General features: G+C 43.2%; 1 protein-coding gene across 3 annotated transcripts; it reads left to right on the forward strand.

The window, feature by feature from the left end:
- Positions 1-11531: 11531 nt before the first annotated feature.
- On the forward strand, positions 11532-119350 carry ATP8B1 (ATPase phospholipid transporting 8B1). Of its 3 annotated transcripts, none has more exons than XM_069468361.1 (28): positions 11532-11959; positions 65054-65256; positions 77522-77619; positions 78883-78996; positions 80795-80893; positions 81008-81069; positions 83694-83766; positions 83900-83970; positions 85397-85479; positions 85617-85775; positions 85944-86032; positions 87965-88155; positions 91093-91301; positions 93016-93059; positions 93628-93784; positions 97738-97926; positions 99584-99696; positions 101175-101339; positions 102103-102214; positions 103186-103261; positions 105556-105688; positions 106130-106418; positions 110367-110590; positions 111739-111822; positions 112753-112998; positions 113778-113916; positions 116233-116363; positions 118058-119350. In XM_069468361.1, exons 2-28 carry the CDS (start codon positions 65076-65078, stop codon positions 118280-118282), a joined length of 3756 nt encoding a protein of 1251 aa, XP_069324462.1. In that variant the 5' UTR covers positions 11532-11959; positions 65054-65075; the 3' UTR covers positions 118283-119350. The 3 variants fall into 3 exon arrangements, with proteins under 3 accessions (XP_069324462.1, XP_069324463.1, XP_069324464.1); XM_069468362.1 differs by lacking the exon at positions 11532-11959 and adding an exon at positions 49455-49498; XM_069468363.1 differs by lacking the exons at positions 11532-11959; positions 77522-77619 and having other exon boundaries at positions 65075-65256.
- The last annotated feature ends 10646 nt before the right edge of the window (positions 119351-129996 follow it).

The raw sequence follows: 129996 nt of genomic DNA on the forward strand, positions 1-129996 counted from the left end.
ACCCACCAATTTTGTTTTTCTTTTTCCTTTCAATATACTGAATTTCTGGGATTCAGGGTTGAAATGAATGCTTCCTTGAGTAGGTCTCCATAAAACATATATATTATATGTGTGTGTATGAATAACGTATATGTAAGTTTCTCTGGGAAAATAAATAGCACAGTTTCACTTTATGCACTTTCGGTGACCCGAGGTCCACCACCATGGTCCCAAACTAGGTGAGTACAGTACAATAAGATTTTTTGAGAGAGAGAGAGAGAGAGAGAGACTACATTCACGTAACTTTTATTACAATATATTATTGTAATTGTTCTATTTTATTCTTGTTGTTGTTAATCTCTTACTGTGCCTAATTTATAAGTGGCACTTTATCATAGGTATGTGAGCATAGGAAAAAACATAATGTATATAAGGGTTGGTACTATCCACTGTTTCAGGCATCTACGGGGGTCTCAGAACACACCCCACCCTGCAGATAAGGGGTGACTACCGTGCATACTATCCCATTCTGCTTTCCTGAAAGCTCCAATGTTCCCAGTGCCAGCATCTGCTACAAAGTGCCATTGGGCATTAGCAACAGCTAAAAAGCATTTACACTTTATCGGAACAAGTCGCACCTACCTCGAAGCGGCTGTGCCAGGGCCACTGACACTGTCGTGTTGCTTCACTCTGCCACTCCCTCCCCTGGGGCCTCAGCGTCCTTCTGTGTAAGATGGGTGGATGGTTGAGAGTTTTCAGGTTGTTTCCACCTCTCCTAGACTTTGACCTATTTTTATTTGCTGCATCTTTCTTTAGAATGGGGAGGAACTCTGTTCAGCTGTAACAGTGAACTGAGAGAGAGTGACTTAAACACATAAAGATTTTATTTTCTCCTGGAAAATAAGTGCAGAGGGAGGCAGTCTGGGCAGACGGAGCGGCACCATGACGTCTGTCCTCAGGGATCCAGGCTCTTTGTATCTTTCCGGTTCACCCTCCTCAGCAAACGGCTTCCATCTGCCGTCCCCTCCGATGCAGGGTGGAGACCAGCTTGGCCGCTGTCAGGATCACCTCGCTGCCCAGGAGGCTGAGGAACAGAGTGTGTTTCTGGACTTTTAGAGCGTTCTTGGAAGTCTCATGTCGCATTGTGCCTCCGCTCCCTGGGTCAGCACTTCATCCCACGGCCACATCCAGTTGCAGGGAGCCTGGGTGTGTCTCTCCAGGAATTGTGCCACCTTATGAGTTGTTTTTTATTTTTGTTCTGCGGAGAACTTGGGCTCCTTGGAGAGGGCCGAAGAAGAGAGGAAGGAAGAGTGAGGCTCTGCGTCCCATCAGGTGTGAAACTAGGTTTCATGGAGCCCGAAGTTTATATAATTGAGGGAAGGGAAAGTTCTATAAGAAAAAAATTACAAAAGCAAGAATACAAAATCAGGCACAGGGCTTGGTAGGGTCCCTGAAGTTCAAGTGCCATTAGCTGCATGGTAAACCTGCCACTGGGGCCCCATCCGTGTGCCAAGCACATCAGCTCCTCCAGTCTCTCCTGTTGGACACATGACTCTGTTTCAAGATGTTACAGTTAAAAAAAAAAAAAACTGAAAACAAGTTGAATACAAAAAAGTTTAAAGACCACTATAAAGCACGTCACTGTCACCCAGCACAGCCTAGGACCAGGCAGTGCAGCAGACACAATCACCTGCCAGCATTTAATCATCTATGTTTTTGAGAAATTAAGTATTTTCGGTGAGTCATGGGAAATATGCCTGTATCGGCCTTAAGTGCCGGGACTCAGGAAAGCACAGCAACCTTTGACTCATAAGATGGAATTTGAATAATTCTTGAGCAGGTGTCCCACAATCAGATGTCATAGATTGTTTAGATTTGAATACAAGTGGATTTTAAAATAGCTTTCCAGTGAAACATGCTTTAAAAAGCCAAGGAGTTTCTTTTTTTGGCACGTGTTTTAAATACTGGAATTTACTTCCATTAGTGGCTGGGGGAAGGAGACTCAGCTCTAATTCTTAATACACGAGGATATGAGGACTATCCTGGGAATGTTCTTATCCTAAGGAAAGAAGGCGATCGAAGCAACAAGCTTTACGCATCAGCACATCCTTTAATAATTCGGAGGATGTAGTCATTGTGCACGCATAGGGTCTTACTCATTAGCTCTATCCCTCGTCCTCATGGCTTGTTTGGGATTCTAGAAATGCTATCAGATATTAGAGCACACATGCCAGTGCTCTGGTCCCCACAGAAAGAGGGATGAGGGGCTTATATTCCATAATTACAATTTCTCCTCCTCCTCCTGTAAATGCAGGGACAGGTTTCTTCACTTCAAAACTCCAGGGAGGCCGGGCGCGGTGGCTCACGCCTGTAATCCTAGCACTCTGGGAGGCCGAGGTGGGCAGATCATTTGAGCTCAGGAGTTCGAGACCAGCCTGAGCAAGAGCGAGACCCCATCTCTACTAAAAATAGAAAGAAATTATATGGACAGCTAAAAATATATATAGAAAAAATTAGCCGGGCATGGTGGTGCATGCCTGTAGTCCCAGCTACTCGGGAGGCTGAGACAGGAGGATCGCTTGAGCTCAGGAGTTTGAGGTTGCTGTGAGCTAGGCTGACGCCACGGCACTCACTCTAGCCTGGGCAACAGAGTGAGACTCTGTCTCAAAAAAAAAAAAAAAAAAAAAACTCCAGGGAACTGGGGATGGCAGCTGTATTTAGAACCAGCGGTGGGAGCAAGAAAGAAATGAAGGACGCTCCTGGTACTTACACAGACCTGTCTGTGCACGTTCACGAGCTGGCTGCTGGGGACTGACTTCATTGGAGAACTTTAGGGGACTCTGGGTTATCAGGTGAGGGGCAGGCCAGAGAAACATACGATAGATGATTTCCTGCCACCTCAGAGTCAAATTCTACAGTACTAGTAAATCCTGTTCCAAAGGGACAAGTAAAAGGAAACACTGCCAAAAACACGTGAGTCCTGTACTACTCAGGAAACAGAATACCATGGAAATGCTTCTCAGTAAGCAATTCCTGCTAACCTGCTGAGGTGGGAGGATTGCTTCAGCCCAGGAGTTTGAGACCAGCCTGAACAATATAGTGAGACCCCCATCTCAAAAACAGAAATAAAACCTAATTTGAAAAAGTAATAAACACCTACACTCAGGCACATTATAGTAAAATTTTAGAATCAAAGGAAAAGCTTCCAGAAAGTGGAAAGCTGGTCACATACAAAGGATTGGGAATTGGAATAACATCCAGCATCTGACAGCAACGTTGCAATCTAGAACACAATGAAACAATGCCTTCAAAATTCTGAAAAACAAAAAACAAAACAAACCATGCTTTCTAACCCAGAATTCTATACCCAGCCAAACTATGAATGGAGAATAAAGACATGTTCGACGTACAGCCCCTGTGGATTGCCTGTCCAACATCTATTCCTCCAGTTCCTTCTTTCCTATTGACAGAGACCTGTTCCCACAATAGACACTATAAATGCTGCATATTCATTCTTCTGCTCTTCCACACAGCTGGGATTGGCCATATAACCCGACTGCTGGCAAATGAAATTAGCTAGCTGCTACAGCCACCTGTGACCTAAACAGGGGACATCATCATCCTTGGGATGAAAGTAGAGCAAATGTATGAAAAGCAGTCCAAGTGTGGTGGCTCATGCCTGTAATCCCAGCACTTTGGAAAGCCAAGGCAGGAAGATCCCTTGAGGCCAGGAGTTTGAGACTAGCCTGGGCAACTTAGTGTGACCCCATCTCTACAACAAATCTAAAAAATTAAAAAAAATTAGCCAGGAGTGGTGGTGCATGCTTGTAGTCCCAGCTACTTCGGAGGCTGAGACAGGAAGATCCACTGAGCCCAGGAGTTTGAGGTTACAGTGAGCTATGATCACACCACTGCACTCCAGCCTGGGTGACAGAGCAAGACCCTATCTCTAAAAAAAATAAACAATGAAAAAAAAAAAAAGAAAAGTGCCTGGGTCCTGATGACATCATTGAGCCACTAACCAAACATCTAGAGAGTTAGAGATGAGATAATAGTAATAATGATCCCACTTTTATTCTAGAATACATTACTCATAGTTGAAAGCACCCCTAACTGATACAGTTCTTTTGAGAGAACTCAAAAAAGTTCTCTCTTGTGTTCCTTTTTTCAGATGTGCTCCGCCAGAATTAGCAAGTTTAACAAAAAAGAAGATGTGTCCAGATAAAAAAACAAAACAAAACAAAACCAACAACAACAAAAAAAGAAAAAAAAAGAAGATGTGGAAGAGAGAGGTAAAAGGAATTCTCAGGATAACGACAGCCATCTATCCATGCCGGAGCAAGAGGACAGAGGCCCCAGCAGGGAATGTCTCAAGGGGAGAAACTATAAACTGGTAAATTCTGTGCCAGGCCATACTGAGAGGAATTTTATGGTTATATGAGAAATTTTGGGATTGAAGTAATGACAGGCACATGGAAGACAAAGTAAATGGGGAAAAGGGCAATTATTATTATTTTTTACTTAGATTTACCTTTTACTTTATTTTTTGATACATTTGTACATATTTATGGGGTACATGGGAAATTTTGTTACATGCATAGAAAAGGCAATTATTAACTCGAGACAAAACCAGGAAACCTTACGAGAAAGGAGATGCAATCATAGTACACCACACAGTTTAGCTTTGAACAATATCTCCATAGTCATATAGAGGTGCCCACTGAATATTGATCTAGCTATAAGTTGCAATCTAATTATGATGGGAGAAGGGTGGACAGTAAGAGTGTGGGGGTGAGGGTGTCAGGAGTGGGAGGCATAAGCCAGTTAAATCTGACTTCTATGATAGGAAGTCAACAGATGATGTTTAAAATGGGAAAACATCAAAATATGGCAAAAGAACATGTTTTCTTTTTTCTTTTTTCTTTTTATTTTTAGCATCACCTCAGCTGAACAAAAGAGCGTGTAATTAGTAATATGAAAATGAATACAAAAACCACCTAAATTTTAAAAAAGATTGTCTCTGGAGAATAGCATTTGAGCCTGAGAAGGGGTGGAGTGGGGGCCATGTCTTTCCTTAGAAACTTTGGAGTACTACTTCAATTTTTTAAAAAAATGTTTATGTTACTTTGACAAAAAATTAAATTAAAAATTATACAGAAACAAAGTTTCAACTATGCAAAAATATATGTGAAAATTAGTGTTCCTCCACAGAGATGAACACTCCTACCAATTTCTTGTGCATCCTTTCTGTCTCTCTAGATAATGGATATATATTACACACACGTATATAATTATGTTACACAAATGGAAACAACCTATAAACATTACACACATATTTTATTTACACACACATATTCTTCTGTACTTTGCATCTTCATATAACATACCTTGCAGATGTTTCAAACATCCGCACAACTAGATTTCCCTAATTTAATAAAAATGACAGATGAGTATTCTATTGCATGAGTGTAGATTCTATTAATGGACATTGAGACCACCTTTGGTCTTTTGCAGAAAGATTATGTGGCCACAAGTATATGTGTACATTCACCTTCATGTAAATGTTCATATATGTCTATTCCTAGACATGAATTCCTGGGGCACATGGCATACATGCTTAAAATTTTGATATATTTTTTAAGTTTCTTTTCAAAGAAGTTGCACAATTTGCACATCTACCAACCGTGAAAAATTGTTTCTCATTGTCTTATTTTGCATTTAATTTGCTTTTCTTTAATTGGGATGGATAACTACTTGTGCTTGCTGGAAATTTAGGAAAATAAGGAAGGCAGTGTTCATGCGCACCATAGGCTCCTGTAACATTATGAAAGAATTTGAATACCCGTCTTTTTATTGCTCCAGTGACAGCAGCAAAGGCTTACTCATGTTCTAGTTCTAATAAGACAAAAACTTTTCTTGTACTGGAATCATGCTATTTCCAGAATGACGTAAAAAGAGGAAAATCACAGCCTACAAAATAACAGGAACCAGAGAGAAATATGACCTTTAGATAGGTCTTAAAATAGGCCTTAAAACAGTGGTGGGTTGTGATTAATATTTCCAGAAACCACTCTGGTAAATGCATAAATTTCCAATAATAGCAAGTGATTAAAGAAATCATCAGGAGGGCCGGGCACCGTGGCTCACGCCTGTAATCCTAGCACTCTGGGAAGCCTAGGCGGGAGGATCGTTCGAGGTCAGGAGTTCGAGACAAGCCTGAGCAAGAGCGAGACCCCGTCTCTACTAAAAATAGAAAGAAATGATCTGGAGAGCTCAAACTATATATAGAAAAAAATTAGCCGGGCATGGTGGCACACGCCTGTAGTCCCAGCTACTCGGGAGGCTGAGGCAGGAGGATTGCTTGAGCCCAGGAGTTTGAGGTTGCTGTGAGCTAGGCTGACGCCACGGCACTCTAACCCAGGCAACAGAGCGAGACTCTGTCTCAAAAAAAAAAAAAAAAAGAAATCATCAGGAGAAAATACTATACAACTATTGAGAATTATGACTATGCAGCTCCTTCATTCGTTCTAAAAGAATTAATGAGCATTTAGGGTGCTCTATTTAATGTTCTATTCCAAGAGAGACCAAGAAGAAGAGTCTCGGGTCTCAAAAGGGCTCAAAGTGCAGTGATGAATGAGATAGGTAAACAGTGAACATACAATGGGAAGCTTTCCCTAGAAGTTAGAGGCAAAATGCTGTGGGACGTGCAAGGATTAATTAAATGTTAGGGACTCTGGTTAGTCTTGGAGAGACCAGGGCAAAGCTTTCCCAGAGGAAGCCACTTTGAGCTGAGATGTGAAGGATCAAGAGATCAGGCAGGTAGGTAGGGTATTTCACAAAGAGGAAATGGCAAGTGCTCTTAGGAGTCCAGCCAATAGGAAGCAACTTGGAACGCGGGGAAACTTAGTGTTCAGGTCAGGAGGGATGAGGGATGAGGCTGGAAATGCAAATTGTTTTCATGGGGAAGTGATGAAAACAGAGACTAAGATGATATACATACAAACTCCTCACGACTACATGAAGACATGGCAACATATGCTAACAAGGATCACAAGATATTGTGGAGAATTGTTAACTGTCTACATTAATTATACTAATTAAGTTTAACTGGTGTTATAGTAGCAACACTAGGTCAATGTCATTACATTTCCATATAGGAAAATAGCGAGTGGCTTCTTAAAATCTCCTGCTTGTAGAAGTGAACTGTGGACAATCCTACACATTTGTGACTTATGAATATGAAAGAAAGAAAAGTAAATTTTGGCCGGGCTCGGTGGCTCACGCCTGTAATCCTAACACTCTGGGAGGCCGAGGCGGGTGGATCGCTTGAGGTCAGGAGTTCGAGACCAGCCTGAGCAAGAGCGAGACCCCTGTCTCTACTAAAAATAGAAAGAAATTATCTGGCCAACTAAAATATATATATAGAAAAAATTAGCCGGGCATGGTGGCACTTGCCTGTAGTCCCAGCTACTCAGGAGGCTGAGGCAGTAGGATCGCTTAAAAGCCCAGGAGTTTGAGGTTGCTGTGAGCTAGGCTGACGCCATGGCACTCTAGCCTGGGCAACAAAGTGATACTCTGTCTCAAAAAAAAAAAAAAAAGAAAAAGAAAAGAAAATTTTAATAGCATGCCCAAGAATAATACCTCTTCTAACATCTCATGCCTGTTCAGCCTGAGTAATTAAGCCAAAATAATTGAGACACATTTAGTTACTCGATGTTTAATGCTTCTTTTGCAATCCAGTTTTTTTATTTTAAAATGCTGTTCAGAAAAAAGAAGTCACTAAGTAGTAAAGGACGTGGAAAGCCAAGTAACTCAGAAAGAATTTAGAAAATTATTTGTGCCAGAGACAACAGAATATATCATCTGTATCTGTTGTTTTAAATGCCATTTAAAAGGAAGTGGGGCAGATATTTAAAGCTTCTACTGTCATTTATTGCCAAGACAGGTTCTCATAAGAGATATCTTCTTATCATGTGTAAAATTCTGAAGCGGCTCTTACACAATGGCTGTGAAGAATTTGCCTTCCAACTGAGTTAATCTTGATTGCCAAGCACAGGTTAGAATAGCACCTAGGGCAGCATGAATACCTTTCCATTGGCATTAAATGCTTTAGTTTAAATGACCACTGGGTTTAGCAAAGAACTGAATACAGACAGTATTGCCTAGCTTTAAATGTATCTTTCATTGCTTAGTTTTTATCTTGTAGGTAAAAAAATTTCTAGGAAATGAATTTGCAGTAAAATTAAGCTGGCTCTCTTGGCCACCTCCCCAGCCTTTCTACCCACATTATGTAAATGTGCACCAGAGTGTTGCCAAGAAAAGGGGGAAAAAAGAAACAGTTGGAGGAAATTATGAACTACAAAAGCTGAAAAGCATTGTTACTCTCTTTTAGAAATGGCTGTCTCTGTTAAATTTCATTATTTCCCACAGCAGCTTGTAAAGTAAAGGTGTTGATTACTAAGTGGGAGTGGCTTCTAAATAAAACCGGAGTGTTTATTTAATCCCAGCTGGGAATGTTAGGAAAGAATTGCTGAGGCTGGTGGGGTCAGATCTTTGCCAGGACAAAGAAGCTATTTCTCAGTGACTCGTGTAAGACACATATCAGAATCAATCCTTCTTGCATGCAAGACACTTTCAGTGATTGATCTGACAAGGCGCCACCATATTTGGCATGGTTCTTTCAGAGAGGACAAGGGCCAGGACTTCCAGGTCCTATTTCCTTCATCAGCAACATTAGTTGACATGCTCCAAGTGTCTCCTTCCCAAGGTGCAGAAGACTTACATGAGGAGAAATGCGGTATGATAAGGTTTGAACATGCCCCTTTCTGGTAAGTTCCACGCAAGATGGGTGTTCAAAGGATTTGTCTCGTTGAGGATGAGATTCCACCTTCTTGCAAGTCTTTTTCAAATGCAACTCTTCAAGAGGCCTACCTTACCACATTATTTCAAATTGTGACTCAGCTTCCCACTCCTAATCTCTTAACCCTGCCCAATTTTTATTTTTTAATGTATATATCTTAAGTGTACAGGTCAATGAACTCTTATATATGTGTACACTCATAACCACCACCCCTATCAAGATAGGGAACTTTGGCCAGGCTCAATGACTCACGCCTGCAATCCTAGCACTTTGGGAGGCCAAGGCAGGAGGGTTGCTTGAGCTCAGGGATTGGAGACCAGCCTGAGCAAGAGCAAGACCTCATCTCTACTAAAATTAGAAAAATGAGATGAGTGTCATGGCGAGTGCCTGTAGTCCCAGCTATTCAGGAGGCTGTGGCAGGAGGACCTCTTGAGCCCAAGAGTGTGAGGTTGCAGTGAGCTACGATGACACCACTGTACTGTACCCTGGGAGACAGACTGACACCCTAACTCCAAAAAAAAAAAAAAAAAAGGAAATTGAACCTCCCTCCTCACTCCCACCCCCCCACCCCAGCTTAAAAAATAGCACTTTTACAACACCTCAGAAGCTACCTCCCTGCCAGTCAGCCCTGTTCTATTTTTTCAAAGCATTTGTCACCTTTTAAGATGCAATTTGATTTTTCTGGTTGCTTGGATACATCAGCAAACAAGTGCCAGATATACAGTAGGCACTCAAATATTTGTCCAATAAATGAATCTTTGAAACAATGCGTATCATGCCCCATGTTCACCCCTCCCCCAGTGTGGCCTGTAAGAGCAGAGGAGAAACAGAGCTTGAAATCTTTGGTGTCTACACAGTGGTGTTAAATGCAGCCATTGGAGTGGCACTTATCAGATCTAGGTACAGGTGTGGATAGGATGTGTCCTAGTGTAATCTCTTTTATGCAACAGATTGAGCACTCGATAGTGGATCTGTAAGCACAGGATCCCTCCTTTAATCCAGAGTCCTCTCTTGACTCCTAGGTTTGCGGGCATTTGTCCCATACAGGTGGAGCCCTCCTAAGGGGCTTTCCTCCTGTGGACTCCGCTGTTCCTAGCATGCCGTCACCCAGTCTTGAGAACGGGGCTCATCTTCCACGCTCCCCTCTGACACTCCCAGCAGGTTCCGCCGCTCCGGGCCCTGGCCGTTTTCCCCCACGGCATCTAAGAATCTCGCCTTCTCCTTTCCACTTCCACGCATGACCCCTTCCGGCCCACTTTATGTTGCTGTACTAGCCTCTCAAGTGACACTCCCATCTTCAGGCTTATCTTTTTCTAGACTGTCCCCATTGTTCTCCCTAAAACACAACCTTGATGTGTCACTGCTATGATCATAAACTTTCAATGGCTCGCAGGTGCTACCAAAAACAAGTTGAAACTTCTTAGCCTGGCATTCCAGGCTTCTGGGTCCCCATCCCCTCCTCCCCAGCCTCACCCGTTCCCACTGCACGGCCAGCAGACAGGCCTACCACAGGCCCACCGAGCAGTCACTAAGCAGGCCCTGTTCTCTTGCCTCTCTACCTTTGCTCTGTTGCTAGGTCCAGAAAGTGAGTGCTGGAAGGATCCATTTGAGATCATCTGGTCCAATCTCATTACATAGATAACTGAGGCCCAGAGAGGTTAAATGACTGACCAGCACCACCTAGTTCGAGATCAAGCATGACTAATGAGAAGGAACCCTGGGGTGGCCTTGGGTTTAACAATATGAGACAGGATCCAACCAGTGGGTCATCCCGTGAATGCTGAATACCGCATATTGTCTCCACACAACTCTGATCCCTAAAACTGCAGATCTTTGAGTCCCACCTCAAGCATGGCCTCCTCTAGGAAGCTCCCCTGTCACCCCAATCCGGGAGTCTCTCAGGGCAATGATGTGATGTTGTCTAGGATATCTCCCCTACTGCATTTTAAGCAAACTCTTTGATTCTTGTTTGACATCCCTCCATTCTTACCCCAACAACTCTGTCCATAGTAGGTGAGCAGTAAAAATCTACCGAATGGAGAGTCAGAGGGTGGGAGGAGTATAACGTATGTATATACTGCCAGCGACGCGAGATTCACACGCCCAAACCAGCTGGTAAAGATGCAAAATTTCGAGAAAAGTCCAAAATTTCCAACTACACTGCGTGGTTCACGTGCTGCCCCCCTTAACGCCTTTCAACCCCAAACCCAAAACACGTGGGAGAGATTAGTCTCAGCAAAAACCCTGCTTGCTTCAATTACAGGATAAGTTTCTCGAAGTCTTTAAGCGCTGTCTCTTCTTTCACCCTCTGCAAGGCGAAGCGTGACGCGCACTCAGTGACTGGTCCCAAAACGTGACTTGGCATCGACAGGACACAGCTCCCCTTACCGAGGGAGTTCAGGTCCCAGCGCGCCTTGGCCCCATCAGCTTTCTGGGCTGGCTCGGTCACCGACCCCGGACTGCAGCCAAGCCGGCCGAGGGCGGCGGGAAAGTGACGCGGGGCCGGTGGGGCGGGGTGGCGAGTGCGGCTCCCGGGGAGGAGGGAGCCAAGAGCGGCCGCAGCACCAGGGTCGCAGGCTGGTCGAGGCTAGGGGCGCGCTCGGGGCGCCGCCGAGGGTGCCTGCCTGCCTCCAGCGCGCACGGAGGGCGAGGAGCTGGACCTGGGCGGCGTCGGCGCCCTCTGGGGCTCGCTGTCCAGCTCCTCTCCGCCCCCGGGAGGGACAGAGGGAAGGCAGACGGCCGGGCCCGCCCCCAGCCCCTGTCCCGGCCGCGCGCGGCGGCAGCGGCTGCTGGAGGGAAGCGAGAAGCACCTCCCCGGAGCTGAGAAACCAGTTTGGCCGGTTCCGCCGAGCGGAGAGAAAAGGGCGGCCGCAGAGGAAGGGCGCACGGACGCCGGGCGGGGGAGGGCGGGGAGCCATTGGCGAGCCGCGAGAGCCGGAGGAGCCGCCGCCAACTGGACACGCTTCCCGGGGCCCCCGGCCAGCCCCTGTGCGCCATGAAGCGCTAGCGCAGCGGCCAGGGCTCGGGCCGGGCGGGCGGCGGCGGCGGCCAGGTGCGCAGCGAGCGCTTGGAGCGGCGCTCACCTGGCGGATGCCCCAGCCGGGGCCCAGCGGGCGCCAGGTAAGGAGGGGCGCGGCGCCGGGGTCCCCCGATGTCCCCAATCCTGCGGGCCCCCTGGCCGCCCTGGGCTGGCGCACTCCGGGGATCAGAGATGCAGTGGCAGCAGCTGTCCGCGCCCTCGGACTCCTGAGCCCGCATGGGTGGGATTTGGATGAAGGTGCTGGGAGCCCCGCAGCCTCGGGGACGCCGAGGCACGGCTAGCCGAGTGGGCAGCGCTGTCGAGAGGTCCACGGGGTTCTCTCCTGCCTGGAGGAGAGAACTCGCGGGAGGTGTTTGGGTTCCTCGCTTGTTTGCAACACATGTCGGGGTTCAGCTCCGAGCGTCAAGCCAGGCAGGGCTGGAGGTTTCTTGGGGAGTGCCGCCGGCTTCCCTGCGGTGGCCACCGCCCCTCCGTCCCCCCGGGAGTCCCCAGTGATCCCATTCTGCTGGGGTGCTCTTTAAGCCAGAGTGTGCGAAAACCACCCGGGACTAAACGTATATGGCCGTGGCAGCACCTGCATAGAGGGATGGGGCGGGGGTGAGATCCATCGCTGTTTGCGCTGCAGCGCGGGTACCCCTGTCCCCAGACATCGTCTGTGCGCTTTAATGAGGGATGAGGGGCGGTGACGGGGAAGAGGGACACTTTTTCCGGTGACTTGTAGGGTCGTGTTCGCCAGCTCCATGGCACTACCACAGGCCATCTCCGTCCTCACCAGTTGGATGCCCAGTACTGTCACCTCGCTGCCTGCAAGCGGAGGGGCAACTTGTTGCGGAGTGAGGAGGGGGGAGATGTTGCCGGGAGTGGTGAGCGCTTTAACCCCCGATTTCCTTAACTCTCCGCCCCAAAGTGAAAGAAAAGTCTTGCAATGTCCGCGAAAGTTCTCCAAGGGAGGTGTGGTCCTGGCCGGGAGGCTCCAAACGCTGATCCGTGACAGCTGTAGGGGGGAGGACGAGGGTGCAGGGAGGATGCCGAACCAGGGGAGAGGGCTGACGCGCAAAAATAAAGGGGACTGGGTCGCATTTTCGCCCAGTGAGTCCCCCCTCAAGCCCACCCCACCCCCTTGGCCTGGACGCGGTGCCCCAGGCGGGCTCCCAGCCTTCTCCAGTAGCTCGGACGCCGCCAAGTTCCCCTCCCGGAAACTGGCCGCCCTTTGGCTGAGTAAAGATTCGCTCCCATCTTCCTGGTTGTGTGGCCTTCAGAATTCTGCCCCCAGCCCTGGGAAATTAAGACAATAGTGAAATACTTGGAGACCACTGGGCACATGGTAGGTTATTGGTGAAGGTTAACTGCTATTAGGAACAAAAGCTAAAAATGATGTGTGATAAAGTCCCCAGGGTTGGTGGATACAGGCGCACATAAAAAGGGGAGACAGCACAAAATATGAAGTAGAGGCTCTACTTTTCATCGTCTAAGGAGTACGTTTGTGTTAGGCCTAAGATACCATTCATTAACTCTGGGCCTATTGTTGAAGGCCTTATTAAGCCCTATTATAAATGCATACACTGTGCAAAAGATGATTAATGGCTATTAGCTGATTACCTTCTAGGGGAGAAATCATGCTTGCTTGCAATTACTCCTCTGAATTCTCTTGATGATTTTCATTATGTAGTGGAGGTTTCCTTGTTCTAAGTTTGGGCAAGAAAGTTTAACCATTTTGTTCATTTGTCGTTTTCTAGTGGTTGTAATTTGGTAATTTTTAGTGATGCCTTGTGTTGGTTATTAAGGGGCATACAAGACTCAGTGTCTTAAGGCAACACAAATGCCACCTGTGTGAGCCCAGCTCTGGCTACTTCCAGGCTTTCCTTTGGATTTAAGGAAAATACACAGCTGCCTGCACTTGTTACTACTTAGTGATAGGGCTGGGAGAGGTTTTGTGGTTTTCTGGTGTGTGTGTGTGTGTTTTTTTTTTGTTTGTTTGTTTTTTAATTGAGGCTTTAAAATAATGATTTGGTAAAGCAAATGGCTTAACAAAAAAGTCTTTCAGGTAGAAGGCAAGTTCAGGACTGGTCCCATATTTAACCTGGTGCTCAGTCTCCGGGGTCTTAGCACTGATGGATGCACTGTCAGATTTGGCTGTAGAACGGTTTCTTCCCTTTCTTCCTTCCACCCTCTCATCTATTTTTCTCTTTCTTTCTCTTCCTTTTAAAGCAAGGAGTACTGGAAAACATATGGATTTACATGCCTACCCATGTCAGTTCTTTTACTAATTTTATAATCTTAGATGAATTTTAAAATTTTCTGGACCTCAGTGTGTGTATGTATTTGGGGCTAGGGGGAGATATTTTTACTATTAGCCTCTTTGGATTTTTGAGAAAATTAAATGAGAACATGTGAATGTCCCTTATATATAGTAGGTGTTTGAATGTTGTTTTCTTATTTTCTTTATTAGACTGATATTTAAAAAAAAAAAAAAACAACAGTATGAGCGGGTATATGGTGTATTTTTAATATTTTATTGCCTTACAAGTTTAAGTTTTATTTTAGTTTTTCATAAGCGACATTCATGGAATGCAGGTGGTCCTTCTAACTCATCGTGGAGAGATTTGCATTTGCTAGTTACCTTTGCTCTTTAGTTGCAGTCATTGTAAAAGAGGCCTATGCACTTATGAATGCAGGGAAACTTGCTCTTTAGGTACCAGAACAAGTTTTATTGGGCCCACTGTTGTCCCATATCTCTAAAGAAAGTGCCTTTAACATTTCTTAAGCACCTAATTTTAGAATTTGTTTGTGTACTTGCTTCTAGATTAGTCTCCTGGGAAGTTTTCTTTGTAGTGTCTTTAGATATTTAAAGCGGGTTTTCAGGTCTGTTTGTTGGCATCATTCAATTAGATTAATTGTATTCATGCCTGTAGGTCTTTTATTACTTATTGAGTAAAAAGTAATTTGCTGCCAGAAGAATGTGTGTTTGTTTGTTTGTTTTGTTTTGTTTTTTTGAGACAGAGTCTCACTCTGTTGTGTTGGTTAGAGTGCCATGGCATCATAACTGCTCTTTGCAACCTCCAACTCCTGGGCTCAAGCTATCGTCTTGCCTCAGCCTCCCGAATAGCTGGGATTACAAGGCATTCACCACCACACCCGGCTAATTTTTCTAATTTTTGTAGACATGGGACTCTTGCTCAGGCTGGTCTCAAACTCTTGGGCTCAAGCAATCCTCCCACCTCAGCCTCCCGAAGTGCTAGGATTATAGGCGTGAGCCACCACACCCAGCCCAGAGGAGTGTTAATAATACACAAAGATAGCTTATTTTCTTCATTCGGTTACCCAAGTTATTCCTGAGTCCGCATCCCCATGCCCAGCTAAAAATAATACCCAAATAAAAAATCTTTTGGACTCCTATGTCACTGAAGCCCTGGTATTAACAATGAGACTCTAGAAAGCATATATATGTGCATGTGTGTATATGTATATATATCAGCCTTGTTTCTCGTTTTTACTCCCAGAAAACAAAGAACTTTTTATCATCCAAATCCTTAGGGACAGAGTAGTACTTTTCCTGATACTTCTAAACGCATTGCACTTTTAAATAAATTGTCCCCCAAACCATCCACAATGGGAGCAATGTTTGGTAACTGATCCCTGCGAGCAGAGTCTGGAGGCAGCAGGAAAGTAGAGGTTGCTCGCCTTCAGAGTTCTTTGACCCGGGTTGGAATGCAGGCCTTGCTGCTTCCTAGCTGTATAACCTCGGGCAAGTTACAAATCTTTCTAGGCTTCGGTTTCCTCATCTGTAAGTGGGATAATCACAGTACTACCTCACAAGGTTGTGTGGCGAGTTCCAAATGCGATCGTTCAAGTAGAGGGCTTAGCAAGAGCTCAGTAAAAGGTAGTCATTAATATTGCTGTTGCTATCACTCAGTAAATATTCACTCATGCAGCCATTGCCTTCCTCCTGGGCTGCTACGCTGGAAACGGGAATCACCCTACGGGTTAGTATTTACTTAGCAAACAGTGCCCGTTTGCACCAGCCACTGATTCCCCAGAGGAGGGTGACATTCTAAACCTCCAAACCCACACTATTATTGTGGAGCGCAGGTGGCTCAGAGGACCAGGGTGCTAGGTGACCTCTTACCTGGCTGTTTCCTCACCTGGGTGCTACCCCTTCCTGTGCAGTGGGAGCCTGTGGACACACTGAACACTCCTGCGCCTTCTTCACCCCTCAGTTCAGTTGGTCTCTCATCCTCCGTACTCCTGTTTTGTTTTTAATTACTATTCTGTTCAAAACTCGGGAGTTTCTGAACCTGTGGGCCTTTCAAAGGGATCTCAGTGTGGTTTTCTTGTTGTGGAGCCTGAGAAGGTATTGCTACCAACAGAACCTTGATGCAACCCATTCATTTATTCATCTTCAAGCCATGCTGGGGGGTTATTTCTCTGCTTCACAGAAGCCTGTGAGATTCACAGAGGACCTGAGTTGGGGTTTTTCTTTCTTGATAAGAAAATACATTAGGCTTTTTCTCTCTTCCTGCTGTGGACATTGGCTCCCTCTGCATGGAGGGATGGTTGCCTTAGGCCCTGGAGGACAGCCCAGGCCATTTTCAGCTCTGCAGGAAGGTCTGTGTTCATTTTCAGTCTCCAAGACTGGTGGATTTGCATTTAATGGGTGAGAGATGGGAAGCTGTGGAGGGGGGCTCAGTCGGGCACCCTGGGGAGAGGGTCACCGCTGTTCCAGGGCACCCATCAGTGATGAGGGCCACCCCCACCCCCAGCATGATGGAGAAGCCTGGTGCTTCTGCATTGTGTACCTGTGCAGCCTGACCTTTGGCTAGTTGCTTCGGTCTTTATTTACAGGGCTTTGCTTCTTTGCTGAGTGGCTTTTGTTCCACCAGAGTTGAGGTTTGTTTGATTTAGGGCAGGTGGTGTTTGAAATCAGTTTTCTAGCCTTGCGTTGAGCTAGTAAATCCTTGTTGGAACCCCTAAGGTACCGAACGCTGCCCTCATATGGTATACAAACGTACATACTTGCTGTTTAGAGAAGTTTCTGTGAGTTGGATACACTATTTATTTTATAAAGTATAGTGTGACTTGTACACAAATCTTTAATTTATCTTCTTGGAACTCAGTGAACTACAGAGATGATCCTCTGAGATCTCTGTGTATGTCTTTAGATCCAGCAGAAACACTTTACATTGTCTACAAGAAAATAGATAACCATTTGACTTGGGTGGTTTAACTATTCACTCACGTGGAGAGCTGGGTCAGGTTTTGTACATTTTGTGCTGGAAAATGACAGCCCTATCTTTATGTTGGAAAATAAATGTAAGTCCTCTAAGTCAAGCACTGCCAGCTGCTGTATTAACCTCCAGAATTTTCGATATAACAAGGAAATGAAGTATGTGGGTTTCATCAGACTACAGAGATGGTGAGAATTAAGGGAAAATCATCTCTGCTCTGTTTTTGTTACCTAAGTACAACTTTGGGGGAAGGGGAGGTTCCTCAGGACCCACCTTCTTAGTGTGGGAGTTTATTTCATGGGAGTTTTCTTAAAAATGTGATAAAATATTCATAACATAAAATTTGCCACTTTAACCACCTTTAAATGTACAATTCAGTAGCATTAAGCATATTCACACTGTTGTACAATCATCACCATCATCCATCTCTAGGATTTTCTCATTACCCCAAACAAACTCTGCATCCATTAAACAATAACTCGTCATTTCTCCCCATTCCCCAGCCCCTGGTAACCTCTATTCTGCTGTCTCTCTTTATGAGTTTGACTGTTCTAAGGTACCTCACGTTAAGTGAAAGCATACACTATTCGCCTTTTTACGATTGGGTTATTTCACTTGGCATAATGCCCTCAAGGTTCATTCATGGTGCAGCATGTGTCAGAATTTCCTTCCTTTTTAAGGCTGAATAATATTCCATTGTATGTATGTACCACGTTTTGTTTATGCATTTACCTGCGGATGGATTCGGTTGGGTCCCCCTGTGGCTATTGTGAATGATGCAGCGATGGACCTGGGCATACACGTATCTATTCATGTGAGTTTTGAGCTCTTACTCAGTTTGGTAATATGTATCTTTCGTAAATTAGGTGGCCAGGACCACGTATTTAATACCACGATTTGCTCCAAAACAGCTAGGAGACAGGAATGCAGGAAGTGGCAGGGAGAATGGTTTTGTTGCTGACACATGAGAGCTACATGCTTCTCCTTTTCACTGGCAGCTGCTTGGACTGAGCCGGTGGTCACTTGTCATTCCATCACCCAACTGGACCCTGCTGTGGCCGCACTGCCCTGTGCTACAGTGGGTGTAAAAGCTCAGGAGACCAGCCCCCCCACCATCTGGCAGTCTCTGCAGACCAGAACTGCCTTCCAAAAATGCCATTCCACAATAGAGCAAAAAATCCTTAACTTTCTTCCAGAATTGACTTGAATTAAAAAAAAAAAAATTGGTGAGAGGAGAGGGTTAGAATGTGAAAAAAACTGACATTTAAATATTTCAAACATTGAATACTTAAATGTCAGATTATTTTTCCCCTTAGGGTAGAATCAAAAGTAGCTCCAAGGCAAAAGGTCAGTTATGGAGTGTAGCAGGGCAGAGTTATCAGATGTTGCGTCTCTATAGCAATCTACTTACACGTGTCACAGTGCAAAAGCCAGAGCCTTTATGTAATGATTAGATGTCAGACTGTCTAACTATAGACATCTTAATCTATAGTTTCTAGAAGAACGATAGAATCTCATGAGTGTATACTCATACTATGCCCTGAAAATTAGCCAAATTAGAACTTGCATGTTTAAAAAGGAGGTTTTATTTTTCTTTAAGTTAAAAAAATAATCACCAACACTTCAACTCCAAACACTGCCATCCCTGGGTGTCTTTCCACTTTTCTACCTCATGCCAACCACAGCCACAAAAAGGATATTGAGGGTAACGTGGCTAATCTTGGAGATTTGATACTTTGTCTACCTCAACTTGATGAAGATCATTCAGGGTTTTGTCATCAGTCTCATCATCAGTCTTATGCCTCCCCTCCCCCTCTTTTAACATGGAGAACTGGGGTGAAAATCCTCAGAGGTCTGTTTGAGACCCTCCGGCTGTGAGTGGGGCCAGGAGGAGCAGCTAACATGTCCTGGATCTTTGAGGTCACTGGGACGAAGGAATGGGAGGGCAAGGGGGCAAGTTGCAGCTGTAAATAGAGCGGCCGGTGGAGTCTTCTTGAGAAAGTGACCTTTGAGCAAAGGCTCAGGAGGAGAGGGCAGCTCAGAAAGTTCTGGGCAAAGAGTGTCCCAAGCAGAGGGGACAGATAATAGGGTGCACAGGCCCTAAGGTGAGAGTGCTGGGCTTTGTCTGGCTGTTCCCCAGTGAGTAAGTGGGGAGGGGATGGTGAGAGCAGAGGAGTAGCGCAGCCAGGTCTTGCAGGGCTTCTAGGCTGAGCAAGGACTTTGGCTTTGACTGTGAGAAGGGGGTGGGTGGTCAGCACAGGACATCGCTCCTTAGAGGGGTGTGATGTAACTCCTGTCCTTCTGGTTGCCGTGGGAAGACCAGGCCTGGTGGAGGCTCCTAGCAGGGAGAGCAGGTAGGAGGCTTAGCCAGGCAAGCTATGGTGGAAGCTTCTCCCAGGGTGGTGGCTGTGGGGCTGAGATGTCAGATTCTGAAGAGAGAATGGGAGTAGATAGGTACATAGACTTGGATGTGACTTTTATTTTGATAGACTGTAAAGGCAACAGGACTTCTGGACAGATTGTATATGGGGGGGAGGCGGGGTGTGTGTGTGTGTGTGTGTGGGAGAGAGAGAGAGAGAGAGAGAAAGAAGAGCCTGAGATAACTTTCTTGGCAGAACCTGGGTTGCAAAAGGAAATCTGAGTTCAGAATGCCGTAAATTCACTGGGCTGTGTTCAGATCACTTACAATAGGTTACGAAGAGGCTCTTCAGAAACACACATACCTTATAAGGCTTTGCTTCAGAGCACTTGACTGTGTTTATCAGTGTTTCTTCCTACTTTGGTGGTGGTGCTGGGGTTGTTGGAAGAAGGAAATGGCTTTTGGGAAGCGGAGGCCCTTTTTTTTTTTTTTTTTTAAATTGGCAGGAGGATGCTGTGTGATTCACTGGCCGCCTGGCTCCCTCCACAACCCTTCTGGTCCTTGTCTGATTGGGAGGACCAGTTCTTCCCAGCCCTGCCCCATCTCCACACATGTTACTTTTTGTTTTTAACAACTTTATTGAGATATAATTAATGTAGCATACAATTCATCCTTTTACAGTATACAATTCAATAGGTTTTAGTGTAATTACAGAACCATGTAACCATCACCACAATCTATGTTAAAACATTTTTATCACCCCAAAAAGAAATCCTGTAACCTTTAGCTGTCCCTCATTTATTCCCTTGTCCCCAAAGGCCCTGGCAACCTTTAATCTACTTTCTGTCTCTATGGTTTGCCGATTCTGGACATTCCATATAAATGCAATCAGACAGTACATGCTCTTTTGTGATCGACCCTTTGCACTTAGCAGAATGTTTTCAAGGTGCATCCACGTTGTAGCATTTGTCAATGCTTAATTTCTTTTTATTGCCAAATACACTTGTTGCTTTTGCACATGATGCATTCTTGAAAAACACAGGCAATGGCAATGCGTGCTAGTTGCAAATTCACGGACTTACCTGTTGTAAAGGGGTGGTTCGTGCCCAGAGTTAAAAATGTGTGTCTGCATTTCTCTGGGTATGTGTGTGCACGTTTGTTCACCTGCACAATTGAATACAAAGTCCACACTGACTCTGAAGACGAGGGGCTTTCTGGTAACCTAATGATTTTCTTTCATTCAGTGGTTCAACAATTACTCGTTAAATACCTACTACATTCCAGGACCGGTGCCAGGTGCTGGTGGTAAAAGCAGGGATGGACAGAACAGACGTGGCCTTGGCCTTCCCCACATGGAGCTTACAGGGTTGTTGGGGATGGGGTGAGAGGAATAGATATTAAACAAAATATTGAACAAAAGAGACATGAAACAAATTGATATTAGATTACAATCTATGATAAGGACCTTAAAGGAAAATACAATATTTCTGAGAGAATGAGGGTCTACATTAAAATGGCCTGGGAGGATCCCAAATAGTCATTGACAGATTAATGAATAAACAAAAGGTGGCCTATCCATACAATGGAATATTTTTCAGCCCTAAGAAGAAAGGAAATTTTAATACATGCTACATGGAGGAAACTGAAGACATTTTGCTAAATAAGCCAGACACAAAAGGACAAATATTATATGATTCTACTTATATGAAGTATCCAGAATAGTCAAATTCATAGAGACAGAAAGTTGAACAGGGGTTACGGGGCGGGGGTGGGGGGATGGGGAGTTATTGTTGAATGGTACTGAATTTCAGTTTGGGATGACGAACAATTTCTGGTGATGGATGGTGGTGGCTGCACAACCATGTGAATCCACTTAATTTCACTGAACTGTATACTTCAACATTGTTAAAATGGTAGATGTTTTGTATATTTTACTACAATTTTTAAAAAAATGGCCCACGAGGATCTCTCAGAGGAGGCTGTGCTTGAGACCTGAAGGATGAGAAGGCAGCAGTCAGGGAAAGAGTGGTCCAATCAATGGGAACAGCATGTGCAAAGGCCCTGAGGTGGGTGAGAGCTTAGTGCTGTGTTCCAGGGACTGAGAGGCCAGAACAGCGGGGGTGACATGATGCTAGGGCTGAGAAGCACGAGATGAGGGAGGTAGGCGCTAAGCTGTAGAGAACCTGATAGGAAGCCATTGACATATTTGTAAACAGTAGAGTGATGTGATTTGATTTCTGGTTTCAGTTGATAATCCAGAGTACAATATGGAGAATGGGTTGGGTGTCCACGAGAGGATGGGGGCTTGGGCCAGGGTGACAGGAGTGGGGATGAGGAGAAGTGGAGGGCAGGAGTGCACTTCAGGAGGGGAATCTTGGTCTTAGGGATGAGTTTGATTTGAGGATCTAAAAGAGAAGTGTCAGGTGATTCTCAGATTTCTAACATAAGCAACTAAAGATGATGGTGTCACTGAAACAGGGGAGTAGGTTTGGACGATGAAGGACTTAGCTTTGGTCGTGTTTAGTTCAAGTTGCTGGGACATCTGGGCATGGCCAGGGGTCAAGCTTTGGTAGATTCAGAAGTCTGGGCTGTAGACACATAACTTTGGGCCCAAATTGGCGTTGTGGTGTTGGGTTTGAGGAGTTCCCTGGGGACACTGGAAAATCTTATGAAACCAATACTTTCTATTGTTGGTGTCAAACTTTTAGTTTTGACTAATTTTTGTGAAATAATATATTCAAGCACTTTTCGAGCAACAAGGTATGTAAATTTGAGCAAAAGAGCACTTGTGCAAATGCACAAGCCCTGCTTTGTGGACAAAGATTCGGGGGGTGATGCAGGGTTGCCTAGTAGACAGGACCACCATACATGGCTCTAAGTGTTTCTCAGATGCGGGAAAGGGCCACTTTGTCACGGGAACTTACTAAAGTCAAGGAATTTCTCTTGGAAAATAGAAGAGTGTTTAAATTGACTTGTGTGGCCTGACCTAAAAGCCAAATGGCTCTCTCCAATAATGTGTACAGGGTGATATAACAAAATGGTGCTGCCTGTTTGCAAAGTACTGTAGTTCCACATGTTGGATACTATTTACCCACCCAATCCTGTGGTGTGTGAATTTACTGGTCTCTTTTTGCGAGCACAGGAACTATAACTTGCCTGAGGTTTCAGAACTAGTAATTGACAAAACCAGAAATTCACTCAGGTTTCTAGACTCCCAAGGTGGGGGTTCTTTCCAGGACCTCATGGCTGAAGGCTGGAAATTTGGTCCAAATGACCCAGAGATAGGGTTGCCAGATTTAGCAGATAAAAATACAGGATACACAGTTCAGTTGGAATCTCAGATAAACAATGAATAATTTTTTTAGTATGAGTATGTCCTATGTGGTCTTTGGAACTGACTTATATTAAAAATTATGTGTTGTTTATCTAAAAGTCAAATTTAACTGCATGTCCTGTATTTTTTCTGGCAACTCCACCCAGAAATGTTCTTCTAGAACACAAAACTTTCTGTAATTTGGGGACTCTCTGTATATTCAAGCTCCTTATAACAACTCCTGGGTCTTCTAAGCATTTTGTTTTATTTGGGGGAGGGGGTGAGAGGACGATTGATTCCCCACCCCCAGTCTTTCAAAATGGTTGTGTTGTGATGTTTTCCAGTCTTTAATGAACATCTGTGATTTGCATTATAATAAACAGCAGCCCAGGGGGCAGCAGGCCTCAGGCAGGCTCAGGGGATGTCAGCTCTGGTGAGTCATGTTTGACCTTGGCTAAAGACATCAATTCTTTACATTTTTGGATCACTTCATAGTTTTAAAATCTTCTCATTTGGAGGTTGGCGGCATTAGCCCCATGGAACAGAGGAGAAACCCAGGGGGAAGCAGGGTTTGGGGGCGCGGGCAGGGGCAGTAACCGGGTTGGGACACTCCTTTCCTGACTCTCAGTTCAGGGGTGAGCAGTTCCTTTTCTAAGCTCAAGTTTCTTCCCCCTTCACTAGATGGACCTGATGTTTGATAGGATGCCTTACTATTGTAATTTCCTGACTCTTCCTAGTTTCATTTGTCCTAAGTTTCTAATTTTTCACATTGATAGGTTGTAAAATAATTTCAAGCATTGTGGGTTTCGATGACAATGAAGCATAATGCATTTCTGATAGGTTCTGTTTTGTTCATTCCATGTTCACTTTTATACAGTACTGTTATGCCTGCACGGTGGATACTGTCGGTCCTTGCAGAAGGTTTATAAACTTTCAAATGAGACCTTTTTAAAGGTTGTTTTCGCTATTTTGAAAGATGTTAAATCTTCGGGAAAAATATCGGCATTCATGTACCTAACCATTGAGGCTCGACCAACTTCAGAGCATTTTTAAATGAAGAGACTTTCTTAAAGTTAAAAACAGTAAAGGTGAGCAATCAATAAGACTCTCAAAACAGTTTTGAAAAAGAAGTTCATGATGGGGACTGAACCAAAATGACAAGAGGAAACGGCATAGCGGACCCCGTGCTACCTGCCTTTAGTGTTCTAGATGCAACTCTTCTGCCCATTTTTTTTTTTTTTTTAACCAGATGAAATATGTCATCTGTTAGGTTCTTTTGTGTATGTCATAAGGAAATCAGTAAGCATAAAACGGTTTCAATTGCACTTGGCAAAGGACTAAAGGTGTATAAAGATTGGCAACCATTGTGAGAACTAAAGTACAATTTATTTGCTGACAAAATACTGTTCGCCACATTGTCTTAGGCATTATGTGATGATTTCCAGTCCAGAATATCCTTAGAATTTAATATGAATATTACAAAGTTTGTCTTCAAAATTTTACATTTGAATAATTATTTTTAAATCTTTTAAATATTTGTATTAAAACATCCTGTGCAGCAGTCTTTGTATACTCTGGAATTTGTCTAAGCTGTAAGTTATTAGCAGTCATTTTTCTGTTCCACCATGTTCAAAGTCAGTATTATCCTCTGGCTGTATTTCAACACTTCTTACTAGAGGTAACAAGGATGACAGCATCTCTCCTTTGTACTAAAAAAAAAAAAACTTGATTTTTTTTTTTAACTCTCTTTAACATTTTTTTGTGTTCCTAGTGTTCATGAACCATTAGAAGAACACATTTCATTACTGAAATAAAGGGGCTTATATCAGAAGATACCCAGCAAAATTTTCAGCTCTGACTTCCCTGTTTATGTTAAACAGGGCAGGGTTCTCCCCTCCCCTGCCCTGGCCCCAGCTGGTCCACACATAAAAGATGATCCTAGGATTTTTGTTTAATTTCTTGTTTCCTGGACTGTTTCAAATACCATTTTTAGACTGAGCAGCCTATGTTTGCACATATCCACAGTAATGACATTAAAATTGCAGGATTATTAGTATTTAATAGTCCTAGCTTTGTGATAGACTCTCTTTTGAAGCAAACACTCTTGTTTAAAGAGAAAAGGATTCAGTGCAAAAGGAAAAAAGGATGACAATGAGATATTTGATTATCAAAATATTTTTAATAGAAAAGGAATATTTTCATTCTTAGGTTAATGGTGCAGTTGCTTCTGCTAACCTTTGTTGATTTCAAATATCATTCCCCTTTTACCTAGAATTCTACTGGGGCAGAGCGTGTTCCCTGTGTCAGGGTCCCCGCGCATGCTGTATTCTTCACCTGCGACTCTTTTCCCTCTTCCCTTTACCTGCTGACCAGGTGCTACTTCCTCCTGGAAGGCTTCCTGATTCTTTGTCCCTACCAGGCCAAAGTGAAGGGCCCCTCCCTTGTTCCAGTAGCTGCCTGTGCCTCGCCATCCTAGCATGGATGGTGCCATCTTAGAGACGGTAGCTAGGGATTATTTCACGTTCCAGCCTGGCTTGATCAGTGGTTGTTACCTGGACACTGGTTTTCAAAGTATGGTCCCAGGACCAGCCACATCAGCACAGGATTGCTGCACCCCAGACTTACTCAGAAGCCCTGGGGCCAGGACCCAGCAATCTGTGTCTTCACAGAACTTCCAGGTGATTCCGATGCCTGCTCCAGGTTGAGAACCACTGGTCTTGAGGTTTTTGATGAATAAGATTTCAAGGTAATGTCCAGTCATGGCAGGAAAGGGTGTGTTGTCACCTTGAGCAGGTGAGAAGCAGGACAGATGTGGGCCCAGGGTGTGGCATCCCTGAGCTATATTGTAATTGCTGGTCTACTTGCCTGTGTTTCGGCTAATGGCCACCTGGTGAGAATAGCACCTTGGCAAGGCTCTCTTGTTGTAGCCCAGCCCCCAGCACGGTGCTTAAATTGTAGCTCTATAATTACACAGTAAATAGTGAAGTCAGAGACGTTCCTTTTCCACACTGATAGGCACCAGCATTAGCTGCCATTATTAAAGGCATGATTTATGAGCGAGAAGGCATTGAACAACATTGAACCAGTCATTCCTGGCTGTTTTTGTAGTGACTGCCATAAAAAGATTCCACTGTGACTTAACTGAGTGAATTGTATGGCTTTCATTCCTTCAGTGAGCTGCCAGAGGAGAATAACCACGTTCTGGGACCTTATAACTTAGTAAAATAGTCATAAACAAAAATAGATATTTTAAGATTTTTACACCAACTTTTGGTATATATTGCCATGCTTTGGAAATGCCATAAAACAACAAGGATTTTTCTTTTTAGTTAACATGCCTACTCAGGAAAAATGGACTCTTGTGACATCTTGGTCTGGGTTAGAGATCTTTTTACAGATGGTACTTGGAAAGAAAGACTGTAACTCTGAGCTATGAAATATTTAACTCCAGGGGAGAAAACATCTAACACCTATATTCACTTGCTGTTCTATTTTGGATTTATATTATTGCCAGAAGACAAAGGATAAAGAGTTTTCAAGATCTTAAGAGTATTTTAGGGTTAGTATAACTCCAATTGTTTCCCAGATGGAGCAAAGTCAAGCTTAATTCTGGGTCTGGTTTTAGTCAATCAATTTTCGGTGCTTGTCAATAAAACCAGAAGGTGAGAAAGTTGAAATGGTTTGTGGAACTCTGGCTTGCCTGGGAACTTTTTGAGATAGAAGACAGGCACTAGTTTATTAAGGCCTTTGCTAAAATATCCCTAACCTAATCAACTAAGGCAATTTTTGCCCCCCAGGAGGCATTTTAAGTTGTCACAACTCAGAGGATGTTACTGGCATCTAGTGATTGAGGCCAGGGATGCCTCCAAACATCCTACAATGCCCGGGACAGTCCCCACAACAAAGTGTCCCACCAAAGTGTCAACAGTGTTGAGGTTGAGATGTCATGCCCTAAAGCATGGACAGGAATCCTTTTAAAATGCTGGAGCTCTGCAGGACTCGGTCCCAGGCACGTTCCTCACTCCACGAGGTTTGTGTCCCATGTACCCCCCACACAGCACATTGGAGCACTGAACTCCCCCACCAGTTGAGAAGATGACTCCTCTCTTGCTGGTGCTTAAGCCAGAAACCTGGACTTGAACTTCGACCCCTTTCTTTCCCAAACTGTACCATCCATCTCTAAGATCTGTTGCTTCTACCTCCGGAAGACCTTGATCACCTGGTCACCTCTGTCTCCATTGCCATCCACTGGGTTCCAGCCACCATCTTCCCACCCCCTGCCCCAACCCCGAGCAGCCTCCCAGACCCTGGGTCTTGCCGGCACCAGCTGCAGCACCTGTCTGTAGCTCACCATGGCAGTCACAATGCCGGCTTCCTCCTGGCTGGCTCTGAGCTTGCTTCCTCCCATTGATTCCGTTCTTGTCCTGGTCCTGTTGCAGTCTCTGAGGCATGACGAGTTCTTTCCTCTGAATGGATCTTCCTTATCTTTTGCCTTTTGGCTCAAGTATCATTTCCTCAGAGTGTTCTCTGACCATCCCAGGTAAGATAGATCCCTCCCAGGTGATGCTCTCTGCTCTTTTTTTGTACTCATCAGAGTGTAACCCTTTATTTATCTGTGAGATTACTGGTGCGCTGTCCCCATGAGCGAAGATTTTTTTTTTTTTTTTTTTTTTGAGACAGAGTCTCAATCTGTTGCCCAAGCTAGAGTGCTGTGACATCAGTCTAGCTCACAGCAACCTCAAACTGCTGGGCTCAAGCAATCCTCCTGCCTCAGACTCCCTAGTAGCTGGGACTACAAGTGTGCACCACCATGAGTGGCTAATTTTTTCTATTTTTTTTTTTTAGTTGCCCAGCTAATTTTTTCCATTTTTAGTAGAGATGGGGTCTTGTTCTTGCTTAGGCTGGTCCTCTTCAAGCAATCTTCCTGCCTCTGCCTCCCAGAGTGCTAGGATTATAGGCGTGAGCCACTGTGCCCGGCCAAAGCATAGATGCTTTCTGAGGAGAAATCACGTCTGTCTTGCTCACTGGTGACAGTGGCTGGAGCTTGCTGTTAGATAATGTTAGAGGAACATTAGTGGGAGCAGTGGCTGCCTGAGTGAGTGAAGGGAGACTAGCTGAGGTGGTGAGGGAGGGGTGGTGTGAAACGCAAGGCCATGGGGGCAGAGGGGTGCTCAGGAAGGTTCCCAAGAAGGGATTCCACTAGAGCGTGAATTTTTTTTTTGGTAGAGATGGGGGTCTCACTATGTTGCCCAGGCTGTTCTCCAACTTTGGGCTCAAGCAATCCTCCCGCCTCGGCCTCCCAAAGTGCTGGGATTACAGGTGTGAGCCACCACACCCAGCCTGGAGGATGATCTTGAAGAATGATTTGGGGTTCCCCAGACTTGGGAAATAATAAAAAGTTCCAGTTGGGGTGGGTGGGAGAAACACTTGAAATTAAATGGATGCTAAAGACAGTCTTGTCTCTGATCATGTCTGCATGGGGACCATCCAGAAAGCGTCAATTGCCACAGTGTAGACCAGTGGCTTCTCAAACATTAACGTGCATGTGAATCTCCTGGGGGTCTTGTTGAAATGTAGATTCTGGGTTTGGTTGGTGGCGAAATTCTCCATTTCTAACAAGCTTTCAGTGCTGCAGAGGCTGCTGGTCTGCAGACCTCACTCTGAGTAGCAAGGACGTAGGGAACGGGAAGACCAGAAATGTTATTGAAATGACACCATCTCTGTCATCATGTGCCCTTTGATGTATGGCAGAGGAGATGACGTCTGTATTGTCTTCAGTACTTAATTTTTTTAATACTGTCTCTTGTGACTCTCGGGAGCCTTTTATTATTTCATTCGAGGCAGCATCTACCAGGCATATTTGATATCTTTCAAGTTCTTACTCTCCACTGTCCTTTCTGTAATATTCAAGGAAATAGAAACATAGAAGAGACCTATGTGTTAAACCACATGTGTCAACCCCATTGTGTGCCTGTCATCAGTTTCAAAGTAAGCATGTTAGAACTTTTGTCAAACGTGAAGCCACCGAAATATCATCTTGTCCATGCCTGCATTCCGCCAGGTGCCCTCTTTCCCCTGTAATCTGTACGTTTTTTAATGGTCTCTCTGTAGAGCATTCTTAGCCTGGACGGTGTGTTCTCTATCACCCATCACGTCTGTAGGAACGTCCCTGCTTCCCATCAGCCGCTGCATCTTCAGAAAAGACAAACTAGAATTAATTGGAGGCAGCTATCACGTGGAGGGTAAATCTGTCTCCTAAGAGAACCATATTATAGTCAAGACACAAACGGATTTCACATTATCTGGAGCCTTTTTTAAGATGTGCAAATCTGAGGTGATGGAGGAATTTTCTGTATATGGGAGTGTGCCATTTATTCTTGACTTTTCAGTAACTGAGATGTTCAAACTTCCACTGAGTATCAAAAATCACCTTGGGACACTTTGAAAAAGTAGAAATTCCTGTGTCCTGTCCCTTCCCTTTTTGAAGCCAACCTCCCCCCACCCCCCCACATCCCCTCCAGTGATTTTTGAAGCAGGTGGATTAGCATTTAGGGCCCACTTCTCAGTGCTCTGGGAGAGTCCTCCTGTCTGGCAGTGGCTATGCAAATGGACTTCCAGTCTGCGTTTGAGTTTTAAACATCTGGCTGATGGAAAGCAGCCCCGTGTGAACAGCCGGCATCAGCCAAGGCCAGGAACATCCCACACGTGGCCGAGACAAGGAAGTCGCCTTTTGTATAAATTGTGATGGGATCAGGGACTTGGCTGTGGAGAGTGGACTCTTGACCACTTAGAAGTCATTTCCTAATCAGCTGGGGTGAGGAGGAGGAGGGGTAAACAAGCTGGGAAAACAAAAAAGAAATATGAAACCACATCTTCCTTCCATTAGTGAGAAACGGTCCACAGGAAAAATGAGAAGTTTTTCCACATACTCCATACAGATTTTTTTCCATCGGGCAATGTCTTTGGCTAAAGCCAATCAGATTTTTGACGGTTACAAAATGTAAGGATTAAGCAAGTGTATTTCCTGGGGTTTAAATGAAATCTCTGGCGCTAAGTAGAACCAAACTCTGCACGACCCTGATTGTCAAGTAACTGTGACTTCCCCTCCCTTCCCCTCCATCTTCCTAGAGACTTTCCTTTCCTTCTCCTCTCCCTGCCTGCCTTGAGCTGGAAGCCAGCCCACCATAGATTTCATTGTTAAATTCCCGAAGCTGTTACTATGTATAAACATACAACAGAAAGTCCCCCACAGCTGTTCATAGTCAATTGGGAGCCAGGCCAGAAGCCCTTTTTTTCAAATTGAGAAATTCCTGTAAAACCTTCACTTTGGGGGGGGGTGGGGGGCGGGCAGGAAACCTTCAGTTTAGAGTAACTGTAAATTTATGCAGTTTCATTTTAAAAGGACTTTTAAAAAATTTTCACAAGTTTTCTTAATCTTTTCAAGGATATATTCAAGTGAGTAGAAGATAAAAAAAAAAAATTGCTTCATCTTTTTCCAACTTCAGATTTTTACAATTTGTTACCTATTGACATCTCCCAAACTAATTTTACCTATACAAACTTGTGAAATTTGAGATTTATAATAATCAAATATGTTATGAGAATCAGAAACTAAGACCTCAAGGCTAGTTGACTTATTCAGCTTCTAAGCTCCAGCATTTATGTGCCACAGCGATTTGTAATAAGTTTAGCAGAAAGAGAATGTTTAATATTATACCGGAGTATTTTTTCTTTTATTACACAAGTTCAGAATTCGTCATTAATCATACCAAAAATAGGATAGAAACACCATGTTCAGTGTTGCTAAAATTAAAGGTATTAGGCCGTAGCTGAGACCAACTTTGGATTGTAAAAGTTAATTTTGAATTTTATTTTTGCCGCTCTGGGAGCCACTGAGTTCAACCTGTGAGTGCTGGTAATTCTTTGCCTCTCTGGAGGCTGGTTTGAGTGAAGTAATTTCTCTCTGGTTTTCGTTTTACTGCTACTACTTAGGTTTGTTCCATGAAAGCTTTCTCAAACTACCTTTGACCAAATCTGGGACCCTGCTAAATTGTCTCACGATTCTCGTTAGGTATAATTTGTGGCAGCTTCTGTTTCTGGGCAATCCTCCTCCGGATGGGGTTAGACCTAGTGACACCTTCTAATGAATAGAGCACAGCCACAGTGATGGGATGTTGCTTCCAAGGCTAGAACCCAGAAGGCCCTACGTCTCTCTTGCTCACGCTCTCTTGCTCTGAGAGAAGCCAGTTACCATGTTGTGAGCTACCCGGTGGAGAGACACTTGAGACAGAGCTGAGGTTGGCCTCTGGCCAGCAGCCCTGTGGGTGAGCTTGGAAGTGGGTTCTCCCAGATGAGACTTCAAATGACTGTAGCCCTGGCTGATGCCTGGATTTGAGGCTTGTGAGAGACCCTGAGCCATGCCCAGCCATTGTAACTGAGATAATAAATACTTGTGTTTTAAACTGCTAAATTTGGGGGGGTTTGTTAGGCAGTAGTAAATAGCCAAACAAGGGCAAAGATTTAAGATGCAATTGAAGTTGCCCTGCCTTTGGGAGCTCACTGTCTAATAAGCTCCTCTATTGCCAAACATCACTGGTAAGTCAGGACGTGAAACCATTACCATTGTTATTTCTTGATAAAAGGCTCCAACAAAAACAGTTTCTAAGCTTCCATTTTTGTCCCACATGTTTTGTTTTTAGTTTACTTTTTTTGAATAAGTAATACATGTAAATGGTACAACCTTAAGTCTTCCTGCCTCTTTTTGTCCCAATTACCTAGGTCCCCTCCCCAAAGGCACCAGCCATTGCCAGTTTATTGCTTAACCTTCTAGAGATCATCTTTGCATTTACAAATGTGTAAATATTTCTTTATTTTCCCAACACAAATGACAGTGGGATTTGACTCTCAACTCCCTGTGTCAGGAGTATGGTAGATAGCTCAGAGATTGAAATCTGGCATAGTTTCTGCCATTGGATTTCACTCTCAACTTTTAATAGATATGAAATGAATTTGAAGAAACAGTTGGAAAACCTTTTGAGAGAAAGGAAGGTAACATGTCACATCATGATCGGGCAGGAGTGGGACTTAGGGAAACCATCTTTATCCACGTGCCTTGGGGCAGGAGAGTCTGTAAAACGTCCAGATGAGCTGCTTTTGAGACATTTCCATTGTGAAGTGTATCTTGTTGACCTTTGGGGAAAGGAGAGTGACAATAACTCTCCAGGTTAGAAAATGTCCCAGATAATTATTTCAGCTCTGTCTCCCATTATTTTCTAGCCAACTTCTCCCGAAGAAGCCTTCATATTGTGAAAAATTGCACTGTTTTTATGACTTGCTTCTGGTCATCTTTAAAGATCTAAGGTGACTCTGGGTTAGATGGACATGAGTTCTAAGAACAGATATGAAGAGGAAAGAGAAGGGCTTGCTGTTCTACTTCTCCTCCTTTCTGCCACCCCAGCGGGCAGATCTGGGTGACTTGTTAATTGTGCAGGTGATGTCCCAGGCCAGAATGAGAGTCACTCCTGCCTGGCCTGAGACATCGGCCACGCATGTTTACCTGTTTGAATCTGAGTTTCCTCTCTGCAAGGTGTAGATGATTAAACCAGATAATTAAAACAACTTTCAAGAATAGCAGATGCCTAATTCATAGGGTATATGAAGACTAATAAATGCCTTAGAAGAAAGGCAACTTATGAATTTGGGGTGACATTATCATTACAGTCATTACCTTCAAAGTTATAGGCGTCATGCAGGCAAGTCGTAATGGAGGCAAAGAGTAATTGGACAGAACCCAGCCGAACATTGATGTTTTGTTTCCTTAATGTGTAGTATCAGCTCCAAAAGAATTGAATCAGCATGCTCACCTGGCTTGCTATGCCAAATAACAAGATTGGCCAATCCTTTTTACTTATTGTTCAGAAACTACAGAAGAAAGTTGCCTACAAATAATGATGATGGCTGTTTTTCAGTGACTCATGCTCTCTTTGATTGGAATCCAGTGCACCGTCTACTTTTCCTGGCATCATTACTACACGTTGCCTTTTATTTTGACTAAAGCGATGCATGAATGAATAGATTTTAAATGAATGCTTGATTCTTTTACTGCTTCCGGACAGAATCACTTGCTGTTGGTAGAAGAACAAATTCATGTTTCTTTATTTTAGGCCACTCATTTGTGACCCTGATAATATGCAGTGGGGATTCCTTCCTTCCGTCTCTCATCCCTCCCTCCTTCCTTGTTTCCTTTTCCTCCCTTCCTTCTGTCCTTCCTTCCCTCTGTCCTTCCTTCCCTCTGTCCTTCCTTCCCTCTGTCCTTCCTTCCCTTTTCCTTTCTCCCTCCCCACTCCAGCCGCCACACCCCTGCCAAGTATTTGAGCACCTGCTACATGCCAGGCACTGCCCTGGGTGCTCTGGATGTAGCAGAGAGGAGAGACAAAGTCCCTGTCCCCGTGGAGCTCACGCTCTTGTGTAGAGAGACAGAATAAGCACACTAACGTGTGGTATCGATATGTATCACATGTTGATGATAACTGCAATAGAAACAATGAATCAGTATGAAGGGCAAAAGAAGTGAGGGCTTATCATTTTGTCCAGGTGACTCAGAGCCTTGTTAATAAGGTGACCTTTCATTCAATCAACAAATATCTATAAGATGTTTGCCATGTATTGGGCTCTACTGTAGGTGCTGGGGATATATCTGAAGAAAAGAAGCAAAAATCCCTTCCCTCAGGGAGTGTACATTCTGGTGGGAAGAGACAGATCATAAATTTTCAAGTCTGTTGGCAGATGGGAAGTGCTAAGGAAAACAAAGTAAATACAGTGGTGATTGGCCGGATCCCTTTAAAAAGGTGACATTTGAGATAAGACAGGAAGGCGAGAGTGAGCCTTGTGGTTACCTGGGAAGAATGTTCCAGGCACAGGAATAGACTCTGCATGACCCCAGGGGCAGGGAGGTGCCAGGGAGGCTGGAAGTGAGGTGTGAGGGTGGTGGGGATGAGGCCGAGGGGTAAAGAGCAGATAGACTGTGGGTTTTACTCCAAGAGAAAGGAGAACCCATCGTGGGGTTCCAGCTGAAGAGTAAGGCAGTCTGCGTTACCTTTGAAAGAATCAGTCCACCCTCTGCATTGGAGTTAGGCGGAAGGGGACGAGCCTAACTCCAGGTGAGTCTGGGGCTACGTCTAATCCAGGTGAGAGAACAGAACCTCAGCCAGGCAGGTAGCAGGGAGGTGGGGAGAGGTTTTAGCTTCTGGAAACATTTGGAAGGCCAGAGCCCGTAGGATTTGCAGATGGATTGGGTGCAGAGTGGGAGGGAAGATGAGTCCAGCCTGACTCTAGGTTTTCAGCATGAGCACCTGGAAGGATGGAGTTGCCTTTTACTGAAGTGAGGAAGCCTGGGGTAAAGAGCGAAAATGAGGGGTTCAGTTTTGGTGATGTTTGAGTAGAGATGTGAAATTTTAAATCTAGCTGCTTTTGCTAATGTAGAAGTGTTCGGGATAACCACTCTCATCTTTAACAAAATGCTAAGCCCACGTAGACTGTAGGGCCAAAGCGTATCTAAATGAGGTGAGACTGAGAACAGTTTCAGTGTTCAGCTGCCTGCACTGCGTCGCGTAAGAGCAGCGCCTAGGCTAGAAACCGGGTATCTTCCTTAGTGTTTTTCTTCCCAGCCCCCCTGCCCTGATGAAGTGAGCTGTAAACTGCTGCTGCTTCTGCCTCTGAAAGTTCTGCGGCAAATCCCATCCTCTCTGCCTGCCCCACCTTAATAGCCTCCGCCTTCATCCTCTGTCGGCTGGAGGATGGCAGGAACTTTCTGCGATCTTGTCCTGGCCACACAGATGGACACCATCTCTTTCTGGAGTCCCAGGTCAGGGTTAGCATTTCTAACACGCAGATCTGATTAGGGCGGTTCCTGTCTTGGAGGCCCCAGGCCGTTTGTTCCTGCACCCTGCTCCCCCTCCTCACCTCTGCTGATGCTGCAAACCTTGGGGCCCAACTCGCATGTCCCAGGACATTTTCCAGCCCCTTTTCCCTGTTCCGTGTCCTCATTGTCCCTGTTACTTTTCCATCACAATGGGAATACTTCTGTGGGCTAGATGCTCGCCTGCCTTCCCTGGGCTTAAGCTTCCTGAGGACAGGAGCCACGTCGCTCACCAGCAGCTAACTGAGCACCTGTCCTGCAATCAGGAGACATTTGCCCAGTGCGTGGGAAGCCTCAAAAGGTCTCCCCTTGCTTAGCACACAAATTCCAAATGCCTCTAATGTGCAAGGCCTTCCCGGCCTCCTCTTCCAACCACCAACTTCCTCAACCCCCAGCTGTCCACACTTTAGTAACTCTGAACAAATCCTGGTGCTTCCCTGCTGGGGAACCTTTGCTCCTAGGGCTTCCTCTCCTGAGGTGCAGATGCCTTTCTCTCCCCACTTGTCATCTCCCAACCTGATGGTGGCCCCGTGTGACTTCAGGGTCCAATGCAAGTAACATCCCTCCGCTCTCTCTCCTCCCCAACCGTGTGGTGTAATTGACTGCTCTCTGCTCTGGATTCTCCTCTAGCTCCAGTCACGTTGAATGCCATGGTTGGGTGTGTATGTGCCACTGTTCCCGCATAGACGACTGCAAGTGTGTGAGGATGGGGCCCATTTCATTCGTTTTTATGTATTTATCTTTAGATACTTTATATACATGTATATTTCACATGTATATACTTAGTACCTTTTATATATTAATCTTTATATACTACGTATACTTTATGTCTTTAGATACTTCATATACTTGTATATACTTTATATCTTTATATACAACTAATAATTTGTTTATTGCATTGAATTTTGGGGTTAAGAGAGGAACAGTGGAATTTCACATTTTTGGAGGCCTGTTCCTTATGATTAATCTTAACTCTTTTGTAAAGCACTCATATAAGTAACAAAATTACAGGTTTGACCTCAGAAAGCTTGGGAAGTTTTTTTGTTTTTAGCATAACTTTAGGGAGAATTTTCTAAGTATCCTGTAGGTTCAATTAACCAAGATAATATACTTCTTTGGGATACAAAGGTTATAATATGCTTCCGAATAATCAGTGTGTTGATTGTTGTTTTTGTCATGAAAACTGTGGTGATAATGGCTAGCCTGCTTGTTTCCTCCCAGGTATTCATGGTGAGTTTCCGTGCCTTGGGCTGTGCTGCCTTCTGAATGTGGTTTTTCTGGTTGTTCCCATAACACTGCTACCTGGGTTTTTCCTGATGTTACTGGAGAACTAATTTATCTTGTTTGATACTACTCCTATCTTTGGAAACTAGATGTGTTCTGATCAGCTCTTTGGTTTCCAACATCAAGGATTCCAGTAAAATTTAGATGGGAGGCACCAGCCCAGAGCACCCTGCCACTCTGTGAATCACAAGGTGCCCGGACAGCTCATTACTTGATAAAGAGGAAACTCTGCCCTTGGCCTTTGAAGTGCAGGTGCCTAGAAACAACTCCTCAGGCTTCTTTTTTGGAGTAAGGGAAAGCTGGTGATCTCAGATTATTTAGAAATTACAAAAGAAGGCAAATCAGGAAGAAGTCAGGAAGTGAGGGAATTGTCTGGTAATAGATGCACCACACCCCGTGCAGACAGAGGTAGACTGTGTCATGCTTAACAGAAACCATCGGAACCTGTGACGGAACCTGTGACGGAACGTGTGACGGACTATTCACAGACCCTCCAACTAGGTAGTTTGACTCTTTGCTGAAATAGCTCTACTTTGATTTTTTGAGGTAGTTGTGAAAAAAGACTTAATTCTCGCATCAGTTGCAACCAGCACTAAATTCAAATTCTTCCTGATAAAAATCTAAGTCCAGATAGAGAAGGGGGATGGTAAATAACCCATGTCTAGTGGTCCCTTTTCTGTTCTCTCTCCATAACACTGGGACTTGTCGACGTGTTTTCACCTGGAGGTGTATTGTCAGGAACTTGGGGTCTGCTGCAGTAGGCAGGCTCCAGTGTACCTGTCCCTTGCATGTCCCCCCGTGGGCAAGCCACCCCACACCCGCTTGCTGTTCATCTTGAGGTCCCCATCTCAACCTCCTCTTCTCCTCTAGCCAATTTCTACCTTTTTGGAGCTTTTGGCTCAACAATTTGACTCTAGGGGTGTCCTGTTCTCATGGTGGGCTGGATGGAGAAGGTAGGAGGAGCCTCGTATCTCACGGAGTGAGGAAGACCCCACGCTGGACAGAAGCATTGCACTTGGTGACTAAGTTCCATGGCACCATTTCATATGGAACACAGGCCTCTCCAGGCAAATGAGCATTTCCTGGACTGCTCTGGAAAGATCCAGTCCAATTTGAGACAACTTCCTGAAATAAGAAATCTCGGAATGCAATTCCTATTGGCAGCCTGGGTGGGTAGGCACATAGGAAGGTCTGCTAGGCTGAGGTACTTCTGCATGAGAGCAAGAAAAAGGGGTTCTAGGTATGAGGCACAGGATGCTGGAGCCGGACGGGCTGGCTTTGAATCTGGGCTCTATTTTTTTTTTGTTGTTGAGACAGAGTCTCACTTTGTTGCCCAGGCTAGAGTGAGTGCCGTGGCGTCAGCTTAGCTCACAGCAACCTCAGACTCCTCGGCTTAAGCGATCCTACTGCCTCAGCCTCCCGAGTAGCTGGGACTACAGGCATGCGCCACCATGCCCGGCTAATTTTTTCTATATAGATTTTTAGGTGTCCATATAATGTCTTTCTATTTTTAGTAGAGACGGGGTCTCGCTCAGGCTGGTCTCGAACTCCTGACCTTGAGCAATCCACCCGCCTCGGCCTCCCAGAGTGCTAGGATTACAGGCGTGAGCCACCGCGCCCAGCCCTGGGCTCTATTTTAATATAAAATACACCAGACACTATTTTATACACTATCTTAATCTAAAATTTTAGTCTAATTTAAATTAAATTACAATTAAAAACTTTTGTTTTTCCTTGTACAGATTTATGGAGTACATGTGTCACTTTGTTACATGCAAAGATTGTGTTGTGGTCACGTCAGGGCTTGTAGGGTATCAATGGCAAGTTTTTTGACCTCAGTGTCTTCATTTATAAAATGAGAATAACAAGACCTTCCTCAATGGGTCCTTGTGCACTTTAAGTGCATTTATATGTGTCAAGTGCTCGATAAATGCCAGCTAGTGTTGTCATGAACACATTATTAAGTCAGAATCACGAATAAATGCCATTTGCTGGCATCTGGAACAGCACAGGCTCAGCACTCCCGATGAGGGCATTTCCTTCTCCCACACCCCTCTCGTCTGTCTACTCCCAGGTCATCTCAGGCTGTTTCCTGCCATTTGAGATAATCCAATGGCATCTGAGGTCATTTTAAAAATCAATTTGGAGGGGGTGTGTTTTCATGGATGAAGGCCCAAACCAGTGGCCTGCTGGTTTAATGCAGGACTGGCTGTTTCTCACCTTCCCCGGCACCCCACAGAGCCTTCCACTGAGTTTCTTGCTGGGTCTTGATTTCAACTAAACCAGGACTTGGTGAATGAATGGTCTTCTACTCATGGTGGGTTGGAAAGGCCCACGGTATACTTGGAAGGGCTCTAGAGGAACTAGTTTTATTTTAACCCAAGGAGAAGGGGTCTATTAACAGAGCAGGGTGGAAAGAGCCAATTAGACCTTGATGCCCCTCTCCTGGCAGGGCAGACCCAGGAAGAGAGATGGCGCCGAGCAGGGAGTAATGGGGGGGGCAGGCAGGATGCCTGGCTCCAGGGGCAGTTGCCAGTGGTTTCGAGCCATGCAGACACTGGGGTCTTCTTTCTTTCTGAGGGGCCCCTGCCCTGAACACACGTGGGCTAGAAGACTGTGAAGCAAGGAGGCTGTGTCTGGCCTGCCTGAGTATGCTTCCCAAAGTCACCTGTCCCTCAGCATCAGGACCAGAACACCCAGCCAGCCTGGAAGGACTCGTCTCTCTCGCTGGGAACCCACTCACCTGATTCTTCAGGGGTGGGGGCTGGGGATTGGCTCTTTCTACCCAGGCTGGTCAACTCCTTCCTGAGCGTCTCTGAATTTTTATTTGTAGGAATTATCACTCACCTCTGGCTTCCTGGACTTGCATTCATTCATTTAATCTAACATTTGTCTACCTCCCTCCTTCCCTCCCTCTCCCCCTCTGTTCTCTAAAGAGGGTGATTCCTGGGCCTTTTAACTGGTTAAAATGATTGCTCTTATGGCCAGCCTGAAGGTTAAACCTTCGTCCTGGGTGTGTTTTGCTTTAAAGCATAACTCATTTCCTCCTCGCATCGATTTCCACTTTGTCCTTAGTGTGGGGTTTTTTTTACCAACTTGGCATACAACCATCTCTTGCCTTTTATTTTTAGAACTTAGTGTAAGGATTAGCAATGTAATATTTTTAATCCTACTGACTTAGGTAAATTATACAATAGAGAAAGTTTTAAAAGCTTAGCTTTTTTTGGCATATAAATAGTAAAAATGGCTTTTTAGAGCTTTAATCTGGGGTATAGTTTTCCTCCTTCAATTCTCTTGGCAAGTTATTTTTGGGGTTTAGGGATGGCTTTGGAAAATAAGGATGATTTTAGGATTCTTCTTAGTGGTTTGAAAAAGCATTCATAAAAGTGATATTTAGGATATTTGTAGCTTGGCTATTATAAGAAATTGTCAATTGTCTAGCTTTATACCTTGTAGATTTTTTACAAAATCAATTTAGAGCTCTGTGCATGTGTTTTCATGAATGAAGGCCCAAACCAGTTACTTGTTGGCTTAATTCAATAAAACCAAAATACCTGGCAAGTCTTAGATCCAATCCTATTTATACTTCCTCATACTTCCTAGACCACTGCTGTCTGATAGAACTTTCTGGGATGATAAAAGTGTCCTGTGTCTAGGCATTAGTCACATGTGGCAGTTGAGGTGGACCTGGACTGTTCTCACCTGACAGCATGTGATTCAGCAGGAGGCTTTCTGGGGAACTAGAGCTTGGGTCTGGGGGTTGGTCCCGGGATCAGAGGCAGTGGTCCCCAACCTTTTTGGCACCAGGGACCGATTTCATGGAAGACAATTTTTCCATGGACCCAGGGGGGTGTGGGGCATGGTTTCAGGATGATTCAAGCACATTACAGTTATTGTGTAGTCAAACCTCTCTGCTAATGATAATCTGTATTTGCAGCTGCTTCCTAGTGCTAGCATCACCGCCTCAGCTCCACCTCAGATTGTCAGGCATTAGATTCTCATAAGGAACACGAAATCGAGATCTCTCACATGCACAGTTTAAGTAGGATTCACGCTCCTATGAGAATCTATTGCTGTTTGCTGATCTGACAGGAGGCGGAGCTTATGCAGTGATGTGAGCGATGAGGAGCGGCTGTAAATACAGATCAAGCTTTGCTGGCTTGCTGGCTACTAACCTCCTGCTGTGTGGCCCAGTTCCTAAACAGTCCATAAACCGGTACCAGTCTAAGGCCTGGGCCTTGGGGACTATAGATCAGAAGGACTCGTGCCTCTGCCCCCTTCTCCAGCCCCTCAGGCTGTGACTCTGCTGGACCTATGCCCTACCTGGGAGGTGATGAGCTACGCTCAGTTCTTAGAGCTTCAATCCTTTCGTGCTGAAAGCCTGTCTAAGTCTGGCTCCCCACTGCTCTAAGGATCGGGTGTGGGCTCCTTCATCCCCATTTGGGGGTCTGCTTTGCCTTGCCCTTCCTTACTCAGCACTTTCCCTGTCACCCTCCTGCTTCCCGTGACATGGGAAGATTTGCAATTCCAAGAACAGGCTGTGTGCATTCCCACCCCTAGACCTCTGCAAATATGACCCAACTGCCTGGCATGCCCTGCCCCTTCCCCTCACCTGGCTCACTCCTACATGTCCCCCAGATCTCAGTCCCTGTGGCGCCTCCCCTGGAAAAGGCTCTCTTTGCCTCTCCCCAGGTGGATCCCCATTGCAGCACCTCCCATGCTTGGTTGAAATTGCTCTTTTACCTACAGTTCCTCCCCCTGCACTAGAGCTGCTCAGAGGATGGTCGGTCCCTGGACCGATGCAGCATCACCTGGGAGCCAGATAGAAACGCAAGTTCTCAGGCCCCAGTCCAGACCTCCTGAATCAGAAATCCCGAGGGCGGGGTCTAGCAATTTGTGTTTAACAAGCCCTGCAGGGGATTTTGATACCTGCTGAAGTCTGAGAACCACTCAGCTGAACCCTGAGCCCCATGAAGGTGGGATCTGTGACTTGCTGTTGGCCACCAGCCTTTACACACTGCCTGGCTCAGAGGGACAGGGGCTCAGGGAAACCTCCAGAGAGGAAACTTCAGTTATTCTTTTGACAACTGTCTAGTCAGGAAATTTGTCAGCTGCAATCTATTTTAAATCTCGTCTCCTTTCTCCAAAGGAGAAAAAGAAGAACTGGGTACTTTTTTTTTTATTATTGTGGTAAAATACACTCGACATACAGCTTACCTTCTTAACCATTTTTAGTTGTACGGTTCTGTGGCATTAAGTGCATTCACCTTGTGGTGCAGCCATCGCCACCATCCACCTTTAGAACGTCTTCATCTTCCCAGACTGAAACTCTGTACCCAGTCAACATCTCCCTTTCCCCCTCCCCGAAACCCCTGGCAGCCACTGTTCTACTTTCTGTCTTTATGAACTTGACTACTCTATGTACCTCATGTAAGTGGAATCGTGCTGTTCTTGTCCTTTTGTCACTGCTTATTTCTCTTAGCAAAACATCTTCAAAGTTTATCCACATTGTAACAGGTGCCGGAATATCCTTTTTAAGGATGAATGATATAGTTCATTGTATATAAATATATGCACCCCACATTTTGCTTATCCGGTTATCAGATGAGCATTTGAGTTGTTTCTACCATTTTGCTGTTGTGAAAAGTGCTGCTATGAACATGAGTATACTGTATAAATATCTGCTCAAATTCCTGCTTTTGGGGGTATATATCCAGAAGTAGATTGCTGGATCATATGGTAATTCTATGTTTAATTTTCTGAGGAGACATGATACTATTTTCCACAGTGACTTCACCATTTTACATTCCCACCGGCAATGCACAAGGGTTCCAACTTCTCCACATCCTCACCAATGCTTATTTTCTAGTTTGTTTGGGGTTTTTTGAAAACAGAATGCTTAAAAGAAGAAAAAGTGAAAGCTTGCCAAACTTTCTTAAATGCACTTCTTTGATCAATTAAAACCTAAACACTGAGTACCTATTGTCTGATAAGTTGCTATATTAAGAGAAATAAAATCCATAGAATTTATTTATTTCCATAGAAATCCGTTGGTCCCATCTAGTTCTAATAGACTTAAAAATGTTCATTGGAATATGAAAAACTACGTGAAAAATGTTAAAATATTACTACTAGTTTCTGATACAATTTGTGGAAATAGAACTCTATCTTTAGAGAACAGTTTTTTGACAACCATTCCATTCTTAGAATCTATGCTAAGGAAATAACTGAATAACTGCAAAAATGTATGTCCAAGGAGTGTCATTTTCCCTCACTAAGATTCTCCGTGTTTGAACCCCTGACTTTCTTAGAACTTCAAGGGCCAGTTATCTCTGGATCAAGAGAAGTGATCTCTAGCCACATCTGGTTGCCATCTCTTAGATTTAAAAAAAATTGCTCCAGGCTATAAAGTCACAGAACCTGTGACTTATATCTGTGAGGCACATTACATTATCAGGGACTATTTGTGGGGTTGGTAGTTTAAGTAACAGAGTATACTCTGTAGGGAAGATAGTCCAAGTGCTAAAAAGGAAAAACAAAAAAGCAAAAAAGTAGATGTGCATGTTTATGGTATTTGGCCACATGCACCACTGTTCAATGTCAATATCTTTCATTTGCCCTAACTTGTCGGGGTCAATGGGTAGAAACAGCCTTTCCCCGTCTCCTGCTGCCTTTTACTGTGTCCCGTGCTTGAGAGTGAGCCTTAAGGAGGATATCTTTAGGAAACATCCGTGTCATTACACACTTGTGAAACTGCATGGGATGCACACCACAGAGAGTGAACTCCAGTATAAACCATGCTCCTTAGTTAACAATACTTAGATATTGGCTCACCACTTGTAAGAAAGGTACCGCACTAATGCAACATGTTAATACCAGGAGACAGGGAGGGGCTGAGGGGATATATGGGAATTCTCTGTACTTTCCACTTAGTTTTTCTGTAAACGTAAAACTACTCAATAGTCTCTTAATTTTTTTAAAAATTAGGAAAAGTAAAATCTCATAGGATTAGGAAATTTAATGCCAGAAGGGACCTCAGACATCTGGAGAAACTCAGGGACAGTCTTCCCCTGTTCCCCACTCCAGGGTCAGTAGGGCTGGGTTCGGACTGCAGAGTCTGTTGTTGTTAAAAGCAGTGGGAACCACTGGTCTGGTCAGGCACCCTCACGGACAGATGATGACCTGAGCCCACGTGGGGACGTGGCCTGGCTGAGGCCACACAGCTACCGGTGGCCGTGCTCGGCTGGAGTACGGGTCTCTCTCCACACTCCCTGTCATCTCAAGGGCCTTCAGAGAGGCCATTGCATTTGAACCTAAAAATTCCTTGAAGTATAGCTTGCACCATTTCCTTGATCTCTTAAAACCACAGATGATTCAGCTTGCCCTTTTGGTTAGGCTAATCCTCTATTTTCCTTTGTTTTCAAAAAATCTTTTTTAGCAAGTTGCCCATCTGTGAAGGTGAAGGTTTTTTGTTTTTTATGACTTCTTCCACTTTTAGTACCAAAGGTGCTCAGTGACTACTGATTCTAGAACGTGTTATTCCAGTTAGACATACCGATCCTTTTCAGTGCTTTCTCTAGGACAAATCATTAAGTACAGATTTTGAGTGTGTGAATTGTATCTATTTCTGTTAGTTATAGATCCCTTTTTTAGAAACAATTTTTGGACTTTTAAAAATTTGATTTTACAACATATAATACCTTGGTGAACAAAGAGAAGGATCTAGTATAGCTATATTTCCTTGTTAGCTTCGTGCAGGCCGGGTGTGGTGGCTCACGCCTGTAATCCTAGCACTCTGGGAGGCCAAAGCGGGAGGATCGTTTGAGCTCAGGAGTTTGTGACCAGCCTGAGCAAGCGTGAGACCCCATCTCTACTAAAAATAGAAAAAATTAGCCAGTTGTGGTGGAGTGCGCCTGTAGTCCCAGCTACCCGGGAGGCTGAGGCAGGAGGGAGGATCACTTGAGCCCAGGAGTTTGAGGTTACTGTGAACTAGGCTGATGCCACGGCACTCTAGCCCGGGCAACAGAGTGAGACTCTGTCTCAAAAAAAAAAAAAAAAAGTTTGCAGGAATTAAAGGACGTGGCCACTTAAAGTAACACCTGATTCTAGACTGGATCCTGTATTGGAAGGAAAATAATACTACAAATGACATTTTTGTGTCAATGACAAAGAATGTTAGATAGCTGTTAATGTTATTAATGTTGAATTTAGTCAACAGATTTCTAAACGTAACTAATTAAAACTTAAGGAAATCTTTGGTGAACTTAACAACACACAGCTACAGGTGGTGATGTCGGCTGTACCCCCACAGGGGTCGGGAGATCTCACAGGTGATTCAGGCAGAGGATGGGAGCTCGTTGTCTGGGCACCTGCAGAATTCTCTGCAGCTATCTGCCCCGGCCTCTTCCTGGCAGTGCTGTTTGTTATGTTATGATTGGGGATTGCGTAGAATTAGAATAGCACTGCTGTGACGCTATAGAGAACATGACAGAATATAGGATTCTCTATTTTTAAGGCCTGGAAATGATTTGAATATTGATCACCTCTCTACTTCTTACACAGTTAGAAACTCCCTTTGGGAGCTTGCCTGTGTAAACAGGTGAGGCCAAGCAGGTGACCAGGGAGGGAGACTGGCCTGGGACCCACAGATGGTGAGTAAATCAATCATTAAACACGCAAATAATAAAAAATTAACTAGATAAGCAGCCAATGTGAAATTGTCAAAAGCATAGGACATTTTATCAAGGATTTTTTATCTTGGTAGGGAAAAAAATTAGAAGATTCAGTCCTTGTTATAATCTTGCTCTCCCCAAATGTTGCCATGGTTATATAGTGCATGAATTTTACTATTAGAATAGTTTAATAAGGCGATTCCGATGGGAGTGTGACACGCGAATATGAGTAGATTCAGCTCTGGGTTCTCCAATGCACAATTACACATTGTTGATAAACAACCCGGGACTATTTTTGGTTGGCCGGTATAACGTGTCTCTTTTTGGCAAGATACACGCCGGATATTGTGGCAGAGGTGTCAGATGTAATGACAGTTTCTATTTCTGAAACATAACACTTTCTAAAAAATCCCACATTTATTCATTATGCAAAGGTACTAACTATTAGATGCTTGGTTTATATTCTACTTTAAATCCCAGAGTTTGGGGTTTGTGACACGTTTCGGGAGATCTGAAAAAGGTGGTAATGGATACACCGAGGCCGCTTTGTTCTAAGCAGGTGGCAGAGTAAAATATTTAATGTCTCTCTCACTACTAGGGTGACATTTTCCTGCACCCTGAGCACAGTAGGTTACAAGCTAGGTATTCCCCTTGCCATCAATGATTCAACACACGGAGGTAAACTTGAGCCCGGGCATGGGCTGTAGTAACTTCTCGGCTGTTCCTGAAGTGTCAATGTGGTGATGTGTTTTTTCTCCTCGCGTTTAATCCTCTCACATGAGAATAACAACAGCTAATATTTATTGTGCCTTCCTGTGGGTCAAGACCTGTTCCAGGAGCTTTGCACATATCAGAGCACTTCATCCTTGCAGCAGCCGTGAAAGGCAGGCACCGTTATTTTACTCATTTTACAGATGGTAAGCTGAGGAACAGTGATATTACTTAATAATCCTTCCTGAGGTCACAGAGGTTTCTGGAGCCTGTGCTCTTTGCCACTGCACTAGAATGTCAGCTCGGGGCGCTGTATCATGGCACAGTGAAATGACCTTGGCAGCTGGAGGATTTGGACTTGGTTCCGGTTTCAGCCCTACGGTAATCAGCTGTGTGAACCTGAGCAATCTATGTACCCTTTCTCGGTCTCAGTTTGCTCATCTTTGGAATGGGAGTAATGACAACACTCACATATTGGGGAAAATTAAGTGTGATAAAGGGTAGAAACAGTATTTGAGCTGAAACTGATTCTTCAAAGAAAACAATGATGATACACAAAAAACAAGTAAATGCTAAACATTCCAGCTGATCCAAAGAGCACATATGCCCTCTTGGGTACCACACAGATGGAGTGGCCCTAATTTATAAAATGTTAAAGTTTCTTGTGACATTTTCATTTTGTGAAAGGTTCAGGTGTATTTCGTTTTTAATAAGAATCTCCTTTCACCGGTCTATGAAAAGATTATTTAATATCTGAGTTCTCAAGATGGCGCCAATGGCTGCACAAAGCACGTGGTCCCTTCCGAGCCTGTGTCACGGGTTAGGGCACGTGTGCTGCACACAGTAGTGACCTAATGTTAATACATAGTTTATTTGAAGGATAGGTTTTTGCTTCATTGTTTTAACTGAGGAAGATTTCAAACATATATCAAAGTAGAAACAATAGTATAATGAATCCCCCTTGTTCATGGCCATGGCCAATATTATTTCTACCTCTGTCCACTTCCTCCTCCCCCGTATTATTTCACAGCAAACTCAGCCAATGCCTTTTTCCATTCATGCTGGTTTTTAAATTTGGTTTGTTTTACTTGTTGATACCATGATAAAGGTTGTTTGTTAAGCATACTTGGAGGAAAGTGAAAATCTGCATTTAAGTGGTTACTAGCTGTAACTCTTCCTTTGGTGACACAAGTGATAGTTTTTTTGGTTTGTTTTAATTGGGGTCTTATAAGTGCTCTGCTCTCTTGTCTTGAGTTATTTTCATCTAGAAAATATAGAGTGTCTTAAATGGTTATAATTCTCTGCAATCTTGCCCGGGAGTGAGAGACAATATGGTGGAGGGGAAAGTATACAGATTTGGACTCAGGTACTAAGATCCGGTTCTGGTTCCACTACCTCTCATGATTTCTGAGAACCCAGATACAATATTGAACTCGGAGCTCGATTCTTCATTTGGTAGTTCTTTGTTAAAGGTCTACTATGCGGCAGATGCTGTTCTGGGCAGTGGATATATATTGCAGAGCATTAAATAAAAATCTACTTTTCAGTGACATTGTGTAAATGAAATATGTTAATGATATGTGACAACCTTATTCCCAAGTATTCTAGGCTGACAATAGTTTATAATAAACCAAGTTTTATTGAGGGGAAAATGTTATGAATTCTATCATATCTATGTATCTTACTGCAGTTTTGATGAAAGGCATCACTAGAATCCCCCATTCAGTGGATATCTGAGCCTCAGATATTGTGCACTCTGCTAAGGGCTTTTCATGAGACCGAGATTAAGCATCACAAGGACCTGAGAGGTGGGCACTACCTTCCTTTCATAAATGGGGAAATGGAGGCTTAGTAAGGATACTTTGCCCAAGGTCCTGCCAGACGCAAGTGGTAGGGCAGGGATTTTAGCCCCGTCTGTCTCTTTGTCAATCTTCAGACAGGAACCCTTAATCATTTCTTGATTCTGCCTCACTTGGGAAATAGGAGCAGTAGGGCACGGTCCTGAGCCTTTGGAATGTGCTCTCTGTTGGAGACAAAAACAACCACAATACAAGGCAGAATGCAGAGAATGGTTCTGGCAGTAAATTGTTTGAGTGTAAATGACAGAGCTATCAGGTGGGGCTTGAGTATCTGGGAAAGGAATAAAGGTGCCTGGTCGCCCTTGTGAGTGTCCCCCCGTGTGTGGGCAGAGGGTGGGTGGAGCCTGCAGTGGGCGGGGCCAGAGCAGACAGTGCCTCTCCAATTTCTAATGCAGATGTGAAACTCTAGTAATTTCCATAATGCAGCATGTCAGAAATTGATCTATTGATAGCTTTTGAAGAAGACAAGGTGAAAATCTCACAGATCGCCGCCATCTGACCTATGGCAGCCGTTTCTTTGAGAGTCATTGATTCTGATTTCAGAATGTGGTGAGTGTGATTATATTTTGTATTTGATCTCAACAGCAACGTTGAAGTCCCATTCAAGATGATTCCTTCTTAGTGATAGCCTAAGTTGCTCATGTTTAAACCGTAACAAGCATTCATAATATCTAAATGCTTGTGTGGTGGATGCAAACATGCACAGTTAGCTACATCACTGTTAGTTTTCCAAAGTCTAAACCTCCTGCACAGAAAATAAGGCCACACTAAGATACCGATTCCCCATGGACAGATCTCTAAGGTGAAGGAAAAGAGTAGGCGTGGGCTCAGGGTATGGCTTGGGGTGATAGCCAGCGATGAGCCCAGGGACTGATAGGCTAAGCTGGCCAAGTTGAGGAGTAAACTTGGACGTGGCCTATTCTGTGGCCAGAACACCAGCTTTGGATCTTGAGTGTAGCTTGCTTTTCCATTGACAAAAATCCCAGGAGAAGTGTACGTCACAACTCTGAAATATTGGAAGGGCTGGCATTATGGAAATCAGAACACAGTCTATTCAGAGTGTTTTTAAACATGCTTTGAAAAGTTTATAATTAGCTCCAGATGTCTTAAGTTCAAATCCACCTGACATTTAAAGGCTTTTTAGTAGCTTTCCTTGAGTTGTGCAGTATGCAGGCGCTCTTGATCTACTTGGGTATGCTGATTTATGGGCTATTTCAACCCCTCATTTATCCTGGATGCTTTTCTTTTTATTCTTTCACTAATTCCATTTCTTTTTAAAAAGAGCTCTAGGAAATCAGGAGGAATATGTTAAAAAATCAAGTTCAGTCCAGTTATATTTGCACTTGTTGGGAATGTATCCCTGGCATTGATTTATTGATGGACAGTTGATGAGTGTGGAGGTGGGGTGGGAAGTGGAGGGATTGGTGGCAGGGAGAGAATCCTCTAGACAACTCAGCCAGAGCCTGCTAGTTCCCAGACCTACAGGGAACAATGACAAGTGAGTTCCGTTTCCTAGATAAAAGACTCAACTTAGTTCTAGAATGTGCCTTCACCTAAAGAAAAATGTTAATCTGGCAGTAATTTTTCAGGTTAGTACCATGTTAATTGTTATGAGTTTATAATAGTGTTAATAATAGTAGGATAAAAGTTATAAATGGTATTTTCATAACAATAGGGTTAAAGAGTAATTTTTCTTTGTCATTAGAGTCCAATTGCATTTGAGAAAGTCATTTTCACTTTACAGGAGATGGGAGTTGAAGTCTGGTCTATGGCAAAGGGGGAACGTGGAAGAGCAAAAAAAAAATGCATCCATAGTTTGGCTGGTGGTTTTACACTTTATTTCACTTTGAAGTTAAAAAATACATATGTTCTCTCTGTACTATATGCCTTTGTAGAAGGGAGGTTGGAGGTAGGGGGTAGGGTGGGGTGGGGTGAGGTGGATTTTGCTAAATCAAACCCAAGCCCTCATCACTCCCAAAAAAGGTACAGAGAGATTTTACAGGGGAAGCAACTATCGAGAGGAGAAAATATCACAGCAGAAAAAAGTTCTAGAATGAACTGGCATTTTTCCTGGGGCTATGTTTTTTAAGAAGTAGAGTGAAATGTTTATTTAATTGGCACTTGTTAAAAACCCCAAAACATTTTGAAGATGTTTTAATAAATGTTGGATCCTTTTACAGGTGTATGTTTTCTCTTATATGCAAATCAGAAGAGTTCGCACAAGGCGGGACTGAGGCGTCCCTGTTTCAGCAGGCCATCTGATTTATATTAAATACCAGGTATTTCTCCAGGTTATCCCCTGCAAATAATTCTTACAACCTGGATAAGCCACAGAAAAATAACATGTTTTACCTTAGGGTAATTAGAAGAGAGAAAACATGGCCATTTAGGTCTTAATTATACAAATTGTTACAACAGCTAACCACAGCTTTGCCTTTTATGTGCACAGTCATGGGGAGAAGATGGATTTTGAATTTATAGACATAGAGTAATAAATTGGCAGTATCTGACTGTAATATCCTTTGTTCCTTAAATTTAAGGAATTTAAAAGGCACCCTCAAATTTTAAAACTATGCATGAAAGCCATGTATTAGATTCCTAGGGTTTCTGTAACAAAGCAGCACAAACTGAATGGCTTAAACAACAACAATGTATTATCTCATGATTCTGGAAGCCACAAGTCCAAGATCAAGGTGTTGGCAGGCCATCCTCCCCCTGAGGGTGTTGGGGAAAAGTGTGTTCCAGGCCTCTCCCCTAACTTCTGGTAGTTCTTTGGCTTGTGGCTATCTCCCCATATCTGTGTCCAGATTCCACTTCTTATAAGGAGACCAGTCACGTTAGATTGATTCCCACCCTAATGACCTCACCATAACTAGTTATATCTGTAACAACCCTATTTCCAAATAAGGTCACATTCTGAGGTGCTAGGGGTTAGGACTTCAACATAGGGACTTGAGGGGACACGGTTCAACCCATAGCCAGCAGTGTGATATGGGGAGCAGCCAAAGCCCCAGTGCTGTACCCCAAGTATTTGCACCCAGTGTGGTTACAGAGGGTGATGGATTTTTGGATAGGTTGTGTTAAATTTTATTTCCCTCTTCTGTTCCTTGTTTTCCTAATTGGTGATTTCAAACCTGCTATGTGAATGCGGGCATATGTAACAGCAGGGGGTTGGAGACACCAGGTGCTGGAAGCAGCATCAGTTACTCCTGCAGCAACACACCGCGCCACCTGGTGACCTGTATGACCAGGAATTCTGGAAATTAGCTTCCATGGACTCCAATGTGTATTAAAGGATAAGCAATTTTAAATTGTTTATTTGAAGCGTAATTATGTAAATCTGAGCAGTAACTACTGCAAAAAGATTTTTTTTCTTTTTTAAGAGACAGGGTCTTGCTTTGTTGCCCAGGTTGAGGGCAATGGCCTGATCACAGCTCACTGTAACCTGGAACTCCTAGGCTTGAGCCATCCTTCTGGCTCAGCCTCCCAAATAGTTGGGATACAGGTGTGTGCCACCACACCTGGCTGATTTTTAAATTTTGCTGGGGCAGTGCGGGGGGCATCTTGCTTGCTACTCTGGCTGGTCTTGAACTCCTGGCCTCAAGCTATCGATCCCTCCTTGGCCTCCCAAAATGCTGGGATTAGTCATGAGCCACTGTATCAGCCAGCAAAAGATTTTTTTTAGGGGAGTATTTTATCACTGACATTATCCATTGATGGTGATGATAAAATAATGAAAAATCAGACGACTTTTCATAGGTTTAGCTATTTTTGGTTTTGAATCCTCTGCAGATGATGCACTTCCTCATTGCCTGTGGGCTGGTGGACTACACCCACCCCCTACCCAAGGTCCCACCCCACACCCTGCCCCACAGGGACAGCCTGTTCCTGAGTAGCTGTGGGAGTCTGGACAAGTAGAATGCAAGAGCTCTCATTTTCAGCTCCCTGGAGAGGTGGGCTAGGGTAGTGGTTAGTGTATAGTTTATTTTTAAAAGCCATAACTCTTCAAATAAAAATTCTGCAGTACTCCACAGGCAGATTTAAAAGACATCACAGCCGACCTGCTGGGGCCTGCTGCTCCAGGGGCTCTGCCAGACAGCACTACCAAGGGGCCCCTTCTGGAAACCTCCAGACCAGGGTGGGGCCTGGGTTGGCGATTTTGCAGGAGGTTCTGTTCATGGGAAACTGGAGCAGGAGACCAGGCTCCTCATCTGTAAAATGGGGAAATAATTTGATCCTCTACAAATGAAATAAGATAATGCACATCACTTAATGCAGAGCCTGATATGTAGAATATATAGTCATCTCTCTGTAAAGGTCCACTACCGTCATCCCAGGAAAACACTGGGAGCTTCAGAAGCCCTATATTAGAATTATTACCATAAGTCCTTAAAAGCTCCATGGTTTGTAGAAGAAATTTAGACACACTCCTGTTGACTTGTTCAAATCTGGAAAGCCAGAACAGGCAGTTAAAACTGTTGACTGTCGGTAGGAAACTCTGCAGATGTTTCAAGCCAAGTACAAGTGTTTCTGAGGGACGTAAAAATACGAACCACATATTTGCAGTATGATTTTGGTCCAAAACTTAATTAAGGTGTGAACTCTGCTGTCTTGGAAGAGTTTGTCATCTAAGTTGAGTCCTCTAAGCTGACTTTAAATGCAGCAGAGGAGACTGATTATATATCAGATGTGGCCCTTGTCCCTTAGACTTCTTGACTTCTCAGCTCTGGAATTTGTGCAGGTGTTAACTTTTAGATGGAACAAAAAGTGAGGCTCTGTTGACCAGCCCTGGACATTCAGGAAACCACGGAAGTATCTGGAAAAGCTATCAAGGAGGTGCCCCAATCATACTAAATGTGCCAGTCATACGTAGTGTCCATGTAAACTTTGAAACGTGTTTACATACAAATATTTGGAAATTTTGAAACATACTTATATATAAAAAGGTGCCATTGGAGAATTTTAAGAGGATTTGTTTGTATTTCCAGTTGAAGCCACAGCTTTGGATGTAGATTACTAAGGAAAGCAACTGACTTTCTCTCTCTCTCTCTCTCTCTCTTTTTTTTTTTTAATTTTTTATTTTTTTAAGGGCCAAGACCTGAGAAGCTACTGACTTTTTAAGTCAGCTTTGTCACTGGACCTCTGTCCAAGGCACTCGAGGCCTGACATTGAGTATAGGTCAGTGGTTTGGGGATCTTGATTGGCACATAGTATAGATCAGCAAGGACTCTTAGAGGAAAAGATGCACACAGGCTAAATTTCACACAGCTCATGATCCTTAGGCAAGAGATGGAATCTTCTGTTTACTAATGTACCCAGAAGGTATAATACAAAGGACAAAAAGTGACCAGTTTTCTCTCTCCTGTCCTGACATGCAAACCATCCCTTCTCTGAGCTCAGAGACTGCCTCTGGTTGAAACTAACCCACTTCCATGCTACCATTTTTGTTTTTGTGGTCATTTATAAAGAGAGAGAATGGTATTAAAGTATGGATGGGCATAATTCTAATACCCTGATCCAACTTTCCTCCCCTTTGAACAGCACTGTGACAAATCATAAGAGATTGGGGGGAGACAGCCCTGGTTGAAACAGCCCTGTATGACCCTGGAGAAGTCACCTAACCTCTCCAAGCCCACAAAATGAGGATAATCGCTTCCTTTAGGGTATGCTGTAAGGATTTCAGGAAATGTACCCAGCACAGGAGCAACTGTGCAATAGCGTTTGGACATAAGGAAGTAGGTAGGTGTTTTCAGTTGCTGATTATTTTGGAAGGAAAAACACACAGAGAATTGTGTGTCTTCTTTCAGTGCAAATATTAGTTTCCAAAATACACATGTGTTATTTACAAAGCAGCATTTATAGAACGTGGTTCTGATTTCTGCCTTTCCCTTCCCGTTTAATATTATAAAGAATTTCCTATGTTTCTACAGCTGTTAATTTTTTTTTTTACAGCTGTTAATGGCTACAGTAAAATCATAAAAACTTGTAAAACCATGATCCTGTTGCATTCTCAGGTGGTTTCTATTCCTGCTTTTTATAGCTAATGACATCAATTAAAATGGTGTTTGAATAGAGTCCTTTTGTTGAAGTATTCCTGTTGGAAAAGGCTCTGTAAATGAGATTATTGGTTCAAATAAAATATCTTTGGCGTTTTGGGTAGACGAAGTGTTGCTACATTGTTTTCCATAAGGAATATAACAACTTCAAGACCAGCAGCAGCATGTGGGTGAGGATTCATTCGTCATCTTCACGGCCAGCGTTGGACACAGTCATCGAATAGTGTCAACTTAACAGGGATAAAATGATGTCTTGTGTCTTCGCCAATTTGCCATTCTCTGATTACTAGGAAGAGTCATCTTTTCCTTGTGTGTCTATCCTTCCTGTTATCACACCCACCCCTTCTATTCAAACAAGATGTTCTTACTGCATCTGGATGGGAAGTATAAGTTGTCTCTCTGTAGGTTGGAAGTTTCAAGGTTTGACATTTGGTTCTGGAAAATCATGCTGATTCTGTTGTCTTTCTGGAGTGTAATCTTTATATCAATAGCTTGGTGACTCTTCAAACATCAAAATTAATTTAACTCGACAGACTTAGTTTACCCTGGAGGTTTTGCATCCACGTAGCTGTCAGTCATAAAGCCCCTGTGATTTTACATTATGTAAACATGAACATAATTTTAAAACCTAATTATAAAGCCCAATAGTAAAGGGGTGAAAATGAGGCCATCATCCCTTACAAGTAAGGGTGAAGCTGGAATATAAAAATAACAATGCTTTTCTCCTGGTAACTATGTTGTGGATTGAGGCCGAGTCTCCAAAATAAACATTTGGGGGAATTCTGGCTGTTGTTATCCTATGGGAACCAGTTCTAGTCTTTTGTTTCCTTTTTTTCCTTAGTTCTTCAGACAAAAGAATGGCCGGCCCCACCCTGTCTTCATTTTAAACGCATTTTTTTCTTGCTGCTACCACCCTGATTGAGGCCCAGATTCCTTCTTGCTGCAGTTAGGCTCACGCGCTGAGTGTTGTTGTTGAACGTGGCTGCAGCGGTCATAGGACAGAACTGCAGGGTTTTCCAGGTAAAAAAACTGTGACCAGGAGAGGCTCAGTTTCCAGTGTGGCTTCTGAACGGTCCCCCTGCCTGGCTGTCGCCTTCCTGGCCATCCGTCTGCTTCCCTCTGTCAGCCGGGCACTGTGTGGAACAGAGTCCTTTCCTCTGCAGACACCTTCCCCCTCTCACTCCCTGGAATAAAGCCTTGCCAAGGCCACCTGGCCCAGGGGAAGGTGACACCAATCCTCCTTTCTCCACCCCTGCTCCCCCAAATCTCTCAGCTGGGTGGGTGCCTGGCCTTTCCACAGCTCGTTCCTGCCCCTGGGTCTTTACTCCAACTCCTCCTCCTTCCCCAGCCTCTCTCCCCCTCCACCCCAACTTCTTGCCGACCTCTGTGACTCCCACATTGCCCAGCTCAAAAACACCCGGGGGCCAGACCTGTGGCTCATGGCTGTAATCTTAGCACTTTGGGAGGCTGAGGTGGGAGGATCGTTTGAGGCCAGCCTGGGCAATATAGTGAGACCCCATCTCTACAGTAAATAAATAAAATAAAAAATAAGTCAAAGAAGGTAGATTTGCATTTCATATAATAAAGAATATAATTTGTTAAGACATTAAAATATGTTTAAAAACCTAGGAAATAAGTGTACTCTTAAGTGATATAAAGCAAGAAGCATTTTAAATTTTACAACTCATTGGCGTAGGATAGATCCACCTGTAGACCTCAAAGTCTGATTGAGTTTGCTTGTCAAGTTCATTTCCTTTGTTTAGCTTCTTCTCGTGGCTAATGATGCTGTAAGTAGGTGTGGGGAAGGAGGAAAGCAGGAGATATTGGAGTTGGGAGCAAGCTCCGATGCTTCCTGGGCAGAGCTTGAATTCCAGTCTGAATCCATGATGCGTTCGCTGTGCCACACGTAGTGCGGAGCCCAGATGTGTGGGGAGGGGGCCTGAATCCGATCTGATGTTTACCACCGGGGAGCTAGATTACCTTGGGCAAGTTCCTAAACCACCTCGGTTTTCTTGTTGATAAAATGGCAGTGGTGCCCGGTAACACCTCAAAATCATGCCATGACAATTGCGTGAGACAATGTGTATGAGAGATACTTAATACTGCCTTATACGGACAAGAAGTAGTCATCGTTACTAGGAAATGCCGGGGAGCTCATGACAGTGTTGTACTTAGAAATCCTCTAAACTTTATCCCAGAGAAGGAAAAAACTGCTCTTCTCTGAAAGGTCCAAGTTTTGAGATTTCCCCTGCACTTTTTTGAGTGACAGCCATTGACATTGTACAGTGTGAGGTGGCAGCCAGCCTTCCCTTGTGGCTCAGGGGTGGGCTTTCTGGGGAACAGAGGGTGAAGCTGTGGACCCAGAGAAGACTTTTCTATTGTGAATAAAGGTCCTGGCTGAACTGTCCCCACAGAGGTGTTACTAATGGTCCCTTAGTTTTACATTAGTTATCCCAGGCTTCTAGGTTTTTTAGGCCTTGCTTTGGGAGGAAATTTAAAAAATGTAATCCTCTTCCTGCTAGGAGCTGTAATTATGTTGTTTCTATAACAGTGTAAGGTTTAAATTTAATCTAGATCGTAGGTATGTGTTATTGTTATTGCTTCATAAGATCCTTTATCTAATTACAACTGTCATCAGGCTTGTCAGATTTTACTTTCAAGAATATTGGGCATATTCCAGACTGGGTGTGGCAGGTGTCTGGACTAACTAGAGAAGATTTCTGCCACCTCTCGGATGGGGACTCTTCTTTGGAATAACTTGGAAATTATAGTGACCATAGTAGGTACCTGACCGTAGAATTATTATTAGTTGTGATTAGTGGTGTATGTATTAATTATCTATTGCTGTATAACAAACTACTCCAAAGTTGAGTAGCTTAAACCAACACACATTTATTAATACTATCTATTTCCATGGATCAGGTACCAGGGAACAGCTTACCTGGGTCCTCTGTGCCAGGGTGTCTCCCAAGGCTGCAATTAAGGTGTCAGCCCAGCTTGGGGTCTCATCTGAAGACAGGACTGAGGAAGGATCTGCTTCCAAGTTCCTGTAGTAATTGCAAAATTCATTTCCATGAGGGCTGTTGGACTGAGGGCCCCAGTCCTCACTGGCTGATGGACGCTCACTCCATTTCTTGCCCTGTGAACCTCTCCAGAGGCAACTGCTTCCGCAAAGCCAGGGAGGAGAGTGAGTTGGCTGGCAAGAAGGAGGTCAGTTTTTTATAACCTGATCACGGAAATGACATCCCGTTCCTTGTGCCATATTCTGTGGGTTGGAAGCAAGGGCACCACGTGTACCCACACTCATGGGGAGGGGATTGCACAAGGCATGGACACCAGGAGTGGGGTCGTTGAAGGCCATCTGAGATTCTGCCTGCCAGAGCTGCCACTTATTCTATTTACTATGGAACATAAAAAACATGCGTAGCATACAGCACATAGAAATACAATACAGACACAATATATATCATGCATATTATGTTAAATGTTACTGCACTAGCTTTCATAATAATAAATGGAAACGGGAAAAACACATTTCATAAATAACCCTTTCTTCTTGAGAACTTTAAAAGCCATAAAAAAATGAAGAATGAACAAAAATGAATATTGTGAACCTACTTCCTGTCTAGCTTGGCCCTCCCTAGACGTAAATCAAGTTATACAACAAAGTTATTATTAGAGACTTCTGCCTTCCCCGCCTCTGCATCCTACTGTTGTGGTGTGCGGCTAATTTCTCTAATTTTTTTTGTAGAGATTGGGGGCTCACTCTTGCTCAGCCTGGTCTTGAACTCCTGGGCTCAAGCAATCCTCCTACCTCAGCCTCCCAAATTGTTCAGGTTACAGGCGTGGGCCACCATTCCCGGCCTGACTTTGGGGTTTTATTGCAAGAATAATTCTTCCTTGCTAGATTCTCTTTTTCTCTCTCCTTCAGAGCCTCCTTTCCCACAAAAGATTTCGTGTGTTTATTCACTTCTAGGTGTTTGGTAGCCAAGTATTCAAAGATAACAAAGGATAGATGTTCGGGGCTTGAGTTTAGAAATCTCTCCAGTCACCCCTCCTGTCTTCTGGGGTTTATGATCGATCGAGAGGATGGATACTCCAGGAGGCCAGATGGGAAATGAGGCACCACTTTGGTAAAAGCTTGAAAATCCCAACACCAAGCTCCGCTGTAAATGATGCTTCTTGGTTCCTGCTCTTCCCCGCGCCCTGCTCTTTCTAGGCAGGCCTGCTGAAAGTTCTAGAGTCTGATAGCCAGACAGCGGCCTGGTGGGGGACATTACAGGGAGAGAGGCGGACGGCTGGCTCCGTGCTAGGAGGCAGACCCGTCCTGGGTGTTGACCACACGCAGATGGCAAGGGTGGGAGTGACCCACGCCAAGTCCCCAACACTGATCTTGGGTAATGCAGTGACCCGGCTCGCTAGTGACCTGGCAGGCTCTGACCCCTCCGTTTATCAAGACCCCCTTTTGGGTGGAGGAGATCCTTCCCTCTGTGATGGGTACAGTCATTGAGTCTTTGTTTTGAAAGTCTTTGTCTTTCAAGAACACTAAGAAGAAGGGAATGGAGGTTAACATATTGTATGCACCATCCGTTAGACATTGCTGGGGCTCTCACACCCATTAGCTGTCTAAACTCATGCTCACAATACTGGAAAGGTAAAAATCCCCCTCTCCCTTTTTGACAGATGAGGAAAAATAAGCTTCTAAAATGTTAAGTAACGCACCCAGGTCATAAACCAGTGAATAGTAGAGCTGGGATTTGAATCGGACCCATGTGCTTTCCGGTACGCGGTGCTGCCTCTGGGCCCCAGCAGGAGACCCCGGTCACCGGAGGGGATCAGCAGCACTTGGCTGGGAGCATCTCCAGCGCAGGTCACTAGAGCAGGACAGTGAGGTCCTTCCCTGGCACCCGGCTCTGTTTCCTGATGGCCTATCGTATTTCCAGGTCATCTCGAACTGATCCCTATCTTCTGTGTTTCCTGTGTCATTTCTTGAAAGTGGACCTGCCACATACCCACCCGCTTCCCAACCGTGGCATTGGTCACTCTGCTCACCACATGCCGTGATTTAATTGCTCTGAAACTATGCTAGGCGTCTAGTCCTTTGAGATGATGGATTTTCTGTCATCCTTACTGTGATGATATCTGAAATGAGATTTCCCTGAGGATTGGGATGCTTGCATGAGGATGTAGGTGGGTTTGATTTGAATTAAGTCCGTTTGTATGTAGCCAGGAAGATTATCTCCTTTTTTTTCAATGTTGAATTACATATTTATTTGATAAAATCGTATTTATTACAACACTGAAATTAAACAAGGCTTCATTTTAAAGAGGTAAACAGTGCACATTGTAAGCGGCGATATATTTACATAGCAATTCAAAGCCTATACACAAAAACTAAACAATTTAGTTCTATATAGCAAAGCTAATTAGGGATTGTTTCTAAAGATCATGTGACCAGAAAAATCTTCGAATGCTAAATCACGTTGATAAGTTTTTTAAAAATGCTGATAAATCTCGTGCCCACTTGCTGTAACCTTTATTCACTTTCAGTGCCATGATTCTAGGCACATGGAGAAATGATAAAACACTCTATTGAACGGGGCGTAAATGTGTCACGGGATGCACATCCACAGTGTCTTCACATGAAGGGGGAGATGATGGCGTGTTGTCCTACAAACAGTTGATATTGTGTCTTTTCAAGTTACATAGCTATGAAACAATTGAAAGGGGTATCATCCCCAAGTCAATAGGGCAACTGTGGTATTTAAGGACATTTCCCCACTGCTGCACCTGGTCGTTTATTTCACATTCCCAAAGCATGCATGATTTGCCCAGGTCTATACCAATTTTACCTGGCTGTGGACATTTGACATTGACATTTGCTTTGTTGCTGTCTCGTACTGTCTTTCATTTTGATCCAGGGTGAGCAGACCCTTTCTGTAAAGGGCCAGGTGGTGACACTGTAGACTTTGAGGCCATGAGGTCTCTATCACAACTCTGCCAATAGAACGTAAAAGCTGCTATAGACACAGTATGTAAGGAATGAATAAGGGTGTTACTTAAAAAAAATAGGCAGTGGGCTGAATTTGGCCTACGGGCTTTAATTTGCCAATTTCTGTCTAGACTATAAGCCCCTTAAGAGCAGAGGTAAACCTGCCTCCTAGATGCCAGGCACTGTGGTAGGTGCTGGTAATGAATAAGAAAGATTAGTCCTGGGCCGGGTGTGGTGGCTGACGCCTGTAATCCTAGCACTCTGGGAGGCTGAAGTGGGAGGATGGCTTGAGGTCAGGAGTTTGAGACCAGCCTGAGCAACAGCAAGACCCTGTCTCTACCAAAAATAGAAAAAATTAGCTAGGTGTGGCTGTGTGGACCTGTAGTCCCAGCTACTCGGCAGGCTGAGGCAGAATCACTTGAGCCCAGGAGTTTGAGGTTGCAGTGAGCTACAATGATGCCACTGCACTCTACCCACGGCAACAGAGCTAGATTCTGTCTCAAAAACAAAACAAAACAAAACAAACAAAAAAAAACTGATCCTCACCTTTGATATCTTCACTGCCTTCCCAGAATTTAGTTTTGTGTGCACGGTAATATCTTGGGCAATAGTTTTTGGATGGCCTTGAATGACTCAGGCTCCTAAAAAGTTCTATCTTGTCTGACTTCTAAATTTATCCCTTCCGGTTTTCCCTCCTCATTGCCCTCAATCTTTCACCCTTCATCCCGTGCCTTTTTGAATCTGTTACTATGTAGTAGGTGTGAACCATGGAGAGATGGCAAAGAATTTTTGAGCTCTTGAGGGCTTTATTGGCAGTTTAGACTGGGCGAGGTGGCTGTAATCCCAGCACTTCAGGAGGCTGAAGTAGGTAGGATAACTTGAGGGCAGGAGGTCAAGACCAGTCTGGGTGACAAAAAAAAAAGAAAGTTGATTTGCTCTTTCCCCAGATCTGTGTGGTGCTGACACGGTGTCAGCTATGTGGTAGGCACTGAGTATTCAGGCTAGTCTGTTCTTGTGGTCTAGCAGGAGAGGCAAATAAGAAAATAAAAGCAAATGTATGTTTGCAAATCATGGTAAGTGCTAGGAGGGAAACAAATGTAGGTGGTCAAGGAGGCCAGGCCAGTGGCAGCAAGAAGAGGAGGGGAGATACCTTGCTCAATGCCATCAGTGGAAGAGGACGTGGAAGTTGAGACCTAAAGAACAAAAAATAGTCATGCAAGGAACTGGAAGAAGAGCATTACAGGCAATAGGAAGAGCATGTGCAAAGGCCCTGAGGCAGGAAAGGCTTTGCTTGCTTAAGAATCTGGAAACGGGGCCTTGGGGCTGAGGAGTAACAAGCAAGAAGGAGGTTGTGTAGGAGTGTGCAGAGCTCCTAGAGCTGGGGAAAGAGTTTTAGATTTAATTTAAAGTACCGTGGGAATTCCCAGTGAATTAGTGCTAATCCATATGGATTAGTCTGCCTGGGCTGCCATAGCAAAGTACCACAGACTGGTTGGCTTAAACAACAGATGTTTATTTTCTTACGGTTCTGGTGACTGGAGGTTCGAGACTGAGGTGCCAGCTGGGTTGGTTTCTAGAGAGGCCACTGTCTCTGGCTTGGAGATGGCTGCCGTGTTGCTGTGTTCTCACATGGCCCTTCCTCTGTGTGTGCGCAGAGGGAAATTACTGGTGTCTCTTCCTTTCTTATAAGGACACCAGTCCTGTTGGGTTAGGGCCCCACCCTGATGACTTCATTTTAACCTTAATTACCTCCTGAAAGGGTATATCTCCAGATACTGCCACACTGGGGGATTAGGGCTTTAATATATGAGATTGGAGAGACATAATTTAGTCCGTAGCACATGGGAAGGGTCTAATTAGAAGAATGGCACGAGTCTGGTGGGTCCTGTGGAAGTTAATTGCCCCGTTAGAGGCCTCTTGCTGCATCTTGGGAGATGATAGTGGCCTGAATTAGGGTGGTGGCTGTGGAGGGGGATGGGCTGGAGGCATGTTTGGGGCAGAAACGACTGGCCTTGCTGTGTCTCCTGGTTGTCCTTGAGAGTTTACTTATCTGTATCCTTCAATAACCTGGAAGTCTGAGCGGTTCTGTTCCCTGGGCCTGGTGTAGCACGCTGTACCTCAAAGGTGCTTACTGGCTGCTGAGTACATGCACACGTGTCTGCATGTGCTGGAGTGGGGGTCAGAATGTTTTCCAAATCCATACTGTGGGGATGATGCCTGCTTTTAGGGATCGTGGTTTAGACCTGGAAAGCTTCCTTACGTCACTTAGGGCTTCAAAGAAGTGATTTCTTTGCTACTCTATAATGACAGAGCTAAGTTATTCCCAGGTGTGTCTGTATCTCACCTGCATACACACTCCAGAGAACCTGAGCTGAGGACACGTCTTCACGCTCAGCCTAGAGCTCCAGCCTGTGCCGCTCTGCCTGGGTGGCGGGTCGGTTGGTTGTGCAAAGCCTTGCTTACTTTGGACCACGTACGTGTGAGTTGTTGAATCCATTCCTTTGTTTCTGTTCACCTCCTCCCTCAACCTCAAAGGACCGGATGTGGTCTTAATATGGGAAACAAGCCCCAGGTGCTTGGCAGTTTGGAAGCAACAATGAAAATGATTGTTTATAAAATGTTGCTATAGAATGCACTTAATGCCACTGAACCCTACACTTAAAAATGGTTAAAATGGTAAATGCTATGTATGTTTTACCACCATAAAAAATATTTCTATATGGTGCTTCCAGACTTCTCAACATTTTATATGTGCCCCCGTAATGGAGATGGGATCCCACCTCTGCCACTCACTAGCTGAGCCCCAGCCTCCTCGTATGGGATGACGATACGTCCCTCCCAGGGCTGCCCTGCTCAAGGCATAGGTGGTGCCCACTAGATGGTAATCATTTTTATTATTATTGTTCTGAAAGTTTTCTGGTGCAAGTTTTACCTTTAAGAGTTTAGGAATTTTAAAAAGTATATTAAAATTAAATATTAGCTAAAGCATAGATGCCACTAGATTACAAAACCACAAATAAGGCTAATTAGGTGCAAGTCAAATCCTAACAAATTGTCATTTACAAACCCACAAAGAATCTGGAAAGAGGAAACACGTGTTACTCTACAATAAAAAAAAAAAACAAAAAAACAACTAAAAGTGTGTCTACTAGACGTTTGCATTTTGTACCAAAAGAAGAATAAAGAGACATGAATAGAATTATGCTCAGAGAACAAACGTTTTTGAAACTGAATATGTCTGTGCGTGAGTATACTTATTAAGTATACTTATATTTTTAAGGGGATAATACTCTAATTTTTTTACCTCCCTGTGAGGGGCAGATACATTTAAAAAGTAATTTTGTTGATGGAAAAGCTTAAAGTGACAGATCCCCTTCTATTTGCTATTGTAAATAACATTTTTCTAATGTGAAATTAATAGCTGACAATCATGGCTAATGTTTTTTTTAAAATTGATACATAATATTTGTACATATTTAGGAGGTCCATGGGGTATTTTGTCACGTGCATAGAATGTGTAATGATCAAGTCAGGGTATTTAGGATATCCATCACCTCCAGTATTTATCATTTTTATGTTAGGAACTTTTTAAGTCCTCTCTTCTAACTATTTTGAGATATATAATACATTGTTAATGATAATTACCCTACTCTGCTATGGAATATTAAAACTTATTCCTCGCATCTTTGTTTGTAACCATTAACCAGCCTCTCTTCATTCCACCAGCCCCTCAACACACATACCCTTCTCAGCCTCTGGCATCTATTATTCTACTCTCTACCTCTATGAGATCAATATGTGAGTGAGAGGCCGGGCACAGTGGCTCATGCCTGTAATCCCTGCACATTGGGAGATTGAGGCAGGAGGATCCCTTGAAGTCAGGAGTTCGAGACCCACCTGAGCAAGAGGGAGACCACATCCCTACTAAAACTAGGAAAAATTAGCTGGTGTGGTGGTGTGCACCTGTAGTCCCAGCTACTCAGGAGGCTGAGGCAGGAGGATGGCTTTGAGCCCAGGAGTTTGAGGTTGCTGTGAGCTAGGCTGACGCCACGGCACTCTAGCCCTGGTGACAGAGTAAGACTCTGTCTCAAAATAAATAAACTAATTAAGTAAAATAATTTTTTGAAAAAAACCTGTTACTAACAGCTCACATTTATTTAGTGTTAACTGCGTGTAAGCTTTGCACTTTGTAGACATTGGCTTGCTGAAACCTCCCCCACCACCAAGATGAAGGTGTTATTGTTATTCTTACTCTACAGTGGAGAAAACCAAACTCTGGGATGTTAAATAACTTGCACAATAATTAGTAAACTTTTGAAACAAAAATAACTGCTTCCCAAAAAGAGATCTATGCTTTACTTTTGTGTTATACTGTGTTACATATTTTAATTGAGTGTAAATTGCCTTGAGTGGAACTACTTAGCTGATTCCATGTTTTGCACCAAATCTAGCATCTTAGACATCTAAAATAATTTTTATACTCACAAGTGGACAACTAGGAAATTTGCAAGTATTTATATGATGATTTTGGTTCAGTTTTACTTAAAACAGTAAAAGCCAGAAACAACAAAGATGTACAATTGTCAACTGTGTAAATAAATTGTGGTGTCCTCATACTGTGAGATAGTGTACGGCAATTTAGATCATAATTAGAAGAGTAGTTAATGACATTGCCAAAGTCTAAGCAGCTTAAAAGCTGAGTTTAGTTCCAGTCATTTATACATTTATTCATGTTCCAAAATTTCAACAATTGGCATACATTATTGTGAGAGGTTGTGTGCAAAGCGTTCAACTCAGTATATAGCCTACAGTAAGTACTCAATAAATATTAGCCATTTTTTCATGTATCTATTGGCTACTTGCTCAGGCTGTTCTCGAACTCTTGACCTCAAGTGATCCTCCTGCCTCAGCCTCCCAGAGTGCTAGGATTACAGGTGTGAGCCACCACACCTGGCCCTGCTGTTAGTAATAATACTGAGTACAAGGCAGTGTGACACCTCAGTAAATAATGCCAGGCTACATGTCTGTCTTCAAGTAACCTGAAGTATTTATGTAAATATTTCCCTAATATAAATAGAACCAAGGTTCTTGTCACTTATGTAGAATCACCTTATAAAGTAAACACATACAAATTCTAGATAGAGAGAGTGGGCAGTGGTAGGAAGAGAGAGGTAGGGAGTGTTCCCAGGAAGTCATTAGTAAAATTTGAAGATCTAGGGTTGTATTTAAAATGTGTCACAGAATAAAGCCTCAGAATATTAGCAGAAACCAGATATCTTAGGGCAGTGGTTTTGCAACTTTGCTGGCAATCCATAGTAAGAAATTGAATTCCATTAACATCCGCAATGCAAGTTAATGTGCAAATGTGTCAGTTTTGTAAAACTGTTTTACCAAACAGTACTCACTCTTGCTGTGTGTGCTGTAATCTGCCTGTAGTCTGTTTCAATTTATTTTAACATTGGTTGTGAGTCACTAAATTTATTTCACTGGGTAGAGATTCCTAACTGGAAATACAGCCTTCAAGTGTATATACCCATCTTAAAAAACAAAAGCGTTTGCAGCTATGTATTTTTTTTCTTAGTTCTTACCTAGGCATTTAATCAATGCTGCATGGTCTTGTTCTTGCTTGTGAGTTAAGTTGAACTTTTGGGTCATTATTCAGAAACATGTATGTGTTAGTAAGATAATGTTTTGTTAAAGGGGCATTGTAAGAGCACACAGGCAGATTCAACCAAAAACCGGGCAAGATCCGCAAATCAGTCTGGCTTCCCTTTCTTTTCAACCAGGTAGTTCCAATTCACCAGCAGAATGAATACAGAAAGGGACTCGGAGACGACATTCGAGGAGGATTCTCAGCCTAATGACGAAGTGGTTCCCTATAGCGATGATGAAACAGAAGATGAGCTTGAAGACCAAGAGTCTACTGTTGAACCAGAGCAGAATAGAGCCAACAGGGAAGCGGAGGAGAACCGGGAGCCGTTCAGAAAAGGTAACCACGTGAGAGCCTGGCAACTGGTCACCGTACTTGTAAATCCACACATCGGTCATGGCCACATGTGCCAAAAACGATGCATCCATTTCACGCAGTCTAGGAGGGCGGCGTCTTTCTCTGGTCTCCTCCTAGGATGCAACTGAGAGAGTGGCGGATGGGCTGGGATGAGTGCCCACCATCCTCAGTCTGGCAGGGCTGGGAGACCAAATCTGACAGGTTTTGCAGAGAGACTAGAAGGTCTTGGTTGTGTGTGTGTATATATATTTTTATAGTAAGTTTTATTGATTATTGCATAAACACCACCTTGTCCAGCCAGTAAATCATCTAAGGCTAATCGGTTATCTGTTATTACATTGGCTAGAGAATCTAGGGAGGCCTTAAGCTCAGTTCTTAGTGTGTATATTTTTAAAGCCGAGTTGTATGTGCAAGAATTTGCATGTTACTATGCCCAGGAATTTAAAAAGTATATACATATCAGTCTTCGGATATAAATTACTTGTATTGTTCAATCATTGGCATGTTATATAGTAACCACCCATACGTATATATTAACTAATTTGGAGCCATTATTAAGGAAACTATACCTGTGTGGGTACGTGTGCATGCTCATGTGCCCTCCGATGGATAAACAAGAGTAACATAATGGGATAATCTCTAAGTTGTGTGCAAAGAAATGTACTTTAACAAATCAGCCAATCCATGCCACTTCTTTTGTCTCTTCTTTCTTGGACCACAGAGCATGGGGTGCCACTCGGTGATAGCAGCTTCTCAAAGATATCTTAGATGTGTGGGCCCTTTGGGGAGTAATATACAGTCCCCAAAGGACTGCATTTTTGGGGACCAGGACACAGCTTTGAGCCTGTTAGCATTTTCAGCTTGTCTCTTCTTGTGCCCCCTGCTACTTTAGAAGGGACTTGGAAGTACCTACCTTTTGTTCAGTCACTTGTGAATATAGAATGGTGTGGGCTCTCTAGCAGGAGTTTTATGGCTTGCCACGAGGGACCTGTTATGCAGCAACCTGTGCCATCCGCCCAGAGTCAGGCCAGCTTCAGAGGCAGGGTCTAGACCAGGGCTTGGCAAACTTTCTTCCAGAGAGTAAACATGTTAGGCCTTGTGGACCGCACGGTCTCTGTCGAAGCTACTCTGCGCTGCCAGTGTTGTGTGAAAGTGGCCGCAGACAGTACGTCACTCGGGGCAGCAGAACATAGCTTACTTTTACCATCATGCTTTTTCCCCTGTGGCTTTCCTGTTTCATTTCCTACTGGTTCTCCCACCCTGTAGCTGTTCTCCATGAGGAAGCTGAGCCTTTTCTCTTCGGACCCCAGATTTGCTCCAGATACCAGGTTGACAATATTTCCTCCCATGGTCCCTTGAATTCCAGCCAAGTAACTTTCGTTTCCCATTCCCAGAAGTCGCGATGACAGTGTTCTGACTCTAGCTCCCCAGACATGCCTTGCCTGTGGCCTCCCTCAGAATAACCTCGGGTTTCATCTGCTCTCCCTGAGATCTGTCACTGCCATTCTGCCCTTGCAGGTTTCCTGGAAGCCTCTGTTTGGCCCCATGCCAAGGCCTGCCCTCTCGGTTCTCCTCCTGGGTTCTGCTGCCTGGTTAAGCTGTTTTCTTCTAACAGCTTTCACCTACAGAGAAAGTGACACACTATGGAATCCCATTTCTGTGATGATTCTGCCCGTTCCAGGGTGGAGGGATTGTCATCGTGGAGAGTGCACATGTCCACGGGGCCCCATCTCATCCAGACGTGGGGAGGCCATTGACCCATGTATATTGCACCACCTTTCCACATCAAACATTTAGATGCATTAGACCTTAGCATGGGTTTCTGCTTGTCATTTTAAGCTATTGAGTATTGAGCTTTAAGTGCTTGCTGCCCTGAAGCAGAAGGTACTAAAATGATGATACTTAAGTGAAATTAAAATGGAATGTCCACCAATGTGAACAGGAAGAGGTGGCCTCTGTCGTAACAGGTCCAGACTGGATCTCGGTGGACCCAGGGACAAGGCTGAAGCAGCTCGACAAGTTAGAAGGGGAGTTCTACTTGATTGCCCAAATCGTGAATAAAACATGTTTCTTCCTCATTCCTGCCCTGCGGCGCTGCTGAGTCTCCTATCACAATCTTGGAATCTCTACCCCGTGCAGATATCTGATGGGTTGCCGGGAGAATTGGCTCCGTGGGGGTGAGGGTGAACTCTGCTGTTGGTACTTAGTGCCACACGATCAGATGCGCGGAGCAGGACACGGCGGAGGGACCGGGCTCAGGTGCTTGCAGAAATGCCGGGGAGGCACGTAGTGGGCGGAAACTCTCACCTCTGTTTTTTTCCAGCTCTGCCTGCACATTCTGACGGTCATGTTTCCTGGTCATATTTCATGTCGATTTCTACCCTCATCATATGGGCACTGAGGGAGCTCAGACTGGATCGTGGCTCTTCATAATCTTTTCCAAGGGTGGTTTCTATTCTTAGGGGATTTGGTTGGTTCTCATTTCTCAAAAACCTTGTCAAATGACTTTGCCTATGAGTTTTTACAAAAAAATCGTATTCTAACGTTTCTCTCTGCCCTTCCCAAACACACAGAGGACATTCAGTAAATGCTAGACCTCTTTCCTCCATTTGATGTCTGTCTGCAACCTGCCAGCCACTCTGCCTTCCTCCCTTCTCCCTCCCTCCCTTTTTCTCTGTCCCTCCCTCCCTCTTCTATTTTTCTGCCCATGTTCTCATTTGGGCAATTTCCCAGTTAAGGTTGGCGTCACCCTGACTTTTCTTTCTTTTTCTTTTTTTTTTAAATCATCATCTGTCTTTCTTGACATTTCACATCACAGATAATTTCCTTCAAAGAATCAGTTTTTTAAGACATCAGGGTGTGAGCCACCCTGTGAAGCCATCAGGCTGAGTGACACCGGAGGCCGGCGCCCTTTCTGGCAGGGCGGGGCCTGAGAGTACGTGAACTGCAGTCATTCCTCGAATGACATCATTGTAGCACAGAAAGTTGGTTTCTTTTTTTTTTGAAGAAAGAAAATGCCCTCCACCCAACTGAGCTTTCCTGTTAAACAAGTGTTTTGAGAGACCCATTGAAAGTACTTTTCAGCTGAAGGGCCTTTATTGTGCGCTGTGAGAACCTAGAACAAGCACAAACATGCTGTTAGAATGTGCCGTGGAGGAAGCGATAAGCCCACAGATTTCACTCGAGTGACTTTACCCTTCGTTTTAGCTTGAGTGGGGATTGGCAGAAACGAGAAGGAATGTTTCCAGTGCTAGGGCACGAGCACTTTTGCTTCCTCATGAACACAGTAGAACGGTATTTCCCAGAAAGTGTTCTGAGAAATACTACTTTCGCCACGTGCTCTAGGACACGGAGATTCCGTGGCCCCTGAGACTGGAAACTGAGAATTCTTCATCCCTCTCTGAAACTTAAGCGTCCTCCACTAGCATAAAAGGATCCAAGAAGTTTGGGACTTAAAGAAACCAGTTGAACTTTGTTCAGCCAGAGGTTCCTAAAGTCCCCTGTCTCTGGAATGCTGTTTTGTCAGCTTTCCATCCATGATCCTGGTGCTCCCAGACCAACTCCTTGGTGATTCTGTGCCAGCTCAGAGATGAGGTCCTTGGGAAGAAGTGAGCGCCCTGGAGAGAGTTTCTGGGCTGGTGCAGGTTGGCTTGCTCCCCTGAGCCTGGGCATGGAATGAGAATGCTGCCTCCTGCCTCCTTGCAACTCTGTTAACTCTGTCTCCTCCCGGCTCTGGCTGGCCTACAGGTGCACACACAGCTTCCCTGTCCTGCAGCAGATTCCTGCCTGAATCCTGCCTGCTTCCTTGGGCTGCTTTCCTGTCACCATGCAGGTGACACTTGCTTACAGGTTACCCAGAAGAACCCAGGTGCCAAGTCCGGTGAGCTTTTTACCAACCACCTTCTCCCTACCTCTTGATTCCTCTGACATATTTTCTCCTCCTGTGTGTCCTTCCTTCTGGCCACTCTCCTGTCCTCCACCGATTAAATGTTCCCCCACCCCCAGTTTTCCCTTACTATCTTTCACATGAAGGTGTCTCCCCTCATCTGTCACCTCCTCTGCTGTCTGTCTGTCATCAGATCTTCTTCCTGGTCCCTCCTCTTCCCCTCGGGGTATTTGGGTTCTCCTGGTCCCCTTAGGCTGAAGCTGGAGAGTGATTCTTTTTAACAGATCCTTTTCTCCCCAAATCCAAGTACAATGGATAGATTAATAACAGTTTTCCCAGCCATCAGTTTGCCTACATACTGAGGATCTTTTTTTTTTTTTTTTGAGACAGAGTCTCACTCTGTTGCCCAGGCTAGAGTGAGTGCCGTGGCGTCAGCCTAGCTCACAGCAACCTCAAACTCCTGGGCTCAAGCGATCCTCCTGTCTCAGCCTCCCGAGTAGCTGGGACTACAGGCATGCACCACCATGCCCGGCTAATTTTTTCTATATATATTTTTAGCTGTCCATATAATTTCTTTCTATTTTTAGTAGAGATGGGGTCTCACTCTTGCTCAGGCTGGTCTCGAACTCCTGAGCTCAAACAATCCGCCCACCTCGGCCTCCCAGAGTGCTAGGATTACAGGCATGAGCCACCGCGCCCGGCCTCTGAGGATCTTTTTGGTGATTTGGTGTCACCCCTGCCTGTGCCATCTTTATAAGGTTTTCCCTTTCATACAGCCTTCTCTGGCATTCTCTTTTTTAGCAGACCTGTAGACACTTGTGCTTGCCCCACCCTCATGCCTCCCAGTGCTGCAGTGGCTCTCAGATAAAACCTCAGACTGGGTCACAGATGGGTTAGCACACCTGCATCAGGTCTTTCCAAATAGAAAAGGCAGACACCTGGATCTACGGGAGAGTCCACCCATGCCCACACAATCAGCAGCTAAAGCTTGCAGGAAAACCAGAAAGCCTCACTCATGCAATGACTTGGACTGGGTCTTCTAAGGGCCTGACTGACAAAGGAGTCTGCCCTAGCAGGGTTTGGGAAAGGCTTCCTCGGAAAACAGTGTGCCTGAGCTGCCATGTTCGTGGGGAGCCAGGGGGACCCCCCACAGAGGCCCTGTGGCAGGAGGGAAGGTGGCGTGCCAAGGCGTGTGGAGGAACTGAGTTAAGCCAGGGGAATGAGGATATCAGAAGAAAGACGATTAGCACGAGTCCTCTTCTTTTCAGCAGCTATCCTGGAGCAATTTAAAAAGACTGACTGGTTGTAGATCACCCATCTTCCAGGTAATCTATAACTGCTGTGAGAGCCTGGCGTCTGATCTATCTTATTCTGAGTTGGTTTCAGGGCACCAGTTCTGTGCCTGGGAGGTTGTAGAGGCTGGGCAGGTACTTGTGCGTGAATGCACTGGAGTGCTTTAACAGAGGTGTGGGCAAGGGACCAGGTGAGCTCTCCAGAGGCCTTCCCTGGTCAAGGAAGGCTTCTTGGAGGTGAGGTCACCTGAGCAGAGTCCTGGGTGAGCACAAGAGGTGAATGGCCCCCGGCGTATCCAGGCTGAGGCAGCAGCGAGTGCTAGGCGTAAGGAGGGAGCAGAGGGCCTAGCGGGCGAGGCAGAGCGCAGCGTGCTAACGAGCACGGGCACCCTCCCGAAGGCCTCTAGGAGCATTGCAGGATGACAATAACACCGTGGGGTGTGCAGTAGCCCGCTCCACAGCAGACTCCGGGGCCGTGGTGGCACCTCTTGACCCAGTCTTCATCATGGAAAAAGGTTTCGCTGCGCTTGGGCTCCTTCCTAGGCCCTCAGGACAATGTGATTGGGCCCTGCCGCCTTGCATCTTGCACCCTTATTCACTGCACTGTAGCTGCCCTGTCCTGCTCTCCGTGTCGAGGTCACCCAAGCCTGTCTCACCCCTACAACACTATACCTCTGTCTCCTCTGCCTGGAGCAGCCAAGTCCCAGGGTTCCTTCATACCTTTCAGGTCTCAACTTGGGTGTCAACCTCCTTAAAGGAGCCCTTCTGACCCCCACCCCCAGGCTAGGCCAGATCCCCCTGTTGTGTGGTCTTAAACCCTTGAACTTCCCATCATCCTCCTGATGGCGTTTATGGTCACGTCTTGGAATGACCGTGTGACTGACAAAGCTCTCCCCCACTGGACTGTGGGCTTCATGAGAAGTGGGGCTGTGTCTGTCCCATGCAGAGCACACGGTAGGCACTCAGATATTTTGGGGGTACATGAATTTATTTTAGAAATTCCACTTTGGCAGCAATGGGGAGAAGGGAGCAGACAGCCATCCACATAAAACAAATGGTGAGGACCTAAACCAAGGTGGCCCGGATGGCGAGAAGGGGACGGATCATGAGAAAGAGAGTTTCACATTCAGGAGTCTCCTTAGATGTGAGGGGCGAGGGAAGAGGAGGCGTCAGGGACAATTTGTGGCTCAGGCACCTGAGTGATAATTTAGTTGTCTGTTGCTGAATATTAAAGGAAAAAAACTCCCAACTTTTGGGCATAAATAACTATTTCATGGTGTTTGCAGATTCTGTGCCAGGAACTCGGGATGTGGCGGGGAGGGGCTCGTCGGTGATGTTTGGGGCCTCAGCTGTGAGCACTTGATGGCTAAGGTGGCCTGAACCGTGGGGTCCCGGCTCACTCGGAAGCTTCTCTACCCCCATAGCCGGTGCCTGAGCTAGATGACTTAAGGCTCAGCTGGGCCTTTGGGTGGGAACCTGGCCTCTCCCGGTGTGGTGCTGGGCTCCAGGGGACAGTCCCAGGCGAGGCCACCTGGGGAACTGGCCGAAGCCCTCAGCCTCCTCTGACTGAGCCTCGGGAGTCAGGCAGCAACATTTTGGCTACATGCGCTTGGTCACAAGCAAGTCACTAAGGCCTGCGGATGTGAGAGGCCACCTCTTGCTGAGGGAGGAACAAGGTCACGTTGCAGGAGAGCAGGAGAAGCTGTTGTGGCTGCCTGTGGGAAATGCATTCTGTCTCGGCGGGTCACAGAGCAGGAGGGCCCCTGCAGGTCCAAGAGAGGGTGGTGGTTTTGGAGCTGCTGGGTTTAGGATTGGGGACATTTTCTAATAGGTAGAGGTGAATCTGGGACATCCACTTGTGTTGCTGGTTAGCTGACAATTACAGAGAGAGGATGAAGTGGTTAGAAATGACCAAGAAAGGTATAGCCTTGTCCCTAGGAAGTGACAGAATTTTCAGTTCCTAACCACGAGGTAATAGACAGCTCTAAGCTTTAGTTCCCAGACTGCAATCCTTACTTAGAGCAGTTGATTGGTTTTGGTTTTTGCTGCACCCATATAAGTGGCATGTTCTTAGAGGATGAGTCTAGGGAATGGTTTTTGTTATATGAGTGCTACCCACTCGCTTAATCAGTGCCCCACGCCCCCCGGAGGCACACGCCCTACACCCCCACGTGGCATGGCCACCCACCAGCACCTGGGCTTCCTGGGGCTACACACTTGCCCGATCTTTATACCTTCCATGCTAGCAAGGGTAGCAAAAACATGTGACTACTGAATATTGGATGTGAGTAATTCTCAATCTACAACTTTGGAATTGGGGATGATTCAGACAGAGGCTCCAATGTCATTTATCTTTGTTAAAAAAAAAAAAAAGTCAGACTCTAGTCCCAGCTACTCGGGAGAGTGAGATGGGAGAATCACTAGTGGTCAGCCTGAGCAATGTAGCAAGACCCTGTCTCTAAAAGTAAGTAAGTAAGTAAATAAATAAAAAGCCAAATAATACCATGAACAAGATCATGGTGCCTTTGAAGCACATGTCTGTAAGCAGCTTGTAGGCCAGGCATTTGCCTCTGTCTGACCATTAGAGAAGTCTTCAAAGACCTTTCTTCTTGACCGGTTTAGTTTGTTCCCTGTACTTGAAAACATAAAATTGTATTTCTTGAAAAGTCTTTCGTAATTCAGAATTTTGTTCAGAATTCTGTTCAGGGGCAGAAGGCTCTTTGGTTGGCAGTATTTAAGACGAAATGTTTCATAGGTAAGGTTTAAAGGTACCATAGCAAGAGTATCAGGCCATGGAGAAAATTCTTCCTCCTCTTGGCAGAATTGGGGATTGGATATGGTATCCATGAAGCAAGCTCAGCAGTATACTTGATGAAAGTGATAGCTTCATAAAAGAATCTGGAATTAAAGATGTGGGTCTCTACAGCACATGTGAATGAACTTTTATTTGGAGTCACAACACAGATAAATCTGTCCCATCGAAACATGGAAATCCTAGGAAATCCCTGAAGTGCGGAGGGAGCTCTTCCACTTCATCAGATCTATTTTCAACTTTTGACACCTACCACATGTGGAAGTTCCACTCTGGCTACTTATTTCCTTTCTCTGGTCAGGAAACTGCCGCCACTTCAGTCTCAAGGACTGCTCAAGAGAACTGGTAGCTTATAAAGTAAGGTGACGTGTTCCTGCACTGAGTGATTGGTTATGGTGGCCGGGAGATGAGGCTGGGACATCTCATTTTCTAAAACTTGCTTTTGAGTAATGTCATTTATGACCAAACCTTGGGTGAGAAGCTCTTGCTCGTAGAGATTTAACTCGGCTGCTGTTTTTCTTTCTGCCAGTTTGGAGCCCACGTCTCTGAAGTAGATTCTTAATGATAGAAGTCACCATAGGAAGACATGCGCCCTCACACCAACTGGGGGTTCTCAACCCTGCCTGTGCATCAAAACCGTGTGTGAAGCTTTTAAAACTCTCTGGGTGCCTGGGCCCAGCCCCTGGAGATACAGAGTGGGTTTGGGGTGAGGCAAGGGAAGAATCCATATTTTAAAATAAATTCAGGCCAGGCACCGTGGCTCATGCCTGTAAACCTAGCACTCTGGGAGGCCTGGGCTGGAGGATCGCTTGAGGCCAGGAATCCAAGACCACCCTGGGCAACATGGTGAGACCCTGTCTCCTCAGTAAGAAAAATTAGCCAGGTGTGGTGGCGTGCACCTATGTAGTCCCAGCTACTCGGGAGGCTGATGCGGGAGGATCACTTGAGCCCAGGAGTTTGAGGCTGCAGTGAGTTATGATCTCTCCAGTCTGGGTGACAGAGCGAGGCCCTGTCTTGAAAAAAATGAATTCAGCCAGGTTCAGCCTCTGCTGCAGAATAGGCCTCCTTCTTCCCTCATGTGCCTGCTGCTCAAAGTGTGGCCCACCAGCCAGCACCACTTCTATACCCAGATACACATGTGCATGTGTGTGCATTCATGATGTGGATTAATTCTGCGCATCACCAATAGCTGAAAACACAGGATGGTTGACACTCATCTGCTTCTGTCACCTAACAGTATAATTTGGAGCACTTTCCTATCACGTATATTAAGCCACCTCATTCTTTTTTACTGATATGGATGTTTAACCAGCTGTTTCTGGTAGGCATTTAGGTTGTTTCTAATCTTTCTGATAAACGGAGCTATACTGAATAGCCTGCAGTACATACATAGGGGCTAATCCTAAAAGTGAAGGTCAGTGCACGTGTATATTAAATTTTGAGACATGGCCAAATTTCTCCCCCAAAGTCTACCTCAGAGCACCGGTTTTCTTCACTCTCTTTTCAATCCAGAGTGTCATCAAATTCTTTACTCTTTGCTGATATTTTGCCATTTGGGGATAAAAGTTGGTACCTCCATGAAGAACTGCATTTCTCTTTTATGACCCGGAGAGTCTTTTCACGTGTTTCGGAGCCATTTGAATTTCACTTTGTATGAACTATGTCCTTTTCCCATTTCTCTTTGTTTGGGTTTGTTCCTTTTTAGTGTTAAACTTTTGATCTTTTTCCTCTCCCAGTTTGCTGTGGTTTGTACCAACCAGTGCAGCGTTTTTGCTGGCGGTGGATCTGTGAGCGAGAATCCAGAGCCAGCACCGAGAAGATGAGGGGCAAGTGTGAGCCCGCGTCCTCGGCCAGATGGCCGTGAGCAAAGGACTTAGCGACCGTGGGAACACCCCGGACGTCACGTAGCAGTGTTTAGATGTATCGATGACACAAACAGTTACCAGACTGCGGGGTGGTTTGAGCCGCGAGTGGCGGCTGTTAAATGCATCTCTGGACACAAGCGTCAGTAGTGTTGTTGGCACAATGCTTGTTAGTTAGCTTTCTAGCTTTTAGCCAAAGGGCCACCTGGTGAAGGTGCATTTTTTGGCTAGTAAATTTATCATGTCTTTTTTCTTTGTATTTCCATTCTAGAAAATAGGGAAAGATGCCTACTTTTTCTGTAAATTAGCCTTGTAGTCTGAGTGTCCAATAAAGTTCTCTCTTCTAAGTGCACACTTAAATGTTTGGTCAAAAAGGCCAATTCCTCCAAGTGCTGTTTTATTATCCTTCCTAAAGGCATGTGCTGTAGTGCGGCATTTCTCAACCCATAGTAATAGGTGTTCTGTGGGGTTTTTTTGTAAGTGCCTGTGGTCACATTAATTTTGAAAAGGCTGGATTAAATAAGTTTCTTCACTACAGGACTTCTCAGAGCCTTGAATGTACCAACGAGTCTACTGAATGTCCAAGAGAGGGATGCAGGATGCTGTCTTCTGCAGATGTATTTGACCACAGAATGCTGTTCCACATTTTTATGAGCTCTGATTAAAATCTTACTCTAGCAATTAGCTCAAAACTCGGGGAAGAATCAGGGAAAGACATCAATTTGTTTGCGCCCTGATTGGTCTGAATTAGGCCAAACAAGGATCCTTAACTGGAAATAGGGTTACTGATCACTCGACTGCAGATGAAGACTTTCTGCTCCAGACTCACCATGGTCTTAGCAAAAGTGTAAAACTGAGAGACAGAAGTCATTTCTGGTAACCCCTGTGCTGCTCCTACTTGAGGTCAGGTGCCACCTTCTCTGGGTCACCCAAATCCAAGCGGGCTGGGGCTGCGGGTATAACGCTAGGACCAGACAGAGCCCCCACTGGCCAAAGGCATCATTATGAAGTGAGTTTGCAGAGCCACCAGTGTGAGCAGAGGGAGCCTGAGAAAGCTCATTCTGTCCAGCTCGGTAACAGGGCGGCTTATTCTTCCCTCCCAGGTATTTCCAAGATTGATTTTTATCCCATATCATTGGCCTTTTCTCTCTTCTCGAGGAATCTTGTCTGTTTTTCTTCTCAGCGTTCCTTAAAATCTAGAACAGTGGTTCTCAATGGTGTTCTAGAACACTGGTGGCTGGGGTGTTCCATAGGTCATCTGTGAGCTAAAATAAACCATTAAAAACACACTCATGTCTAAATTAACATAAAATAGGATGGATCAAGATTACCCTGTAAAATGTCCTTTTTACCTACTTCACTCAGATTTCCGTTTGGCGTGGAATGAAATTGTTTGACTGCATACATTATCACAGTGCTTGTGAGTGGTTTCATGACTCCACTTCCATTTTCCCTTTTGATAAAATTGCTCTTGAGCTAGGGAGATGCTAGGGACATTTTCATTTGTGATAGCACAACTCTTATGCTTACCTGATGAGTGGCAGCCAATGATGTGAGAAAAATGCCCAATAATGGTATTGTGTTTTTAAACAATAATCAAGTGAATATTTGCATTCTTCAGCAGTCTGCACTTGTTTGTCTTACAATATTATCCATATTTCCTACAGAATAGGAGTCTAGAAAATGAGTCATTTTAAAAAATGTTTTTAAGAGTATAATATCTTCATTATATTATTACTACATTGTAGTAATAAGATTGATATTTGTATAATTCTTATAAACATTCTTTAATATATTCCTGTCTCCAAATATGGTTGTGCCACACTAGTTGTTAATTTCTCTCCTCTGCCAGTTTGGCCGGGAGGGATTTATCAAAACCTGGTTCACCCAGTCTGTGTGTCACCCAGGGGAAGTTCATCCAGTACGCATGTCCATGGAGGACCTAATGCCAAAGGGGCTCGTCCTCAAGTTTTCACGTTAGTCTATAGCATCCCCTGCCTTGAGGATTCGTAGCAGTGATATGCTTATGCCTTCATCAAGACATGGAGATGCTGATTCCTTCCAACAGCTATGCGGGAAGATCTGCTCTGGGTCTCTCTTCTTGGTCTGTAGATGGCCGTTTCCCCACTGTGCCTCTCCACATTTCCTTCCCTCTATTTCAGGGTCCAAATGTCCCCTTTTTATAAGGACATCAGTCATATTAGATTAGGGTCCACTCTAATGACCTCACTTTAATTTGATTATATTCACAGTGACCCTGTTTCAAATAAGGTCACATTCTGAGGGGAAGGGGAGGGGATAGGACTTCGGCATCTGAATCGGGGTAGACACAATTCAGCTCATAACAACATGCTAATTTTCTACTTACCAACTTTTTTTCCTTTCTTTTTTAAAGAGTGTACATGGCAAGTCAAAGCAAATGATCGGAAGTACCATGAACAACCTCATTTTATGAACACAAAGTTCTTTTGCATTAAGGAGAGTAAATACGCGGTAAGTTCATTTTAACTTCTGAAATTACTTTTATTAAAACCCAGTTTTTTCCAGGAGCCGGCATGCTTGTAGCTTCATGCTTCAGCTGTCTTCCAGGGAACCACTACCCTGGGGCTACTGGCAATCATTGCTGTTTCTATAGAATGTGGTTTTTGTTGACCTATACCCTTAGGGTGGGTAGGAGTAACCCGAAACAAAACAAAACAGAATTATATGAATTGAAAATTTCCCTGTGTATGTGCAAATCTAGTAAAAGTATTTTGTGAAAGAATATCCAACGAAGTCACAGAAGCCTTACGTTTGAAAGTAGTGAGTGTGAAAGTAATCTTAATAAATTATTTTCCTCTCCTTTGCCCGGGATGGCTTTAGAGACTTTGAAGATATGTTCACCTAAAAGAATGCTTATTACCTTTGAAATATGATAAAGTACACCTGTTAAGTGAGGGCTTAAATGTTGTAAAATGTCTGTCTTAGTTTTCTAGGGCTGCCGTAACAAAGTCTTAAGCCACCACCGGGTGGCTTAAGACAACAGAAATTTATTCTCACAGTTCAGGCAGCCAGAAGTCTGAAGTCAAGGCAAAGGCAGAGTTGGTTCTTTCTGGAAGCTCTGAGGGAGATTCTGTTCCCGGCCTCTCCTAGCTTCCGGTGATTGCTGGCAATCCACAGACACATCACTCCAGTCTCTGCCTCCATCTTTACAGTGTTTCTCTGTGTCCAACTGTCCTCGTCTTATAAGGACACAGTCCCTGGATGAGGGCCGCCCTAATCATGTATGACTTCATCTCGATTTTATCTTCAAAGGCTCTATTTCCAAATAAGATCACATTCACAGGTGGGTCGGGACCTGAACACACCTTTCAGGTATGCATGCAGTTCGACCCACAATAGTGTCCTTTTCTTACGCAGTGGCCTCAGTCCCCCCTTGGATAAAAGTGTTCCTCTTCCTGTTTTGCCCATGTTGATGTCTGCCTGTTTTTAAGAGGCTTTAGTGGATCAAGGAATCTGACAGCAGGCTTCATCTGGTCACAGTCTGATGTCTGTATCTTGTTACTGTCTTGACATAAGATTCCAAGTAGTCATTTTGAAGCTTGGCTAGAGGCTTAAAAGAAACCTCAACGTCTTTCTGACTGGCAAATTACATTCCTGTGTCACTGTAGGCCGTGGGACTTAGTGATTTTTTTTTTTTTTTTTTTTTTTGCAGGTATGTATACACTGTGATAAATGCAACATCCTTTAGAATGACTTTCTTATTTTTCCCAACAGAACAATGCAATTAAAACATACAAGTACAACGTTTTTACCTTTCTACCAGTGAGTTTGTTTGAGCAGTTTAAGAGAGCAGCCAATATGTATTTCCTGGTCCTTCTTATCTTGCAGGTAATGCCCTTTGATATCTTAAATCTATTTTGAATTAGTGTGACTCAGTAACATTTAAGTCACGGGCACACATCATGTGAATAGTCGTGGAAGTGTGTCGCACCAGGGTTCTATACATAAGGGAACGGGGCTTCGTGCACGGAACTGGCTCAATCTGTTAAACGAACAAGGAGAGGGAGCCAATGGACATGTTATTCTAATTCCGTATTTTAAAAAATTTGATGTCATACAGATGTGAGTGTTAAAACTGGTATCCCGGAAGCAGATAAAATTAAAAGCCTCACTTTATAAAATTATTTGTACCTTAAAATGAAACCTATTTTTTTTTTTTGGTGCCTGTCCTTTATTTTTGCATTTAGATGCTTAATTTCCCCAGGAATTTTTATGATTCCTACTAATATTTTGGTCATAAATCGCCATAAATTATTATTTGTGAAATGGTTTTACATTAGAAAAGACCAGTTTTTCCTAAAGTTTTTTCTCTTAATTGTGGCAAAGCATGCACTTACCCGGAAAGCATGCTGTTGTCTGTGTAGGAACCGTTGCCGCAATCAAGGGGATCTGTACACACTCTAGTCAGTGCCCAGAAACAACCTTCAGTACCTGCTGTGCAGGTGACAGAGCACAGCCTGTCCACGTGACTTTGTCAGACTCTTGACGTCAAGCATGGAGTTTGGAAAACGGTCCCACCTCCTGGGATTCACCCTCTTATGGTTTTATAAAAATGGTAGCATTTGTCTCTGGGTGGGACTAGAAGATGTGTGGGGAGAAGACACTGGGGAGAAATGGATACTCAGCAGATTGGGTAAAATACAAGGCCTGCTGACCTGATAGTAAAGGATGTTCCTGTTACCCACGGGGACATTTAGACAGGTGTGTGTAGAGGTCAACACTGCAAGTTAGAAGGTGCTGCTGTGTGGTAAGTAGGCTATTTTTCCCCTACTTCCCTCTAGCAGGGAAGAGGAGAGTTTCACATATTCACTGTGTTGTGGGAAGAAGTGATTTTTGTCTCTTCTGTACACACCTCAATGATCTTCTCTTAAGGGTAGCAATCCAAATTAGGGTAATAGTGAGAGCCTTAGACGGCGATTTACTTGCACTATTACTTCACTTAATTCTTGTACTCGCTGGGGTAAGTACTGGGGTAATCTCCAACTTGCAGAGAACTGAGGCCTAGTGAGCTAAAGGAACTTGCTCCAAGTCCCACGGCCCATAGGTGGTAGAGCTCGGCCAGACTGGGACCCAGGAGTCTGACTCCAAAGCCTATCATTTTAACCACTCCATCATATGGCCCAGAGATCGATAGGATAGTTATAAGAGCTCATTATTAAGCTTGTTTCTCATCTTTCATTCAAACTTGGGGGCTGTCTTGATGGAAGTGGGGCTCACTGCAAGGCCAGCCCTTTTCTTGGCTGGACCAGTAATGCTGACCATAAGGGAAGCGCTGTCTTTGAGAGCCGCCAAAGATGCCCTATGTAATCACTAGCTTTCAGAGGCAGCCACTACCTCCTGCTATCTTTGCTTCCAACATTAGATCCTCAGAAACCACTGGCTGAACAACCTGATGCATAGAGCCTACTATATGTGCATTCCCTAAAAGTGAAAGGACTACTTTCCCTGTGCCCCCGCCCTTAGTTAATTATGCTTAAATACCTTTTCCTACCTGATCTACAGGATGTAGAGTTGTGTGATGATGGAGATGAGACTTAGAATTTGCAAGCTTAGAATTAAGAATCAGTTACCCATAAGCGCGGTATGCCTTCGTGGGCACATATGTAAGCCTTTTTATTTCTTTTAGTCAGTTCCTGAAATCTCTACCCTGGCATGGTACACCACGCTCGTGCCCCTACTCCTGGTGCTGGGCATCACTGCAATCAAAGACCTGGTGGACGATGTGGTAAGCGTTTCTCATGCAACTTTCTACTCACTGCGTTGAGCTCATTTTAATTTGGCGTTCATACCTTACGTACTGAGATGATTAAAACAGCATTTCCTCATCTCCCTTCTCAAGGCCCGCCATAAAATGGATAAGGAAGTCAACAATAGGACGTGTGAAGTCATTAAGGATGGCAGGTACTGTGTCTCCTTTAATCTGTAACTTAGCTACAAGGATAAAATGTATAAAGATGTATAGAAACTTATTTAGAGAGAACTATTAGGATGTAGATGTCTATTAGTACATTAACTTTTTAACTGTAAAGGTTTCTCTTAACTTACAAAGGATTGATACCCCTAACCCAACTGCTACACCTGCCCTTAATCCTACCTGACCTTTATCCCTAACCCTAACCTTAACCCTAACCCCTAACGTTAAAAAAAAAAAAAAAAAAAAAATTGCATCGCATTTGTGGTCCTGAGGCTACACTCAAATCGGATTATGAACTGTTTCCTGATGGAGCTTAGTGTTATCAGCACATCTTGTTTACACAACTCCTTCAGCCTTCCAAACTTATCCTCTTCAGGGCTTTGCTCTTGTCTTGACACCTTCCCCCAGATCGTCCAGTTAAGGTGATGTCTCCCTTCCCTACACTTTGAGAGCATTTTGTTTTCTTTTTTTTTATTATATGAATTTTATTAAAATCTTCTATCATGGACTGTCAGTTTCTTGAAGGTACTGTCCTACCTCCAACACACAGAAAGTACTCAGTACATGTTTGTGAAATTAACGTGATGGACTGTGACCAAAGCACCAACTCAGCATTCAGTAATGAGTTGTTTAGAGCCTCAAGGCAGAACTGCAAATTCAGGTGCTAAAAATAGTGACTAAGGCCCAATTCAAAGACTTTTTATGTGTCAACACTGAGGAAAATAACCTGATTTGCAGTCATCTGTCACTGTGTCTAATTCAAATATAGGCCACACCAAGCCATGAATATGTGTAGATAGCTTTTCCACTTGCAAATAGGTAGCTTTCCAAAATTTGACACCTTTCAGGTGTCAAAAGACAAAATTACAACAATTTAAAGATATGAATTGGCTTTATTTACGATTCTAGAATTGGGCAACACTTCATTCTGTAAAATAGAATAAGTGTTCCAGGGAGCCTGGCAGAGAAGTGTGGTTTTATAGACAGAGAAGGGCTGAAGAAAGCAAAAACCAAGAACAAAAAAAGCATATTAGTCATTTGAAAGTTACTTTCCTTGTACGGTGGGAACAGGAAAACAGAACAATAGAGAAATAACTGATTGGTTAACATCAGGTTACTTCAGGTTATTTTTTTGGTAAGGATTAAAGCAGAGGGAACGTTATTATCACGACTGAAACTAATCCTGTTTGGGAAATTTGATTTCTCAGAAGGCCAGTGACTCAGTTTCAGTTTGGTAACATGGAACCTCAGCATGGGCAACTCCATTTTGGCTTTTAGTCTGGTCTCTTTGGGCCCAGTACAGAAGCGTAGTCCAAACCAGTGGCCTCCTTTAATTTTCATTTAAAACAATCAATATTGGGAACGTGGTGATATTCGCAGCCAGCCCACACTCTCTGTTTTGCCCATGATGTAGCTAACTATGCTGGGAAAGAGTAGCTCTGAGTCGCCTTGGATTTGGGAGCCCAGGCTGCATATGCGACGGGCCGTGGCCCCAGAATCCCCTGCAGTGAGGTCAGGCCTGCAAGAACGTGGGCATACGTGTGGCACAGCACAGGGCCCTCCTCAGGGGAAACCAGAACGTCAGCTGGAAGAGTCCAGCGGAATTGTCTGTAGTGCTCCCCACAGAGCCCTCGCAAGGTGCTGACTTGTCCATTTGTAATTTCAGACTCATGAAAATTTCTAATCTACAATTTTAGAAATATTGAAATATAAAAAAATTCAGTTTCATTTATTGAAAAATAAGCCAAGTTAAAAAAAAATTCTGGGGTTAAGAATTATGTACTAAACTCTTGCAAAATTAGAGAAACTGAGGCATATGTAAACATATATTTAAAATGTACTTTAAATCTCCAGGTTTTTTAATCCATAAATGAATGGGAGACAAATATAGTAGTTAGATTTCTGCCTCCAGAAAAAGGAATTAGTTATAGTAGGCTTGTCATGTCCGTGAGGTCTATCTTTTGTATATGTGAAAATCTTTAAAATAGAGTATTATAGTTTAAAACTTTTTTAAATATTGATTTCTTAGAAATTTAAATGGGTATCTATTTCCCAGGGAATTTAATACCAAAGATAGTCATCTTTTTATTTTATTTTACATTTTATTAATTAGCCTTATTAAATGTGTTACAAAAGTGGTAGACACTCATTAAAAAGATAATTTAAACAATAGAGCGCAAGCAAGTGCTAAGGCCCCATGAGGACTCTAGCTGGCCCACGTGGAAGCCACAACGTATGTGTTCCCACCCTGGGACCAACACTGAGTAAGTGACCGGTAACCAAGGAGGAGACGGCAGGGAGGGGAGCCGGACACCAGCAAAAACAAAGGGGGGTGGCAAGTGTCCCCCGTTAACACTTCCTTACGTGAAGTAGATGGCAAGAACACATCAAAGGCGTCACCATCAGCATCACTTCCCTCAGGATGATACGATTCCCATGCCCACTTCGTGTGCTTACATCATTAAAGGGGTGAACTTTTGGCAAATGTTTTCCCTGTGACTTATACATTTTCCAGAATCCTTGATATCCAGAAAGAATAATAATTCTCTTGCCTATAACTTAAAAAAAAAAAAGAAAGAAAAACCAATAAACTATTATTTTTAATCCTTAGGTTTAAAATTGCCAAGTGGAAAGACATTCAAGTTGGAGATGTCATTCGTCTGAAAAAAAATGATTTCGTTCCAGTAAGTGAACAAGCTCTGCCTCTCTCATTCCTTGCTCTACCCTCTATCTGCTACCCGGACCCCACACTCGGTTTCTCCCTGGGGTTGGGCGTGGGCGCGTCTCTGTGGTACTGATGTGTTTTGCTTTGAACAGGCCGACATTCTGCTACTATCCAGCTCTGAGCCTAACAGCCTCTGCTACGTGGAAACGGCAGAACTGGACGGGTAAGAGTGTCTTCGACGGGCCCTTCTTAAAGCTGACTTCTGACAGTGTATTTGTTACGTTGAAATCCGTGCACCTGGACCATGACATCTGGCCTTGCCTCTGCCACTTGCTGTCTGTCCAGCAGCGTCCCCAGTGAATGGACTTTTCTTTCCCCCATCTGTAAAGCAGAGCTCTCAGTATCTGCCTTTCCCACCTCTCAGGGAAGGTAAAAGATCACATGGGTACGCATAGGTCCAAGTCCCTTATAAGCTACTGGGCAGTGTGCAGACAATATGACTGTTATCTGTTTTGGAGAAAAGATTTTTTTAAAGTCTTTGCCAATAATCAATTTTGAATTCTCCTTTTGTTTTGGTTATTATGCTACCATTTAAAAAAATAAAGTTCTGTTTTTGATCAGTTTTCAATACATTTATTGAGGGCTTACGAGGTTGCAGGCACTTTACATATTAGCTCATTTAACCCTCTCAATGATCTTGTGAGACCCATGAGGGAACTGAGGCCCAAGGTCACACAGTGAGTGGCAGATGGGTCCCTGCTTCCTGTGTCCCTTGGTCCTCATGCCCTAGATGTGCAAACTCTGCTTTATGGAGAGCTGAGATCATGTGAATGAAAATTAGGTCTGTCTTTGCTCTATAGACCTATTGGTTGACTATTCAACCTTAACTACAAAACAGCTATTTTTGCCATGAGTGAGAGATTCCAAAGCTTTACAAAGAGTGAAAATCCCAACACGCCCTGTCAGAACAGAATGGTGAAGTTGAGAACCAATGGTCAACTTCCTACTGCATGGAAATTCCCGAGTAGGTATTTGTGAAACCTGCTAAAGGCCGTCGGTTGGGGGAAGGTGTCCTTGCTCTCCAGAGCACGTGTCCCTAGCCTGCCCCGGCCTGCCATGTGCAGGTACTTGACCTTGCGCTGTGGGTGGGGCATGCTGAGTATTGGGAGTGAAGCTACCACCTCCTTTCTTGAGTAAAATTCTTTCGCAAATATATGATCCAGTTATTTACTCTGGAAAATAACAAGTTGACAGAGGCAAAACAATTTCTGTAACAAATATGTTTTATAGAATCATCTTCATGTGATTAAATATTAGAAGCTACGTTTTTTAAACAGCAGTTTGGTAGTCCCTGCAGGTGGTAAGGGGTTAAATTAATGAGAAGGAAGCTCATTAGGTACCTCTGTCCTTCACAACAGCAAACAGTGAAGGGGACTGGCATTTCCCAAGGTCAGGAATTTTCTCTAATTCAGGGTATAACCTCATCCAAACCCGAAGTTCAACAGAGTGTTTGAAAATAGAAAAAGCTAATTATTTAACCTTTACTTCCAGGTATGCCAAATGTGACTTTGTGTGACTATCTTTATATTCCCTTTTGAACTCCAAAATTTGTTCATTTGATTCTTTTTTTTTTCCCCCCTTCCCTTTAGAGAAACCAATTTAAAGTTCAAAATGGCACTGGAAATCACAGACCAGTATCTCCAAAGGGAAGATACATTGGCAACATTCGATGGTTTGTACCAAACTTGTCTTATTTTGTTTTAAATTTAGATGCTCAATTCAGTTCCTGTTGATTAAAACCAGAAAATCTTTCATATGTCATTAATTATGTGACTCTTATCCTTTTTTTTTTTTTTTTTTTTTTTAAAGGCCTTATTGAATGTGAAGAACCCAATAACCGATTAGATAAGTTTACAGGAACACTATTTTGGAGAAAGAGAAGTTTTCCTTTGGATGCTGATAAAATTCTGTTACGTGGCTGTGTAATTAGGAACACCGATGTCTGTCATGGATTGGTCATTTTTGCAGGTATTTCGGAGTTTCTTGGGAAATGGTTCTACTAGGAGCTTTAAAGATTTAAAGGAGAAATTGCTTTTCTGTCCTCTCTCCATCAGAACCAAAGGTAGAGTAATTTTATCAACAGGCTGTTGAATTGATCTTCCCAATTGTTGATCACATTGAATTTTCCATTTTTAGGTGCTGACACTAAAATAATGAAGAATAGTGGGAAAACCAGATTTAAAAGAACTAAAATTGATTACTTGATGAACTACATGGTTTACACGGTATTTATTCCCCATCTCACAAGAGGCTGGCCTGTTGTCTTTGGCTCTAATTTTGTTGTGTGTTTTTCTAATGCAAAGAAATCCTACCTCTTTAGATGGAATAGAAACGTGCTTGGTCACCCCAAGCTTCGAATGCCGTACTTCTAACAGGAAAATCCCCTTAGGAAGGGAAATTTGAGTTATAGAGTTCCCCGAGTACTTTGCTCACTGGAGTGACCAGTCAGAAAACCAGGAGTCCTAGATAAACAGTGGGTCTGTGCTCCTCAAGTCAGTGTAGGGTTGATTTTATTACCGTTACTTTCCCATAGAGATGGTTCTCTTAAAAGCAAACCTTTTCTTTTCTCCCCAGCATACACTGTATAAATCCAAGTGCAAGGTAAGGCTAAAAATAAGGTGTACCAAGGGTCCCCAAGACCACTCCCAGGTTCGAGGACTCCCAGGACTCAGCATATAGTTGGACCCATGGCTGTGTCTGTTATAGCCAAAGGATGCAAAGCAAGATCAGGAAAAGACACACTGGGCAAAACAAGAGGAAACCAGGCACAAGCTTCCGGGAGTCCTCTCCCAGTGGAGCCACACACAGTAGGCATTTAATTCAACAATTGATGAGAGCACATGTGAAATGTTGTCTATACCAGGGAAGCTCATTAGAGACTCAGTCTCCAGGTTTTTAACTGGGTGGTCACATAGGCACCATCTGTCTGGCATGTCATAAAATTCCAGACTCCCCAAAAGAATGTTGGGTGGTCAGCAGAAACCACGCTGTTTACACAGTTCGGCACAGTGCATAGCTGGGAATACAGGCATGTGCCACCGTGCCCGGCGGAACCATTCTTATCAGAGAATAAGGAATAAGGAATCGGGAACCCCTCCCCAAATCTGAGTTCCCAGATACCAGCCAAGGGCCAACCTTGCAAGCAGGACCCTTCTAAGGAAGAAGTCTTAGGCCTGCTCTTTTCTGCCCATACTGTGACCCCAAATAGTAAACAGTCCTTCAATTGCCCAGTGAGATTTTTTCTAGCATTTAGTTCAATTTGAATGCATACATTCTTAGAGACTTATACAATAATACTTATTCTTTGATTACATATACATATTTAAAATCATATAAAAGTATTAAGAAACTGTTTCTTATGCTCTCACATTTCATGAAAATTTTATTTGAACTTTTCACATTGTCAGTGTCACTATCATGGTTATGACTAGAGCACTGACAAGGATCCATCATCTCTCTCTGTGCCTAATTGGTTTGAGATATAGCACTTTTGGAATCTGTGTCTAGAAATTTAAATTTGTCCCTGGAAATTTTATTCCCACATGTAAGTCCCCAAGTACCAGTAGGACAGTTGACTTTTATTCATTCCATAAATACATACTCATAATTTCCACAACATAATACATATTGTATTGCTTCTTAAGTGATCTTGTTTACAATGTCATGCAATACTTGTGACATTATACTCCCAAGAACAATGACCCAGAAGATACGGGTGAAATTTCCTTGCCTTTTAAAAAAAAAATTAATTTCCATCGAATGTTTTCTATAAGCATCTCAATTCAGCATTGTTTGAAGTTGTTTTATGGTAAGGTATCTTCTCCAAACAGTATGTTATTGTTCACAGTAAAAGTAATTGAGAAAATGCCCTGTAATATGCATGTCTTTAAGGATTTGAATATAAGATACCCCTTCTTTTTTGAAAGATAATTTTGGAAACAAAATCTCACCTTATATGTGAGATGTAGGATATATTAATCATAGCAATCAAGTAGACTTCCAAAGCATTCTTATGGCACTGCTTTTAAGTGTATTATTTTTACAGACTACTAAATTATAGATGTATAAAAGACTGGGTAAGGTTAATTACCACCTATGAAATGCATGGGGTTAGAAGTCCATCTCCGGAATACATGCAAATGTGTTATGTCTTCTAGATCTTCGTTGTTCTTATTCTGGTTTCTGCTGGCCTTGCCATTGGTCACGCTTACTGGGAAGCGCAAGTTGGCAATTACTCTTGGTACCTCTATGATGGAGAGGATGCCACGCCCTCATACCGTGGGTTCCTCAACTTCTGGGGCTATATCATCGTCCTTAACACCATGGTGCCCATCTCTCTGTATGTCAGGTAAGGCGGTCCTCTCCGTGGCCTTTTGCTTTACGAGAAGAATGTACTACCTTTTGCACAGGTAGCATCTTCATTTCTAGCGATAATTGGTTTCAAAGGTCATAAGGAATGAGTTAGAAAATAACTTTCCTTTTAGAATTGAGGGTAATAGAGGGAAAAGGAGATTCACATTTCAGTGTCTACTCTGTGCCAGGCACCTTCTATCTCAACCTTTGTGAGATAAGGTTAAGGAAGTTCAAAGATCGAGCGCTACGTCTATCGTCTATCGCTGTTCACTTGCTAAGATTCCTTCTCAGTGGGTTCCAGAGCCCAGGCTTTGAAAAGAACCTGAAAGAAGGCGAAGATTTAGAATGTCATGGAAAAACTGAGTTTCCTTCTCAGGATCCTTCCTAACCTCTTGTCTGCATCTTCCTTATTGCCACCTGCCGCACCCGCTGTGGAAACCACTGTGTTTCTGGCCACTACCTGCGAGCGGGAAGGAGATCCCCTGCCCTTCAGCGCGCTCTCAGAATGCTGTGTCTCATCTCAATCTCAGCAACAGAGTCAGGGCCATATTTCTGACAAGTGGTAATTGCCTCGTTTGGTGATATTTCTTCCTTTTTTACTTTTTCTTTCTTTCCTCTCAAAGTTTACTGTCACTGGCCAGTTGGATTTTAGACCTTTGGTAGGGGAGGGGTCATGCCTTGAAATATACTCAGCAGCCAGAGGCTGTTTTGGTTCCAATAAGGACTAGCCCAGAGGCGTACGGGATCACATACACACCTGTCATTAGGGGCATCTATTTTATTTTAATTTTATTACATGTGCATTTGTTTTTATTACATGTGCATTTGTTTTATTTTTAATTTTATTACTGTTGTTCTTTTAACATGCAGGCAAGCCCTGGAATAGCCATCTGTTCCGCAGCTACTTTGGAAAAAACTGAGATGAGAGTTACTTTTGTTAAGGGAACTATTACACAGATTATTTTGTCTAAGACTATCAGTGTATATTATAAAATAAACTATGTAGTTTTGGGTTAAGAAAGAAAAGGTATATCACGTGACAAATACAATATCTTTTTTTTTTAATTTTTTTTTTTTTTTTTTTCCTTTAAGGCTGGTCAAGCGAAGCAGTGGGAATGGAGAATCCTTTTTTTTGTTTATTTGTTTTTTAATTTTAAGAAATTATTTTTAGAGACGTGATCTCACTACGTTGTCCGGGCTGGTCTTGAACTTCTGGCCTCAAGCGACTTTCCTACCTTGACCTGATTTATTTCTCTTGGAAATAAAGGGCCTTTAAAGCATGTTGGATCAGTCTTTCCAGATAGTATCTCTGCTTTGTCTTCAAACCTACGGTAGCTTTTGATCTCATTCAGAATAGACACACTGAGGCCACACTGTCACCCACAAGGCCCAGTGTGATCTGGTGCTCACTCCTGCCATACCTCCTTCACCTCCACCCACCTCTCTGGGCTCCCACCACTCTAGCCCCCTTGATACTCCTCCTGCCACAGGGCCTTTGCATCTACTCTTTCCTCTGCCTGGAACATCTTTCTCGAGATAGCTACTTGCTGCCCCTTCATTTCCTGCCGGCCTCTACTCACATAGCATCTTATTTCCCTGACCTGTCCCAAGCTACTCCGCTCTAACCTCCATGACCCTTGCCTGTTGATTGCCTTCTCCCCTTACCCTGCTTTGGTTTTCTGCAGAGAACTTTCACCCCTGATGTAATGTCAATTTACTGATTTATGTATTCATCTGTCTCCACTACAAGGTAATCTCCTTAAGAGCACTGATGTTGTCTGTTTAGTTTACTGACATATCCCTTGCACCTAGAATGGAGTCTGGTACATAGTAGGCACGCAGGAAATACTGAAAGGAGAGAGGGAGGGGGAGAGTTATTTTTCCATCTGTCTAATTTGTCACAAAGGCATCCTTTGCCCACTTAACAGTTGCTGGATATGTAAATGGTTTCCTTATAAGTGGGATATATTTAATCCCTTACAGTTTAAAATTGAAATGAGGAATATCTTATTTTGGAATCCTATAATTTAATAAGAATTCTTTTTTTAAATATGCTTTTTCACAGTGTGGGATCATGATTTAGAGGTATTTGCTTAAAGCCTTTTGCCCTATTTGAGAGCACAGTGCGTGCTGTGAGCTAGTGGTCTCTCCCCCACTTGCCCTGTTACTGGGGCGAAGGTGCAAGCAGCCATTTCAGTTGCCCCTGGTGCAACAGGGAGCTACAGAAAGAGAGCTGGGCTTGCTGCATCCTCTGGCTCTGTCTGCAGTGTTACCGTGACACCCATTCTTCTGGGCTGTGTGTTCTGCACAAGGGGTGCTGTGGCCAGATGTGCTCAGGAGTGAGTGGGAAATCACACAGAGCAAGGCACTTTGGGGGGAAATTACTAGTCTAGAATCTGCTCGACCCTGAAACTGGAGAATAGTATGTTTAGTCAGGAGAACCCAGACGCTGAGTGCATGGGCCAGAGCATGGCTTGTCTCCTTGCAGATGTCTTGGTTTATTTGGGCAGCTGTAACAAAAGAACTTAGCCTCGGGGAGCTTGCAGAAATTTACTGCTCACAGCTCTGCAGGCTGGGAAGTGTGAGATCAAAGCCGATTTGGTATCTGGTGGCGGCTGGGTCTCTACTTCATAGATGGTACCTTCTTGCTGTGTCCTCACAAGGCAGAAAGGCAAACGAGCTCCCGTGGGCCACTCTGATAAGGCCACTAATCCCATTCATGAGGGCGGGGCTCATCACCTTCTAAAGGGCCCCCACCCCAAGTACTGTTGCATTGGGGATTAGGCTTCAACATATGAACTGGGGGTGAGGGGGCGCCAACATTCAGACCATAGCAGTAGACATGCTCCTGTCTGCACAAGTGATGATCGAATCCAGCACCGGCCACTCATATCTGAGCTCTCTGTGGAAAAGTAACCTTTTGTCTTCCTAGCGTGGAAGTGATTCGTCTCGGACAGAGTCACTTCATAAACTGGGACCTGCAAATGTACTATGCTGAGAAGGACACACCGGCAAAGGCTAGAACCACTACGCTGAATGAGCAGCTTGGGCAGATCCATTACATCTTCTCCGATAAGACAGGGACACTCACACAAAATATCATGACCTTTAAAAAGTGCTGCATCAACGGGCAGATTTATGGTGAGTGGAAGCCGTGAGGCATTTCCTGGAGGAGGGGGGCTGCCTCCTGTGTGCAGAGCACTACCTGGGCCGGGGCCTGCCTGCCCGGAGTTGCTGGTGCCCTCCCCATACAGAGTCCTGCTGCTGCCGGGCACTCCTAGGCAGAGGGCCAGAGGAGCATTGTGGGCGGCACTGGGGACACATGCATGGCGGGGGGGTCAGCATCAAAAATGGGCTCACATGCCTCAAAAAATTAAAAATACCATTACCATGGGATCCAGTAATTCTGCTTCAGGATATAGACTCAAAGGCATTGAAACAGGGACTCAAAGAGGTGTTTGTTACACCCGTGTTTGTAGCAGCATTATTCACAATAGCCAAAAGACGAAGCAGCCCAAGCGTTCACTGATGGATGAATGAATAAACAAGTGTGGTACGTGCATACAATGGAATATCACTCAGTCAAAGGAAGTAAGGAAATTTTGACACATGCTACAACACAGATGAACCTTAAGGACATCATGCGAAGTGAAATAAGCCAGTCACAAATAGACAAATATTGTGTGATTCTGTTTATATGGGATGCTTAGAATAGTCAAATTCAGAGATGGAGTAGAATGGTGGTTACCAAGGGCTGGGGGTAGGGAATGGGAGTTATTGTGTAATGGGTACAGAATTTTAATTTTGCAAGGTGAAACAATTGTGCAACAGTGTGACTGTGCTTACTGCCACTGAACTGTATGGTTAAAATGGTAAATTTGGGCCAAGCCAAGATGGCTCACATCTATAATCCCAGCACTTCGGGAGGCTGAGGCAGGAGGATCGCTTGAGGCCAGGAGTTCAAGACCAGCCTGAGAAACACAGCAAGACCTTGTCTCTACAAAAAATTTAGAAATTAGCTGGACAAGGTAGTATACTTCTGTAGTCCCGGCTACTTGGGAGGCTGAGGCAGGAAGATTGCTTGAGCTCAAGACTACAGAATATTATCAAATATTCTTCTTTTTTAACAAATCTTGAAAAATGTTCGGGCCACTGCACTCCAGCCTGGGCAACAGTGCAAGACCCTATCTCTTAAAAAAAAAAAAGTATTAACTTTTTTTTATGTGTATTTCACTATAATTTTTTTAAAAAGTTGATTTCCATTCTAATTTTCTGAAATATGCTATATATTTATAAACAATATTAAGGCCGATACTATTCAAATAGTACTTCAACTTTTAAATAAAGACGTAGTAGTACAATTTTTACAGAGATACGGACACACACGTAAGTACCCTCCACTTGAAGGGAACTGTATTAAGAGCATGTTTTCACGTAAGGAGCATCAGTGAGAAAAGTGGGACAGGGGCTGAGGAAGTGGCTCACAGGTGTGGCGGCAGTCTCTTCTGAGTGGGGGGCAACAAAGCATTTCAAAGGACTTGCTTCAGGCCCCTGAGGAGGTTGCAGGAGGACAGGGGGACAGTCCCCAGCATTTGAACGTCTAGACAAGGCGTCGGCAGACTTTCTGTAAAGAGCCAGATAGGGAATATTTTAGCCTCGGCAGGCCATATTAGTCCTCATCAAATATTCTTTTTTTTAACAACTCTGGAAAAACGTAAAAACCATCCTTTACTCAAGGACTGTCTGAAAGCGGGCTGGGAGCGCCCTGTGGTCCCCACCCCCATGTTAGCAAGGCCAGGTGGGGAGGGGCCTCTGGATGCAGGTGGAGACTCAGTCTGTCCCGTTTGTTTCTCAGGAGACCGCCGGGATGCTTTGCAGCACAATCATAACAAAATAGAGGTAAGTCCTTAAAGAACTGTTTGAGGTGCAGGGAAATCGGGTGTCGGCGGGGCCGTGCTTGCTGGAAGGCTCCGAGGGAGGATCCGTCCTTGCCTCTTCCTCGCTTGTGGTGGCTGCCCACCATCCTGGGTGCGAGTCAGCTCATGGACGTCCAGACGCCACGCCGTCATCTCTGCCTCTGTCGTCGCGTGGCGTTCTCCCTGTGCGTCTGTCCTCATTTCCCTCTACTTATGAGGACACCAGTTGTCGGATTAGGACCCACGTTCATCCACTGCGACCTCATTTTACCTTGATTACATGTCCAAAGACCCTACTTCCAAATGAGGCTACATTCATCAGTACTAGGGGTTGGCACGGCAACGTACCCTTGGGGAGGACACAGCTCAACCCGCCACAGGGCACTTTTTGTTTTCAGACAGGCGCGAGCCTCTTGGCACTTAAGAATGTGCTAAAATCCCAAGGTGATTTTTGTATAATTAAAAAACTTGGCTTTGAAGAAATCATCATATTGTTGAAGCCAAAACAATTTTTTAAAATCCTATTTTGTTTTCCCCTCCATTTCTTTCAGCAAGTTGATTTTAGCTGGAACAAGTTTGCGGACGGGAAGTTTGTCTTTTATGACCACTATCTCATCGAGCAGATCCAGTCGGGGAAGGAGCGGGAAGTGCGGCAGTTCTTCATCTTGCTCGCGGTTTGCCACACAGTCATGGTGGACAGAAACGATGGTGAGTGTTCCTCGGGCACCTCCGGCACTGGAGACCGGTTTGTTTAGTTTCCAGGTAACTCGTGGCTCCAATGCAAATTATATAGTACACACAAGTCACGTGCCATGAATATTTGTCAGCACCTGCCACTAGATGGTATATGGCAGTGGTCCCCAACCTTTTTGGCACCAGGGACCAGTTTCATGCAAGACAATTTTTCCTCCGAAGTGGGGGGAGGTGGAGTTCAGGCGGTGATGCGAGCGATGGGGAGCACCTATAAATACAGAAGAAATGCTGTGCCCACCCACCTCACCCACCTCACCCACCTCACCCACCATGTCCCCATTTCATGGAAGACAGTTTTTCCAAGGACAGGGGCAGGGCCCTGTGCCTAACATGCCACTGACCAATACCAGTCTGTGGCCCAGGGGGTGGGGACCGCAGGTTTATGGCATAGCGAAGTATGAAACAAGCTGCTTGTCTCTGAAGAGTTATATCTTATTCATAGTTATATCTTGAGACGTGTTTTATCACTTTGTAAATGAAATCTTATTAAAAGAAATGATTGACTTGAATTATGATAGAATTGAAATCTTCCTACCATATTATCAGCATTTCGTGAGAGCGAAAAGTCAAATCTTATGTACATCGTAAGTGGATTTTAAATTTGGAAAGTCTTTTCTGCAAAATATCAGACATATGCTTTTATTTACTAGATTCTGATATATTTGGGGTTTGAAATAATTTCAACCAAAGCCTGAATCTCTTTAAGGTGGGTTTTTGTTTTGTTTTTTCATTTGAAGGAACATAATTAACGTGGATTTCATGGGAACATGCCAGGCTGACTTGGTTCCTTTACAGATTTCTTAGATTCAGTCTGTGCTAGCTTTGTTGCAGCGAGTTCATCAAGGAAAGCTAGTTCTTTTTTATCACATACAGATGTAAAGATAGATTATATAGATACACGTGTACTTTCTAGAAGGAATTCTTTTGGTATGTCTGTAATGAAGCACATTCTGCCTTCACTCCATTTTTCACTTCTTACTTTAACCAATGCCACCTACATAAGTCCCTCTCTGTTCCCAACTTTGATATTTCATATGTAGCAGGTATGAAATCTTCAGAGAAAGAATATGCATGAAGACGAAATGTGTAGAGACTGTAAATGATATCTCTCAGCAAATTTCAAAGGATCCCATTCTCTAAGGATGACTCTAATAGTGCAATAAAGTGAGATAACAGAGTTCAAATTGGGGTGGATACATGGAAGAGGCTGGCAGACAAATGACGAAGGATAAAAAGGGACGATGCCAGGTCACACGTCATTGGAGCACAGGTCAAAGTCTATTTGACTCACCAAGCAAATTTTACTCAGATCATAAGGATAAAGTACGATACCATTAAGCAACGTGGTTCCCTTAGGTTTGGACTCATTAGTAAAATTATTCTACTTTTCTTTGAGTATGTGATGGTATTTTAAGAGCTAACCGGTCTTATGGTCTCTATTTTATTTTTCCTCGCTGGGATATTACAGGAAGAGCCCTGGACTGCATGCTATAGATGAGCCAGCCCAGTTTGGTCCCTGTCTGGGCTCCAGCCTTATCAGTGTGGTAGTTAGAAGGTTGGATGTTCAAATTCCCTTCCAGCCTAACACTCTGCAGCTCTTTGTCCCACAGTCAGCTGAGGTGAAGAGTTGTACATCCTGGGTAATCTTCCTTCACCCAGTACGTGATAGGCAATTGCTCAAGCACTTAAGAATGGAGACAAGTTGTATTTCAAGGTGCAGGAGGTTAGAGAAGTTGGTTATGGCTTTGATCCATAAAGTACCATGAACGGGTCTCTTGGAAGGGACCTTGGGGACCAACCTGCAAATTTTACAGATAAGGTAATTCAGACCCAGAGAGCATGAGAGACCTGCCCGAGGTCATCTGGTGGGTTAAAACTCATTCCGGTCCATGAAACTGTGTTTGCAGCAGTTTCGTGATCCTCAAATTAGTCTGTAAAAGAAAAGGTCTTTCTGGTTGCCTCTACGTGTGCTGTAAAGATTTTTTTTTTTTTCCAGAAGATTGTTTTCAGTCCAAGTGCCTTCCTGCAAACGTAAGGTTGGAGTTTGGACCAAATCTGAGGTTTTTCCCGTCTCTATAGTCTGCTATTCTGTGATTCCATTGCTAGAAAGTAATGGAAGGATTTTCTTTTCAATGATAAAAAATACCAAGGTGTTTGCTCTAGATATAAGTGTCTCACTCATGGGAACTCTACCACCTTTTATTATTTTGTCTCTGTTGGAACGGAGTTTGCAGTCAATGTTATACAATATGTCACTGCACCAGCTACAACGGCTGAAGGGATTGGTTTTGCTCTCTCCGTTGCTTGTTTAGTTTGGTGAAATAGTTTGCCCTCTGGCGCGCGAGTATGTTTGGAGAATGGCTGGATTTAGCAAGTACACTTATGACTTCTTGTATATGACTTTCTGGGTGAACAAATAGATGATCTAAAGTATCATCTTTATGTATTAATTTGGAAGCGATTAATACTGACTTAGAGTGAATCATCTGAGCCAGTTTGTGAAGGAAGTAGGGAAGGACGGAGCCCTTAGCTTTCACTGCCACCGTTCACCGCGGTGCATCCCACCATTCCAGGTATGCGGAGGTGTAAAAGGCTGCCCAGGCGGCCGTGGCCTGCGTCCTGGTCAAACCATGCTGGAAAACTAAATGCCCTTTTCTGTAGAAATTCATCTGACCATGGAAATGCTTTTTCTCTCTGTTTTGAGGCAGAATAACTAGCAGAGGAAAATAGAAGCTGTTGGGTAGGCAGAGTATTTTTTAAACTTTTTATCGATTTACAACTTGTATACAGAGACATGTACGTAAGTATACAGTCAACGAATTTCTACAAATTGAGTACACCTGTGTAATGAGCACCCAGATTTTAAAAAAGAACACTATCAATCTCCCAGAAGTCCCTTTTGTGTTCTTCTCCAGTGATTACCTTCCAAGAAAACAACTCTTTTGACTTTGTGTGACACAGGTTAGTTTTGTCAGTTTTTGGCTTGTGTGAGTAGAGTCACGTAGAGTATGTACTCTTCCGTGTCTGGTTTCTTTCAGGCAACACTGTGAGATGTATTCTTATTGCTGAAGTGTAGTTGTGAACAGAAGGCAGTTTTCCATCAAGCTATTGATCAAACTGACTAATTTTTTTTTAAAGGAGAGTATAGCTATGGTAAAGTAAGTACACCCTTCTAGAGGGAAGTTAAACTAGTATAACCTCTCCGGAAAACAAATTAGTAATATATACCGATGAGCTCAAAAATTATCTGTGTTCTCTAGCTCAATATTTTCACTACTAGGAATCTGTTCTTAGAGACAGAAATATCTTTGCGCACACACACAAAGGTTATTACGTTAGTTTTGAGAGCAAAAAAATTGGCATCTAAACTAAGTGCCTGTAATGGGAAAATGGTAACATGTTTACATTCATTAAAATAAAACATATAAAGAATTTTTAAAGATAAGGCAACATGCTCAAAATACATTAAAATAATCAGAATGTAGATGTATATTCAGGATGATAGAAACTGTTTCAGAAATGGGCATTTTGTTTGACTTGTCTGCTTTCAGCTAGCACTGTAAAAGAGAAAAAAGGAAAAGTAGAAATAGGCATTTAGAAAGGACTGGAAGGTATGATAAAATGTCAACAGAGTGGTTTTTCCTCTGGACGGTAGGATCATGGGAATTTTCTTCTTACCAGTTGTTTTACTTCTAGTTTATACAACTGTTTATAATTCAAAATAGAACTTTCCAGTCTAAGAAGTTTTCATCTTGGCATAATCCTTCAGTCAAGGACTTTTTTCCTGGCTCTGTTTTGGGCTTTGCTGTACATCCTAAGCCCTGTGGGAACCTCGGCGGAGGACCTGCAGTGAGCTCTGTGTTTGGTTTTCCAGTTCTTCTGAGATTTCTCTCCTGCTTCCTTGTTAGGTCAGCTCAACTACCAGGCGGCCTCTCCCGACGAAGGCGCCCTGGTCAATGCCGCCAGGAACTTTGGCTTTGTCTTCCTCACCAGGACCCAGAACACCATCACCATCAGCGAGCTGGGCACCGAAAGGACCTACCATGTTCTTGCCATCTTGGACTTCAACAGTGACCGGAAGCGGATGTCTATCATCAGTAAGTCTCCCTCAGAGTATGTTTGTCAATCATTCATTGAAATGTTGCCTATTGCCCATTTTACTGAGTGACACCAGGATGAAGCAGGCAATGGACGAACTACTTGGTTCCTGGAAGATTTCCACACACTTATTGAAACTGATATTTTTTCTTCATTCTCCACGATCTCCCTTATTCAGAGGTACAGCTGCGGCATATCTGAATCTTGCCGACGCTGTTGCCATTCTTTAACCACATGGGCTACCAGCTGCTGAGTCTGGGCTGACACGTGCAGCACAACTGAAGCAGCAGGTGGGCGTTTGCGGCGCTGCCTACGACATGTGCTCTTTTATTTTTGAGCCCTCTGAGCACTTCTCTGCTGGATGGCAGGGAAGGGAGGACTCAGCAGGAGAGGAGTTCTGAGACGTGCGAGGCTGTGCTCATGAACCAAAATCAGCCCTCCAGTTTGGGCACATGACTGACCACCAAGTGGAGAGGATGATCTCATCCTAGCATTGAATTGGTTAAAGTTAGTAATTTGAAATCTCAAATTTACATAGAAGTGACAAGAATGGTTTAAAGAACTGCTGTATACTCTTTCATATCCACCAGTGGTTAACATTTGCCACATTTTCTCTGTCAGTTTCACTATATGTACAGCTTGTTTTCTGAACTATTTGAGAGTAAATTGCAGACCTGATGCCCCTTTCCCCGAAAGACTGTAGTGGGTGTTTCCTTAAGAACAAGAACACCCACTTGTATATACAATGATTAATGGCCAGAATCAGAAACTTTAATCCAATACAGTATTATCTAGTCTACAGACTTTTTCAGATTGTACCAGGAAATTCCCTCCCTCTTGTTTTTCTGATCCAGGATCCAATGCAAGATGGCAGGTTGTATCAGGTGATCATAACTGAATCAACCACAGTCCTTCAGCCTTTTTTTCATCTTCTATATATTGACATTTTTGAGAAGCACAGGCAAGCGCTTTTTTTTTTGGTTAGTGACAGGGTCTCACTGTCACTCAGGCTGGAGTGCAATGGCACAATCATAGATAGCTCACTGCAACCCTGGACTCCAGGGCTCAAGTGATCCTCCCACCTCAACCTCCCAAAATGCTAGGATTACAGGCTTGAGCCACTGCACCTGGCTGGGCCAGTTATTTTATAGAATGTCCCTCAGTTTGGGTTTGTCTGATGGTGTCTCATGATTGGATCAAGGTTATGCGCTGTTGGCAGGAAGAATCCTTACGTGATGCTGTGCCCCTCTCCCAGTATCATATCAGAAGGCACATGATGTTTGTCTCATTGGGGATGTTAATGTTGATCATTTGGTTAAGGTGGTGTCCACAAGCCTTCTCCACTATGATATTTTTAAACCAATGACAATATATAGGTTTAACTGTCTATCACACTCTCATTAGGCACGTTTTACTGAGTGCTTTCCAAGTCCCTCACACATATCTAGACTGATTATCATGCCTGCCATCTACCTTGACTTAAAATCTGTCTTCAATGTAGACGACTTACCAACTTGTGCTGACAGCAACAATTTTCTAGATGTGTTGACACATCTATGAGCACAGCAACACTTCAAATGAACTTCATAAATGTGGCTTTCGATTAAGAGATCAAAACTTAACTTTGTTGTGTGCTTTTCCTTCCCTTGCTACCAGTACGAACCCCAGAAGGCAACATCAGGCTGTATTGTAAAGGTGCTGACACTGTAATTTATGAGCGGTTATGTCGAATGAATCCTACAAAGCAAGAAACACAGGATGCCTTGGATGTAAGTCTCACTTTTACTCTTCCGCTGGAGATTCTAACCTTACTTGCTGGTGCTATCTCTTAAGCTCGAGCAGAAGCTGTATGTTAACTGTTGCTTTGGTGTAGTTGGGTAGAAAAAGTGCCAAAGCAGGGATCTGGCCACCTGGGTTCCAGTTCTGCCCCTGCCACTGACTTCTAGGAAGTGACCATGGTGCTCTTTCCAGCATCTAGATCCACAGGGTACATAAGACTGAGGAATGGGAGCAGCTTCTCTCTCTTCCAGTGACCTTGAGTAAGCTTTCTAATCATACTGAGCTATAGTCTTGATATCTGTGTGGCCCCCAAGAACTGCACTAACTTGCAGGTGTAGAACGAAGGAAAGAAAACATCTGTGTATGACAGGGGATGATAGTGCATTGGATCATTGAATTTTGATACCTTTATTAGTAAAACAGTTTGGTCTCAATGACTTCAAAGTCCTTATCTTAGGAAGCTGTATACCTAGTCCAGCGATGTTGTACCTACTCAGAATGCTTCTTGAACTTGCGTTTTTTGGACTTGCCTACCCATCTGCATGTCATTTTGGGTTCTGTATAACAAGGGCAGTGAGGTATGGAGGAGATCAGGCAGACCTGGTGTCCCAATACTGCCTCTTTACTAGTTTTGTGTCCTTGGGAAAAATGGTCAACATATTATATGAATCATTAATTCTTTGGGTGAAAGAGAGAGGGGACAGTTCACACTGTAAGAGAAAGCATCTTCCACAGTTCCTAGCACTTAGTAGATACTTTAATAAAGGGCGGTTTTCCCCCTTTACTTTAAGGGTTGATTGAGTGTTAGAGCCAGCCAAATGTCCTTTGAAGAGAAGCTTGATGAACATATATGTTGTTTACTAAGCGAGGTCACATTTTAAGATTATATGCTGACACTGATGCAGTTAAAATGCATGAGTCCTCGTGAGGATGTGAACAATGACAATCTAATCAAATAAATGCAGAACTTTCCAAAGAATCTTTGAATGCACACACTCATTTGCTTGAACCACTTCTACTGTCTTGGCTAGACAAGATGTGACTATAAAGTAATGAAAGATTTTTACTGGTTCATGTGGAAGCTATTTAAAATGGTTTAAATCTATTCACTATTGGAAAATGTCCAGATACCCTTTTTCATTAAAATATTTGACCTCAGCTTTAACAATGGCTCATGAATTTTTGAATTGGCTTGAGAGAATAATGCTTGGTTGAGAGTTCATAGCTGATCGGATTTGTATCACAGTTTTTTGGAACAAATTATAAAGTTGTCAGGTCTGTGTTTATATCATCATACCACAAGGCAGCTCCCTTCATTTGTTATTTTCTCAGTCATTAAGAGAAAAAGGTTTTCTTGATTCTAGTGGCTTGATGTAGAAGAAAGGTAGACTTTTCCCTTTAACTAATTTGATGTTGAATTACATAAAATTATTCTTTGCATTGGTGGATTGTCTTTTCGATAAAACAGATCTTTGCAAGTGAAACTCTTAGAACCCTGTGCCTTTGCTACAAGGAAATTGAAGAAAAAGAATTTGCAGAATGGAATAAAAAGCTTATGGCTGCCAGTGTGGCCTCAAGCAACCGGGACGAAGCTCTGGATAAAGTGTATGAGGAGATTGAAAAAGACTTAATTGTGAGTTTTAGCTGTAATAATTTTTTCTTGTTATTGTAAACAGAATTGCAACCTTTATTAAGTTTTATGACATTTTTGATCTCATGCTTGAAAGATAATTCTAACCTCAGCATTTGACATGGGTATGATGGAAGTAGGTCATTTAAATTTCTTTTGTTTGGCAAAACAGCAGAATAGAAGTTGCCGTTATGAGAAACCAAAAGAGAAAAAACATTAGGAGAAGTTCTAATGTAATTTTGTCATTTTTATATCACTTATTAAAATTCATTATGATTTTTACACTGTGACAAACCCATGTCTACTTATTACATTGTGGGGATTACTGAAACGATTCATATTTTGCAAAATCTTGAAACATGAAAAATATACCCCTTCAAAATTTTCAAAATGTAATACCTAGTGCTCTCACAGGGTTTAGATCAATGGGAAATGTTCAACAAATAGTGAGTATTAACTGGCTTAAGTCTGCGTAAAGCCACAAATACACAAGGAAAGTGTATTTTTAGTGTCCTTGATTTTGTACTTGCATATTTGTCTTGGTAAATTAAATAGTTCATCCCTTAAGAAAAAAGTGTTTAGCTGTGCTGGTTTGTGGTGAATGTGAAACATGGCGGCCTTCCCTGTCAACACTGGCTGTTGGCCCCTGTAGAGCACCACCCCCAGGGTGTATAATTAGCCCTTCTTTTTCCAGGTTGGCTAACTGTAAGTATAGAAAACTGTTGGTTTATTTGCTAATTGCTTTTTTTTAAAATGTCCATTCCAGCTATTAGGAGCTACAGCTATCGAAGACAAGCTACAAGATGGAGTCCCAGAAACCATTTCAAAACTTGCAAAAGCTGACATTAAGATCTGGGTGCTTACTGGAGACAAAAAGGGTAAGTCATTGTGTAGGGAAGCATATCTGTTAATTCACAAATATTTACAGCTGCTGTTTACCTTGCCCAGGATGACCTCCTCTAACTTTCCATCCTGTATAAACACTATTTCTTTGGAAAGAAGATGTTTTCTCTCCCTCAGTAGCAGTTTCTTCCTTATAATTTAGCTCCTGGCCACGTCTTGCTGATTGTGATTGGTCTTCTCTCTCCAGGACAGGACGTGGGCTCCTGTCCTGAAAGGGCCACCCCCTTGTCCCTCTGTCCTCCCAGTGCTTTGCCATTTGTTGGGTATAGAGTAGAAAAATACAAAGTGCTGAAAAGCAACTTTGGTTTTCTTGTGTCCATTTGATCGCCTGAAAATTATAGTTAAAATTTAATTCCTTTAAGAAAAGAAATTTTAATTGCTAAATTTAGAGGTTAACAAATAGTTATTTGGTGTTGATATTTTACTCTGCAGGCCTTCTGCAAGAAATGAGATAATGTTTATTGCTCTGAAATCGTCAATGGGTTATATACGCTGTGAAGTTAAGGCAAGCACAGCCTTGACCTTAAATGAATACCAAATGGGTGGTAATAAAAAAAAAAAAAAGGGAAAAATATCTTCGTGTGAGGGTTGATAGAAATGGTTATTTTTTCCTCCCCGTAACAGAATGATTAAACTACATGAACTGAGTGTATTTAGTAATTTACTGAACATAGATTTAGTAAATAACCAGTTCATATATTTGATAACATAGCACATTTTATTATTGAAAACATCTCAAACCAGACTTTGACTTTCACTTCTTATAAAGAAAAGGATTTTTTTTTCCTGTATGTAATTTCTGTACATTGCTAAAGAAAAACAGCATATTTGATTGAATCTGGTTATGTTCATGAATTGGGAAAAAATCATCAGTACTAGATAAAGTCAATTATTGAATTCAATAGTAGGAACAAACAATATTTGACTTAATTTTATTCTGTTGTAGAAACTGCCGAAAATATAGGATTTGCTTGTGAACTTCTGACTGAAGACACCACTATCTGCTATGGGGAAGATATAAAGTAAGTGAAGAGCCCGCAGTGTGTGACAATGTCACATGGCTCATTTTCACAAAGGCAAGACTCGCGGCAGAAGGCAACAGATATAGAGAAATAGGAGCTACAATATGTCACTTGGGACAGTGTCCTCATGTTTAAATGAAGCAAGGGAACAGCAGGCAGTTCCAAGTTGTCATGTTTTGGCCTTATTTTGGACAGATTTTAGTTTTAAGGAAACTTGAGGCCTTTCAGGGGCCATTATTCTCCATTCCTTAGAAGTCCAACATCCTCGCTTACTGAAAAAGAAAGTGAGCATGTGATATCACCAGCAAATTAATATGAATTATATTCATGGTTTGCCTTTTGTAGGAATTTTACCTTTTGAAAGAAATAGAAGGGGAAGAAAAAAAACCAACCTTGGCCCAGAAGGAAATGTTTGGGCAGGTTACATGGTGTGGGTCGTCTGTGGTCTGGTCTAGATGGGCAGGCCTGACGTTTCCAACCTGAGCTTATGCTGAAACATGTGTTAGCTTGGAATCAGGGTTGCAGCAGACCTAGAAATGTGTAATGAGGAAGCCCTGTCTTGTTACGAAGCCATAAACATGCTGCACACAGTTACCATGATGTGCTTGCCTGATGGCTTGATATTCCTTTTCCCTACAACACTTCTCTCTGGCTGTCACAAGGTCACATTAAGCTGTTAACATATACACTTGCTGGGGCTGCTGAGATGACAAGGGAGTTGATGGTTGTCATTAGTCGTCTTTATAATGATGATGGTAGAGCTTTTGCGAGTCATTCCAGTATATCTGCACTCTGCTAACTCAGACAAAATGAGTAGTGGCCTTAGAATCTAAACCAGTTCTGTTTGTATAGAGGCACATACCTCAGACCCCTGTGTACTTTTAGGCTTTTAAAAGGTAGCAATAGACAAATAAATGCTTAATATGTTTACTTCAGTAGTTTTCGGTTTCCAGTAATTTGGTTAATTACCACATGGTTTTGTTTATTTCTTGTAGATGGGGCCTTAATAAATTTTTGGTCTCTTTTGAAAGTTGTGCCCTAAGCTAAATTAAACGATTTATGCAAGTAGTAAATTTTATGATCATGCTCTTGGCCAAGTTTACCTTTATAGAGAGATGAATCATCTTTCTAGATGGTTCCTGAAATGATGATTCCTATAAAATGGTTTGTGTAGGTAACTATTTTTGATCTCCTTCAGCCTTTTAATGATTTGTCTTACAACTTGAAAATGAGAATTAAATTAAGGTGGAGAAAGGATACCAGATACTTAATCTTCTAGTACAGTAGTTCTCAGTAATGATTCTCCCTTCCAGGGAACATAGGACATGTTTGGTGGTTATGTGTGGGGAGGAGGGTGCTACTGGCTGCTAGTGGGTGGAGCCAGGGATGCTGCTAAACATCCTACGATGCACCAGGTGGTCACATACAACAAAGAATTATCTGGCCCGAGACATCAGTAGTGCCAAGGTTGAGAAGCCTTCTTTTGAAGGTGAAGAATGATGGCTGTGTGTGCAATAGGAAGAGTCCTGGGCAGGGAGTTAGGGGAACTGAGTCCTCATTCCAGTTTTCCTATCAGCTTGCTGTAGGCAAATCACATCACCTTTCTCTGGCTTGATTGCGTTCTTTGTAATATGAAGAGATTAGACAAGATATTTAAGGTTCTCAGCCTGAGCAAGAGCAAGACCCTGTCTATACAAAAAAAAAAAAAAAAAAGAAAAGAAAAATTAGCCAGGCATGGTGGCGCATGCCTGTAGTTCCAGTCACTCTGGAGCTGAGGCAGGAGGATCGCTTGAGCCCAGGAGTTTGAGGTTGCTGTGAGCTACAATGATGCCACTGCACTCTAGCCAGAGTGACAGAGCAAGATTCTGTCTCCAAAAAGAAAAACAAAAGATATTTAAAGTCCCTTCCACTGCAAAATTTCATGACTCAATTTTTCTATTACATGAAAGTGTTACTAATATATGTGGTCTTCTCAGTAATTTGATATGAAACACTCAGAATTTCGAAAAGCAGGTATAATTTTATTTATGTAGAAATAAGTTTCTTTCTGCCAAACAGTAGCCAGTAAAGTAGGGTTCACCCTAGGGTACTATAATCCAGATCAAGTTTGCCTTCCTTCTGTTGCTCATGTATACATTTTCAACTGTATCTTCCTTAGGCTGTCTTTGAAAAAATAATGAAGTACCAAGAGCATGGAGCCCTCATAGTGGAAGAACTAAAAAAATGTCAGAATTCTGTCTTAAGGGCCTATTTTATGTCTTATACATTAAACACTTAAATTTATTTTCCCCAAGTTCTCTTCTTCACACGAGGATGGAAAACCAGAGGAATAGAGGTGGAGTCTACACAAAATTTACACCCCCTGCGCCTGAACCCTTTTTCCCTTGTGGTGGAAACCGTGCCTTAATCATCACCGGTTCTTGGTTGGTATGTATCCTTGGTGGCTCTGTCTGTGCCTTTGACTCAAACAAAAGAAATTCCTTTTGGATCAATGTTAGATGGTTTTGCATGTTAACTGCCAACCTCAGAATCTCTTAGCCTATAAATTAAAGTATGACTTTCCAAGTTTGAGACTTAGTATTATATATGAAAGGAATTATACCAAATTGGTAACAGTGGTTATCCTGGTTAAGTCAATTTCATTTTCCTCTTTGTAGATTTTTGCATTTTCTAAATTTTTGTCATAAACATGTTTTATAGTCAGAACATACATTTTGATTATAAAAATCAGTTTGTTTATTGTAAATATAATGTTACAATCCATGATATAACCCCAAAATTATCCTTCACGTAATTTAAACCTCGGTCGTGGTACTCTTGGTGTTAAAACTAAAATGACTGTAATCCCTTCCTTCTCTGATTTCACAGAATGAAATTCTTCTAGAGAAAAAGACCAAGAGAGGTAAGATTCTGAATCTGAAGTTCCCGAGGACAGAAGAAGAAAGACGGATGCGGACCCAAAGCAAAAGAAGGCTGGAAGCTAAGAAAGAGCAGCGGCAGAAGAACTTTGTGGACCTGGCTTGCGAGTGCAGCGCCGTCATCTGCTGCCGCGTCACCCCCAAGCAGAAGGCCATGGTGGTGGACCTGGTAAAAAGGTACAAGAAAGCCATCACGCTGGCCATCGGAGACGGCGCCAACGACGTGAACATGATCAAAAGTGAGTTGTGCACAGACGGCCAGTGAAACCCAACTTTCTAGAGAGGAGAAACGACAGGGACATTTTTGGGATTTTTTTTTTTTTAGATTTCCCAAATCAGGTTTTCTTAAGGCAGACGTTTAATAAAAGCACTTAACCATGATGACTCTGCCTGTGATCCTTCTCCAGGAAGCCCCAGTTCATTGGGAGGAAAGGGCAGGCCTAACAGTGGTCCTCATAGGATGCCCAGTAGAAGATGAAGTCCTTGTACATGAATTTAGCCTTATTTGTTTCCTCCATTTACATACATCTGATTTATTTATTTATTTATTTATTTATTGCCTTTGGCTGGTTCTCCTCCCATATTTCTTTAGGGCTTATTAAACACTCTGATACTTAATAAGCTTTGCAAAATATTCTACTGAGCTCAGCCTAAATTGTTGCACTTTCTCTGATACTGCTTTGAGAATATCATTGTTCCTCACCTACGCATTTCTTTCTGGGGCTTTCTTCTTGCCTTTGGTAAATCTGTTGGAACTTCACCATTGGGTCACCTGGTGTGAGCTTTAGAGTAACACGTGTAGCACTAAAGTTTCCACGTCTCACCATCCATCCTCCTGACCACCCTGGAATGCTGCCAAAAACCTTCTGCTGGTCGGAGGACCATAGGTCCCCACAATTAAAGGTTGAGTCATATCATGCAGAAATAGCTGGTAGTAAAGCATGCAGAACCAGACCTGGGGCCCTCATCTCTGTGTCTGAGTCCTGGTCCTTTTTCCTCCCTCTATTACTATAAGGGAGTATCTTGTAATGAAAAGACCCAAACTAACGAGACCTGAACATTTGTCCTCATCCTATTGCCAACATCCTGTGTCACCTTGGACTGATGCTCAGCCCTTAGTTTTCTCATCTGAAAATAAGAAAATTATGTCCAGTGTCACCTCCAGCTCTGTGATATCATTATGATTAAGATGAAATATGTGACCATATATCCACGTCCTGTAGTGCTGGGTAGCTTGAATGCGTTATATACAACTAGACTTAATTCAGCCTATTGTGTGACTCATGAGTCCATCTCTTTCTTTTCTTAGAGTCTCCTCCTCCTCCTCCTCGATATATACTAAGAATATTCCAACTTTATCTTCCTCAACAGGAGTCAGCTGTATGACGTACGTCATCCTGCATTTTTATTATCAGTGCGTATGTCTGTCGCTACTGCCAGTTTAATTCCTCCCCGCTGTTTTTTGCGTGTGCTTGTCCTATCCTACGAATGGCATTTCTTGCTCTGAATTAGATTTCTTTTTCCTCTTTAGGCAGCTCTAGTTTATTTTCCACTGTTTACCCTTAACAGAACAAGCTGTTTCAAAAGGGCAAGGAACTTGAATGTTATTTTTATTCAGTTATGATGTAGACTTCTGGATGTTGGGGGGAGGTGGTTTGCTTTGCAGATTTACCGTCTGATTATGTGACTTAAACTTGAAACTTTTTGTTCCTCTGAGCTCACCAATTGACAGCGAGGGGGACTGTACAAACTCAATATAGACAACCTTATAGAGGCTTGCTGTTCTTTAGTTGCTTTAAAACTTTTATTAAGCTCTGTTGTATGCCTGGTGCTTTTATATATAATTTACAGAGCATCCATTTGGGATGACAATGACGGCAACCCTGAGGTCTCCTTAGAAGTCATCTAAGTAGCATTAGTGCCTTTTTGTACTTTGTAAAAGCTGTCTCTCTTTCAATGGCGTCAAGAACAATATACAGAAAGAAATTGTATTTATTGGCCATGAAATAGTAGAATAGGGTGAAATTCAGGTGTCAAAAACAATCTGACCATTTGCTAACATGCTCCATGTTTAGCAGTGTAGCCTAGTGGAAGTGAGGGAATTGTGACCTGCTACATTTTTGCCCCAGCAAGGATCCAAAGACTGTCACAGGCTGCCCTCTCTCATGCCTGAAGCTTCTGACATAAAGGAAGACGGGATTATTGCTGTATTAATGGAATAATCATTTTGTTAAGGAGTTATGGAGTGCCTACAGATGAGGCATTTGTCACCATATTTACAACTTCAAGAAAATCTAGGTGCTTATAACTCAGATTTTAGGAAAAAAAACCAAATAGTGCTTTATAGCGTATCTGTTTAGTTACCTTCAAATGCCCTGGGAACCGTGTCAATGTTCATTCTACATATTGTCCTTGGTCTGCTCAGCAGAATGGTTGAAGGACTGGATACCAGGCCTGGGGCACGGGCTCTTCCTCAGCCCCCAGAGCCAAGAGAGAATCTCAGCAGTTCCCTCTGTGGCTTGTTCAGGAAAGAAGGCCAGAGTTTGGTAGGAAAGAGCAGTCTGGCAACCACAACTGGTCCTAAGAACTATTTGTGTTTTAAAAGTGATCATAAATATTGGATGAGATGTAATTTGTTTTATTTTTTTGAACTGCAAAGTGTTATTGAAAACTTAGGTTTGGACAAGTCATTATAGTTATGTTTTGAATTTGCAAGACCCTGTGTTCTGTTAGCAGGGTGGGATTTTTGAAGCTTCTTTTTAGTTGAGACTCTGATGAGTCACTTCTCGGTGTCTGAGAATAATAGGTTATGTTCTCCAACACATTTTTCTTAAAAGATCTCATTATCGGTCTTAACGTTCATGGCTTTTAAGATCTAGATAAAATTTATAATTGTCCAATTTGAAAATGTTATTTATTGGCTATTAGAAGGATGAATAAATTTGTTACTTTAATTTTTATCCATTCTGGAAAACATCTCCCTGTAAAAAAAATTATGTCTTAAGGTCATGGAAGGCCATGAATAAGCCTTTGAAAATTTAATTGTATCTTAGTTAAAACTCTTTCAATTACAAGTATTGGAGAACAACCAATGCTAGCTTAAGAATAAAAACAATTCATTTAAAAATATCCAAAGATGTCTCCTGCCCAAGAAGCTAGGCCTTGGGAACATGCTGGAACCAGGACCTAGAGTTGCACCAGGAACCCATTTTTCTCTCTCTCAACTGCTCTATTTCTCGGTCCCTCAGAACTCTCAGAAAGCAATATATCCAAGCCACACCTCAAAATTTACACATTAAAATTCCAGGCACAAGCACACCTGAATCCTAATTCCAGAATATCAAGAGAGAATGGACCAGCTTGGGTTTTCTGTCAGGGTTTAGCATAGGAAACAGACCCCTTGTTGGGAACTTTAAACAAGAATTGGTTCATACAGGGGACTAGGCACTTTCAAAAGCTCTGTATGGACTAAAGAAGCAAGTTCTAAGCCGAGTCTCTAACCTCTAGGTCCCTCACAGGAAGAGCTTCTACCTCTGAGATTCCTTTGCAGCTGCCTATCAACATCTGGGCAGCTGGATATGGACTTAACTGCAAAAAAGCCAGAAACAAGGAAGGGATGCTGGGCTCTGATTCACTTCTGCCTCCAAGTTACAAGGGAATCTAAATAGTGGAGCCTAATTCACAGAGCGAATCTGGCTGCAAGGGGAGTCTGGGAAGTGTAGGGTTTTTATTTACTTTCCCACCTCTCCGATTAGAACAAGGGTGGAATGAAGATTGAGGGAGCCAGTCTGTATTATCTACTGCAGATTATGTATCTGCCTGAGGCCAACACAGCTGTGGCCCGGGAGACAGGGCCACAGTGTACACATGGGTGCCTGGGGCTCACCCTGTGGGTGGAAGGGACGGCTTACGAGCTGGGAAGATAATTCAAATGGAATGTACCACCCACGTGAGATCCTTTCACAAATATTTGTGGAGGCCCTACCATGTGTACTCTGTTCAGCAACTTGTAATTCCAAGTTTGAGTTGAGTTCAGGAGCTAGCGGGGAGGGATGGTGAGCAAGAGCTTTTGTATTTATTGTTCCATGAACATCTGTCTTTGTTTTCTGTTTTGCTTTTTATCATCTGATGTTTTGCCTTAAAATCAGCTTGTGATCCAGTGTGTGTATGCTTTCTCTGTCCCCTAGCCGCACACATTGGCGTTGGGATAAGTGGACAAGAAGGAATGCAAGCCGTCATGTCGAGTGACTACTCCTTTGCTCAGTTCCGGTATCTGCAGAGGCTGCTGCTGGTGCATGGTCGGTGGTCTTACATAAGGATGTGCAAGTTCCTACGATACTTCTTTTACAAAAACTTTGCATTTACTTTGGTTCATTTCTGGTACTCCTTCTTCAATGGCTACTCTGCACAGGTAATATAACATTTTTCACTTATTTTTTTACTGGGTAAAACTCCAGTTCTGAAAAGACAATTTGTTTCTTCTATATTTGTAGTTCTGGTGCTGTATCTCTTTAAAGTTGGGGCATAGTGAAGTAAGGTCATGACTTCTATAAAATGTTTCCCGTGCTTTCAAAACATTTTATTTCGCTTTAGATAAGGGAGTGGTATTTGCTTACGTTTATGTCTTCATCTTAGATTATTTTTCCATGTTACCTTGCCATTAAGAATAGCATTAACAAGCTGTTTAACTGTGAAAGTATAAAATTATGTTGTGACCAAAGCTAAAGAGATTCTATAACTTGTGGATGTTATAGTTCTATTACCATGTCTCCATTTGTTATTTTGTTTTTGCTGAAATGAGAGCAAGGGGCATATCTAATATGCTAAAGTGGTGATGCAGAAGAAAAGTATCATAAATAAAATATGGACCTAAGTCAGTGCCTGTGGTCGAAACTTCTTTGATGCAATGCGAGAGACAAATGGTGGCTCAGGAATGAGGGCCAGGAGGGACTTCAAGCAGGGTCCTGGCCATCATCCTGTTTCTGGGCACGGCTGTATGTAATTCTTGGTGCTGAGTAAGCCCCTTTCCTCTATCCCACCCTAAGGAATGATGCATGCACAGTGGTGTTTCTTTTCTTCAGAAGCGTATTTTTTATATTCAGTCAAATTCTGTTTTACAAAGTATTTTCATGGAAATGTGGGCCTTGCAAAGTAACAGTTAAAAAAAAATTTTGAATGGTACTTATGTGCTTTTGAAACAATTTTATACATTCTAAACTATGAATAAAGAGGTATAAAAACGATGAGCACTGAGTTGTTTTCCAGCATTATTCAAGTAGAATTGACTCTTACCAAAAACTTTTTGGAGTGTATCCCCCCAGACTTACTCTGGATCGGGAGGCTGGGGAACTGGTTTCTGCAAAAAAGTCTATGACTCTGCCCATTCCATAGAAACAACCTCATGTTTTCTAGAGGTGTGAAGGAAGGGTGTTTACTCAGGCAGGAAAAGCCCTCTCTCAGCTGGGGACGTCCCTGCTTTGAGAAGGCAGGTGAATGTGTGTCCACTAGGCTGGCATATGTCTTTATCCGTAACACGGAGCCTCTGTCATCTCCTCACAGACTGCGTACGAGGACTGGTTCATCACGCTCTACAACGTGCTGTACTCCAGCCTGCCTGTGCTACTCGTGGGGCTGCTCGACCAGGTAGGAGCCTCGCTGGGAGGGAAGCTTTCAGAGAGATGAGCGCCTGTTGGAGAAGTTACAAGCAAGGGTTCCCATGCATTCTTCTGGGTTTTGCTTCTTTCTGAGTAAACCCTTTTATAATTCTGTTGTCAGGCAACAAGAGTAACTTCTGTGTTGCTTGTTTTACAAAAAGAAAAGATTTCCCTGTAGCTCCAGCTACTCAGAGGCTGAGGCAGGAGGATCGCTTGAGCCCAGGAGTTCAAGTCCAGTCTGGGCAGCATAAGGAGACCCATGGGGGTGGGGGGCAGGGGGCGGCTGGTGGGGGGATTTTTGTGACTGAGTTGAATTCACTGACAAAAGTGTTTATCATGCTCCTTTTGGACACTAGACCTTACTGTTAAGACACCTGAGGGACTCATATTGTCTCTATAATAACTTACTCATTTTAAAAGTTTTAATATTTTCTAAAACTATGTTTAATTCCCAAATTAATCTATATTTTTATCTATTAGTAATTCTTAGAGTGCTATAATGAATTAAAAAGTAATAATTTAGAATTAACTCATCAACTTGTATGAGAAAATTTTTTTCCCCAAAGAATTTGCAATAAGTATATTCTCTCTGGAGGTAAAAATAGCCTCCCTCTGTATTTTTTTTGACATTACTAATTTTCCTTTTTATAAGTAGCAAAATTAATAAATTTGTTTAATTTCCATTAAGTAACAAATAAGAAACTACCTAGCCTCTCTCTGAATTAAATGTTAGGTAATGGTGGGCTAAAGCAACGAGATCGGTCTCTGCACAGAAAAACTGCAGGATTGAGCATCTTGGTCAGTTTTTCCTTCCTAAAACTTAAGTTGCAACTCTTTATGACATATAAATTGTTAACACATCTCCAACTTCTTTGACGTGATGGACAATGCACTACTCTAATTTTGTTTTCTCCTTAAGGACGTGAGTGACAAACTGAGCCTCCGATTCCCCAGGTTATATGTAGTGGGACAAAGAGACTTACTGTTCAACTATAGGCGATTCTTCGTAAGCTTGTTGCACGGGGTCTTGACGTCAATGATCCTCTTCTTCATACCTCTTGGAGCTTATCTGCAAACCGTGGGCCAGGACGGAGAGGCACCTTCTGATTACCAGTCTTTTGCTGTCACCATTGCCTCTGCTCTTGTAATAACGGTCAATTTCCAGGTACGTGGCTTTCAGCAACTGCATTCAGTCTCTGTTAATACCTGTACTTTTGTATGTAGGCTGGCAAGCACATCCACTGGACTCCTAATACACCTCTGCCACTGTATAAAATATGAATGCTATGTTAATCCCTTAAATCTGTGGTCCCCACCCATCAGGCCACAGACTGGTAGTGGTCCGTGGCCTGTTAGGAACCAGGCCACAAGGCAGGAGGTGAGCAGCAGGCAAGCGAACAAAGCTTCATCTGTATTTACAGCCGCTCCTATCACTGCATAAGCTCCGCCTCCCGTCAGATCAGCGGCATTACAGTCTCATAGGAGTGTGAACCCTACTGTAAACTGCATGCGAGGGATCTAGATTGCACGATCCTCATGAGAATCTAATGCCTTAGGATCTGAGATGGAGGTCAGGTGGCGATGCTAGCACTTAGGAGCAGTTGCAGATATAGATTATTAGCAGAGAGGTTTGACTGCACAATAAATGTAATATGCTTGAATCATCCTGAAACCATTCCCTCCTCCCCCATCCTTAGAATAATTGTCTTCCATGAAACCTGTCCCTGGTGCCAAAAAGGTTGGGGACTACTGCCTTACACCAAGCACATTTTCTGTTTCTTGCCTGAGTCAAAGATGGATTGGTTTGGTTGGGTTTCCGATTGTCTAGTGTTCCAGTCAAATCATGCATGAAGTTGCTACATCCTATTTTCAGAATTCTTAGCAAGAAATAAAGGATCTAACTCCCCAAAATGAGTGCTCTGTTTTTCTCTGGTTTCCCCACAGATTGGCTTGGATACTTCTTATTGGACTTTTGTGAATGCTTTTTCAATTTTTGGAAGCATTGCACTTTATTTTGGCATCATGTTTGACTTTCATAGTGCTGGAATACATGTTCTCTTTCCATCTGCATTTCAATTTACAGGTTGGTATTTTCTAAATTCCAAAAATGTACAAATTTCATTAGTTTAGATTTTGATATGACTTCTGGGTAAGTAAAAAAAAAAAGTATAAATCATTGCTAGCGAAAATTAATGTCTTAACTGGAAATTGAATGGTGATGGTGGATTAAGAGTGTAGTAATGTGAGGGGGAGGAAAGCAAATTAGGGTATAAGACACAATTGTGCATCTGTTGCATTAGATAACTTAAGGCTTAAAAAAGCTCCGTAAAAGCCTTTTCTCCTCCCCCCCCCATAAAATCTATTGTTAGGAGGTTACTGGAAAAGTGAGGATACATGTACTGCTACTAACACTATAGTATGGTTTCATCTTTGCAAAACACTATCTGAAAATGCATAATGGACTGTAATGCTTTTCATACATTTTGGCCAGATAGTTCCACTTGGGGAAAATACCTTAAGATAAAACACACCAAATTTTGGCAAGGTAATGTGTAAAAAGACTATACCACCACCACGTTTCTAATTGTAAAAAAGGGGGGAAAATGGAAGTAACCCAAAGACCTAAGATATTAAATTAGCTAATCAAACTACAAAACATCAGTATGATGGAATTCTAGAACTTAAAAGTGGTCTCTATGCTGCAGTACTGGTCTATGGCCCATTAGGAAATGTGCCACACGTCACTGCCTGAGCTCTGTACCACCACCCACAACACCAACACTCTCCCATGCAGCCCCCAGTCCATGGAAAAGTTGTCTTTCATGAAACCAGTCCCTGGTGCCAAAAAGGTTGGGGACTGCTGGAAGGGAAATACGTCTGCAAAATAAGTAAATTGATGGAAAACAAAATCATAATGTGACCAATGATTATAACTATATGAAATATATGAATTAACAAATGTTAGAAAGAATGTGAACTGATATAAATATCAAAATATTATAAATGAAAAATATGAACTGGAATTTGTAACATTCTTGTTTTGAATTGAGAGTTTGGATTCACAATGGGGGAAAAAACCCATAAACTAGTTTTCCTGTAAAAGACTAGGCTTTGAGTTGTAAAAAACAGTTGCTGTGATCACCCTTTCCTTCTTGGGATTGAGCTCATTTGTGTTTATGATTGTTTTTTTCTTTCCTGACTGTGTTTTAAAAATTTAGTACCCAGTTACTTAGAATATTCCCACAGGGAGTGTTTTATAATTCCATCCACATTTCGCAGTGTAAACGTCACATTTGAAATATAAACACCATAATTTTTTTACATAGAGTATAAGTACAGAAAACATTGTGATAAGTTTGTCTCTAGAAGATGTTAAGTATAGCTTGAAAATTGGATAGTGGATATGATTATGTGATCATATTATAGAATTCAGTTGTTATAACTTCTGACTTAAAAACTCAGAAACCAAATTGCACTGGAAAAGCATGGCGTCAGTCAGGCAGAAGGGGATTTTAATTCATGCACTGCCATTGCTAGTTTTGTTACCGTGGGCAAATTTCTTTAAAAGTCAGTTTTTTCTTTGGCACAGAGGATAATATGCACCTCTCAGAACTGATTGAATGACATGATCTTTATGAAACACCTGGTAGAAGCAGTGCTAGTTTTTAGCATTAATATTTGGCATTTCAAACCAAAACTGTATGTCGGGAAGTGTTTTATTTATTTATTTATTTATTTATTTATTTTTTTGAGACAGAGTCTCACTTTGTTGCCCAGGCTAGAGTGAGTGCCGTGGCGTCAGCCTAGCTCACAGCAACCTCAAACTCCTGGGCTCAAGCGATCCTCCTGCCTCAGCCTCCCGAGTAGCTGGGACTACAGGCATGCGCCACTATGCCCGGCTAATTTTTCTATATATATATTTTTAGTTGTCCATATAATTTTTTTCTATTTTTAGTAGAGACGGGGTCTCGCTCTTGCTCAGGCTGGTCTCGAACTCCTGACCTTGAGCGATCCACCCGCCTCGGCCTCCCAGAGTGCTAGGATTACAGGCGTGAGCCACCGCGCCCGGCCGGGAAGTGTTTTAAATTCATGAAGAGTCAGAAGTGTCTATTGCCTAATTTTTTCATTAATAATCAATGCGGTGTGAACAAATGTGCTTTTGGTTTTTCCTTATGTGCTCACTTATGTACATTTGCCTTGTTCCAAAGAATTTGGCTGCCTAATTTTGCTTTGCTTAAAATGATTTTAAAATGTCCATTCCTTGAGCACTGATGAGATATTTTGGGGGAGGCCAATCTGGCTGTAAGTCTTTACCATAAATCTATTTGTGGATTGTGGACTATTAATGGGCCCTTGGGATGGAAGGACCAATGTGATTCATTCCCCGTGTTCTCTCCAGGCACAGCTTCAAACGCCCTGAGACAGCCCTACATTTGGTTGACCATCATCTTGACCGTTGCAGTGTGTTTGTTGCCTGTCGTTGCCGTACGGTTCTTGTCCATGACCATTTGGCCATCAGAAAGTGATAAGGTATACAGAAATACAGTCCTCCCCTAACTCTGAGTGTCCCTCATGGAAATCAAAGCATTTCCCAAGGGCACCTTTCCTGCAAAGTTCCAAGCTCATGGGAAGTTCGGTAAGAATGCATTTTCTGACTGCTGCTTTTAACTCCATCTTGCAAATAAGTCCTTTGTATTAAAAAGAAAAAAATCCCAATCAGCCCCATGTATCTATCTCCTCGGGTTTTTTTTTTTGAGATGGAGTCTTACTCTGTTGCCTGGGCTAGAGTGAGTGCCGTGGCATCAGCCTAGCTCACAGCAACCTCAAACTCCTGGGCTTAAGCGATCCTACTGCCTCAGCCTCCCGAGTAGCTGGGACTACAGGCATGTGCCACCATGGCCGGGTAACTTTTTCTATATATATTTTTAGCTGTCCATATAATTTCTTTCTATTTTTAGTAGAGACAGGGTCTTGACTCTTGCTCAGGCTGGTCTTGAACTGAGCTCAAACAATCCAACTCGCCTTGGCCTCTCAGAGTGCTAGGATTACAGGCGTGAGCCACCACATGCCTGGCCCATCTCCTCGGTTTAACAATCACAGTGTTAACGTTTTGCCATGCAAACAAGTCGGGATTTTTTTTTTTTTTTCCCTCCTCAAAGAAAAATGTTGGCGGGGCGCGGTGGCTCACGCCTGTAATTCTAGCACTCTGGGAGGCCGACTCGGGTGGATAGCTCTAGATCAGGAGTTCGAGACCAGCCTGAGCAAGAGCGAGACCACCATCTCTACTAAAAATATATAGAAAAAATTACCCAGGCATGGTGGTGGCACATGCCTGTAGTCCCAGCTACTTGGGAGGTTGAAGCAGAAGGATTGCTTGAGGCCAGGAGTTTGACGTTGCTGTGAGCTAGGCTGACGCCATGGCTCTCTAGCCAGGGTGACAGAGCAGGACTCTGCCTCAAAAATAAATAAATAAATATGGAAAAAAAAAAAGAAAAATGTCACAGGATCCCTTTGAGCTACCGGTAAACAGAAAGCTGTAACTCAAAATGTCTCAATGTCATTTCAACTCACATAATCATTAGCAGGTTTGGTTGATTGAATACCTTTTTTTTTTTTTTTTTTTTTTGATATTAAGACTAGGGTTCTTCCCATCATTCCCCTCCTCTGGCTTACTGATTAGCTGAATCTGGGAGATGGCCACAGTCGTTCCCAGTCCCATCCTGACGTGTCAGTGTCCAGGGGCAGATAAGAGACTATTCTGTGGCATTCCCTAAAGAGCCTCAAAACTTCTCGCCCAAGGGCCCCAGCACACTTACCTCACTCAGGTCTCGTTTGCCAGAATTAGAATTAGGTCATATGCCTGTTCTTGGACTAGTGCCCAGCAAGGACAGTTAATCAGTCCCACTGCCAGTGATGGATGTGGCTGTGTGGGGGAGGGGGTACCGGAATAAAATCAGTTTCCTAGAAATAAAGAGGGAGAAGATGCTGAATAGGTAACAGTGTCCCCCCAGGTGTCCCTTTTGCAGTGACGAGTATATAGGTACTATTCCTTTATCCCCTCCCCACACCTCCCTCCTCATCTATGCAGTGGGGACAGGGATGCCCACATGCCAGTGTGAGACAGGCGTTGGAAGGCCTGATGCAGAGGCTCAGTCAGTGTCCCGGCCACCTCCCTCTGTCACCAACCTTACCTGCATCCCTCCCGGTCTCTCGCGCTCTTGCAGATCCAGAAGCAACGCAAGCGGCTCAAGGCGGAGGAGCAGTGGAAGCGGCGGCAGAACGTGTTCCGCAGGGGCGCGTCGTCGCGGCGCTCGGCCTACGCCTTCTCGCACCAGCGCGGCTACGCCGACCTCATCTCCTCCGGCCGCAGCATCCGCAAGAAGCGCTCCCCGCTCGACGCCATCGTGGCCGAGGGGACCGCCGAGTACCGGCGGACCGTGGAGAGCTGAGGCGGTGTCTCGCGAGGGAAATGTCTATTTTTTTATGCAAGACTCTCAGGACTTTTTTTAATTGCAGTTGTAGCAAAGATCTAGAAGACAACAACCTTTGTCACCAACTACTTGGTTTGGTCTAATAGAAAGCCAAGGCTACCTTTTTAAAAGTCCTGTTACTCAGCTGTTCATGATGGTTCAAAAGGAACGTTTTAATCCAGTCTCAATCCAGGGCAACAGAATGAGCATGTTATATTTCATTTCAAATGGTTACCGTAAAAAAATTACAATTAAACTTCCCTATGATCTTCAGCATGAATTCCCCAGACTCCTTTTTACCCTTAGGCCACCTTATTAACCCAGGTGGGTATTTTTTTTAAATAAGAGTAATGACAAAAGACTCACGAATGTGCACGTGGAAGCTAAGTGGTCCAATGACTTTTTCAAAGTTGATAACAGGCTGTGTGGTTTAATAATTCTGTACAATCAAGGAAAATTACTTCCAATTTCACAATCGTAAGGCTTCAGTTCGTTTTTGGTTTACTACCAGGTTAAATAGCACATTACATTTTTATTATCGCATATTTTAGCAACTTCCTATGGCACCAAGTGACTTGATTGTTTTTAAAATGCATCTAAATATTTACGAGATTAAAAACTGAGGATGTCAGCGGTAAGTTGCAGAACATTTTGCAAAGCTTCCTTTTGAAAAGCAAACTTTGTACCTGCCTATATTGTAAAGTATTTTATAAGGGATTTGAACAGAGACCTCACTCTTTTTTTTTTTTACTTATTGTCTTGAGAGAAAAGGCTACCAGTAGCACATTTCTAAAACGGGGGAAAATGTGTCTTTTTAAATTTGGAAATAACTTTCAATAATTATGGAAACTATCCTCAAAGAGGTAAAAGTAATTTTTTCCAAAGGCTTTTCTCATTCTTTCACACACTAGTTTCCATACTCTAGTGAATACATAGGAGTGTTTTCAATAATTGCTTACCATTGAGCTGCAAATGTTCACAATTTCAGTCCCTGTGAATTCCTGTGAGGAAATCACAACATGTATATAAGTTCATTTTCTAGGTACGATAAAAAGAATGTATGGCTCTTTATTCTATGGAAGCAAATTTCGGAAAGTTTACAACTTTTCTTTAGCTTGTAAATAAGAATTTTTTTTTTTTTTTTTTTTTAAAAGAGAAGTTAGCTTGTGTAATTCTGTCAGTTTCATATTTCTCTCCTGTTTTGCAAATTGTGGGAAAGGTTGAAAATGCAAATGTGTCAAAGACTTATTGTTGGGTGCAATATTAACAATTTTGAAATGCAAATTGCTTTGGATAAATTATTTCTATATTCTGTAAATCTGAGATTGTATATTTTTGTTTAAAAATAAATGTTTTAGTAAAATCTTTGGCTAGTCTTTAAGTGGGGTTTAGTTTTGCTTTTAAAGATTGGGGTATATATGGCTGGTCTGAAGGTAGTGAGTTATGTCACTTGATTGTTCAAGTCCGTTACAGATTGAACACTCCTTGTTCTACTTCCCTTCTCACTACTGCATTTGACTAGTCTTAAAAAAAAAAAAAAAAAAAAAATTATACGACTAGATTCTTCTGTCATATACCCTAATGAGTCTAAAGAAACTTAAGGGACAGGGTACTAAGTGTTAGACGACAAGGGATTAAGAGGGTGTGGATTTAGAGTTAGGAAGACGGAGTCTGTGCCAGGGAAGGTGCTTAGGCAAGGGACAGTTTTTCAAAATGACCACAACTCTTTGGAGCCAGAAAAAGGCAAACCTCACCCAAAAGGAGGAGCTGGGAAATGAGCAGATAATCCTGAAAATACATGAATAGCTCTCAGAAAAATGAGCAAAGACGGAGGGGAGGGGTTGGAAGACCTGGTGTCTGAGGCTGAGGGGAAGTTAAGTGTAACGACCTGGCTGTGGGACAGGCAGGGAAGCCAGCACCCCATTATGGAAGGTTTTCTGTGTGACAGAGATGGGGGCTTCTTTGGGAGGCATGATTAGCAGCAGTTGAAAAAGTATTAGTGTTGGGGTGCTTGAGATGGGAGTAGAGGGGTAGATTAATCTCTGCAATAGAAACGGTATGAGGAAACATTCTAACCAGGCCTGGGACATCACCTCTAAAAGAATTAATGGCCGCTTTTTCCTGGAAAGTACTACTGAATTTAAGTTGTTTGACGGATAAATGTTTTTAATCAAAGAGCACCAGCTAAAGGTTCTTAGTCATGTTCAGGACCAGAAACTGCTCCGTAATAACATCTGACGGGGATAAAGTGATTCTTAAGAGACTTCAATGTGATAGCAAAACATATCCTAATGGGATCTAACTATATTTTAACAGCTGCCGCCTTCACGTGATAGGCATGAAGCTTAGAAAAATTGCAAGACAGCTTCTAAACATCCTGTCAGGATCTGCTAGAAAGTTATGGCTGCAATACAACTTCTGGTGCACCTACACACATGAAAAGGCCTGTCAAAACGCTGAATAAAAAAAGTATGTCTTAGGAAAAAGTAGAGACTGGGACCTTAAACACTAAAAATAATTATTTCTCCAAAGGTGATATCTAAACAATGAGCATGAAAAGATGCTCAACATCTTTAGTCATCAGGGAAAGGTGAATCAAACCCAGGGAGATGCCACTTCGCACCCACTAGGATGGCTGCAATGAAAACAAAAGTGGAGAAATTGGAACCTTCATACATAGCTGGTGTGAATGTAAAATGGTGCAGCCTCTGCGGAAGACAGTTTGGGAGTTCAGTAAGTTACCATATGACCCAGCGATTCCTCTCCTAGGTGTACACCCAGGAGAATTAAAAATATGTGTGCAAACAAATGCTAATGTTCACACCAGCGCTATTCATAATAGCCAAAAGGTAGAAACAACCCAAATGTCCAACAGATAAATGGATAAATGAAATGTGTATATATAAAATGGAATATCATTTAGCCATAAAAAGAAGTGAAGTACTGAAACATGCTACCACATAAATGAACCTTGAACATGTGCTTAGGGAAAGCAGCCAGAGTTAAGAGGTCACATCTTGTAGGAGTCTATTTACATATCCAGTATAAATTCTTACAGATTATAGTGGTTGCCAAGGGCTAGAGAGAATGGGGTGGAGAGTGTTACAGTGGATGTATTTAGTCAGGGTCAGGACAAACGTGTGCGTGTGCGCACACACACACACACACACACACACACAGAGAGAAACGGAAATTGACTTACCAATTTTAAGGAATTAACCCAGGATTCTGAGGGCTTACAAACGTCCAGGCCAGCAAGCTGAAATTCTGGCAGGAGTTGATATTGCAGTCTTGAATCTGAAAGCTAGAAACTGAGGCAGAATTCTTTCCTCTTCAGAGACCTAATTTAAATATTAATACCACCATCACAGCAACACGCAGACTTGTGTGACGGAATAGCTGGGTACCATAGCCTAGCTAAGTGGACATAAAATTAACTACCACTATGGGTATGGGGTTTTCTCTTGGGGTGACGAAAATGTTTTGGAACTTGACAGGTATAGTTACACAACACTGAATATATTAATTCACTGAATTAACTGAATTAACACTGAATATATTAATTCTTAATTGCCACTGAGTTGTACACTTTAAAATGGTTAATCTTATGTGAATTTCACATTAAAAATAGATTATTGTTTTTATACAGAACAAAAAGCAAAACCACCGTAGCCTTCAAGAGGCCTTATTTAGGATCAAAGGTCTTTCTTTATTCCATATAAATATGAAGTGATGTCTCCCATAGACACTGCTGACTGGCTAATCACCCACCCATTCCCAATCCCCTTCTTTCTTGCCCATCTCCACTACAGAAGTTGGAAATCTAAATACTTGCTCTCTCAAACTCCCTTGCAGCTAGAGTGCCAATGTGACCCTCTATAGCCAATGAAACAAAAGGTGAAGTGTGCTGGGAAAACTTACCTTCCTGAGGTACCTAGAGACTGCCTATCCCCTTTGTCTCACCCCACCACACTTCTTCCTCCCTTGAATGTGAGTGTGATGCCTGGAGTTTGGCAGCCATGTTGTTACTAAGAGGCAACAAGCCAACCTGTTAAGGATGGCAGGAAGGAAAACTGGAAAGAATCTGGGTTACTGACATGTTTGAACAGCTAAACTGCCTACCTCCAGACAACTTATTTGAGAATAAATCCTTATTTGCTTAAGCTATGTTAGTTTTCTGTTACTTATGGCCACAAGCAATTCTAAGTGATGCAAAGCATGAAACAGACATGAAGAGGTTTAAAGGGGGAAAATAATTTAAATTCCATTAGATAAAAAGCCCAATAAATTAGAAGTATAAAAACAGCAAGAAGGGAAACAAAACTCTTTGAAGATGCCATGGAGGTATTCTTGGAAAGCCCAGCAGATTCAACTAAGAAACTAATTAATAAGAATTCAACAAGGTAGTGGAAATAAATATATGGATAACTTTCATTTATGCAAACAACTAGTAAGATGATGTAATGGAGAAAAGATCATATTTGCCATTGCAACAAAAAAGATAAAATGCCCAGGAATAAACAAACCAGCCATATGTGAACATAACTTTAAAATATTAGTGAGGTCAAAAGAAGAGCTGAGCCAATGAAAAGCATATCCTGCTCTTGGATAAGATATAACACCATAAAGAATTGATTCTCCCTGATTTATAAATGACATGATCCCCATAAAAATGCCAACAGTTTCCTTTAATAGATAGGCTGATTCTAAAGTTCATGTGGAAAAGGTTAAGGAGCCAGAAACCAAAAGCAATGAGGTGAGACTACCCCTACCGATAATTAAACCATATAATTTTTAAAGTAGTTTGAACAGTGTGGTTTTTTTTGTTTGTTTGTTTTTTGAGACAGAGTCTCACTCTGTTGCCCAGGCTAGAGTGCCGTGGCATCAAGCTCACAGCAACCTCAAACTCCTGGGCTTAAGCAATCCTTCTGCCTCAGCCTCCCGAGTAGCTGGGGACTACAGGCATGTGCCACCATGCCCGGCTAATTTTTTTCTCTATATATTTTTAGCTGTCCTGATCATTTCTTTCTATTTTTAGTAGAGATGAGGTCTCGCTGTTGCTCAGGCTGGTCTCGAACTCCTGACCTTGAGCGATCCTCCCATCTCAGCCTCCCAGAGTGCTAGGATTACAGGCGTGAGCCACCATGCCCCGCCAACAGTGTGGTTCTGATGCATGATTTCACTGACATTCGTGGAAGAGAACAGAAAAATCCAGAAAGACTCATACACATGTAAAACTTTACTATATAAATGTGGCATCAAAGATCAGTAGACGGACTGGGCACACTGGCTCATACCTGTGATCCTAGCACTCTAGGAGGCCGAGGCAAGAGCATCACTTGAGCTCAGGAGTTCGAGACCAGCTTGAGCAAGAACCAGACCCTGTCTCTACTAAGAATAGAAAAATTAGCCAGGCATCATGGCATGTGCCATGTGCCTATAGTCCCAGCCACTACAGGAGGCTGAGGCAGGAGGATTCACTTGACCAGAAGTTTGAGGTTGCTGTGAGCTATGATGATGCCACTGCACTCTAGCCAGGATGACAGAGTGAGACTCTCTCAAAAAAACAAAACAATCAGTGGAGAGAAGATGAATTTTTTAATAAATCACGTTGGGACTACAAGAAACCAAACTGGATACTTCACACTGTATTATAATAAACTCCAAATAAATAGGAGATTTAAATGAAGGAAAAAAAAAAAAACCCCCAAAACAAAACCCCTCATAAAAATTGAAATATATAGCCTTGGAGTATGGAAAGCCTCTCTAAGACTAAATCCAAAGCCTCAAAGGAAAAGCTAATAAGATCAAATACATAAACACTGAAAACTTTCCTTTTAGGAAAGGGGGAAAAAAAAAAAAAAATCAAACAAACAAAAAAAAACCCCACAAAGGTATAAGCAAAAACAAATGGGAAAGCAGGGGAAATATTTGGAAGTCATATCAGACAAAGGGCTAATCTAATATATAAAGACTTCCTTGCAACTAAAAAATTCTGACAATCTAAAAGGGGGGGGGGAAAAACCAAAAACAAACAAACAAACAGGCAAATATCTTATTTGGGGCTGTATGACAAAATACCATAAACTGGATGGCTTACGAACAGAAATTTCTCATGGTTCTGGAGGTTAGGAAGTCTCAGACCACGGGTGGCACGGGTAGATTAGGTGCTTGTTGAGGGACTGCTTCCTCATTCACAGATGGTGTCTTCTGTGTCCTCACACGGTTGAAGGGGCAAACGAAATCCCTTGGGACAACTTTATAAAGGCCCCAATCCCCTCCTGACTTAATCCCCTCCAAAAGTCCCTAATTTCCTAACATTGTCACCTTAGGGGTTAGGATTTTGGCATGTGAATTTTGGGAGAACATAAACATTCAAACCCATAGCAACCAAGAACATGAAAATCAGAGAAGAAACACAAATAGTTCTCCAACTCATGAAAAAATATTTAAACTTACCTGTAATAAAGAAATGCAAATCAAAATGATTTTGACCATCTTCACCTATTAGACAAAAGAAAAAGTTTGATAAGGCACTGTTGAGGCTGTGGCAGAATAGCCCTTCTGTTTTATTATTGATAGAAACATGAGTTAATGAAATCCTGAAGAGGACAATTTAGCAATACCGTTAAAACTTCAAACGTATATATACACCCTTTCACCTATCAATCACGCTTCTCAGATTTATCCTGCATGTATGTATATTTGCCCACAAGGGAAATGATATGTACAATTACACTGTAGCACTGTTTATCATAGTAAACTATTGGCAATAAGCTAGAAATCCATCACAGGGGACAGGTTAAATGAAGTTACATCCTGATGACAGATTACAGGGAAACTATAATGGAAGCTAAAGGGAAAATAAGGAGAGATGTCCATGCCTGTGAAGTAAGTGCCATGTGCAGTGCTGTGTGTGGTAGCTTCTTTTTACGTATAAATAAAAAGAGAGCAGGAGATGATGAAATTGGTGTATAGAGTCAATGTAATCCCAGCAAAATCCCAAAGGATTTTTTATAAAAATTGACATGCTGATTCTAAAATTCATCTGGAAATCCAAAGGGTCTAGAATAGCCAAAATAGCTCTACAAAAGTAGAATATGTCTCTCTGGTTATCAGTTAAAAAAAAAAAAAAAATTAAGGAAAAAAAAAAAAAAAAGAGACGACTAACATTATTACTTGATTTTGAAAATTGTTATAAAGCTGTAATAATCAGAACAGCATAGTATTGCCATAAGGATGGCAAATTGATCAATGGAACAGAATAGAGTCCAGAAATAAATCCATACTTCTATGGACAACTGATTTTCGTCACAGGTAGAAAGACAATGAAGTAAAGAAAGGATAGGCTTCTCAACAGATAGTGGTGAGCATTTGGATATCCACATGCAAAAACATGAACTTAGGGTGAAAAAATGAACTTGGATCCATACTTTGAACCATACCTTTTACCCACAAAACACTGAAAAGATACAACAAACAAGATATACGTGTGGCAAAAAAGATGAAAATATGCTTCACATTATTAGTCATTAGGGAACTGTTACAGTTGCTTTTTGCTCCTGGGCTTGGTAGCTAAGAAATGACTAATTACTCGAAACACGTTTTCGCCTGACCCTTCATTCACCTGCTCATGTTCTTTCCATCCATCCATCCATCCATCCTTCCTTTCCTCTAGGACCAGCCCCAACACGTCCCCCCTTTTTGTTTACTTAAAATTAGAGATGGAGTGTGAGTAGGAGAAAGGTGTAAGCTTCAGCCAGTCTTTTCATAATGGTGTTGGGAGGTCATCAATTGGCAGATCCATCCTAGAAAGTAAAAGAGAAAATGACAAGACCAAGCATGATCGGTTAATATATTTTTGGGTGGTCATGGGAATGCACCATGTTATATTATATAAATTGGTAACACACAGGAGGATTAGAGGAGTGATGAACTACTGACTCTGTGGTATTAAGCCCATCTGTGGAGGCAGCCATACTCCTCCAGTCCGTGTTGAGTCATTGGTAGACAGAGGGACCTCCGAGTCCCACCATGTTAGGGGCTTCAATACAGGCGGGTTTAAGACATGAGCCCAGTGAATCGTTGCTGTACTGCCTGGGAGAAATAAGAGGAGAAAAGGGCTGCAAATCAGCCCTTGGGCTAACCTGACTGTTAATTATGGACAACAGCCGCCACATACGCCAGAAAAGTGTTCCCTGGGGTAGCGGAACCCCCAATTGTGTCATCATAGCTGAAGCCTATGTCCCAAGTTGTTTCAACTGACCCACATGATGCTGGGCACCATCATGGTGTTACATGTCTGTTGCGGGAGGACTTCCATCGGTAGCGGCCAGCGGGAGAGATGTTTCATTTGTGAAATTCACCTCGTGATGTAGGGGAACTTGTCTAGAAGGGAACCACTTGGGACCTGTAGAAGCTTGAACACAAACATATCTTCTTTCCACGTTAACACACCAAAAGGGCTGTCCCAGGTTCCTGTGGAGTCCCATCACCACACCCACACTTTCTTTTGGGGGCTTGGGTTGGGATCTGGAAAGGGAGGTGTAATGGCAAAGGACGGGGTGTGAAAGGTGGCTGGAGACTGGGGGAAAAAAAATAAAAAAATAAAATAAAATAAAATCAAGAAATTAAGAGCGTATAATGCTTTTGCTACTCTTCGTTGTAGAGGGCAGGGTACTCCCCCCTCTTGTTCTTCCAAATTTTTTAAGGTTCAGTTAGTCCACTCGACAACTGCCTGTCCAGTAGGGTTATGTGGAGTGCCAGTGATGTGGCGAATGTTCCAGTCCTGTCAAGTAGTCTGAAAGGCAACTGAGGTGTAACAGGCTCCATTATCAGCCTTTACAGTATGAGGAAGCCCTAGGTAAGTTATGGGGTTTAACAAATGAGCGACAGCATAGGATACAGTCACCCGATAATGGAGTGGCATGAATCATTCCCGAGTGTCAATAGTTACACGTAGATATCGAAGGTGCCTGAAGGCGGGGAAATGAGTAACGTCCATTGGCCAGAGTGAGTTAGGAGTTAGGCCGGGAGGGTTAACCCCAGGTGATAAAGGCACACCTTGTACAGCCCGACAAGCTGAGCAGGCTCGTATTACGTGACGAGCTTGTTTCTGGGTAATGGGAAGCTGTTTAGTAAGCATTTGAGCATTTTGGTGAAAACTGTATGGGATCTCATGGCATTTTTAAAGGCTTTAGCAGAATATACATGATAAAAAATGAGACCATCAACGGCATTATTTCCTTCTGTCGGAGGTCCAGGCAAAGGGGTATGAGCATGAATATGAGAGATAAAGAGGGGGTGTCCCTGGATGTCTAATAAGTGCTGTAGAACAAAGACTTGTCGAACTTGGATTAGGTATATCCTTAATGATAGAATTTTCGACGTGGAGAATGGAATAGAATACATAATGGGAATCAATGATGTTTAGGGGTTCTAATGGAACTTTTCCCCCCTTCTTTGAGGAAGAGTCCCACTCTGTCACCCTAGCTAGAGTGCCGTGGCACCACCCTAGTTCACAGCAACCTCAAACTCCTGGGCTCAAGCAATCCTTCTGCCTCAGCCTCCCAAGTAGCTGGGACTACAGGCATGTGCCACCACGCCCAGCTAAGTTTTTCTATATATTTTTAGTTGTCCAGCTAATTTCTTTCTATTTTTTAGTACAGACGGGGTCTCGCTCTTGCTCAGGCTGGTTTCGAACTCCTGAGCTCAAACAATCCACCTGCCTCGGCCTCCCAGAGTGCTAGATTACAGGCGTGAGCCACCACACCCGGTCTGGAACTGTTTTTTTTTTTTTTTTTTTGGTCTTTTTTCCCCTCCCACCCTCTGGAACTGTTTTTACAGCTAATATAATCGCTCCTAATTCTGCTTGTTGAGTGCAGGGAAAATCGGAGGTGGATAAATATTTCCATTACCATCTTTCCATGCAATTCCTGCCTTTGATGATCATCCTGAGCCATTCATGACACTGTACGGATGGCGGGAAGAGGTGTAGGGGAGTTTTGTAAGCGGTTGTACAGGAATGAAGCAGACAGTGGAGAGCAGCTTGTCCCAGGGGTAATGGAAGGAAAGAACCTACATAACTTGCAAGGGCTGATTGCCAAAGTAAATTATGTAAAGTTGCTTCGAAACGGTTTTTAGCAATAGGGAGATATACAGTGTTCAGATCTAATGTAAGTAATTGTGTATCACAGTCGTCCCTTAAAGGGGCAAAGATCTAGAAGGGGAGAAAAGGTTTTAGGGGGGACTGTGTGGTAAAGGTAGCCATTCCAAAGGAGCAGGGGCTCGGTGGCTCATGCCTGTAATCCTAGCACTCTGGGAGGCTGAGGCAGGTGGATCGCGTTTGAGCTCAGGAGTTCAAAACCAACCGGAGCAGAGCGAGACCCCGTCTCTACCAAAAAAATAGAAATTATCTGGACAACTAAAAATATATAGGAAAAATTAGCCAGGCATGGTGGCACATGCCTGTAGTCCCAGCTACTTGGGAGACTGAGGCAGGAGGATTGCTTCAGCCTGGGAGTTTGAGGTTGCTGTGAGCTAGGCTGATGCCATGGCACTCTAGCCTGGGCGACAGAATGAGACTCTGTCTCAAATAATAAAAACTAAACAAACAAAAATAAAACCCAAACGAGTGATGGGAGGTGTTAATTGGTCCATAAGAACATCTGAAGATAGGGGGGTGTTTAAGCTAAATAGAAGAACAGGTTTGTCCAGGTCAACGTGTGACAGTTGACAGTGATTAAGGGCTTTATTGATAGTGTGGAATTCCTGTAATGCCAGAGATGGTAGTGAATGAGGTGAAGATGGATCTAGATCACCCTTTAACGTATCAGTAAGATGTATTTGTTGGGAAAATGATATGTTTATTGGCAATTCCTAAAGTGGGACATATTCAATTCACATGTCCCAAAAGTAGTTGTAATGAACGTAGTGTCAGGGTAGAAGGCAAGAAGATTGCCATGTGTTGGGGTCGCAGTGAATGTGAAGAAAGATAACCAAGATAGCGCCAGGGCTGGGTAAGTTGTATTTTGTCTGGGGCAATCTGCAGCCCCTGGACAGCCGTATATGTTTGTACGTGAGCAAACGACGATAATCCTGCTTGAGTAGGAGCTGCTAATACATCGTCCATCTAGTGATAGGTGATAGCAGCTGGAACTGGTGCTGAGAAGGGAGTAGGGCTCGATGAACAGATTGACAAATAGTGGGACTATTTAACATGCCTTGTGGAAGGATTTACCAGTGATACCTGTCGACCGGGTGTGCATTACTAAAAGTGGGAACCGAAAATGCAAATCTTTCCCAGTCTTGTTTCCCTAGAGGAATTGTGAAAAGACAATCTGTTAAGTCAATTACAATCAAAGGCCAATCTCTTGGCATTAACGACAACTGGGGAAGGCCGGGTTGTAAAGGCCCCATTGGGACTGTAACAGCATTAAGAGTTCTTAGGTCCTGTAGTAAACGCCACTTACTGTTCTTTGTAAGTATGACGAATACAGGAGCGTTCCATGGTCTCAGGAAAGGTTCTGTAAGTCCCGCTTTAAGTTGGTCCTGGATAAGAAATGTTAAACGTTTTAATTTATCCTGCTTAATGAGCCACTACTCTACCCAGATGGGCGAATTAGTAGTCCATCGTAAAGGTGTGGGTTGTGTTGGATTTACTTGAGCAGTGGCCCCTAATGAAGAGGCTGGGT

This window comes from Eulemur rufifrons, chromosome 5 (genome assembly GCF_041146395.1).
Source record: "Eulemur rufifrons isolate Redbay chromosome 5, OSU_ERuf_1, whole genome shotgun sequence".
Lineage (NCBI taxonomy): Eukaryota > Metazoa > Chordata > Mammalia > Primates > Lemuridae > Eulemur > Eulemur rufifrons.

Excerpts from the sequence above, each read along its gene's own strand:
- ATP8B1 (XM_069468361.1), top strand. The coding sequence starts at position 65,076 with ATGAATACAGAAAGGGACTCGGAGACGACATTCGAGGAGGATTCTCAG. Across the intron at positions 78,997-80,794 it reads TGGTCCTTCTTATCTTGCAG|TCAGTTCCTGAAATCTCTAC; the intron begins GTAATGCCCTTT and ends TATTTCTTTTAG. Across the intron at positions 116,364-118,057 it reads GGCCATCAGAAAGTGATAAG|ATCCAGAAGCAACGCAAGCG; the intron begins GTATACAGAAAT and ends GCGCTCTTGCAG.